The sequence below is a fragment of the Pholis gunnellus genome (genome assembly GCF_910591455.1).
Source record: "Pholis gunnellus genome assembly, chromosome: 6".
Lineage (NCBI taxonomy): Eukaryota > Metazoa > Chordata > Actinopteri > Perciformes > Pholidae > Pholis > Pholis gunnellus.
Genome location: NC_136532.1, coordinates 22,126,957 through 22,232,776, shown reverse-complemented (window position 1 = coordinate 22,232,776; position 105,820 = coordinate 22,126,957). Strand labels below are relative to the sequence as shown.

General features: G+C 41.0%; 11 protein-coding genes across 13 annotated transcripts; 8 read left to right on the top strand and 3 right to left on the bottom strand.

Annotated features, from left to right (window-relative positions):
* Positions 1-4,279: 4,279 nt before the first annotated feature.
* tal2 (T-cell acute lymphocytic leukemia 2) lies at positions 4,280-4,618 on the top strand (the record flags this gene model as incomplete). The annotated part of the gene is made up of 1 exon (XM_079160848.1): positions 4,280-4,618. The coding sequence occupies one exon, from the start codon at positions 4,280-4,282 to the stop codon at positions 4,616-4,618; it is 339 nt and encodes a 112-aa protein (XP_079016974.1).
* Positions 4,619-9,484: 4,866 nt separating this feature from the next.
* On the top strand, positions 9,485-15,514 carry LOC306697992 (UDP-glucuronosyltransferase 2A1-like). Its single transcript, XM_079162120.1, has 6 exons — positions 9,485-10,214; positions 10,414-10,562; positions 10,675-10,806; positions 11,758-11,845; positions 13,680-13,899; positions 14,279-15,514. Exons 1-6 carry the CDS (start codon positions 9,491-9,493, stop codon positions 14,562-14,564), a joined length of 1,599 nt encoding a protein of 532 aa, XP_079018246.1. The 5' UTR covers positions 9,485-9,490; the 3' UTR covers positions 14,565-15,514.
* Positions 15,515-16,803: 1,289 nt separating this feature from the next.
* LOC306697991 (UDP-glucuronosyltransferase 2A1-like) lies at positions 16,804-23,523 on the top strand. Its single transcript, XM_079162119.1, has 6 exons — positions 16,804-17,552; positions 17,768-17,916; positions 18,078-18,209; positions 19,885-19,972; positions 21,334-21,553; positions 21,937-23,523. The coding sequence occupies exons 1-6, from the start codon at positions 16,829-16,831 to the stop codon at positions 22,220-22,222; spliced, it is 1,599 nt and encodes a 532-aa protein (XP_079018245.1). The 5' UTR covers positions 16,804-16,828; the 3' UTR covers positions 22,223-23,523.
* A 700-nt stretch (positions 23,524-24,223) lies between these two features.
* On the top strand, positions 24,224-30,191 carry LOC306697693 (UDP-glucuronosyltransferase 2C1-like). The gene is made up of 6 exons (XM_079161717.1): positions 24,224-24,972; positions 25,152-25,300; positions 25,413-25,544; positions 28,039-28,126; positions 29,094-29,313; positions 29,690-30,191. Exons 1-6 carry the CDS (start codon positions 24,249-24,251, stop codon positions 29,973-29,975), a joined length of 1,599 nt encoding a protein of 532 aa, XP_079017843.1. The 5' UTR covers positions 24,224-24,248; the 3' UTR covers positions 29,976-30,191.
* Positions 30,192-30,415: 224 nt separating this feature from the next.
* Positions 30,416-38,579, bottom strand: LOC306697045 (uncharacterized protein; the record flags this gene model as incomplete). Its single annotated transcript, XM_079160786.1, has 16 exons — positions 30,416-30,743; positions 30,986-31,106; positions 32,523-32,661; positions 32,985-33,100; positions 33,466-33,570; positions 33,681-33,754; positions 33,879-33,992; positions 34,158-34,298; positions 34,389-34,460; positions 34,554-34,668; positions 34,754-34,894; positions 34,986-35,320; positions 35,699-35,960; positions 36,327-36,425; positions 36,534-37,993; positions 38,429-38,579. The coding sequence occupies 16 exons, from the start codon at positions 38,577-38,579 to the stop codon at positions 30,655-30,657; spliced, it is 3,534 nt and encodes a 1,177-aa protein (XP_079016912.1). The 3' UTR covers positions 30,416-30,654.
* A 645-nt stretch (positions 38,580-39,224) lies between these two features.
* Positions 39,225-44,119, top strand: poli (polymerase (DNA directed) iota). The gene is made up of 10 exons (XM_079160895.1): positions 39,225-39,353; positions 39,505-39,630; positions 39,723-39,887; positions 40,397-40,543; positions 40,764-41,000; positions 41,102-41,280; positions 41,472-41,563; positions 41,650-41,783; positions 41,951-42,171; positions 43,043-44,119. Exons 1-10 carry the CDS (start codon positions 39,254-39,256, stop codon positions 43,805-43,807), a joined length of 2,166 nt encoding a protein of 721 aa, XP_079017021.1. The 5' UTR covers positions 39,225-39,253; the 3' UTR covers positions 43,808-44,119.
* A 1,395-nt stretch (positions 44,120-45,514) lies between these two features.
* LOC306697194 (ras-related protein Rab-27B-like) lies at positions 45,515-48,582 on the top strand. Its single transcript, XM_079160966.1, has 5 exons — positions 45,515-45,676; positions 45,786-45,871; positions 46,736-46,839; positions 47,038-47,161; positions 47,983-48,582. The coding sequence occupies exons 1-5, from the start codon at positions 45,524-45,526 to the stop codon at positions 48,170-48,172; spliced, it is 657 nt and encodes a 218-aa protein (XP_079017092.1). The 5' UTR covers positions 45,515-45,523; the 3' UTR covers positions 48,173-48,582.
* Positions 48,583-51,427: 2,845 nt separating this feature from the next.
* LOC306697356 (alpha-N-acetylneuraminate alpha-2,8-sialyltransferase ST8SIA3-like) lies at positions 51,428-54,954 on the bottom strand (the record flags this gene model as incomplete). Its single annotated transcript, XM_079161202.1, has 4 exons — positions 51,428-51,710; positions 52,341-52,898; positions 53,763-53,885; positions 54,803-54,954. The coding sequence occupies 4 exons, from the start codon at positions 54,952-54,954 to the stop codon at positions 51,428-51,430; spliced, it is 1,116 nt and encodes a 371-aa protein (XP_079017328.1).
* Positions 54,955-56,467: 1,513 nt separating this feature from the next.
* LOC306697676 (cyclin-G2-like) lies at positions 56,468-60,192 on the bottom strand (the record flags this gene model as incomplete). Its single annotated transcript, XM_079161695.1, has 7 exons — positions 56,468-57,311; positions 58,191-58,393; positions 59,011-59,109; positions 59,204-59,282; positions 59,423-59,673; positions 59,808-59,945; positions 60,055-60,192. The coding sequence occupies 7 exons, from the start codon at positions 60,190-60,192 to the stop codon at positions 57,200-57,202; spliced, it is 1,020 nt and encodes a 339-aa protein (XP_079017821.1). The 3' UTR covers positions 56,468-57,199.
* A 759-nt stretch (positions 60,193-60,951) lies between these two features.
* Positions 60,952-70,181, top strand: LOC306697700 (uncharacterized protein). Of its 2 annotated transcripts, none has more exons than XM_079161727.1 (23): positions 60,952-61,282; positions 61,400-61,460; positions 61,832-61,977; positions 62,336-62,490; positions 62,600-62,709; positions 62,788-63,100; positions 63,202-63,260; positions 63,597-63,707; positions 63,847-63,928; positions 64,165-64,284; positions 64,680-64,778; positions 64,885-65,091; positions 65,205-65,361; positions 65,737-65,889; positions 66,267-66,379; positions 66,954-67,112; positions 67,439-67,531; positions 67,775-67,897; positions 68,319-68,443; positions 68,760-68,822; positions 69,033-69,100; positions 69,520-69,678; positions 70,112-70,181. In XM_079161727.1, exons 1-22 carry the CDS (start codon positions 61,192-61,194, stop codon positions 69,633-69,635), a joined length of 2,724 nt encoding a protein of 907 aa, XP_079017853.1. In that variant the 5' UTR covers positions 60,952-61,191; the 3' UTR covers positions 69,636-69,678; positions 70,112-70,181. The 2 variants fall into 2 exon arrangements, with proteins under 2 accessions (XP_079017853.1, XP_079017852.1); XM_079161726.1 differs by having other exon boundaries at positions 68,316-68,443.
* A 14,411-nt stretch (positions 70,182-84,592) lies between these two features.
* scarb2a (scavenger receptor class B, member 2a) lies at positions 84,593-99,915 on the top strand. Of its 2 annotated transcripts, XM_079161054.1 has the most exons (13): positions 84,593-85,101; positions 89,321-89,478; positions 89,645-89,792; positions 90,132-90,326; positions 91,037-91,128; positions 91,925-92,044; positions 92,446-92,624; positions 93,853-93,971; positions 94,333-94,406; positions 94,541-94,592; positions 94,687-94,839; positions 95,829-95,876; positions 96,196-99,915. In XM_079161054.1, exons 1-13 carry the CDS (start codon positions 84,979-84,981, stop codon positions 96,325-96,327), a joined length of 1,593 nt encoding a protein of 530 aa, XP_079017180.1. In that variant the 5' UTR covers positions 84,593-84,978; the 3' UTR covers positions 96,328-99,915. The 2 variants fall into 2 exon arrangements, with proteins under 2 accessions (XP_079017180.1, XP_079017181.1); XM_079161055.1 differs by lacking the exon at positions 95,829-95,876.
* Positions 99,916-105,820: the final 5,905 nt, after the last annotated feature.

The following is a 105,820-nucleotide window of genomic DNA, read 5'->3' as shown; positions in this document are numbered from 1 at the left end:
ACACAGTTGTAATGTTATAAAATATGTCTTTACAGGTGAAATTGTAATTGTTAAAAATACTGCAAATGAATAAACGGTCGAAACGCCTTCCAACTCCTATTTTACTGTGTACAAACTGTTCATTATATGTTTATATACCGCTTGTAAGTGATTAAAAAAAGGACGTTGTTAGCACTTTTTGTTTTTACAAAATAAGATTACAACAGTGCACATTTAGTTTTCCTCCACACAGAGCATGCTCAGTAGTGAAAAACAAATTGTGATTTATGGTTGGAGGAGCGGGATCGAGGGTCTTTGCCAGCTAAACTGATAAAGCCTCTCATTTTAGCAGCTCCAATGGTGGGGCTATTTCTTTCTCTTTTTTCATTTAGTGAAGCAATCCCCTTATCATCGTCTCTCAGCATGTGGAGAGAGTGCTTATCTTCACGAGCCAGCAGAGTGAAGCCAGCTCCCTCAGGAACGATCCCCAGACAAAGACAACCCCGAGGGACATCGACTCCAAGCCTCCCTGCCTCTGGACAGCCATATCCAGCACTGGCTAGCCACCATCAATAACCCGCCAGCTTTTTTTGGGGGGGGGGGCTTTTTCTTTTTTTTAAACATCTCTCTCTCTCTCTCTCTTTCTCTCTCTCTCTCTCTCTCTGGCCTCTGACTTCGAACAAGCAGTGGACAAACAAAAGAGACAGACTAAATGGTTTGTTTTTTTAAATGGCACAGGAACAAAAGATGCGGGGCAGGATGGCCAAAAGGAGTCCCCGTGTGAAGGCTCGGTAAACAGCAGCAGTAATGGTGGAGTAATTGCCCCTGACTATACTTAAAAACCCGGAGCTGAATGGGACAGGGGAGATGTTGTGGGAATTAACAGGCTGTTTAAACCAAAGCCATCCTTTTAGATTTTGGATTCTACGCCGACTACAGCTGTAAAGGTCACACAGCTGTGGTTATCTTTAATCACAGGCAGCAGTTAACTGTCACCTGTGTGTTTCCTCTCCCCTGTAAATACAACCCGCACAGCCCCAGCAGGAGTAGGGGGAGGGTTTCTGCCGCTAAGGTGCACATTTGTTTTGCTTTAACCTGAACTGATTTAAGACGGAACACATTACATATCAGCAGAAGCGACCCGCAGTATTTTGACACAATAACCACCATTGCAACATGTTAATAAGACGATGTTAACAGTAAGGCACGGTGCAAAATCTTGGGAGACAAACTACTAATCAATATTGGTCCAATAAGTAGTCATAACGTGTACAGTTTATCCTCCCTAAATACAAAGTATGGATAGACTCATGCTGAATTTTAGCATTAATACACATTTACTGTTATTATTGGGACTTTATTGTATTTGCGTATTCTTTTTAAATATCAAGTCAAGGTTTGTTGACCAACTGTATGTCTTTACAGTTAAATCTGCTGGTAAATATTTATATATTGACTTTTAATTTGCAAGCAATATCACTTCTGTTTGCTTGCCAGATAGCAACGTTTGAGTGGTAATTAAAACCATAAATATTATATTAATTTACCATGGTGCCAACTTTTCCATTTTTAAGAAACAACATTGATACTTAAAGGGAAACCCACACATATGTTTTACTCCTAGTTCACAACAGTCACGCTTGCTCAGCAGTGAATCACATGAAGGTTGTCGAGTGTCGACCAACTAACCGATTATTTAACTAACTGTTTTTTTGTGTCCAAGAATTATCTACACATATTAGTCTAATAATACAAAAACACAGCAGTAACCTCTGTTATTCAAACCAGACCTCATGAGACTGGCTCTCACAGTGGGCTAACACGTCAAAATGCTACACTTGAATTCAACATAATTTATTCCACAAGTGGCGTCATACCTCGTCATGCTTATTCTGCCTATTCAGCATGACAGATAAACCACAAACAAATCAGGTATAATCTTCGCCTGGCCTTGTAGGTGTGATGAAAGTTAACTGACTGGTGAAAATGGCCCACAGTGAGTGTGTCTGCAGACCTTCAGCCTGCAGTGGAGGCTGGACGCAGCCAGAGAGCGGCGGCGCCTGGCCTGCAGGTGCAGCCTCTTGGACGTGCAGCAGGGCCCATGAATGGCCGATTCAGAAAACGGCCCCCATCGGGCCCGTTCTCCAGGCCCGGAGCTAATCCCAGCCCCTAATCGGATTATGTAAATTCCTACTCCACACAGAGACTTTTATGGAAGGCTGCGTCTTTGAAACAACACTTGAAGGGTGTAAAAGGAACAGTGACAATTGGTTAAACTAGACTTTTTTTTTTTTTTTTTTATCTGAACGGAGGTTGAAAGTGGGAGGCAGAGAGAGAGAGAGAGAGAGAGAGAGAGAGAGAGAGAGAGAGAGAGAGAGAGAGAGGGAGGAGTGGTTGCAGAGAGGTGAGTCAGGATGCTGTAATTTATGTGTGGCCCCTTGGAATGGCTCAACAAGATTACCATAGTCATAACAAAACACATATTGTTCAACTGTCAATCTGGATATGGTATTTTTACCTTTTGTGGCCCAATCAGGCTGAATTCAATAGCAGAGCAGGCAGTGATATCAAGGTCTTTTCCACGGTGCAGTGGATGGTGGGTTGTCCATGCCTAATGTCAGAGGAACAGAAAGGAACAAGTGTCCACAGCAGTAAGAGAGGGATCAGAGAGATGAACGTCTCAGTTTCAATGGGAATGTATTTATCACCTTTAGTGTGAACCTTCAAGGATTAAATGAGCAATGAATCATAAAAGCAGCAACAAATAGTCACTTAAAAGGCTGTTGAGAAGAAAAAGATCCAGAATCCTGTCAAATGTTGCACAGAAACACCTATGAAAATCATTTAAAGTGACGATTTATGGACAGCATAATCAGAAAGCCCCCTCCATTGGTTCTAAATGATAGAAGGGGAGGGGGAGTGTGTTTTAACAATCACTGCTCAGTTAACACCAACCACACACACACACACACACACACACAATGCCACAGAGGCTCCACGACAGCACACGTCACACAATAGGGTTCACCCTGCTATAAAATGTGGGATGCGAGCATGCGGCAGTCTTACCCCATCCCTCCCTCCCACTCTCTGTCTTTTACTCTCTCCTTCCCTCTCGCTCATAAGGATCCCTCAGCGAGCATGAGAAGACACATCTGAGTGGACATTGACAGCGGACTCCTGGACACTGATGACCTGCAGAGGACGACTCTGCAACTGAGATTTCTGCTCATTTCTACACACATACAGGTGAGACATTTGTGGTATATTGAAGCATTTAATTTTCCCCTTCAGGCCATGTGTTAATCAACGAGGGTGTAACACAAGGGGATGTGCATTTACACCAGATTTAACAGAACTGTGTGTTAATAATGATAATCTTAGATTTTGTTTTGTTGCAGAACAGCTTTTATTTAACCTTAAAATCAAATCTGGTAACACTTAACTTCACCCCTCTATTTAGCATTAAATAGCACTATGTTAACATTTAATAAATGGTTTATAATGCACCGTAATGTAGTTATAACACCATAGCCTCATATTGTGTTTCACTGTATTGTCATTTATCTGTTCATACACCTGTGGGGGCCCACAGGAGGACTTGTTGACAAATATCTGCTACATTATAATGTGTTATCAACTATTATTAAATCTATTAAAAGTGTATATACTGCTTGTTAATGCTCTGTACTGTAGGGGGAGTAAAAGCTTTTCCAAAATCTATATTTACAGTGAAAGCCTGGTACAACCTTTTGTCAATTTATGACAAAAAGAGGAAAATGTGAGGGTTGTATCTTTCAGAAATAAGCAGTAAATTACAAAATGAATCCTGGTAAATATTTCTTGTAGGATTTTATAAATACTATTTATCAATATCAGTAATTTCTGTGCAAAAAAAAATCATACAGTAGTGTGGCCAGTTTTCCTCATACACTTAACTCTTTCTCCTTCGAGTCAGTCACTTCAGAACTCGGATTATTTTATTATTGATTAAAATGCACATTATTTTCTTGATTAATCGGTTTGTTTATAAAAATGTCCCAAATAAATAGTGAAAAATTATCTTTATAATGTCGCACAGCCAAAGGTGGCGTCTCAAAATGTCTTATTTTGTCCAAATAAGCATCCAAAACCCAAAGATGTTCAGTTAACTATCATATATGAGAAAGACGAGCATAAAGAAATACAAGCATAACATCTTCAAAAAAACATTATTCAATGATCAAAATAGCGGCTGATTCACTTTCTGTCAATCGACTAATCGATAAATCGACTAATCGTTACAGCTCTACCCGGCACCATGACCAGGAAGGTGTTCACCAACACGAGGGAGCGCTGGCGCCAGCACAACGTCAACACTGCCTTCGCCGAGCTCCGCAAGCTCATCCCCACTCATCCTCCGGAGAAGAAGCTGAGCAAGAACGAGATCCTGCGTCTGGCCATGCGCTACATCACCTTCCTGGTGCAGCTTCTGGAGAGCCAGAGCGGTCAGCCGGCCAGCCACTCCCCCACCGCTCTGCTCACCTTTCTCAGAGGAAACATGGAGCAACTGCACTCCCCTCCACACGGCTGGGCCCTGACCAGCGACACAGAAGTCCCGTCACCTGGATCCAGCTGCGACAGCTCCGAGGCCTGGTAGAACCACACACAAAAAAAAAGAAACTCTTGAGTGGACCTTCTGACCCTTTTCCTGGGTTTAAAAAAAAAAACTGATCTTGTCCTTCCTCAAGACTTATTTTCTTTCTGCATTTGTCACCCGTGTGTGACTCGTGTTTCAATGCAGAAGATGCAATATTGTGTGATATTTGTGGACCCCCAAACCTGGGCACAGCCTCCTGATCAGTGTTGAAATATGATTTGCGGGTGAAAAATAATTAGTATTCTGCATGGAATGGATGTGTAAAAACCTGGATGTACAATACTCCCTTCATGTCTTCATGTTAATATTCCTTGTTGCCGGCCAGCCTGGAACTAATTGGGTTTTGCAATGACAGGGTGTTTTGCCGATGAGGAAAATGGATGGGGATTAAGGAATTTCTCATTTCAAGCAATAGATTCAGCATTTTAATAGATAATGGCTCAACCAATTCTCTAGACTGCAATTGTCTCAAAATAGCCAAGGGCCCCTTTTTTTTTTTTTTTTTCTTAAATCGACATGTCTTGAGAAGACTAAATCTGACCTTTATATTTATTAACCAAGATTATCTGACTTCAGAAGAATCCGTTCTGTGAAAGACTTTTGCTGTTTCTCACCCGTTTTACACAACAATGTTCAGTATTGGGTGATTCTTGGGATTGGGTTGAGGAATTTCGGGAAAAACTGACAATCCTCTTTCAGTAATCACACGCTTCACCACACAAATGTCTTCTCATTTAAATGTGTTTTGAGTTTTTGTAAAATACGCATGTCATATAGCCAAAGATTATGAATTGATTGTCTGCTGTGAAGAGTGTGCTAATTATCTTCTGATACCTCCTTTGTAAGTTATTTTGGTGTGCTTGTGAATATACAGTATGTTATTTATTTGAACTATTTATTTAATAAATGATTTGATAATAGAACACTTTCTGAATCTTTTTAATGACAGAGGTCACTCAAATCATTCGTAATGTTTACAGAAGGAAACATTTTAGAGCTGCATTTCTGAGTAGACTTCAAACTATTCACTAAATTCAAGCCTGTTTTGAACTGTAGTGTGTTCACACTGAAAAAATGACAAACGTATGTGTACTCTGAACAGTCAGCATGCATACTAAAACAGCAGATTTCTGAGTGTTGAAGGACATGATTGTCCCACAATGCAATGCACAAAGGAAATGTGGAAGAGGAAGTGTCTGTTGGGACAAAACAGCCCCAGGAACACCTAATAAAACAAAAACATAAATCAAATCCTTGGAAAATATTCAGTTAGTATGCAGTGTGAAATTGGGGCTCACCGATGACATTATTTCACACTGTCTAAATCGAAGTGATGTGAAGTTGAGGGCAGAGCTGCTGCCTCTTTGTTCGTGCTCTATAAGCCCAGAAACATTCGTCCTCGAGTCCTGTGATGACCGTGTGGACACAAAGCTGACCTCTGCTCTCTGTCCGCTGACCACAGGTCTGTGAAAGGAGCAGTGAAAGTGACAGCTTAACTTGTGACCGCGAGGATCGGAGGTCATTCTGGAGTCAAACGCTGTCCAGTTGACCAACGTGCAGATGGAGTTCTCTTCAGGAAAACGTCACTTTGTTGTTACACGCAGCATTTAACAGCACCAAAGTCATAACTATTAAGTGAAAAGGCAGGAATATTACTTGAAAACAAACAACAGAAATGACGGAAATCACCAATTCATTCCCAATTAAACTCTAAATTCCAACATATCAACTAACAAAATGTTACTGTGCAATTAGATTAATGCTTTTTATGGGAAACGGCATCAAAATATTCTAAATTTATCAGAAATCAACTATAGTTCCAATAAGGGCTTCAACTGAAGATTATTTTCATTGTTGATTTATCAATGTTTTTTTTCAATTTTAGATTAATTGATTAGTCAGCAAATCAGACAACAGTAAAACAATATATACATAGAGTACAAAGTCTTGTTTTGTCGTACCAGCAATCCAAATAAAAAAATGATATTCTGTTTACAATAAAATAAAACAGAGAAAAACAGCTGCTACCAGGAAATATTTGTAACTTACTTATTACATAAGCATCAAATCGATCAACAAACTGATTAATGGACTATGTGTTTCAACAGTTCTAATTCCAATATCCGCAGTTTTGTTTGCACCCGTCTCCTTGTTTGTCATTTAAACCGAGGTCAGACATTTACATGCCTAATCGCCTATTGTGACTGTAGAAAATGTGCCCCATTTTCAGGCAAAAGGCTGCAACTAACTGAGCTGAAGAGTAAACACTGAGTCGGTTTCGGGCGCTTTCACTCCGGCAGTTAAACTCGGGCTAATGGTGTGTAAACGGAGCAGAGGGCAGCTGGACATACTGACTGGAGGCCTGTGGGAACTGACAGGTGACTCATTGTAATCCTGCAAAACATCCAAAATAAATCATATTGAAGTGGGAGAGTGAAAACAACTGTACAGAGCAGTCTGCCTCTCCCAAAGCATGCATTTGGGAGAGATTTACCTCTTGTGCAATTTCACAGTGAATTGAGCAATTTCATGGTGAACTGAAAAAACCCTACTTTCGTTATTAATAGCTGTAATTCCCGGTAACATGAGATGCAATATTAAAAAATGTTTACCTCTTGGTACGTTGAATGTTTTGGTGTATTTAATGTTCATTTATTCAGTAATCATTTGAAACTGGATAGGAAGGCACGTGTTTGCTTTTGCGCACATGCTATCAGGCTGTGAAATGCATTTTGCTGATACACCCTTATTTACAGAAATGTCTAATGACAATATGAGCATTACTCTGACCTCAATTTTCGAGCAGAATTATGAAACCCTGCATTGAAAATAATAACAAATCTGTACGCTTCTCATTCCCTCCACCAAGTATATTTGCCTGAATGACTATTCTCTCCCAAGTACGAGGGTAATCGTCTATTGAGAGCACATTTCCTTATCAGCGTCTAGCACACTGTCTGAATCTGTTATCACAATGGGCCAGATCAGTGCAGGCAGCCCCTCGCTCTCCCGGCTGAGGCGCCCATGAAAAAGAATTTCTGGAGTTGGGTGCCAACCGATAGGCCCTGAGCTCTTTATCCCCTTAAAGCCAATTCACACTCTGCATGTTTAAATATCTCAGCTCAACCCCTGCCCTCCCACTCCCGTCATGCACTCAGACTCCCTCCCTCTTTCCTTTTCCCTTCTCTCTCTCTCTCTCTCTCTCTCACCCCTCCGCGGCTGCAACTCCAGGCGTGGACTGCCGCCGCAGCCGACCTGCAGCCCGGATGGGTGGGTGGGATGCAGGTGCAGGCTGGTTGGAGGGTGAGAGAGGAGGGGAGTCACCCATTGTTTGGCTGGACAGCACCCTCTCTCCTCTGGAGCACCCTCTGATGGGGGAGCCCACTGACAATCACGCATCCTAATCTGATTATGCAAATATCTACTTCAAAAAGCAATGCTCTGTAACCCTTACCCTGTGGTGGAAAGACAGCGCGAGGAAGGAGGACAGAAGGAGAGGAAGCAGCAGGAATGCAGTGGCTGAAGCGTAGATTGTGCATTATGCCCCTTGTATTTAATTTCATCAGGAATTCAACATTTAGACTGAATGATTCTGCGATTGTATGTAACACCGTGATATACCCATCATTAGTTTCCCTCACACGTCCTCTGAACCACCAGGGGAGGTCTGAGGACGAAACAGTATACACTTACACACTCTGAATGGCCACTGACTCCCTCAACAGGGCATTGAATTCAATATTCAAATGCTTATTGTTTTTCCAGACGCTCCTGAATCCAGCGTCAAAAGGAATCTACAATGTTAATGAGGGGGCCAAAGTACCCAGAGTTAAGATTTAGACGCCCAAACAGTCGCATGTGACATTTCCCAAGAACAGCACACCCCTCAACACCGCCGATTCCTAAAGGCATGGCCGACAACCCCCGCCTACCTAATATTCACACCGAGCTGACCCCTCTGGCCCCAGCCGGTTTCTGAAATCAGCTGCCTCATTCGACTGCTGGATACATCTCTAAAACAAGAGTCTACAGCCGTGCTGGCAGCTCTGTGAGGCTGTTTCAGCTAAATGCTAACATGCTTTCAATGACACTGTTGACATGCTGATGTTTAGCAGGTATAATGTTTATGTTCAAAATGTTAGCATGCTAACGTTTGCTAATGAGCATGAAACACAAAGTGCAGCTGAGGCTGATGGGCATGCCATTAGTTCTTCGGGTATTTGGTCATAAACCAACATGTTAGGCAAATAGAACATTTGACCCGATGATAGGATCACCAATCTTATTACAATTCATCCTGAAGTGTAGCAACACATCCAACACTGCACTGCGATACCTTGAGCCACCACACTGGTGTGGCTAAAATGATCACAACAAACTGTGAACATACAGTTACTTTCGAAATGTGGCTTTAAAAGATCCCCCCCCTTATGAAAACCAACATCCTAGGTTACACTCACACTCCTACACTTTGTATGCACGGAAATTCTTGCACAGGCCCCAACATGCACACTCGACATCCTCACATTACTCCAGTGTGTCCAAGCCCACACAGCTGAAATCTTTATCAGTCAGTTATTTCACTCCATTTCTCCACAGCCAACAACTAGTATCTGGGATTCTGAAGTCAGTTTTTACTTTCCTTTTGTGGATTTCTGGATCAGGTTAGAGACTGCTTTCTGTTGACTTTACCTTTTACCCACAGTTGCTTGGGGTGTGTGTGTGTGTGTATGTCTTATATAACGTGTCATGTGGGACAAAGAATAGCTACGAGTCAGAGTTCAGCTTTGTTTGGTTAATGATTATTTTTCCAGGAGCACATTTAAAAAAGGTTCAGAGCACGGCAAGTTTTCAGTCAAACAAACAAGCACGATGAAGCTGGAGCAGCGTCTCTCCGTTTGTGTCCTGCTGGTACTTTGTGTGACATGGAGCGCAAACGGAGGTAACATCTTGGTGTGGTACACTGAAGGCAGCCACTGGATTAACATGAAGCCTGTGCTGGAGACGCTGATCGACAGGGGACACCAGGTGACGGTTCTGGTCCCGAGCTCGTCCATGTTCATGAACACCAGTGAGCCTTCTCGCTTTGGCTACGAACCCTTCAATGTCTCCGTTTCAAAGGAGACAATGGAGGAGTTTATGGAGGAGTTCCTTCACTTCTCCATGTATGAGATGGATCATATGAGCTACATACAGATTTACATCAAATACATGGATCTGATGAAGGTCAGCTTGACGAATTCTTTAAAGTTTTTGGACGGCGTGCTGAAATCTGAATCCATCATGAAGAAGCTGAAGGAGGGAAAATATGACCTTCTCCTGGCTGATCCCATCTATCCCGGCAGTGACTTAGTAGCAGAGATTTTGAGCATCCCTCTGGTCTTCTCCTTGAGGTTTTCCCTAGCCAACAACTGGGAGAGACACTGTGGTCAGCTCCCTGCTCCTCCTTCCTTTGTCCCCGGGGCTATGAGCAAACTAACTGACAAGATGGACTTCTCTGAGAGAGTGTGGAACTTCCTCTTCTACGCACTGCAGGACATTGTGCTCGAAAACATTTTTTGGAAAGTACTCGATAAATATTACTCCGAAGTCAGAGGTGAGTAATATATGTAACAACACTTTTTTAAGGACCGCATAAAGTCCAATGATTATTGGATTAATTGCAATGCTTTTAAATCCAGACACCTTTGTCAGCACTTATTTTAAGCAAATAAAATGTGAAAATATGCTATCTGAAGTAATGGTAATACTTTCCCAAGAGGCGGCTGTCATCCATTACTTTTGTTTTATGACAGGAACACCCACCAGTGCCTGTGAGCTGATGGGTCGGGCAGATATCTGGTTGATGCGAACCTACTGGGATTTTGATTTCCCTCGTCCTTTCCTCCCTAACTTCAAATTTGTTGGTGGGATTCACTGCAGACCTGCTAAACCGTTACCAGAGGTAAGGCTGTCTGCACAATATTCCTGACTTCAACAATAAAGAGAATGAGCCATTAAAAAGAGAGAAATTAAAATGCTGGTTGGTTTGCATTGGGACAACGTTATTCTTGCAGGATATGGAGGAGTTTGTGCAGAGTTCTGGAGATGCTGGCATTGTGGTCTTCACTTTGGGATCAATAATCAAGAACATCACTACAGAGAAAGCAAACATGATCGCCTCAGCCCTCGCTCAGATCCCACAAAAGGTCAGAGGACAATCTCTTTATTTTTTCCGGATTCATTTATTGTCATTGTACAACACAGGGTTGCATAACGAAATGCAGTTATAGTCCCTTTATTATACACTAAAAAATAAAATCAAAAACAGTAGTGCATTCCTGTAGGTCATCTTTTGAATTTGCATCAGGAGGAAAATACACAGCAACAAAACGGGGTGGTGTTTTCTTTGGGCCATCTAACATAAAAAAATGGACTTGAGGGAAAAATTGTTCATCTACTTTGACTAAATTTGAGCACCAACCATCACCGATGCAAACATAGTGTCCACCTCACCCACGTCCGACCAAAGGCCTGCGCAATGTCAGTCAAGCAAGGGCAGCAAAAAATACATCCATGAACAATGGACGTGTCCAAATTACCTTTCTAACAGGACATTTTAGCCCAACAACAGCACTCGAACAAAATGATAAGAGTTAAAGTAAGTTTAAAGTCTCAAATTGATTTTAATACCACGGTGGCATTCAATCCCCGTCGCCTCTTGTCCACATGTCAAAGTGTTCTTGAGACACTGAACCAAGTTGATCACCGGGACTTTACAGCAGGCCACTGCTACTAAAATTCTTAGGATGGGTGAAAAGCTGAGATCAAATACCATGTGTTTATACTATATATGTGTGACGAATAAAATAATAAGGTAGGAGGTTAGCAGCAACACCTAATTTGAAGTAAATTGCAAGTTATAGTGATAGAGAAGAGTTTGGATTTTCAAAAACAAACAATGGAATTTAATCACGTTGGATAGATTACCTCACACCACAAGTGAATCACCAAAGACAATTTCCCAATGAAAAGAACTAAAGTTTTACAACTACTTTCCCCCGTCATTTAGCATGTATTAATAAATGTACTGCTATGCAGTGTATTATGAAATATAATTAGCACGGTGTTATTTTGAGTGTTTACATTTTTGTTTCTAGGTGCTGTGGAGATACAGTGGAGAAAAACCAGCAACTCTGGGTGCCAACACCAGAATATTCGACTGGATCCCTCAGAATGACCTACTGGGTAAGTAAAGCTGTTAGAAAACACAGTAAGAATGTTTTTGTTGAAGTTGGTTCTTTGGCATGTCACTTCAGAGACAACCAAAACACATTCACAATATGCATAATTACAAGCTGGTATTTAGCCAGTGAAAAGATAATTATGCAAACAGGTCCACACAATAAAGCAGTGTCCCCATTCCTTCAACATACCAATAATATACATCATGTATTTATCTTTGTAGTTTATCTATAGATATCTATATATATATCTATAAATGCAGAATTTTGGAACTGGAAGCGTTCTGGTTTCTGTTTGAAGTCCGAGTAGTATTGAACAATCACCTTAAGTGGACTTTGATTAATTGCAGGTAAACTGTGATCCTGTAAATTTCCCCACTGCGGGACTAATAAAGGATTATCTTATCTTATATTATCTTATCTAAACAGTCCGTTTGGAGAGCAAATGAGGCGGAAGGCATTGGCCGAAATGCAATCCCAAAACCCATCGGCTATTGTCTGACAACCCTTTAGCTTTTTACTATCTATAAATTAGCTTTTAAAATGGCCACTTGTGAAACAATCAGATCGTAGACGTCGTCTCTCAACCCCAACTCCAGTCTCGCACCTCAAGTTGATTATCGTACTGTAAACAATGACCAAGCACGGAAAAGGAAGTCTTGGCCTGGATATCCAGTATTAATGGCAGTTGACTTCAGATGCTAAATCGTTTTCAGACCGATACCTGATGGGTTCCAAGATTGACTTGGACCAACAATGACAAAGTGTCTAAGAGGTGAACTAAAAGCACAAATCCATAAGGTAGGGCCTTGTGTGTATAATTGCCGCTTTCTGGAGTTTTTCCAGAATCTTAATGGGATCTGATCTAGCCAGCATCACAAGCCTTTGTCTCAGGCTCTGCACTCTCCCTGTTTGCATCCTACCAGGTGACATGGAGGGGGGCTGTGTCGGAGCTACGCATGCTGACTATGGGTGTTCCACAAGGTTCAGTTCTGGGCCCCCTTCTCTTCTCACTCTACACAACATCTCTGGGTTCTGTTATTCGCTCGCATGACTTTTCTTACCATTGTTATGCCGATGACACCCAGCTGGTCTTGTCATATCCCCCCGGTGACACTCAAGTAGAGGCACGCATCGCTGCGTGCTTGGCTGACATCTCGAAGTGGATGGCGACACACCACCTGAAGCTCAACCTGGACAAAACCGAGCTACTGTTCCTCCCGGGGAAGGGTTCGGAAAGGAACAGCTCCTTCCTACCCCCAGGCCATGGTCAAGCCCTACACCCCCGCCCGACCACTACGCTCTGCTGCCTCGGAGCGATTGGTTGCCCCGTTGCTCAGAGGTCCATGCGGCTAATCAACCCGGTCACGGCTTTTATCTGTCCTGGCCCCACAGTGGTGGAATGAACTCCCCACTGACGTCAGGACAGCAGAGTCGCTGCCCATCTTTCGGCGCAGGCTGACAACTCACCTATTCAAAAAGTACTACCCTGAGCCTTCCACTTAGCACTTATTGAATTCATATTTTCTTGCTCTTATTGTATTCGTATTAGTTTGTTTCTGCACTGTACTTTTGCTCTGGTTTATGCTCTTAGATGCTTGTTTTAAAAAGGAGATGCACTTATGACTTCTGGTGACTAGTAGTTCTCTTGAATACCAATGTTGAATACACTAATTATAAGTCGCTTTGGATAAAAGGGTCTGCTAAATGACTGTAATGTAATGTTCAGTATATGTTTATAGAAGTCATATCATACAGAAGTCAAAAGATGTGCTTTAACAGCCAGTCTTAACTGAAGAGATTAATGTATGTTTCATGATTTTTAATACCCATATCAGGTCACCCCAAGACCAGAGCTTTCATCACCCATGGTGGCACAAATGGGATTTATGAGGCCATCTACCACGGTGTTCCCATGGTGGGCATTCCCATGTTTGCTGACCAGCCAGACAACATGGTCCATGTTAAGGCAAAGGGAGCTGCAGTTACTGTAGACTTGAACTTCATGAAGACTGAGGACCTTAGAGATGCAGTCAATACTGTAATCAATGAGAAATCGTAAGTTATTTTACTGATTTTCACTTTTAGGGTTTTAAAAAGGCAAAGAAAAATGACTGCCTTTTTGGAGAGTTTACGTTAATAATCTGTAAGCGGTTAAAGACATGCCATAAAGGAGCCATGGTGTAATGTAGTATGACAGAGTTCAATTACCACAGAGTTGCAAGGTCACAAAGAAATTACAAGACCGCTGGATGGGCTTTTCCCCTTGTATAATGGCTTTCCTTTCAGATTTTTAAGTTTTAAAATACATGAAACAAAAAATAAATAAACCCTTTTAATTCCCATTCTTGGTAAGGCAAAAACCGAAGTATTAAAATTACATGGAAGACATGTAGCACCTTAATCCACATTTTCACCTGTATGTCTGCATTGATAGGTACAAGGAGAATGCCTTGTGGCTGTCCAGTATCCACCACGACAGACCAATGAGTCCTCGTGATGAGGCAGTATTCTGGATCGAGTTCACCATGAGAAACAAAGGGGCCGAGCACCTGAGGGTCCAGGCCCATGAGCTCACCTGGTACCAGTACCACAGCCTGGATGTCCTGGCCTTCCTCCTCGCCATTGTTCTGATCCTCGTACTCCTCTTTGTCAAGACCTGCACTTTCTGCTTCCGGAGGTGCTGTGGCAGAAAGGGAAAGACAAAGAGAAAGGCTGAGTAACTGACTGGACTGAGATGTATGTGAAAAACTGAATGAACAGTTCCCTGGTTGTCTTGTTAGGCCTAATCATGTAATGTAACCACAAAGCCCTGGATTGCAATTTGTGTCTTGGGACAACTCTAAAACAAGTAAAAAAGCAAATGAAACACTCAGAAAATCACTCCACAATGTCCGATATTCCCGTGAAACGATGTTGTGCTATTTGTTACCTTTGCAAGGACATAATGAGATCTGGTTTCCATGAGTGAGTGAGTGAGCGAGTGTTTGCATGAATGCATCTCTGTGTCTGTCCACATCTAATCTTGCATACTGCAGCACCAAACTGCGTAATATCTTGGGTGTATCATTTATGGCTGCATGCTCAAAGTCTCACACTCTTTCTTATAGTATTATCAATTCAATAGAGGCAATATATATTATACTGTAATAATACTGCCATTAATTGACTGCTGACTGCTCATTCACTAATCTTAACCAGCCCCGGTCAGTTTGGAGCCACTAGTGATCACACAGCTGAGTGCATCGCAGAGCCACAGGCTGTGTTTGAAGACGTATACTAACGTAGCTACTGTATACTACATACTCAATCAGTGTGTACTGCATTCTGCCCTCCTAAATGAATGATTCAGTATGATTTTACCAGCAGACAGTTCACCGTCACATCTTCAAAACCATGTACCTAATTTCCAAACAGGCATTATTTGGTGAAACAGACCACATATTGGAAATCTAAACGGTTACTTTTCTGCATTAAAAAAAAGAATCTTGGTAGAGACCATGAAGTCAGGTTCAGTCAGCCTAGCCGTAAAAACTGAAGTGAAAACATTGTTTACCTCTGTGCACTCGATTACCATGTACGTACTTGAAGAGTTGTATTGTTTGCTCCTTCATGTAACAGTAAGTTGCTGACATTGATGGGTGTAATTTTGGAAAATAAAATACACACATAAAAGGAATTTTTCATTCTGTTCATTTCATTCTTCTGACAAGTTATTATTAATGGTCTCAATATATATATATCCTTTCGTATTGAAGTTATACAGTAATCCATTTTGAAACAAATAACATAAAATGATCTGGTATTGAAGAAATTCTCATCTGTCAGTTAAGCAAAGTTTGACTTTTGTGCTACTTAACATTTTTGTGGTCACAGATAACCAGTTTAAATTAAGGATTCTAATGAAACTTTTACAATTAAGTTGAAATGTTGCACTCAACATGAAGAAGATCCTAAAAAAAGCTGATCACCATTTCACAATCCAAGGAGTAGACCCCAGGACCGCTCGTATCTGAGGGATGTCTGGGGAACGTCCAACACAAACCCATCCAGGCTGAGGGAATCATGGAGATGCACCTGAAGACTAGACAATATTATATTATTTAAAACAATAAATCAACATGACATTTCCCTGCTGGTACATGTGAGGAGGTTTTAAGAGGGAATCAAGTTAAGAAGTAATGTCTCGTTGTCTTTTCGTACCTGAAACACCTGACATCCAGGTACTTCCTCACAGCAACTGTAGCGTGTCTCCCCTCCACCTGGCACTGTTAACAGTTTAAAAATGTACACCATGATCTGATAGTGTAAGTAAGTTATATAATAACACTTTGAAACATTTGCAATGTTTCTAAGACATAAACCGATGGTACACTCACTTTTCTTTGTAACTCCTTTCCCATAGTGGTAATAACACTCCTCCTGACGGATGTTTTTGTCGTTTGGCTCACAGATCCTCATCAGGGCTTTAACCAACAAAACAAAAAAAGCACATCAGAGTAAATGATCTGAGAAAATAAACCCTCATTCCAAGTACTGCACTGGTTCAGTGTGCCCTCTAGTGAGAACATATGAGAAAAGCATAAAGTTGTCTTTTCAGGAAGTATATTTTCACTTACAGACCTGATTGTGCTTCTTATTGTCAGCAGAAAGAAGAGCACAACCAGCATTCTTAGTCTCTTGTTTAGAAGAGATGAATGATATAACGAGTAGAATCTGGGGATCTAGAGTCTGTTTTTACTTTCCGTTTGTGGATTTCAGGTATAGGTTAAGAGATTATTTTTCAATACTGACTATTAGCTTTACAGCCATTACCTTTTACCTCGAACCCCTTGCTCAGGGTGGGTCCGTTATATAACGTGTCATGTAGGACAAGGAATAGCTACGAGTCAGAGTTCAGCTTTGTTTGGTTAATGATTATTTTTCCAGGAGCACCTTTAAAAAAGGTTCAGAGCACGGCACGTTTTCAGTCAAACAAACAAGCACGATGAAGCTGGAGCAGCGTCTCTCCGTTTGTGTCCTGCTGGTACTTTGTGTGACATGGAGCGCAAACGGAGGTAACATCTTGGTGTGGTACACTGAAGGCAGCCACTGGATTAACATGAAGCCTGTGCTGGAGACGCTGATCGACAGGGGACACCAGGTGACGGTTCTGGTCCCGAGCACGTCGATGTTCATGAACACCAGTGAGCCTTCTCGCTTTGGCTACGAACCCTTCAATGTCTCCGTCTCAATGGAGACAATGGAGGAGTTTATGGAGGAGTTCCTTCACTTCTCCATGTATGAGATGGATCATATGAGCTACATACAGATTTACATCAAATACATGGATCTGATGAAGGTCGACATGCAGTATTCTTTCAAGTTTTTGGACGGCGTGCTGAAATCTGAATCCATCATGAAGAAGCTGAAGGAGGGAAAATATGACCTTCTCCTGGCTGACCCCATCTTTCCCGGCAGTGACTTAATAGCAGAGATTTTGAGCATCCCTCTGGTCTTCTCCTTGAGGTTTTCCCTAGCCCATAACTGGGAGAGACACTGTGGTCAGCTCCCTGCTCCTCCTTCCTTTGTCCCCGGGGCTATGAGCAAACTAACTGACAAGATGGACTTCTCTGAGAGAGTGTGGAACTTCCTCTTCTACGCACTGCAGGACATCGTGATTGATCATGTTTCATGGAAAGAACTCGATAAATATTACTCCGAAGTCAAAGGTGAATTACTCAAATACAAGACCCACTGTGTAACAATAATTCTTATCTATGGACCACATAAAGTCCAATGATGATTTAATAGCTTTGGATTCATTGCACTGGTTATATATCCAGTCACCTTTATCAACAATTTGATATTTTCAGTAAATATAATGAAAATTGGCCATCTCATCTTTAACGGGCGGCTGTCATCCATTACTTTTGTTTTATGACAGGAACACCCACCAGTGCCTGTGAGCTGATGGGTCGGGCAGATATCTGGTTGATAAGAACCTACTGGGATTTTGATTTCCCTCGTCCTTTCCTCCCTAACTTCAAATTTGTTGGTGGGATTCACTGCAGACCTGCTAAACCGTTACCAGAGGTACGGCTGTCTCTACTATCACAGGCCTATTAATAGGTCATTACACAGCCTCCACAGTATTCCTGACTAAAAACAATGAAGAGAATGTGCAGTTAAAATGCCTTCGGAAAGATATTAAAATGCTGGATGGTTTGCATTGTGGGATAATGTTATTCTTGCAGGATATGGAGGAGTTTGTGCAGAGTTCTGGAGATGCTGGCATTGTGGTCTTCACTTTGGGATCATTCATAAACAACATCACTACAGAGAAAGCAAACATGATCGCCTCAGCCCTCGCTCAGATCCCACAAAAGGTCAGAGGACAATCTCTATTTTTCCAAAATTAATGTATTGTCATTGTACAACATAACGAAATGCAGTTAGTCTCTTTATTATACATAAGAAAATCAAAATCAGTAGTGCATTCCTGTAGTGCATCTTTTGAATTTGCATCTGGGGGAATGTACACAGCAGCAACAAAACACTGGCTTTTTCTTTGGGCCATCTAACATAAACAAATTTGACTCGAGGGAAATATTGTTCATCTACTTAGACTATATTTGAGCACCAACCTAACTTTCACTTTTACTTGCTTTAAGGCCTAGTCCACATGTACATGGGACTATAGGTTTTGACATTTCGTCTACACACAAACAGTGTTTACAGTCACTGAAACAGAGCTTTTGTTAAACTCCGGCCAGGGTAAAGATTTTCAGAAACTCGGTTTTCAGTGTTGACGTGTAGACAGGGACAACGGATTTTTGGCCCGTTATGTCAGTATGTTTGATGTTGTCTTCTTTGTGAGGTGTCACTAATGACCAATGTCAAGCAAGGGCAGCAAAAAATACATCCATGAACAATGGACGTGTCCAAATGACCTTGCTAACAGGACATTTTAGCCCAACCTGCCTACTGGCCTTAACAGCACTCTACGAAATGTTAAGAGTTAAAGTAAATTTAAAGTCTCAAATTGATTTTAATACCACGGTGGCATTCAATCCCCCCCGTCCCCTGAACCAAGTTGATCACCGGGACTTTACAGCAGGCCACTGCTACTAAAATTCTTAGGATGGGTGAAAAGCAGAGGTCAAATACCATGTGTAAGGCTGCAACAACGAATCGATAAAATCGATTATTAAAAGAGTTGGCAACGAATTTCATTATCGATTCGAGCGATTATTACGCCACTCAATAAGTCGCGGAGATGTTTGAGTGTTCAAAGCAGGCTCGGTCGCCTGAATACCGCAGCTAGGAATAATGGAATAGGACTCCGGTTCTATTTTGTGGGTTTTTCTCTGAACTGGGGCCATGATTAAGAGGGACGGCCGGGGGAAACCTCACCCAGCCCGGACACGGAAAGGATTGACAGATTGATAGCTCTTTCTCGATTCTGTGGGTGGTGATGCATGGCCGTTCTTTGTTGGTGGAGCGATTTGTCTGGTTAATTCCGATAACGAACGAGACTCCGGCATGCTAACTAGTTACACGGCCCCGTGCAGTCAGCGTCCATCTTCTTAGAGGGACAAGTGGCGTTCAGCCGCACGAGATTGAGCAATAACAGGTCTGTGATGCCCTTAGATGTCCGGGGCTGCACACGCGCCACACTGAGTGGATCAGCGTGTGTCTACCCTTCGCCGAGAGGCGTGGGTAACCCGCTGAACCCCACTCGTGATATTAGTCCATTTTTTTTTTTATTATTACTTTAACAGCTCAGGGATGTTCGAGCAACCTGTTTGTGCATCTGAAGATTTTTTGCACTGCGAATTTGCACTGTCAGTTCTGTTTTTGAATAAAGGGTTGGAAATTAATGCTTTTTTGTTTTTTGTTTTTTTATCCGATTCATCGATTAATCGAACAACTAATCGACAGATTAATAGATTATTAAAATAATTATTAGTTGCAGCCCTAACCATGTGTTTATACTATATATGTGATGATTAAATATAATTAGCACGTTGTTATTTTGAGTGTTTACATTTTTGTTTCTAGGTGCTGTGGAAATACAGTGGAGAAAAACCAGCAACTCTGGGTGCCAACACCAGAATATTCGACTGGATCCCTCAGAATGACCTACTGGGTAAGTAAAGCTGTTAGAAAACAGAGTAAGAATGTCAAATGTCCGAAGTGTCGGAACCATGCATGCTGACTATGGGTGTTCCACAAGGTTCAGTTCTGGGCCCCCTTCTCTTCTCACTCTACACAACATCTCTGGGTTCTGTTATTCGCTTGCATGACTTTTCTTACCATTGTTATGCCGATGACACCCAGCTGGTCTTGTCATTTCCCCCCGGTGACACTCAAGTAGAGGCACGCATCGCTGTGTGCTTGGCTGACATCTCGAAGTGGATGGCGACACACCACCTGAAGCTCAACCTGGACAAAACCGAGCTACTGTTCCTCTCGGGGAAGGGTTGCCCGCACGAGACCTGTACATCACCATTGATGATATCGTGGTGACGCCAACTCGGACTGCGAGGAATCTGGGTGTGACCCTGGATGACCAACTGTCATTTGTCAGCAAACATTGCATCGGTCACACGCTCCTGCAGATTCCTGCTCTACAACATCAGGAGGATTCGCCCCTTCCTCACTGACGAGACGGCGCAGGTGCTAATCCAGGCTCTTGTCATCTCCCGCCTGGACTACTGCAACTAACTACTTGCCGGAGCCCCAGCATCGGCCATCAGACCTCTGGAGCTTGTCCAGAAAGCTGCAGCTCATCTGGTGTTCAATCGTCCCAAGTTCTCCCACAAATTCCCTTCTCCGTTCTCTACACTGGCGACCTGTAAGAGCTTGCATCCAGTTTAAGACTCTGGTGCTAGCCTACAGGGCAGTGAAAGGAACAGCTCCTTCCTACCCCCAGGCCATGGTCAAGCCCTACACCCCCGCCCGACCACTACGCTCTGCTGCCTCGGGGCGATTGGTTGCCCCCTCGCTCAGAGGTCCATGCGGCTGATCGACCCAGTCACGGCTTTTTTCTGTCCTGGCCCCACAGTGGTGGAATGAACTCCCCACTGACGTCAGGACAGCAGAGTCGCTGCCCATCTTTCGGCGCAGGCTAAAAATTCACCTCTTCAAGAAGTACTACCCTGAGCCTTCCACTTAGCACTTATTGTATTCATATTTTCTTGCTCTTATTGTATTTGTATTAGTTTGTTTCTGCACTGTAATTTTGCTCTGGTTTATGCTCTTAGATGCTTGTTTTAAAAAGGAGATGCACTTATGACTTCTGGTGACTAGTAGTTCTCCTGAATACCAATGTTGAATACACTTATCGTAAGTCGCTTTGGATAAAAGGGTCTGCTAAATGACTGTAATGTAATGTTCAGTATATGTTTATAGAAGTCATATCATACGGAAGTCAAAAGATGTGCTTTAACAGCCAGTCTTAACTGAAGAGATTAATGTATGTTTCATGATTTTTAATACCCATATCAGGTCACCCCAAGACCAGAGCTTTCATCACCCATGGTGGCACAAATGGGATTTATGAGGCCATCTACCACGGTGTTCCCATGGTGGGCATCCCCATGTTTGCTGACCAGCCAGACAACATGGTCCATGTTAAGGCAAAGGGAGCTGCAGTTACTGTAGACTTGAACTTCATGAAGAGTGAGGACCTTAGAGATGCAGTCAATACTGTCATCAATGAGAAATCGTAAGTTCTTTTACTGATTTTCACTTTTAGGGTTTTAAAAAGGCAAAGAAAAATGACTGCCTTTTTGGAGAGTTTACGTTAATAATCTGTAAGTGGTTAAAGACATGCCATAAAGGAGCCATGGTGTAATGTAGTATGACAGAGTTCAATTACCACAGAGTTGCAAGGTCACAAAGAAATTACAAGTCCGCTGTATGGGCTTTTCCCAGTGTATAATGGCTTTCCTTTCAGATTTTTAAGTTTTAAAATACATGAAACAAAAAATAAATAAACCCTTTTAATTCCCATTATTGGTAAGGCAAAAAACCTTAAGTATAAAAATGAAAAATACATGGAATGTAGCATCTTAATCCACATTTTCACCTGTATGTCTGCATTGATAGGTACAAGGAGAATGCCTTGTGGCTGTCCAGTATCCACCACGACAGACCAATGAGTCCTCGTGATGAGGCGGTATTCTGGATCGAGTTCACCATGAGAAACAAAGGGGCCGAGCACCTGAGGGTCCAGGCCCATGAGCTCACCTGGTACCAGTATCACAGTCTGGATGTCCTGGCCTTCCTCCTCGCCATTGTTCTGATCCTCGTACTCCTCTTTGTCAAGACCTGCACTTTCTGCTTCCGGAGGTGCTGTGGCAGAAAGGGAAAGACAAAGAGAAAGGCTGAGTAACTGACTGGACTGAGATGTATGTGAAAAACTGAATGAACAGTTCCCTGGTTGTCTTATTACGCCTAATCATGTAATGTAACCACAAAGCCCTGGATTGCAATTTGTGTCTTGGGACAACTCTAAAACAAGTAAAAAACCAAATGAAACACTCAGAAAATCACTTCACAATGTCCGATATTCCCGTGAAACGATGTTGTGCTATTCATTATCTTTGCAAGGACATAATGAGATCTGGTTTGCATGAATGCATCTCTGTGTCTGACCACATTTTTTTTATGATACTGCCATTAATTGACTGCTGACTGCTCACTAATCTTAACCAGCCCCCGGTCGGTTTGGAGCCACTTGTGATCAAACAGCTGAGTGCATCGCAGAGCCACAGGCTGTGTTTGAAGACGTATACTAACGTAGCTACTGCATACTACATACTCAATCAGTGTGTACTGCATTCTGCCCTCCTAAATGAATGATTCAGTATGATTTTACCAGCAAACCTTTCACAGTCACATCTCTTAATAGAGTGATATATGAACAGCTTAAACAGTTTCCTCAGTAGGCTTGAAGACTAAATAAATGCGTCATGTTGCAGTTATGCCAATAGGATGCACTAAGACTCACGCCTGCACAAAGCCAGTATGGACATCTGCATAGATCAAAATGAGAATGTACTGTATCTGTGCAAGTGAATAACACGTCTGATACACTCGCAGCCTAGATGGTGGGTTAGCCAACTTCGGGTTGTATTTATTCAATCAAACATTACAGCAGTGGTCGTCGGAGAAAATCTTGGTAGAAATCTGCACTCTATAAGTGCAACTTTTTAGTTTCACTTGTTTTGTCACCATGAAGTCAGGTTCAGTCAGCCTAACCGTAAAAACTGAAGTGACAACATTGTTTACCTCTGTGCACTAGATTACCATGTACGTACGTGAACAGTTGGTTCATGGTTCACAGGCTCAGAGAGGATTCAGGCTCTCAAAATGATGCCAAACTGCTGTATTTGGATAGATTGAACAGTATTAGTGATAAAACAAGTAAAATATATAGTTATATAGTATATAAAACTACAATGGAACTGCTGGTTCCAAAATGACAATTTTGCTTAACCTCGCCTGACCTCTCTGTACTAAAATCTCTCTAACTTTTTTCTGCTTCACTTTATCAAAGTCAAAATTTGCATAAAGACTATTGACATGTGCTATGATTTGGGAGATGTTTTAGGGTAACCACTCCCTCATTTCAAGAAATGATAACAATAAAAGGGCTTTTTCTTCAGGCAAACCTGAAACTTTTCAATTTGAGCTGTGTGCCATCTTCATTTACTCTTAACCAAGAACATATACACTGATATTTAGACATTGAACAAATCTGAACAAGCGTTACCTTTATTATAACATACAAATTATTAAAATAGACCTTGTAGTTAGAGAAATACACTCTTTTTAGTATGGGTATGCAGTTTTCGAGCAGAGGCCTAAAAATAGGGCTCGGGTTAAAAGGGTTCAACCAACAAAACAAAAAAGCACATCACATCAGAGTAAATGATCTGAGAAAATAAACCCTCATTCCAAGTACTGCACAGGTTCAGTGTGCCCTCTAGTGAGAACATATGAGAAAAACATAAAGTTGTCTTTTCAGGAAGTATATTTTCACTTACAGACCTGATTGTGCTTCTTATTGTCAGCAAAAAGAAGAGCACAACCAGCATTCTTAGTCTCTTGTTTAGAAGAGATGAATGATATAACGAGTAGAATCTGGGGATCTAGAGTCTGTTTTTACTTTCCGTTTGTGGATTTCAGGTATAGGTTAAGAGATTATTTTTCAATACTGACTATTAGCTTTACAGCCATTACCTTTTACCTCGAACCCCTTGCTCTGGGTGGGTCCGTTATATAACGTGTCATGTAAGACAAGGAATAGCTACGAGTCAGAGTTCAGCTTTGTTTGGTTAATGATTATTTTTCCAGGAGCACCTTTAAAAAAAGGTTCAGAGCACGGCACGTTTTCAGTCAAACAAACAAGCACGATGAAGCTGGAGCAGCGTCTCTCCGTTTGTGTCCTGCTGGTACTTTGTGTGACATGGAGCGCAAACGGAGGTAACATCTTGGTGTGGTACACTGAAGGCAGCCACTGGATTAACATGAAGCCTGTGCTGGAGACGCTGATCGACAGGGGACACCAGGTGACGGTTCTGGTCCCGAACACGTCAATGTACATGAACACCAGTGAGCCTTCTCGCTTTGGCTACGAACCCTTCAATGTCTCCGTTTCAATAGAGACAATGGAGGAGTTTTATGAGGAGTACCTTCACTTCTCCATGTATGAGATGGATCATATGAGCTACATACAGATTTACATCAAATACATGGATCTGATGAAGGTCGAATTGCAGTATTCTTTAAAGTTTTTGGATGGCGTGCTGAAATCTGAATCCATCATGAAGAAGCTGAAGGAGGGAAAATATGACCTTCTCCTGGCTGACCCCATCTTTCCCGGCAGTGACTTAGTAGCAGAGATTTTGAGCATCCCTCTGGTCTTCTCCTTGCGGTTTTCCCTAGCCCATAACTGGGAGAGACTCTGTGGTCAGCTCCCTGCTCCTCCTTCCTTTGTCCCCGGGGCTATGAGCAAACTAACTGACAAGATGGACTTCTCTGAGAGAGTGTGGAACTTCCTCTTCTACGCACTGCAGGACATCGTGATTGATCATGTTTCATGGAAAGAACTCGATAAATATTACTCCAAAGTCAAAGGTGAGTAATAACTACACAACACTTTTTTTAAGGACCGCATAAAGTCCAATGATTATTGGATTAATTGCAATGCTTTTAAATCCAGACACTTATTTTAAGCAAATAAAATATGAAAATAAGCTATCTGAAGTAATGGTAATACTTTCCAAGTGTCATCCATTACTTTTGTTTTATGACAGGAACACCCACCAGTGCCTGTGAGCTGATGGGTCGGGCAGATATCTGGTTGATAAGAACTTACTGGGATTTTGATTTCCCTCGTCCTTTCCTCCCTAACTTCAAATTTGTTGGTGGGATTCACTGCAGACCTGCTAAACCGTTACCAGAGGTAAGGCTGTCTGCACAATATTCCTGACTTCAACAATAAAGAGAATGAGCCATTAAAAAGAGAGAAATTAAAATGCTGGATGGTTTGCATTGGGATAATGTTATTCTTGCAGGATATGGAGGAGTTTGTGCAGAGTTCTGGAGATGCTGGCATTGTGGTCTTCACTTTGGGATCATTCATAAACAACATCACTACAGAGAAAGCAAACATGATCGCCTCAGCCCTCGCTCAGGTCCCACAAAAGGTCAGAGGGTTTTTTCAAGATTAATTTAATGTCATTGTACAACACCGGGTTGCATAACGAAATGCAGTTATAGTCCCTTTATTATACACTAAAAAAGAAAATCAAAAACAGTAGTGCATTCCTGTAGTGCATCTTTTGAATTTGCATTAGGAGGAATGTACACAGCAGCAACAACAAAACAGTGGTGTTTTCTTTGGGCAGATAATATGGCCATCTAACATTAAAAAAATTTGACTTTAGGGAAACATTGTTCATCTACTGTAGGCGTTAGTGTTCGGACATTTGGTTCTCTGTTTGGGCTTTTGTTTTCTTTTACAAAGCAGGAATTATGGTCTGGAGAAATGGGGATTGTGTGTCGATTGCTTTAGCCCTGTTTCTCCGTTGCGGGGAGAGTTTGTAGCGTGTGTGTTGCTGTTGGTTTTCCTGCTAAGCTAGTTTAGCATAGCGTGCCTCCCAGAACACACATGCCTCACCAGTGTACAATGTTGTTATCCGTGGTGGGCGTGTCAGACATCACGTTGTCTGTTACGTTGGCTGGGTTGCCATGTTGAGCGCAGTGGCTCCACCGAGAGAACATTATATTTCCCACAATTTAAGCTTCTGCATTTTCCAAATGCAATAGTATTATTCAAACGTAATAGAACAGCACTGACGGCCCAGGTATAAAACACACGGGCCACCACTGACTTTGACTATTTGAGCACCAACCATCACCGATGCAAACATCACCGATGCAAACATAGTATCCACCTCCCCCACGTCCGACCAAAGTCCTGTGCAATGTCAGTCCACCCGGCAAGTACAACAGTCCAATCTGGAATTCTACGATGGAGCATGTGGTCTCTGCACAGATGTGGGCCCCACAGTCTCCAAGCAGTCCTATGTCATCCATTCCACATTCCTGCACCCGTACTGGATCAGTCAGGAGCAGGCTGAGTAGAACAGTCCTCGGTCCAAGCTGGGCCAGCCTTGCTCTTAATGATGTGCATGCCCCACCATCACCATATTAATAAAACTAAAATGAACTTGAATTACCTCTAACTAGACCAAGGATGTATAAAGAGAACTGGAAACAGCTTTGGAGGTCACAGGGGTGAGTGAGTCAGATTAAGCCTATGGCTTTCCTTACTCATAACTCTCACTTTTACTTGCTTTAAGGCCGAATCAACATGTACATGGGACTATAGGTTTTGACATTTCGTCTACACCCAAACAGTGTTTACAGTCACTGAAACAGTGCTTTTGTTAAACTCCGGCCAGGGTGAAGATTTTCAGAAACTCAGTTTTCAATGTTGACGTGTAGACAGGGACAACAGATTTTTTACCTGCTATGTCAGAGTGTTCAACATTGTCTTCTTTGTGAGGTGTCACTAATGAGGAGACATGTCAAGCAAGGGCAGCAAAAAAGTCACCAGGACTTTACAGCAAGCCACAGCTACTAAAATACTTAGGATGGGTGAAATGCAGAGGTCAAATTTCATGTGTCTATGTGACATATGTGGTAAGGACCCAGAAGCAGTATGACGGACACATGGAATAGTTGGAACAAAACTTTCTTCCAGGCTGAACACACAACAGGCAAACAGTCTTGGATCGGCACACGTGTAGAAATCCACTCGGTGGAACGCCAAGCCGTCAGGGGAGAAGGCAGACAGAAACCAGAGGAAGCAGAGGCAGAATCTCGTGGTCAGGGACAGAAGGCTGAGTCGTTTACTGGGGCAGTGAGTGTGTGTGAGCATGGGGCCTAAATAGTAGGTGCAGCAGAGTGAGCAGGTGAGTGATTGAGCTGATGAGGTGGGTGTGACTAACAGGTGCACTGAATGAGCTGATTAGGTGAGTGAGAGATAGAGTGACAGGAGAGAAGGGATAGAGCCGTGACAGTCTATACTATATACAGGACTGTCTCAGAAAATTAGAATATTGTGATAAAGTTCTTTATTTTGTGTAATGCAATTAAAAAAACAAAAATGTCATGCATTCTGGATTCATTACAAATCAACTGAAATATTGCAAGCCTTTTATTCTTTTAATATTGCTGATTATGGCTTACAGCTTAAGAAAACTCAAATATCCTATCTCTAAATATTAGAATATCATGAAAAAGTATACTAGTAGGGTATTCAACTAATCACTTGAATCGTCTAATTAACTCGAAACACCTGCAAGGGTTTCCTGAGCCTTGAAAAACACTCAGCTTGGTTCAGTAAACTAAATCACACGTATGGGGATTATCACAATATTCTAATTTTCTGAGACAGTCCTGTATGTCACGATTAAAAATAATAAGGTAGGAGGTTAGCAGCAACACCTGATTTGAAGTAAATTGCAAGTTATAGTGAGTAAGACAAAGACAATTTCCCAATGAAAAGAACTAAAGTTTTACAACTACTTTCCCCCTTTATTTAGCATGTATTAATAAATGTACTGCTATGCAGTGTATTATGAAATATAATTAGCACGGTGTTATTTTGAGTGTTTACATTTTTGTTTCTAGGTGCTGTGGAGATACAGTGGAGAAAAACCAGCAACTCTGGGTGCCAACACCAGAATATTCGACTGGATCCCTCAGAATGACCTACTGGGTAAGTAAAGCTGTTAGAAAACACAGTAAGAATGTTTTTGGTGAAATTGGTTCTTTGGCATGTCACTTCAAAGACAACCAAAACACATTCACAATATGCATAATTACAAGCTGGTATTTAGCCAGTGAAAAGATAATTATGCAAACAGGTCCACACAATAAAGCGGTGTCCCCATTCCTTCAACATACCAATAAAATACATCATGTATTTATCTTTGTAGTTTACTGCTTTTGAAGTTAAAAGAAAAATCAAATCAATGTTACGTGTGGCAGTAGACGTTACTCAAATGTCACTGTCAACTTAACGAATAAAAAAAAAACCTTTCATACTGTGGACATTTTCCTTCATGCACTTTGTGAATTACATTATGAGACAATAATATCCATCAACAGCACACTCAATGATGCAGGGCCGTTTAGTTTACAGACTGATTGTTTTGAGAATAATTCCTGTCACTTTTTAAAGTGTAAATACAATACATACTGAAAATATGCTTACAGTTTATTTGGTAATTTGCATGCAAGTAGGACACAGTTTATGCTTGACTTCATTTCTGTTAAGATATCTGCATATAAATGCAGAATCCGTAGGCTATGGGACAAGATTTTGGTACTGGAAGCGTTCTGGTTTCTGTTTGGAGTCCGAGTAGTATTTAACAATCACCTTTGAGTGGACTTTGATTAATTGCAGGTAAACAGTCCATTTGGAGAGCAAATGAGGTGGAAGGCATTGGCCAAAAAGCTTTTAAAAAGGCCACTTGTGAAACAATCAGATCGTAGACGTCGTCTCTCAACACCAACTCCAGTCTCGAACCTCAAGTTGATTATTGTACTGTAAACAATGACCAAGCACGGAAAAGGAAGTCTTGGCCTGGGTATCCGGTATTAACGGCAGTTGCCTTCAGATGCTAAATAGTTTTCAGACTGATACCTGATGGGTTTCCAATGATTTTTAATACCCATATCAGGTCACCCCAAGACCAGAGCTTTCATCACCCATGGTGGCACAAATGGGATTTATGAGGCCATCTACCACGGTGTTCCCATGGTGGGCATCCCCATGTTTGCTGACCAGCCAGACAACATGGTCCATGTTAAGGCAAAGGGAGCTGCAGTTACTGTAGACTTGAACTTCATGAAGAGTGAGGACCTTAGAGATGCAGTCAATACTGTCATCAATGAGAAATCGTAAGTTCTTTTACTGATTTTCACTTTTAGGGTTTTAAAAAGGCAAAGAAAAATGACTGCCTTTTTGGAGAGTTTACGTTAATAATCTGTAAGTGGTTAAAGACATGCCATAAAGGAGCCATGGTGTAATGTAGTATGACAGAGTTCAATTACCACAGAGTTGCAAGGTCACAAAGAAATTACAAGACCGCTGGATGGGCTTTTCCCAGTGTATAATGGCTTTCCTTTCAGATTTTTAAGTTTTAAAATACATGAAACAAAAAATAAACCCCTTTTATTCCCATTCTTGGTAAGGCAAAAACATAAGTATTAAAATTACAAGGAAGACATGTAGCACCTTAATCCACATTTTCACCTATATGTCTTGCATTGATAGGTACAAGGAGAATGCCTTGTGGCTGTCCAGTATCCACCATGACAGACCAATGAGTCCTCGTGATGAGGCAGTATTCTGGATCGAGTTCACCATGAGAAACAAAGGGGCCGAGCACCTGAGGGTCCAGGCCCATGAGCTCACCTGGTACCAGTACCACAGCCTGGATGTCCTGGCCTTCCTCCTCGCCATTGTTCTGATCCTCGTACTCCTCTTTGTCAAGACCTGCACTTTCATCTTCCGGAGGTGCTGTGGCAGAAAGGGAAAGACAAAGAGAAAGGCTGAGTAACTGACTGGACTGAGATGTAGTTGGTGAAAAACTGATGGGGAAATCCACACAGATTCTCTTGTTGGTCTAAATTATTGAATGTATCCACATTGCCTTGGAGTGTAATTAAGACAATTGTTTTTTTTTAAGTGTCTAGTATGCTTGTGAAACAATGTACTCTGTGAGACATTCCATGAGCTTTGCCTAGAAAACTAAATTAAAATGATTTGTATCCTCTACATGCACAAATACTCTGTTTGCATTCCAATACACATCTGGACATTTGCTCTTTATCCTATCACTAGTAATCGCTTGAATTGCAGACAGGTGTGATGTAATTTGCATAACTGCACCTGAGGCCAATTGGACGTTAAATGATGGCTGTTCATTGGCTGGTGTAACTTTGTAAACAACACACACAGACACACAGAGGGGTTTCATTATGTGCCTTTACTTGGATAATACTGATAACACTCCACCCCTTCAGATTTTCACAAATATTTATGGACACAGGCTGTAACTCAAATAATATACAGGTATTACTGTTAAACACAAAATTAAGTGATGTAATCAAACTAAAATAAACAGCCCTCCCATGTCATCAGGACACAAACAGATGTGACATTTAAATATGCATAACAGCATCTGCTTTTTTTTTTTAATGTATGCCCAGTTTGGTGATTATCATGCATTATATCCATCACTTCTTCATTTTTCCATCTTCTTTGAGTCTCCATAACATAAGCTCCATGCAGGCAGCAGCATCCTCCTCAGTGTCATGGCCACAAACTGGGAGAAACATTAACACCATGTATTTAGTCAGATGTACACATTGGGAGAACATGGATTAGCTATAAATTACATTAGTTACATCAATGTTTTGGCAGTCTTTCCACTTCGATGTTGTAGTCCGGTTATAATCATTTCTTTATTTAATTTTAGTTTCAGATGTATGGTGGAGTTTAAATTCAATGGACATCCAAATAAAACAGCCACTTGTATGGTGGCTGTAGTTATCCATGATGACCCACCACTCTCTTGGATGATCCTCCTGAGGTATTCAGCTGTGAGGTTGTTGAGGGTCAGCTTGTGAGGGGGACCCAGACGGTGAGGAAAGACCACAGACGTGTCTACCACCGTCCCATGGAGCAACTACAGAAAAGAGGAAGATATCTGAAGCTCTTATTACAGCCTCTTCGGAAAAATGTAAGTTACTCAGTAATCAAAGAATATGTACAAACTAATCCAATGGCACAGCCCACCAGCAGGGGCCCAAAATGTGTGGCTTTCTAGTCCCACTTTTGTTATAGAATGGCAAAACTAGTGGATTGTACAGTAATATTTGATGAGAAAGTACTTTTGACCAAAGTGGGTCATATGTTAAACCCTTACAAAACATCCTCATGCAAGATATTAAAAAAAAAAAAAAAAAAAAAATACACTAGTATGAATTAGCTCTATGGTATGAATTTTTACTATGCTGTCTAGAGGCCTCTTCCCCCCCAAAACTTTAACACATTACAAATCATCGCAGTATTTGTCGTCGTCATTCTGCGCCAGCAAATCATCTGGAAAGCGTCAGCCAGGGCGGCGGAGCCCGTGCTGGGTGTATGGTTCAGGTTTAAAAAGACGACAAAAAGTCAAACAAGCAGAAAACGATAATCCCCTAATTATTTCAAAAGACAGTGGTTCTAAAAAGTGGTGAAACAAATAATCTTTGCCATCATCTCAAAACACGTTGTGGAATAATAAAGCAAAATAATGCGTCCTCAGCAAATGGGCAAGTGAGTCGTCGAGCAAGGAGAAATGTTTGGTCGTCTTTGGATATAATTTTGCGCAATGAATATGAAAATACCTCGAGACACACTATATGACATGTAATAATACAGTTAAGAGCCGGTAAAAGCCTCCATGCAGTTGTCACACCAGTGCTGTACATTTTAGGTAAACTTCACATACCATGATATATACCGTTACCATGCATTCTTAAAAATTATACCATGATATGAATTTTAGGACATACCACCCAGCCCCCTGTCCATACCCGTTTGACTTCCTCTTGGTTCATGCAGTTATGTGTCTGGCATATGTTTATGCTTGACACTCTTACAGTATCTCCATTTGTACACCTTCAACTGCTGAGAAAAGCTGATACTTTACAACTTTGTGTTGAAATTGTTTCTAATTCGGTTTGTCACGTTGAATCAGCATTTGTACTTTCTTGTGAGGCATTTATAATAGTTTATCAACTACATTCAGGTTGTCTATAATCTATGTCATAAAGAGCCAACCTCCTCACTCAGCCATCTAAAACATGGTAATATTGCTACATGAGCCCATAAAAAAAAGAAACACGGCATTGAAATGAATAAGTTAAAACATTAACTATGCACAGGAATACTCCTGAAATACCATCAAAAAAGTCCCTTTGCAGGGAAATGCAAAGGGACTGGCTTTGATCTGCTTGGTTTCAGCTTCATTTTAAAAATACATTTAATGTATGTCTTGAAAGAATCCCGTAATGTTGGGAAACAACAAAACAGAATAGTATAGTATAGTAGTAGTCACCTTCAGGGCACAGAGGTCCGTTTCCAGGCCGTGTCCAATCAGAACGGTGTCTGCGCTGATGAAGCTCAATAAGGTCTCCTGCACCTCTCTGAGGGAGGTGCGGTTACCCTTCACATCTTCCTCACTGACGCCTGAAAACCTTGAAAAGTAAAGTGTTACGCAGGCTACTGACTAAAGATACATCAAGTTGTCAATTTCTAAATGTTAACGCTCTGTATTAGCAATTATCATCGGGCATTATATCTGTTTTATTGTTATGAAACATCCTGCCTTTCTGTTAAATGGCAAGACCACTCGATTTGTATACTCCTATATTTGCTCTCTATAGTCGTATTTAAAAGGCACAGTACAAGTGCTTTAATAACCCTTTTTTCTGTTCTTGCCAGTTTCCAAATCAGTTTTGGGTGATAACGAGAGGGGGGGACATAGTTTGAACACATTTGGGTCTTTAAAAAACATTACCTGGTGTTATAGTCAATGGCCTCATTATCAGGTCTGACGAAGGTGTCGTAGACGACTTGCAGACTAGAGTCGACCACCGTCACTCTCGATAGCTCCAGACCATGAATGGTAAAACACTATAAAGACAAAAAATAAATGTTTACGCTGCAGACTCAAGGCCAGCTAAATAAACAACAATTTAAAGTTTGTTTTGACATCAGGCACATTAAGGTGGTTATATAGTAATTACTTACAATTAATGGTCTTGATTACTTGGGTGCATATAAAGTGTTATACAGTAATCATTTTGGAACAAATAAGGAGGATCTGGTAATGAATATCTTTTCATTCTGTCAAATAAACTTGTATTTGGCCTTCTTTAAAAAACAGTTACTCAGAATTGCTGTGGTCATGTATCACTATTCTAATGAAACTTCCACAAATGAGTTTGAGTTTTGTGCTCAACACTGGGAAGATTTAAAAAAGAAAAAAAGCTGATCACCATTTCACAATCCAGAGAGTAGACCCCAGGACAGCTCGTATCTGAGGGATGTCTGGGGACGGTCGACACAAACCCATCCAGGCTGACGTAATCATGAACATGCACCTGGTGATGAACAAAAGAGAAGATCAAACATCTACCCGCCGGTTCATTTGAGGTTTTAGACAAGAAGAGAATCCAGTTACGGATTAATCTCTCGCTCTCTCTTTTCGTACCTGAAACACCTGACATCCAGGAGCTCCCATCACTCCCTCACAGCAACTGTAGCGTGTCTCCACTCCACCTGGCACTGTTAAAGGTTTAAAATTGTATACAGTGATCTGATAGCGTAAGCCGTATAATAACTTTGAATTGTTGCTGAATTGGTCAAACATTTGGGATGTTTTTAAAGCATAACACTATGGTATACTCACCTTTGTTTGTGACTCCTTTCCCATAATGGTAATTACACTCCTCCTTACGAATGTGTTTGCCGATTCGGTTCACGGAGTACGTAGATCCACATCGACAGCAGATCCTCTTGAGGGCTTGAAGCAACAAAACAGAAAAAAGTCAGATTTAAATGTGCTGAGAAAAGCAACCCTCATTGCGCATACAGCACAAGTTGAGTGAGCCCTCTAGTGGAACAATATGAGAATAGCATCACATTGTCGTTTCAGGGAGTATAGCTGGAGTGTAATGTATTCACTCACGGTCTGCACTGCCTTTCTTATGGTCAACAAAAAGAACAACACAACCAGGTTTCTCTGGGTGCTGGACAGGATAGTTGCTCTCAACCAGCCTTTCCTCAGTCAATATATAGTCCTTCAAACTCTCATACAATGCCATGTCATCTGGTGGAAAAACACATTCACTGAGGAGCTGCCAGAATATTTGAAAGAAATGACAAACTCATTCAAATTAAAAGGGAAACTAATTCTCACCATTTCCTTTAAACTTCTTAAGATTAAGAGTAATGTTGCCTTTGGATCTTTGGCTTTTGACTTCATTTTCATCTGCACCCAAAATAAATAATGGAGTTAATATAACCAGATTATATGTTGCATCACATTTCATGAAGAACGTATCAGTTTTGCAGAAATGTTCACCTTTAGCAGTAACAGCACTTTGGTTCTTCAGCCTCTTCAGTGCATTCACTGCAACACTCAGATATTTCAGTTTGTTCACACTGCGATTATACACCGCCTTCTCTTCAGCAAGTGCCTAACAACAACAACAACAACAACAGGGTTAGAAATGACTAGACTGTAGTTTGTCAGGGAGGATTACATAAGTGGCAACAAGTCACCTTTTCAAACGCCTCATTAACATTTGCTGTTGTCTTGAGGAACTCCTCTGTGAACAGGTTGACATAACGCTGTCGGATTTCATGGGGCACCTTCTCTTTGGCGGCCTCACACTGCTTCAGTTTTCGTTTAGTAGGCACTGGCTAAAAGAATAAATCAATTATTCATAACAGCTGAAACGTGTCTTATTTACAACAGAGCCGGGTTTAGTTCAGGCTGCGTTTCCCTTCTCACCTTAACAGCAGTATGGACTGCAGCTTGAGGAGTGGTGGAAGCCGCTGGACTTGAATACGACAATGCAGAGGTCAGCGAAGGTTTACGTGCCGGCGCAGGAATGAGCACAGGTGCTGTTGTGCGGTATCTCTGCAGAGGGGTCACTGCAGGCGTATGGTACATTTGTCTCACAGTGACGGTGCTGGCATGCACTTGACTGATTGGGGTAAGCACCGACGTAACTTGGCTGCAAGTGGAAGTGACGGGCAGAGGGAAGATGCCCTCTGGGAGGATCAAGTGCAAGTTGTTGTCTGCGCCAATCACGGCAGTTCCCAAAGATATGTAGTTCATGTGAGCTGTGGAATGAGACAAAAACACACATACAGGCGTAATGCACCCATGCAAAGAAACTAAAATACACCATAGGAGGAAAGGTTTTGTATACAAAAACAGGAAAGACATGCTGCTTGATGTACACATATGAAGACAGAGCAGGGGTGTCATTTATAACCGTACGCACAAAACGGGTCCTGAAAGAGGCGTACGCCAGTTGTGATCTATACAAACTTAACAGGAGAATGTTTCACACACAGTCAAGACAATGAAGTAGATTGTTTTTCCCACATTATATTTTACTTTTGTAAAAGGACACTATTTGATGTTGACAATTAAATGGTAATCATTCTAAAAATTACCTTTATTAATCTCATCCTCTACAGCTAACAAATACTTACCATTTTGTAGAGGAGCAGGCTGCATGTTTTCAGGGGTTTGGATTGAAGGAAGAGATGCATTCTGGGTCTCTGGGTTCCTCTGACAGGTGGAGGAAACAACAAAGGCCTGACCACCTTTAAATGAAGCAGTCAGCATGGAGGCTCTCTGCTGTACCTGCTGGATCTTGGAGGTGGTGGAGGGCTGGGAGGCAAATCCCGACACTGCAGGCGCACGTAGGGGAACCAGCACCTGGGGCTGAGGTCTGCTCTTAGCCACTGGCTGCTAAACAGAGCAAATGCATTAAAAAATAAAATTATAATTTAGGCTTGAAATTCAGAATGTAGTATTCTCAAGAAGGTAGTGCCCCAGACAAAAACAGGCCATTCTGAGATATGCATCTTAAATCTATTGTACCGTGTTAACTGCAGTTCTACTACTGTGTGTTCTATTCGATTTATTTTATCAATTTAATACATTTTCTTACCATAACATGTTAATGGTTTTAGGGAGTTTACATAGATGTATTTATCATTAACAAAAATAAGGATGATTTCAAGTGTACTTTTCTGAGACTGAAAAAAAGGCTGCACTTAAAAAACAAAACAAATATGGATTTTTTAAAGTAGTAGTTTTTAGAGAACTATATACCTCTGTATGTTTGGCATCATGAGCCACCCTCTTCCTTCCCGGCAATGCTTGGGGTTTGACGTTCAACTTCGGCTTCTCTTCGACATCAATAGCACCAACCTAAAAATGAGTGAATGTGAGAAATGGTTTGAGGGAAACTATTGTTCCACTGCTAGTGTTGGAGAAATGTCTTCCATCTTGGATGTGTAGCATCTACAGCATACTCACAGACGTATCAGGCTGCTCTTCCTGTCCCTTATCCTCATTTGCCTCCATGAAGATCCGGTAGCATTCCTCCATCGGATCGCTGTCAGACAGCTCCATTTCAGAGTAGTTTAGCTCATCTTCATCCGAGCTGGACCTAATGAGTATAACCTCCTCATTATCTTCTGTCAGGAAAAGCTGTCCAGCTGACATGGACGATGATTCTTCTCTGTTTGACAAATCGACTGAAGCTGGTTCTGCCGGCACCAGGTAGCCTTCAGGTGCAGCAGCTTTGCCCTGAAACGGTCCTTTTTGCATTTTGCATGACGTTTTCTGGCTTTGTGGCAGCACCGAAGGCCACTGGTTACTAACCCGGTTCTGAGCTGGCGGCTCTGCTGCCTGGACTTGCTTGGCGTGTTGTCTGCACGGGGAGTCCGGGTTAGCACCTGGGGCTTCGTAAAAAAGTGAATTGTTTGGTGGAAAATGATGCGGCTGCAGTGGATTCATTTTCCCAACACAATGGGACAGCTCACACTGAGGCAATTCAACCTCAAACACGTTTTCCATCTTTTTCACAAACAGAGTGTTGCAGTTGGGATCTTGCTGGTCTGTGGTGGCCAGAGGACTTGCAGGTTTAGGACTTTTCTCCACAAATTGTTCAGCATTAGAGTGAGTAATAGTCTGACTTTGCACATCTTCTAAATAGCCAGTTAAATGAACTACATCAAATGGTGCATTTTCACATTCTTTGTTCTCATAAAGACCGTGATTGTTTTCAGCACTGCAATTACTATTAACTAGTTTTGATGTAGGGAGAGTCGTTTCCTCCCACGCATCCACATTTAGAAGTGAAACAGGCTCTGTTTTGACCTCCGCTTTCTCCTGGAGGGCTTTGCCAGCAATGAAATCAACAGGTGTCTGAGCTCTCGCTCTCTTCTTCTTAGGCGAGGGAGGAATGTCAATAATCAGGTCACAGTCTTCATTTGAGTCTTCAAGTGGCTCTGGAGATGGCGACCGGGAAATTGGAAACTGATATGCGACTGCTATGATTTGGTCACACGGTACAGCTTTTTTTGCTCTTTTCAAACATTTCATGTTTTTTACTTTTTGCTCTTTAGCCGATGAGCTGTAAGATCGCAAGCCAGCAGAAAAGTTGGATAGAGGGTCATACTCCAAATCAGTCCTTGGTTTTGAGTTGTCAACCACGTACTTCTTCCCTCTGGAATACGTTCCAGGAAGGCCTGTGCACGACGACAGCCCATTACGGCCCCGGTCTACATTTTTACCTCCAGTCTCAGACTTGGAAACGGAGAAATTGGGTGGAGTTGTGATGCTGTCTGCCAGTACGGTCTGGTAGCGGGACAGTCGCCTTTGCTCCTGTTCCACCTCGTACCTTACAGTTTCAATCTCCTTGTTGATTCGCTCCAGCTCCTGGAGGGAGTCATCTTTGCTCTCATCATTCCCTGGATAACCATTTCGCTCCCCTGTACAAAAAAAAAGGAATATGAAATAGGATTTATTAGTAATATAGTAGATTGTAATACAGGACGAGATTGGTTTAAATACAAACATGTGGAGAGTGATGGTGTGGTTACATGTAGCCATGTGTAGAGCATACATCTTTACAGTACCATAATTTGTTTTTAGAATACAAGCTTTAAGCATCTTTTATTAAGAATTTGCAAACAGGCTAAGACAACAGACCCCCAAATTTGCTTAATTTTAAAATGACATAGGAACAAAGAAAATGGCTAAATAATTCCAGGAGAAAGTGTGATAGCATTTAGTTTTAGTTAAAAAAAAAAACGTGATGCAATTTAGAATTTTAGAGTAACTTTACATGTAATTCTAAACTTTTAACAGACGAAGACAAGAAGCTAACGCACACCTGAAATCGTTGCTAGCTTCAATGCACTGACCTGCAAAGTCAACCATCGATGATTGACACGATGCACCAAACACATCCCGCAATTCTGCGACATGTTTGTAAGAACAGTGAGGCCGCGCACAAAGCCCACGTTTTAAAAAAGGACAATTTATACCAGCAAAAAGACCCGACGAGGGAAACATCAGGAAAAACCGTCACTTTTCACGATACGTTTGTTTTGACTAATTAGCTGCCGTGAAACAGGTGCTCCAACTGAAGTTCTCGAAACAGTCAGCCTCGTTTATATAGGCTCCGTTCAAGTCGCGAGACCACCGTTAAATTAAATACAAAATTTAAATTAATTTTTTGTCCTTGAATATTTATATTTTTGGAAAATAAAACTAATTTAAACCCCGGATAATTATAAAAGAAAACTTCCTGCCGTCACAATTGATTGCGGTTCATTGAGTCGTCGTAATCCCTCCGCGTCGACAGAAGGCGCTGCTGCACATAACTGAACTGGGACCAACCGTCCAGTAGAGTATTTTCTCTGTTTGGTGCACGAGACGACCGTTACATTTAATACAAAATTAAAATGTGTTTATTTTTTGTCCTTGACTATTAATATTTTTGGAAAATAAAACTAAATTAAACCCCGGATAATTACAACAACAAAAAAAGAATCCTGCCATGACAGTTCATTGCAGTTCATTGTGTCGTCGTAATACATCCGCGCCGGTAGAGGGCGCTGCTGCACATAACTGAACTAGGACCAACCGTCCAGTAGAGTATTTTATCTGTTTGGTACAGCAACCACAACAACAACGGTCTTATCTGGGATATTAAGATCTACAAAACACATACAATTTGCGTTGAAATGGATTACAGCGAGGAAGAGATGGAAGAGGATGAAGCTGAGTGGAATAACAGCTTCGTGGATTCAGTCCCATACAGCACTGCTGCTGCTGCTGCTTCTGGTAAAGAATGAAGACTGGGAGGCTAAGGCTATAAAGTTTATATTCTGGCTTCCATCTGGCTTTTTGGCATGCAGATAGAAACACGGCTCTGTCTAACAGCTATCTATACGTGTAGGATGGTAATCATTGTATGTATAATCTCTTGTTTCAGATCCGAGCCTCAATACGACATCAGGACGAACACCTGCTCACAGAGTCATTCTGCATTTTGACCTGGACTGCTTCTATGCTCAGGTGGAAATGATCAGAAACCCTGCACTGAGAGAGGTCCCTTTAGGTAAACTGATTCACTCCAAAAAATTCTGTGGCGGAAGAATAAAAGTTGACAAAATGCTTTTGTGGTTTCAATAATGTCTCTCATATCATCAGGTATTCAGCAGAAATACATCATAGTCACCTGCAACTATGTGGCAAGAGATCAGGGTGTCACCAAGCTGATGTCTGTGACTGATGCGAAGGAGAAATGTCCTCAGCTGGTGCTGGTTAAAGGAGAAGACCTGACACACTACCGAGAAACGTCATATAAACTGACAGGTAGGCGGGGTTCTCAGCTCAATAAAGCTGTATTCTAAGACTACAAGTGTAGAATAGTAAGACAAAGATTCAGGATTTAGCATTCAGAGTAAACATCCACCCCATAACACACTCAATAAACAGATCTCATCTCTCATCTGTGGGTTCATTTGCTTTTAGGTGGTAGCAGAAAATATATATATAACAAAATAACAGAATATCAGGTTTTGATGTCAGTCTCTCAGAAATAAAGAGCCAGAGAATCTGTCTAGACACTTAAAATATCCTCTAAAATCCACAATGCAAGGCAAGATATTTTGCGTTTGAGTAAAGGGCACAAGTGTAAAAATGCTACCACTAATACTGTTGCCTTGCTTTCCTCCTATACACATACTAAATAGCCCACACATTAGTGCATCAAGCTCTCGCTAATCTCTGATGATTATTTAAAGAAAATGTGTGAAATTACATTTTTGCTAACGTCATATGTATTTCATATTTGTACATTCTTTCTTGACCTTGTCTTCCAGAGCTGCTGATGTCCTACTGTCCACTGGTAGAGAGGCTTGGATTTGATGAAAACTTCATGGACATCACAAAAATGGTAGAAAGAAGGCTAGCAGAAACGACTGAGTCGAACAACTTTTCATTTAAAGGACACGTCTACAACCATCTCAGTAGGTCACACTTGTGTGTAGCTGTGCATCTATGTACATCTGGCTCATGGAAACCGAGAAATGAGTTGTGAAACAAGCCTAGAAGCTAAACCGTAACTGTAACCGTGATTTGCATTGCACTCTCAGTTTCCCACCACACGAACAGTTTACTTTTTGTATTCTTCTGATGAATGTTTTCACGACCACAGATGCACAGATCTGTTTTTCCTTTCCTGCCCAGGTGCAGACGTTAAAGCCAGTGATCATCCGAGGTTGGCTTTAGGTTCACACATGGCGGCGGAGCTAAGAGACGCCATCCACAGCAAACTGGGTCTGACCGGCTGCGCTGGCGTCGCCACGAACAAGCTGCTGGCCAAACTGGTGTCGGGCAGCTTCAAACCCAATCAGCAAACCACCCTGCTGCCTGAGAACATCGGCGACATCATGGGCCGCCTGAGCGGTCTTCGCAAAGTACCCGGTATACATCATCAGATAATGCGTAACTTTATCTTTATTTAGTATTGCTTGAATATTTTTCAATTCAAAACTCTTTTGATGTGTTTTTGATACATTCTTTAGGGGTTGGTCACCAGACAGCGAAGCGACTTCAAGCCCTGGGATTGGTCAGCGTGAAAGATCTTCAGCTCTTCCCATTGAACGACTTGGTGAAGGAGTTTGGAGGTCCCAGTGCCCAGCGCTTGAAGAATCTGGCCCTCGGCGTTGATGACTCACCTGTCACCCCCACGGGGGCCCCTCAGGTAGACGAGGACATCCCTGAAATCACCCGAATCTTCTTAGCTTAAAGTTGTTGTGACAGTTGGAAAAACCAAAGTAACTATGAAAATTGCAGATATTGTTGTTGTTTTGAGTCGCCAGACTTCCTAATTATTGTCCCATATGATCAATTTCCCCTTAGTTTCCCCTAATTAGCATCCTCTTCATGTTTCAGTCTCTCAGTGACGAAGACTCCTTCAAGAAAATGTCCTCAACTAAAGAGGTTTTGGAAAAGATTCAAGAACTCCTGAGCAGTCTGTTGGAGAGGTGTGATAACTGTCATTTGGGGGGGGGGGGGATCTTTTAAAGCTCGAGCCACTTAATCTAACCACAGATCATCTGTTGAAAACTAGGATGCACAAAGATGGCAGGCAGCCTCAAACCTTCCGGCTCACCATCCGTAGATACTCGGCGACCAACAAGTGGTTCAGTCGGGAGAGCCGACAGTGTCCGATCCCCAACCACATAGGACAGAAGATCACCTCCGGTAAGCTCACGCACCAGGAAGAACATATCCCACCTTAGACGGGTCAGGATTGTCAAACTTTACCTCACAAACTATGCCTTTTCTGAGCCCTTATATCCTGTCAAAGACATTTTTTAAAAGCTGCTCTGCTCGTCATTAAAGCATTGCTTTCTGTCATGTTTGTACAGACAGCGGTGATGACGCTGTGGTCCAGCTGGTCTCGTTGGCCATGAAGCTCTTCCACAAGATGGTGGACCGCAGCGCCGCCTTCCACCTCACTCTCATCAACGTTTGCTTCAGTAACCTGCAGACCAGGGGAGCTGCCGTCAGCGGAAAGGGCTCTATAACATCTTTCTTCACACACAGCTCGTCCCCCAGGAAAACGCAAATCTTCTCACCACAAAGCCAGGTAACACAGTGACGTAATCTAGCATAATCTGGCTTTTTATTACCGTTACCGATAATCTAAAGGTCTTGAAACGTTTTCAAAAACATTATATTCAGGTTCCCAACAAAAGGCATTAGAAAGTATTAAGTCTTTCCCAATTGATAAACACTATAAAGCTTCACAAGACAACATGCAGTGTAAATCAATGAAGAAAAGGTAGCAAAGCAGACAGAACAAAACTAATCTGGGCAGCTAGTGTAGCTAAGTAAAATAAACACCACCAACAAAAAGAAAGAGCTTAAAGAAGGAGAAGAGCAGGAAACATAAAATGAGTATTTACAAGAAGTCTTAAATATGTTTGTCTTATCCTCCACAGCTAGTAATGTTAGTTATTAAAGGTTTTTATGTCATTTCAGATGTTTTACAACGAAAGCTTAAACATAATTGTTGAAGGGCTGCAACTAACAGCTATTTTGTTAATCTTTGGATTCTTTTTCGGACTATGAAATGTCAAAAAATTGTGAAAACGTTCCAGTCATGTAGAGTAAAGCACTTTGAGTGCTCTGAAGACTAGAAAGGAGCTGAATAAGTCCATTTACCATTTATTCATCAAAGCTTTTTACGACCAATGGGCAAAATCATTATTTTTAAATCGGCACTGGTTTTCCATCTTACTTTTGAAGGTATGATCTCGAAATAAAGATTCTTTGTGGTAATAAAAAGGTCCTAAGAAGTCTTCAGTATATCGTGGTGAACAATGCTTACTTTATACTGAGAGAGGTCTTATTCTGTCACACTGTGCTGTTAAATGATGCCTACAGGATTCTCTCTTCTTAGAAATAGTGTTTCCTGAACTAATTTGTCCTTCTCCTCCTCTTTCCTTCTCCAATAGGATGCTTCCTCTCAGAGTGGGAATACGGATCATCAGTTGAGCACACACAGCGTGATTACTCAACCGACCCCTCCTCAAAAGACAGTAACCACAGAAAGCCCTTGTAGCTCTGTGGCAGAATTATATGGGTTTAAAAGAAAACAGAGGCCTGTTGTTGCTGTGAAGAACCCTCCGCTTCAGAAAGAATCCTGCAGCACAGCGAGGTCAGACCCCAAAATCACGGTGACGCATCGATTGCCCCCAAATGTTGACCCCGAAGTGTTCAGGCTTCTCCCTGAGGAAATTCAGAAGGAGCTGTTATCTCCTGCCTACACGAACTCTCTCCCCGGTCTTTCAACGAGCTCCCTTGCTGTCGTCAGTGTCCCCAACGTAACACAAAACAAGTCTCCACAGTCATTTAGTGACTCACAAAATATTAAAGACATTAAAGAAGCCGTGGAGAAATTGGACCCATCTGACAGGCCGACTACCGTGAATCAGAGGCCTGAGGGCACAAGTGCGTTTCTGGGAGAAAACGTCACGGAAGAAGGGTCATTCCCTCGGTCTTCTGACTGTGACTTCCCAGGGAATGTGGACCCTAAGGTGTTTTCAGAGCTTCCGCCAGACGTTCAGAAGGAGTTGATGTCTGGATGGAAGCAACAGAAGCCGGTCCTGAAGACGCCCTCATCCAGGAAACCAGGGAGAAGCTTGATGACCAAAGACAGAAAGGCTGCAGGAAAAGGCAGTCAGGCAAACAATCTGTTAAAGTATTTCAAACCCAGTTAGAGGGCGAAGCAAAGCTTCTGCTCGAGACAAACTCTTCTGTTATGTTATTTCTCGTTCTCAGGTAATATGCGTGTGTGTGTGTGTGTGTGTGTGTGTGTGTGTGTGTGTGTGTGTGTGTGTGTGTGTGTGTGTGTGTGTGTGTGTGTGTGTGTGTGTGTGTGTGTGTGTGTGTGTGTGTGTGTGTATACTGTATATAGGGCGTGAACAAAATAAAAGAAACGCTTAACTGTACAGTAGCAAAAAAAACAGAAAGTAGTTTGAGCTTGGCCAAGGTGGTATTTGTGTTTCTCTTTTTTTGGTCCATCCCTGTATGCCAGTATTAATATGCATGTCAGTTGCTGTTTTGGAAATAAGAATTGTATATATATTGTTTATAAAACTTAATATTGATTTCAAAACATCTCCAAACTGCTTGATTTGTCTGGGCCTTGAACATCATTTGTGAAATCTCCTTTTACCTTACGTTACTATTTGTAAACATGGATTAAAGTAAATTCCCAAATCTTAAGGGTATCCTATGAGGTCTTTAGCTTCAGGTTTATTGTTTGGATATTGTTTTCACATTGTTTAGTGAAGCAGGATTACTTTGCTTAGCCTCTAGAAGTGGGGCCCTCATTACTTGGTTGGAACGATTTCCACTGAAATTCACAGAGGCTTATTCGTTGACATCCACTTTTCAAAGAGCCTTTTTTTTTTTTTAACCCTCATTTGAAATACCAGAAAACACAAGGTCTGTAAGCACAGCCCCGCTCAGTTCCTGCTGACCTGAAACTCCTCCCTGGATCACATGAAAATTGTGGGGAAAAGGTTCAGGATGTGCCATCGCAACACCAATGAGATTATTTTCGGCAATCAGGACAAGTTGAGCGACGTCTGAATGGGTGTTGGCACTTCCTCCAGATAGGCTGGTAAGGTTACTTTTTTTGTGTCATTTTAAGTCAAACTGTTTGTGTTCTGAGGAAATCATCAACATAGTGTTTGATAGAGTTTTGTAAGATAAACACTGAGACTGCTGCAGGTTAGATTACAGGTTGATTACTAAACTATACTGCTGATTGCAAAGAATACAATACCATTAACCATGCACATGGGAAATGACTCTAGATTTCATGGTGGTATCCCATGTCCTGCCACTGTTGTGGTGCTAGAATCGGAGTTGACCATGCACTCATGCACCCTACATTTTGAATATACTAAAGGAAATAAATTGGCATTCTTCAACCATCTCTTACGTAAACAAATGTGACATTCAATGGCGCCTTTATATCGGCCTGTCTTAGCTGTTAAGTGTAACCGAAGCGTTGCTGTGATTCGAGCGGCGTCATGCAGTGTTGAGCTTGTCTGCCTGTAGCCCTTTAAGTCAATAAAAGGAGTTCTGTCCGCCAAACAGGCCCGTGTTTTTCACTCAGCAAAGTCTGGGAAAAAACTGGCGAGACATTTGACTGCTCATGTGGAAGCCAGCTCAAGTCATGTGCTAGCCCCTTCGCTGATCAGAGCCTAATGAGTAGGGGAGTTATGAGGTCCTGCTGAGCCTGTGTGATGGTCTTCCACCCTCAGACTGAAAACTGCAGCTTATAGGTGGAACTGTTTTGCATATCTTTGCTCGTGTTTGCTTGTGCAAGCTCTCTCTAAACTCCCATGGTTCATGATCCATCAAACCAGCATCATTGTAGTGTGAGTTCACCTTTTGTGGCAGGTTGAGCACTCTGCTGCACTATGGCTGACTGGGACTATGACTATCTGATCAAGCTGCTGGCACTCGGGGACTCGGGGACGGGAAAGACCTCCTTCCTCTACTGTTACACCGACAGCAAGTTCAACCGCAAGTTCACAACCACAGTGGGCATCGACTTCAGGGAAAAGAGAGTGGTGAGTGATGCTTGGTGTCTAACATGTTTAGGTGCATGCATACGAGGAGGACTCTTGACTTAAAATGTATGTAACTCAGTGCAGAGGTTTGTTCTGCGGTTTGGTTCAGATGTACACTGGGACAGGTGCCGATGGGACGACTGAGAAGAACTTCAAAGTCCACCTTCAGCTTTGGGACACAGCGGGACAAGAGAGGTAAATCTAATCTTTATGTTCACAATATCTTTTACTATTAGACGTCTTCATTCATTAAAATCCCAAATGTCTGGCTTTTGCAACTCCTAGTGGGGGACACTGAGAATAAATGGGATAAAAGCCAGTAACTCATTGACCAGCATTGGCACATTGTTCTACAAACAAAAACTAATACCGTCTGAATAATTTGAAACATGCTATAATCACAAAAACTGAGTCCACAGCCATGCTAGTAGCTCTGTGAGGCTGGGCTTTGGACTAAATGCTAACACGTTTTATTTTAGTGTATTAGCATGCAAACATTTGCTAATAAGCACTAAACACAAACTACAGCTGAGGCTAATGGGAATGTCAATAGTATATTAAACCAAGGTGGACCTGGTGATGGCACAAGAGGAAACATTAAAGGAGATATTATGTTAATTTCCAGGTTCATACTTTTATTTTGGTTATCTACTAGAAAATCTTTACATACTTAGATTTTTTTTTAAAACACATCATTTTTATCATTCAGTCTGCCTGTATATAACTGTATTTATTGACCCTCCGAAATCGCTCCGTTTTAGCTCCTGTCTCTTTAAGGCCCCCTCCCAAAATATCCCAGTCTGCTCTGATTGGTCACCAACGTATTTGGAATTCATCTGTACCAAATTTGTAATGCCAATCCATCCAACAGTTGTACAAATCTCAACCTTATAGGGGTGCTAGAGGAAAAATCAGGGGGTCGCCAAAGCCAGTAGGATTCACCGTCTGGGGTCCATGAATGTCTTGTCTAAATATCATGAAAATCTATCTGACAGTTGCTGAGATATTTCTGTCTGGGCCAAATAGTGGAGCTCTACAATGTAAAAAAACTGTTTTCAGGTTTCGCAGCCTCACCACCGCTTTCTTCAGAGACGCCATGGGCTTCCTGCTGATGTTCGACTTGACCAATCAGCAAAGTTTCCTCAACGTCAGGAACTGGATGAGTATGTGTCATCTCAGCACCACTGCTCTGCTGCAGATCAATACCCTTTTGAATCAGTGTTTTCTCTCGTGTTGCCGCTAAGAGTGAGTTGCACAGTTGAGAGAGAGTTTGAGAAACTTGACTAACATAGCTTAAAGTCTGCTCATGCGCGTCTATTCGCATTTCATGGGTTTAAATGACTTCCTCTGTGTCGGTTCAGGTCAGCTGCAGGCCAACGCGTACTGTGATAGTCCAGACGTAGTGCTGGTGGGCACCAAGGCAGACCTGAGGGATGTGAGGGATGTTCACGCGCGACAGGCCAGAGATCTGGCAGACAGATACGGGTGAGGCTTTGCATACAGCATTATTGTTTGTTAGAGACAGCACATGTTAAATGCAGTGTGTGAAGTGTAGTGGAGATGAATATCACTGATGTCGCTCCTGATGTGGGACGCTCAAACATCCAGAAAATACTCCAGTTTTACACTTTGCATCAGTATTGTTTACGAATACTATTATATAATAATAAAAACTCTTTACACGTCTATTTAATGTATAACTTAAATGGTGTATAATGTCTATGTTATTGTAGAGCTGCAACGATTAATAATAGTAATATTTGCCAACTGTTTTGATATTTGCTAAATTTCTCTTCTAAAACAGAAATGCCACAAAAATTCTTCAAATGAAATGATTTTTGCAGAACTTCTTATTTTTCTTTTATAAACTAAGTAAAATATTAAACTAAGTATAATTGTTTTATACTATTTTATTTTTTAGACTTTTTCTCTATGACATGTTAAATATTTTCAAAGAGTATTTATAACTTAATTGATACTACTTCATTGTCATACACTCATTATAATAAAGTGTATTTTTATTTTTATATTTTGATGACCAAGCACTAAACACAGTAGGGTTAGCTTAGATGCTACTTTGCCTCTTTCACCAGTACACCACAGGATGATGCTAGTGAGCTGTTTTCCACCTTCCCCCACTCATCTTCCTCCTGAGGGTTTAATATTTGATTCATAATAAAACGTTATGTTTGAACTACTCATGACTTATAAACATGTGCAAACTATTCAACAAGGGTTAAAAGGTAGAAAAAAGGTTGCGAACCACACACTAAATGTCGATTAACTCCTCTCTCGGTTCTCGTCAGCATCCCCTACTTTGAGACGAGTGCAGTGACGGGTGTCGACGTGGACCAGGCGGTGACCACCCTCCTGGGCTTGGTGATGAAGAGGATGGAGCAGAGCACTCCCGGGGGCCCCAGCTCTGAACCCAACGGCAGCCCCGTCACCAGCCATGTGGAGGAGGAGGCTTCTGTCAGCAGGACGTGTGCCTGCTGATGTTACCTGCTGTCTGTCACGTTATTTATTCACAGCTTGTGCATTGTGAGAAGAGAGCGAGAAAGGAAGGAAAGGAGTACAAGATAACCAATTTGTATATAGTAAGTGAATATTGGTATTGTTGTAAAAAACTGGGATGTTATTAATGCACCAAGTGGTTGTTATTCAGAAAAGAAAAGTCAATTCATTATCAGAGAAAAATACTGTTTTTATTTGAGACATTGAGGCATTGATGGAAGGAATATGCAGGCACATAACGTATATTTATCATGGAGTATAATCAAAAGACATTTAAGACATGGTTACATTTCTTATATGAATGATCGTTTTTGTTAGAACAACCAAGATAGCAAAGTCACTTACATGATCTATGACTTTTTTTTTTACGACATGTACATAAGCAGCCAAGCTTTTTTATGCATTATGGAACAAAGTTGCCATGCAGATCGAACACAAGTACAAGAATGTTAAAGGGTGGTTGGAACAAATCCTGTATAGTGCTGCGTTTGGAATAAAGACATTTTATGTTTAGGTTATGTATATGTCACTGTATTGTCATTTACATGTAATGCACTAAAAGCTATACCGGTATTCTGACTGGAAATACAATCCTCACAGACTTTGTTAGCATCATTATTGTTTACACACATTCTATACATTGATTTTGATTAAAATAAGACAGAAACGTAAAATGACCTGCATTCATGTCAGTGGAGTTTCCCAACATTCATGGAGTCACAAAGAAAAAAACACCACATTAATTTGGCTGAAGCCAAACAATCTAAAAGTTTAAAATGATTTGTGTGCCACAAAAAGTGTGATTCAACATCAAATTCAACATCAAAAAAGTGATTTCTTATACAATACTTGTTAGTTGTCATACATCTTCCAAAATCCCCGAACAATCTGTATCAAGCTAGCATTTCTCCTTTGAACACGAGGTCTTTGGTGTACCTACAAAACATTCCTAATGACGGACTACGGAAATTATCCTTAAATGTACACATCTATGACATCAACTAAATGACCTACAATTCAGCAAAAAAAACTTTTTTTTATCAGTTCTGTATTTTCATGGTGGCGACTGCACTGTGATTCGGAGACGAGACACATGAATCTGAAATGTTCATTCTTGCCTCAAGGAGACGGACATAAAGAAACGCTTTGTGTGGGACGGGATGTCGAGCAAACTCCTACCATGCTTAATCTGAATGTGCACAAAAACACACACTACTATCTGGTAAATGCAAATGCCTGCATTGCTCCTTGTATTAAACCTCACCCTAAGCCATAGAGTTTGCAACAAGGAGCACATGTTTCAGAGTCATGAGACGAGTCATGTGGCCGGCTGCCCTCCCCACCCTCCCCCCATATCCACCAGTCTGCGTCAGTCTGGCATGACAGGGTGGACTGTTTTTGAGAACCCAAGATTATCTACAGTTACAAAAAATAAAGCTTATTCATTTTTCAGTTGATCTGTAGAGGTTTGGTCCCATCTGGAATATATTAGGGTTCTACTTTTAGCTTTCAAACACCGCTCATAAAAAGACACTGGTGATATTCTTAAGGAATACACCAGCAGGAATACAAACAATAGCAAAGAACTGAATTTTTACCCTCAAAACAATCTTCAAAAAGGTTGTATAAAACTAGCCCAAAATGTTGGTTAGTGCTTCACATGCAATGTAATTTAAATGTATCATGCTCTTTATACGAGATGCAGTAAGTCATATAACATTCATTCGTTTCTTCGTTTTACGTCACAAATATTGGAATCAATATGGGTACACAGTGAATAAATAACTTTTCCCTCTGTCAATAAAATCTGTATAATAAATAGTGTATTATCTTCTTTAGTATTTTTCATAATTGAAATAGTGGTAAACCTTAGTTGTTGATATTGAAGAAACTGTCCGAAAATGTATTTCCTGATGTTTTTCGCCACGTTAGCGCCATGACTCAGGTCACAAGAAACTGTGGTACCCTCTGCTCCCTCTTGTTTACTCAATTAAAACAGGTTTTACAACTGCTGTATCTGACACATTAGCTGTTACTACAGTAGATATTTACACTAATTAAACTGCAGGTGTAATAGTTTTGGCATAGCTAATTGAACCAACTGACAAAGCTAATGCTAGCTTGCTAATATAAGACCCGTTTAGGTTTAAGAGTAAAGAAGATCATATTGATATGACACACCTGAACTGTGCAATAATGTAAACTTTGAAGATATGAAATTGCACGTCACAAAAATGCAAAACATACAATATGATATGCCAGTAACGTTAGTTAGGTAAACAACATTTTAGGTATTTATTTTTTAGAAAATCAGGTTTCTGTGACTTAAATGTAGCCGCTAGCGTGGCAATAGACTTGTTGGAAGATGTTTTTAAATGTCTTATAGTCTCGAAACCTAATGTAGGCCGATACCACTTTCTAAAATTCTGCATTCTAATGACAACACACTATCGTCCGTCTATGAATTTATGGCTTGTTGTTGGAATGTCAAACATTATTCCCAAAATTTGAAGAATCTCCAAAACATTTGAAGTGGACAGTCACACTGTCTACAGAAAATAAAAGACACACAAGTACACAAACATACATACGGTACATATATATATTTATATATATATATATATACGGTATATATATAGGGTACAGTAAACAAATACCATCTTCCAGAGTAGTGCAGATTGTCTGACACCTCAGACTGGGGGACAAAGGCCTGAAAACAGGAAATTCACCTCTCTTGAGGCCTTGAATCTGATTACAAAAAAACACTGATCTAACTCCTTCCCTGAGATTAGGCAGTGATTTCAGTGTACAGAATCAGTATACTGTTGTAAAAGGCTATTAATCAATCAACACTGTGTTAAACAGAACTGGAAGATTTGACTTTGCGTTGAATCCCCCCCCCCCCGCGAACTCCAGTTACAATAGTTCTGTTCGTGCTGTTTAGCCACGGCCAGCAGCCATGCAAAGGAGAGCAATGGAAGCAACAGAGCAGCGTAAAAAGTCCTAACTGTGTGGCGCTGAAGACAACCATATACCGAATAAATGAGTGACAACGCTGTGACAAGTCTGTGACATCTTCATGTGAAATTACAGCGCGATGTGAGTGTGTGTGTTTGTCGAAAGAGGGAGTCGTAAATTGCCGTAACACTTATCATGCATCGTGGATCACAACAGAAGTTTTGAGCAGAGCGGATGTATCTGGGTCTCTGGAGTCACCTCTTAAAAACCAGCGCATGTCTAGGAGCAGTGCGTCAGGCTGAGTTTGATCACGCCTTCCCTGTGCAGCTTGTAGAGCAGCTTGAACTCGCTGGGCAGCTGGTGGGTCTCCTGCCACTTGGTGGTGAATTTGGTCCCTTTCTTGTCGTAGTAGTGGTAAGGCAGATCATTGCCCGTGTTGGGGTCCCAGCCGAAGGGCCAGAAGCCGTAGAGATGGATCTCGTCGCACATGGCGGACGCCAGCGTGTACATCAGGATCCCCGTGCTGAGACGTTTCGGGGAGAGGTTTTTAGTCTTCCAGTATCTGTGTGGGGGGGGGGGGGGGGACAAGTCAACCATACAAAATTAGACATTATATTAAAACACCTCTGAGAGCAGACTACTACGATTAATCCTTCATCACTATAATCCACCATAATCCCACTTCCCTTATGTCTATATGCAGACTCAAGTATAGTACTTTGCTTAATTGCAAATTTGAGATACTTGTGCTTTACGTTAGTATTTCCATTTTATGCAACGTTATACTTCTACTCCACTACATTAGCATTTACTTGCAAGTGAATGCTAATGTTACTCTGCTGGATGTGTAAATAGGCATAATCATGAAACTTGTCAGTTTGACTTTAGACTGTATGTTATTTAGGCAAAGCTTTGTATTTAACAGCAGTTTGTTCTATTGTAACATGTTAATATTCCCTAAAATAAGGTATAATATACAAGCAATACCCAGTGCAAGGTCTTTACATATGATTCTTGTTGGCCTAAAAGTAGTCAAATGTAAGTAATTAAAGTAAAGTAAAATCCACCACGTTACGTTTTCAACTGTTAAATGTAAACTCCAGAGTTGTGGTCCTGATTATACTTTCACGTTAGCTTCTTAAGTCACGTCAGTTGACAAAATCTGAACTACCAATCAGATCAACACTCTTACTTGTTGACATCGTGCATGATGTTTCCCGGCCAGGCCAGTTCGACTTTCAGCTGTCCCTTGTGCTCCACAAAGAAGTCCACCAGGGTCCTGGTTACTGTGGCTGAAGTATGGAGGAAGAAGGCAGGGATCCACAGGATGGCTCCCTCCAGCTTCTTCAGGTTGAGGAAGAAATTATTCCTGTCTTGAATGGTCAGCAGGTTATTGTAGTACCTCTCCAGGATGCTGGGGTTGAAGGTGGTGAGGTTGGTCTTCTTGCCCACGTCCTTGGAGTAGATCTCCGTGGGGGCGAAGTTGCAGCGGAAGACAAAGTCGGCCTGGTCGATCTCCGGGCCGCAGTGGCTTCCTGTCAGGATGCCGCTGTTGCCCACCACGGCGCACATGCTGTAGTGCTTGTTGTGGATGGGAGAGGAGTCTGGGAGCAGGGACTTCAGGTTGTTGCTGATGGAGAAGACGTACTTGTGGCTGGAGTAGTCAAAGTGCATCAGCTGGCCAACACGCACGCTGTTCTTGGTGAGGGAGAAGTTGGTGGGAATGTCGATGTAGCTGAAGATATCTTTCCTGAAAAGAGACAAAAACACTTTAACACTGGGACAGGCAGAAGTGAAAGAAGTACTCAGATCTTTTACTTTAGTAATAGCAGCAATACTGCAAAGAAGAAAATAGTATATAGTATATAATAAATCATGTATCATGTATCATATATATATATATATGATATTGGATTATTATTACTCACACATTAATGTGTAAAAGCAGGATCTTATTGTTGTAGTTGGTTGAGGTGAAGCTCATGTTTTACTTTTTAGTTCAGGACTGCAAAGCTATATGATTTTTATTATGAATTCATCTGCTGATTTTCTCCATTAATCGATTAATTGTTTGGTTCATAACGAATCTAAAAATAGTGAGAAATGCATCACAATTACCCAAAGTTCACAAGTTTGTCCATCCAAACCTCAAAATTATAAAAGAAAAAAGAAAAAAAAGCAGGAACCATGAAAATGTTTTCCATGGAAAATGAATTTTAATAGTAGCCATTCCATTTAATTTTCTATTGACTAATTGATTTATAGGCTCTTTGTATGTTTTGTATGCATACATCTCAATTTGTAAAGTAACTAAGGCTGTCAAAATGTTGTACTGAAGTAAAAAAAAAAAAAAGACTCAAGTAAAGTTCAAGTACCTCAAATTTCTACTTATTTACATTACTTGACTAAATGTACTTAGTTACTTTCCACCACTGCTAGAAACCCAACTTTCTTACAGAATCCAAGAGAGAACTGTTTGTCCTCTGGTGTCTTTTGAAATATTCCCTTTAATGTAAACTCTGACAGAGCAACCCCTGTTTATTCTGCAAGAAGACACATACTAAAAGAAGAAGAAGAGGTAGAGTAGAAAATAGTTCAGAATTAAATCTCTCACTTCTGCAGATAAAAAGCCGTCTTGTTGAACTTCCATTTGGACGGTTTTCCTTGGAGCTCCTCATTCAGGGCGTTAGTTAACGGGATGAAGGAGGGGTCCAGGAAATTCATGGCAAACTGAGACCTGTGGAAAAACATCATGAGACATATAAACCTGAGGCTCCATTGTGTGAACTACTCTCTTGTTTGGTTTGGTTTGGTCTTGTTTTAAAGGGGATTAATGGTATCCAGAAGGTTTTTCTGAGGTTTTTAAACAAGAGATCCACACAGATCTGTTCTGGTTATTTCATGAAGCCACCGAAAACCATTAATGTTGGACATAATCAAATACTCCAGAAATCATCAGATTCTGATTCTCTATGTTTGTAAATGTAACAGCAGTGGAAACCCATTTTAATACATCTAAAGCAATTAATTCATCTCTAATTTATTAATCTGATTTTATGGGTCAATGACGTTCGGGTTGCCAGGTTGTGGAAAATGACTTTGACTGGTTGGACCCTGTGGACTGCTTATACCTCCTGGAAAAGGTCTGCATTCGATCTGGACCAAAATCCATTTATTGACAATTTACTAACATTTACAACGGCAGATTAGATGGATGGAAAAGTAAAATGTCTCCCTCTGAAATATAGTGTACAGGAGAAGTATAGAGAAAGATACAATGTAGAGGTGTAAAAAATACAATATTTCCCGAAAGATATGGAGAAAGTACTGACAAATTATACTTCAACACAGTACTTGAGCATTTTTTCTTTTGAGCTGCCTCAATTGGATGTGATGTTGCTGATGATGCAAGCGTTTACAGTACAAGTATGTTACGACATGCATCGCCCATAGCAACAACATCAGCACCTCGGACAGCTCACCATCGTTTGATTGACAGGAAGCATTTGGCGCAAATTGAGGAGGAAAGTGATGAGTTGAGCTGGTACATCACATCCAGGTCGAATCGTGCACACAAGGCCCGACTCCTCTGTGTTTACATTCACAACAACAACAACACCAATTATCTGCATCACAACCACGAATATCACTCACCGAAATCCTGCGTGGAACATGATCCGCGGGCCTCCGTAGTTGGAGGTGCCGAAGAGGCTGTCTTTTCTCAGGGACACATAGCTGATGAGCGACAGTATGAGCACGGCGACGCACAGAATAACCAAACCCAGGGCCTTGGCGATGCGGACCATCTTGGGTGCGTTTTCATTCCCTGTATGAAGCTGCAGCGAGGCGTTGGCCTACGTTGTCATCGCCGGGTCGGCACACTGCCTGCCTCCGAGATACAGACAAACTGGCGCTCGTGGGCTCATATAATCGAATAAAATGGACGGCTGGTGGTGGTAGACGTCTGCATGGTGAAGATGCCGCTGCTCGGTCCTCTCTCATTCCCCCTGACTGCTTCTTCTTCTTCTTCTGCTGCTGCTGCTGCTGCTGATGCTGCTGCTGCTGCTTCACTCTCCGCGGCGACTCCCCTCCAGGCTGCCGGTTTAATCATGGAGATGGAGCAGAAATGCGTGTCAACACACCCAGCCAGCTAAAAGACAAGCCCCATCCACCACCAGCAGCATCACCACCTCCTCACACACACGCACACTCTGCAGCTCTCAGCATAAAGGAAAGCTTGTCCAATAATGAATTGAATGGGATTGAAATAGAGAGATGGGGGAGGACAGATCACACAAATCCACTAACTTGTGCCCTCTGGTCTTTAATCCGAGCATTACTCAAGTAAATTTGAGGGGCTTGTGCTTTACTAGCATTTCCACGTGTTTTTCTTTATACTATAGCTTTTAAAACAAGTACAAAGGAACATGTCATCATTGGTTAGGATGAGACTGTAATGATCCCCAGGGAGGGGCAGTATCAAGTTATAAATAATACAAAATGAACTCCTCCTTTACCAGCAGTAACATTAAAGTAATGCACACGTGGATGCATTAATAATTATATTTAAAAAATGTAACATAATTTACTCTGAAATGGGCCATTTTTCAAAGTGAGTTCTTTAACTTTTGCTAGTTTAAGTAAAGTTAGACGTTAATACTTTTGTACTGCTACTAAAGTTACATTTTATATAAAAGATATTGTTACTTTTACTTAAGTAGAAGATTTGAGTACTTCTTCCACTATTGGCTTTGAATGAATTTGAGGTACTTTACTTGAGTCATTGCTTTTGGAAAGAAAGGAATGTGGTACTAGATTGTAGATTCAGATTATTAATGTTAAAATAAATCAACAAACAAACGATGTATTATCATTTACTAAGATATGGAGCAGTGCATAAAGAAAGTGAAATTAGCTCAATCTTTATCAGCTGTGACATTATAGTGGTGTACGCATTAATGCATCAATAATTGTAATCCAATAATATAACAAATATTATTGTGAAATAGGCAGTTCTGCATGAGTATATACTTATGACATTTTGGATGCAACAGGAAGTCATGCTTGATGCATAACTCCTGAGGGTGTCATGCATGAATTATACTGCAGGATATAAAAGCAAGTCCCGTCCCTTCACATGAACATTTTAAAATGATGAAATCATCTCGTTACAGTTCTTCTCTATGACTTTTAACCAGAATACCTCAGTGTTTCAGATTGGTCTCCATGCAATATCAATGGCACATTTTTTGGCAGCACCCCAGTTCACCACTAGTGGACGATTCAAAACACAAGCAAGTGAAAACAAGAGGATGAAAAGCACTTTTTTTATTTGGAGGGATTATTTCTGACCCTTCCAACATCTTCCACATGATATCCAAATACAACACACAGTATGTAGAGTTCACAAAACATACAATTTGTTCCGTCTTTCTTTTTTACATTGCATATATACATTTTTTTAAACATTTTTTATTTTTACAATAAGCTTATTTTGGTAAACATGAACAACATCCATTCATAATCACATATTTCAATGTATCCATGCATAAACAATCTGGTATTTTCACACCAAGATGTCATATCGTGTACATACGTGTAACATATTCTAGCGGAATACTGTATATATGTAGATATAGAGTAGAAAAACAGGTTTAAAAAAAGATGGAGGATGTGCTAGTGTGTTAGATGGTATTCAACAGTGAGTGTACCTCATGACTGACACAAGTTATCCCTTGTGCTTCACGGATTCTCCATGAATGTGCCGAGCTCGGACACAAACAGAACACAAAGAAAACATCTCGGAAAAAGACATTCAGATGCATTACCATCAAGCTGCCAAGATATTGCAATATTCCATTTATAGGATATGTATTCTTTTTAAACATTAAAAAAAACGACAGTAAACTGAATCAACACAGGCACTTAATGATTAAAACCCGCCACTTGTCGTACCTAAGGTGGGAGGACAAGTTGCTCAGAAACATGGTGACCTTAAATCGGATACATTTTAGGGGACAAACCGTCGCTATACTGCACAATGACGACACGTCACTTTTTGCGGTTGAGAAAGGTGGAAGGGAAGAAGGCTCCTTCGCCGTCACTTCCTGGCGAGCCGCACGGGCTTTCCTCTCCACAGCTCATGTCCTCACAGGAGTCCTCACTAAGAGAGAAGAGGAGGCCATTAATACTCAGTGCTTCAGGGAAGAGCTGAAACACACAGCCGATGAATCGACGAGTGAACGGACAGAAGTCTTCTGTGTTTCTGGGGGGTTTTCGTGAACTCCGAGAAAATAACTCTGGTGTTGTCTCTGCTTTGGCTTGGAGAAAAATATTCAAAAAAAAACCCAAAACCGAATTCTAGAGTTTAAAAGATGTGGCTATTTACAGGGAGGGTCTAATGAAAAGATGCTATTGTGCAGTACAACATTGCTGGAAATCCCCTTTAATCTACAACAATTTTGATGATTAATTAAATATTTAAGTCATATCTCAAGGAAACATCAACCTTCATGGGTTCCAGCTTCTCTGACGTGAGAGCTTTTTTTTTGTTGCTGTTTTGTATTATGAACTGAATCTCTTCGTCTTTTGGAAGGTTGGTCATACAAAACAAGACATTAGAAGACGTCAACTCAGGTTCTGTTGAACTGTGATGGCCCGTCTGCACTATTTGCTGACATTTTATAGACTGATGATACGGACGACTCAACGGAGAAAGAAATTGTTAGTTGCAGCCATAGTTCAGAGTGATATCAACTAAGGTAATACATGACAGAATGATGATTTTAGCAAATTAAGGCTTTTGAGTTGGTAAGACTGTCTACTCCAGTACTCACTTAACCATTCAGGGGTGCAGTTCAACTCGAAAAATAAAACTTCTTGTCTCTAATTACTGTTACCAGCTGTGATTTTGTCGAGTCATGAATTTGAGGACTGTTGGCATTCAGGAAAGACCGCTTCCTCAATGTCTCATCATCACAGCACAGTTTATTCAATCAGAGGAAATTCAGCATGAAGGAAATGGAAAAACGGGACTATTAACCTCTCACTCTCGTCCCAGATGCCCTCAGGAATAGTTGGCAGGCCGGGCACACTGAAGTGATTGGCCTGAAGATTTTGAGCAGTTCTCCTGGAAACGATCCAAACAAGTTTTTTGTTGTCTGGTTTGTTACATTCGCTTGAGCAGTATTCAGTCATGCATTCGGCCACAAGTTCCTTCCAGTGGAGCAGCTCGCTGTCGCTGATCTGGGAAGAAGACAAACAGGAAACATCTGAGAGGCTGCAGACAGAACTTTAACTACACCGTCATCAACAAGTGTTTTTCCACATACTATATGTGCACGTGACACTGACATGCCACAATGTGCAAAGTATTTATAATACAAAGCAGAGGGACTTAAGAAATGATGGAATTGGAGGAGTAAGAAAAACAAACGTAAGCATATTAGCCACATAAGAGCCTTAAGTGCTGCTCAATATTTCTTAAAAACATAGTGTGGTGCTAAAATAATGCCATAAAAAAAATGAATTATGGAATCTCTCAGCAGTGGATGAAAAAAGTCCAGAGAAATAATTGTCTCGATGTTTTTTTATTGAGAATATAGATTTAACAGCAGACACTACGACAAAACAAATGACAGAAACAAAACATTTAAGTTGAAGCTTGTAAAAAGTTATTTTTTATTCTATTCTATGTTCTAGTCTTCTAGGGCAGCAAACTGTATATATTTTGGTTTTAGACTATTGGACGGACAAAACGAAACATTCTTCTAATAACATGTGATGGCCATTTTTCATTATATATGCAGACATTTTCCACAGCAAAAAACATAAATTAATTGAGAAAAAAAACATTTGTATACCTTTAGGTGTCTTTGGAATTGCTGTACAATCTTGGACAAGGTGATGGACTGGAGGGCTTCAAACTCCTGAGCAATGAGGGACAGTGCCAGCACTGATGGCTATAAACGAGAAAAGTGGCATATCAGTAAGTGCTGGGACTCAAAGTGTGAATGCTAATATACTGTGAAATTGTCGCCTGAGAACAATCCTTACTTTTGCTTTAGAGAAAACAAGTCGGCATAAGCAGGCTTTAAGCTGGGCTTCCAGTCTCCCAATGCTTGGGATCTCCTCCCTTGAAATATAGAGGGAATCCTAATGTGATCCGCCAGTACAAAGCTCACAAAGCAGAATCTATTTGACCAACTCCATGCCAACTGGAGCAATGCATCTGCAATAACAACACGAGTAAGCAAAATTAAATGAAATGTTTACCTTTCAGCAGACAGGAACGTGAAGGTTGGGTAGTAGAGGCGAAGAAAAGTTAAAGCCGTCACTGCTTCGGGCTCCACGCTGAGCTTCTCTGAGATGATCTTCTCCATGCGACACAGGTCGGACACGGTGAACTTGCTTTGGCTGATGCGAATGAGTTCGTGGGTGGGCGAGACATTGTTCTCTTCCTCGACCATTTTCGCTGCAATGTGAAGACAGCAGACTCCAATACAGGGCAAGTGTTTGGGCTGCACCTGACACAAGGACAACAGGGAGAGTGTGAGTCCACATCCCATGATTCAAGGTCAAACAAAGTCATTGTGGTTTCCTTCTTACTGGTGATGCAAAACATCCAAAGTTGTAACTTGAAACAACACTAAGTTCCTACCTTCATAATGGCGAGGAATCTATCAAGCAAATTGACAGCTTGAACGAATGTTTGAGTGCTGTAGCCAAAGAAACTGGTCAGACCCCACAGTTCTTCCACTCTGGTGTCCCTGCATTTCGCAGACACTCCGCTGTGATTCTGAAAATATACCACGATACATTAGATCGACATCGCTGGGAAACTAATAGCATTTTTAGCAATCCCATAATCCTGCACCGACAGCAAAAGATGTAATGGCTAAGTGCACCTCTGTGGAAGCTGACTCCATCATCCTCAGGCCAGTCTCTCTGGGAAGAAAGTTGTACTCTTTGGCACGACATGACTTCAACTCTTTCAGGAGCAGGCTGTCAATGGCTTGAAGAATCCTCATCCTGTAAAACAACATATTTCAATCCATCTGCATTGAAATGCAAGGGAGAGTCTGCATGTAAATAGTGTCCCCGTCCCCAGCTGCCCCAAAACAACACATTCCTGACCATATCTAATTATAATATAGTTATACAAGTATAATAAACTAAATAGTGGGAATAATGTGTCCAACATTATTAACACTCACACAATCAAAGTTAATGTTGGCATTGATTTGGGCTAAATGTAGACCAGGTCACCTATAACTGGGTCACTATTACACGTTTCAGAAGAGCCCGAATTATTAAACTTTGATCGAATCTGGAAATAATAACTTCGGGTTAACAACAACATCCATAAATGCCAAAAAGCTGAAGGTGTCAGAAACATAAATAATGCCAACATTGGCTAACATGAACTTAGCTACCGTTAGCTTGCAATCGTAAATCAACAAACCTTCGTCTTACTTTGCCCAGAAGCCGCCGACGTGCAGGAAATAATAGCGCTGCAACTTAAATACAGTTTTCAGCTCTTCACATTTCCATTTTGAGTACGATGGTGGTCGGTAAACGTTAAAAAAACAAGACTCTTGATCCCTGCTGAAAAGAGAGGGTCCGCCCTGAATAAACAAACAACCGTAAACTACAATGCCCATCATGCACCACGAGAAAACGCCTCTGCGTCGTGTGGTTGCGTCATGAACTGTTAGGGAAGGAAAGCGGATGTTGGCGGAATATTTCAAAGTATCGGCGCTAACGTTACTTTTGCGGTCATTTTAACATCAGCTTTACTGAACAAAATACCTCACTAACCTCCGCAGTCAAACAATGTCAACTATGTTACGTATTAGCACCGAGTTACATCGAATTATTGATTAGCATAACGCTAGCTAGGAAGTAGCAAAAGATGTTGTTTCCATGGCGATAGAACTTTATCATCAACGACAATTCAGTGGCTAATGCTAGCTGTTGATGTTAGCTTCGAGGAGGTATAGCTTGAACTTAACTAATAGGTTAGGTTACGGATGTAAACAGAGATGTCATCGGACGTTCTGCCTTCCAGCAATAAAGCTTTGCACTTTGAATCTCCACCGAACCATAGAAAACTAACACGCGCAGGAACTACGGGTAGGTCACAGTGAAGCTAACTACCGTTAGATTAAGGCAGGGGTGAAATCTCTGTTAGATTTAAACTACTGTTATTGTTCAGCTCTTCAAGTCATTTGTTCAACTTGTTCTTTACAGAGACCCATGATGGCGCCTCTCCAAGGCTGAGATTTAACAGCCTGACTCTAGATGAATTGAGGTATGAACAACTCTTCATGCAATATGTTTACCAAATAGCAAATGCATTGAAGCCATTTGGACTCCCAGCTCATCAGCAACCACTGTTTTAGTTCAAGATTTATTTTGATTTGATTTAAAAAATGGCATTAAAAACCGTGCCTAAAACAGGCACAAAACATGTTACATACAATAAACAATATGATCAAAATACAACCTGGTCGAAACGAACCAAATAATGTCAAGAGCTACTGACCTGACCTCTACATTTGAAGTATTGGACATACTTCAAATGTAGTTTCACATCTGGAAATAGATAGCACTATGTCTATGGCATCACTATGGCTATGGCTCTCCATCCCTCCCAATTTCTTTTTCTTTCTTTTGTTATAGTGAGGAGCTTGACAGGCGCACCAAGGAAACACAGAGGCTTCAGGAAGAGGTGGAAAACGCAACCAAAATAACCTTGGAGAGGTTTGGCTGCACATACGGCATCCACAGCTCACCTGGACAAAGCTGCCTCAACCACAGTAACTATTGTGAGTACAAGAAGCGTCGCACAGCAGCGAGATGACAAAAATTACGTGTTAAGTAGGGATTATTCATTTCTCACAACACCTACGTTATGATACAATTACTGAGAAGCACCCCAAGTGGTGATACCACCCACGTTATGATACAATGACCAAAGCCGAGGGTTATTCTAAAACCTAAATTACCTCACTAGATATACAGATGGGTACTGAAAAAACACTGGAAAGCAAAGTATTTAAAAAATAATTCAACATTAGCAAAAGCTCAACCCATGTAAGTGCTGCAAAGTTGCATGTTTCACCAAACCTTATCTTTGACAACATACACTGTGTGTATTTTAAACCTTCTTCGCTCTTTTGGCAGATGATTCACCTGGGGATTCCACTATTCCTTCAGCCCACCAACAGCTAGAGACTCAGACTTTAAACCAAGGGGATATCAGCTCTCCTGGAAAGGAGGTGTTGGGAAATGCAATAGATGACTGTATTCAAGAGCTGTCCGACTTGCAGCTCAACAAGGTTCATACTTTCTTTCCCGCCGTGAATCTTGTTAGTTTGATGCTGTCTGAAATCCTTAATTGGGAATGCTTTCTCGATGTAATGTATTATTTTACCCTCTCAAACACAGACACGGGATCAACCGGAACAAGAGACATTCAGTTTTAACAAAGCCATCGTGAACCTGCAGGCTAAGTTGCACAAAGTCCGCGAGGAGAAGGCCATCCTGTCCAACCTCAGGTGAAGACACTGATAAGATGTTACTCCTGTAAATAAGTATTTTAAATCTCTTTGACCCACAGATCTTTTTATTTGTAGATTGAAGGATTCAAGGACACACGTTGGTCAGATGGAAAAGATGCTGTTCATGTTGGAGGAGCTCCAAAACATCAAAAGGGCAGAGGACCAGAAGCTGCAGGAGACGCAGGATGAGGCGTTGGCATTTCACAGGAAAGTAGAGACATTGGAACGAAATGTAAAAGAGATGTACTCGCTGTTATCTCAAGAGACACAATGTGGAGACAACGCCATCACCAGGCCTAACAAAGCCACTACTCGGCTGTCACCGGCTGCTAAGTTAACTGAGGATTTTAACGACGAGTCAGAGAAGCTACAGGACAGACTTTTTACAGTAAGTACTAGAAGTCAGTTACGGATCATATTCAGTGTATTGTAGTCACAGACAAACATTTTGTCCTCTTATTATGTCTGATACATTTTTCTGTTTCATAGGCATCAACACAACATCTGGGGAGTGAGGAAAGCAGTGGAGTAAATAAGCAAAACGAAAGGTAATTTAGTGGAGAGCTGCAGCGATAAGTCCAATAATGGTTTAGTCAATCGGCATAAAAATGAATCGGCAACTGATTATAGATTTTTCTTTATTTCTGTCACTTTTCAAGCAAAAAACCCAAATGTTCTTAAATTCCCGCTTCTTAAATGTGAGGATTGGCTGCTTTTCTTTGTCATATATGATAGAAAACAAACATTTTTGGGTTAATTTCTAATCTGTAAACACAGTTTTAGTTAGAGAATAGTCATTGAACATAGTTTGGGTTGTCGGCCCACGCTCTGCCATTGTATATCACAGGTATATTATGTCTACTCTTCATATTGATCTGTTCTAGAATGGAAGACCTGATGGAAAGTCTGGGCCAGGAGATGGCGCTGTTGACTGACAAACTGAGCTCATCGAAAAACGACAGCTTCAGCTTAAGTGTCAAGTTGGAGCTGCTGAAGTAAGAATTGTTCCCATTCACTTCGTGCCTGTTTTATCAGAGAGGGTTTTCAGTCTACGGCCACTTTACTAAATGATCAGTGACGATGAATTAATGTATTCGTGTCAGAAACTTGTATATTTGTATACTTGTATCCCAGGAAACTTGCAGAGAGACAGACATTACTGCACCGGTGTCAGGTCAGTGAACTGGAGTCAACTCTCTGCAGCCATACAGATACGGTAAGGAAGCGTGTACAACAATACTATGAACAATATAATGTGAGCAATGAGATACTGAGGCTGCAAAATGTCCATGTTAACCAGCCGTTCACTAGATGTATACACCAATAACACCAGCGTAGCTTGAAGATTAGACAAACACAATGTGGAGAAGCAAAACTGATGGAACTCCTGTCTGCCTCCTTTATCAGAATAAAAAGTAAAATGAAGTTTGGATTTGATTTGTGATGTTGTAGGTTTGTTGTCTGGAGCAGCAGCTCACTCAGTCTCAGTCCCAGCTGGTGGACGCCCAAAGAGAGAAAGAGCGATCTCTTCAACAGGCAGAGGCGCTTCAGTCCCAGCTCGGCCACTTCAAGGTTCAGCAGCAAAACCATGAATGTCCAAACCAGCATTCTGTCTACTTGTTATCATCCCCAAAGTCCTCATATATGCATGTTTGCATTAAAGAACACTCCTTAAAGTGGAAACTGACGTGTCAAGTTGACTTTATATGAAGTAATTCAAATGATACTTAAGTTCAGCGTGTTAAGATGTAATCTGCTGGTAGAACAGCTTGTTAAAATGTAATCTGCTGGAGTGCCAGACTCAGGTGTGGGCAGTTAAAGGCTGTAAATGATTTAATATCGCCCATTCCATTTCAATTACCGATGCTGCACACATTGGTATACATTTCATTCCATTAGTTGTAGATAAAGCTTATTGTCAGTAGGCAGTTTTTATCTCCTAACCCTGATGTGGAAATTGCCTACAGGCCCTGCTGGAGCAGAGGGCCCGGGAGGGGGAGAAATACCGGGAACTCCTGGAGGAGAATAAGAAGGAACTCCAGCTCCGGCAGCATGAAGCCCAGCACGTAATGTTCATGAGGAAATCACGCATTATTACTCTCGGTTTATAATACAACCATTTAGATTATATATATATATAAACCATGATCCGGGAACCATGTCCATTTCCAGCATCTCGCCAGGTTGGAAGAGGCCCAAAGCCGATGCCAGACCCTGTGTGCGGAAGGAGAGACACTGAGGCTTAAGCTGGATGAACGAGAGAACGCGATGGAGAGCAGCATACAGATGCACAACAGCACCATCGACGACCTTCACCGGGAGAACAGCCTTCTCTGCAACCAGCTAAACCAGTACAAGCTGGAGATTCAGCAGCTCAGGGTCAGGAGCAATTTCATTTTGTTCTTCTTATTGAATTTAATACCCCTCCTCCATCATCATTAAGCTCCTACTCTTTGTCTCTCTTCCTTCCTCTCGCGCCATGTGCTGGTTAGGTTGAGTTAGACCGGCACAAGTCAGACCTGGCTGCTGCAGAGCAGGATAGGCTGAAGCTACAGGCCTCTGTGGCTGAACAAAGTGTGCGTGTCCAGGAGGAAACTCTGGAGAAACGGCAGCTCACCATCCAGCGCTTGCATTTACTCACCCTCACTAGTGAGTTGAGCTTTACTGATGTGTATCACCACACGTCCATCCACAGACCAATATCCATCATATAAACATGAGGCTTTACTTAATTAATATCCACACAATAACGTATTCCATGTGGACTTTTACCATACCGCATGTGACCTCCGGACAGCAGACTCTTCATTCACCAGAAATTACACAGGGCTGTTTCTAGAAAGAGATCAGCTCTCACAGTTTATTTGCCAAATCAAATGATCTTCTTGTCCTGCTGTGTTAAGAAAACAGAGAACCATGTTCGGTATGTTTTCACTGTCAACCAAGCCCTTCCATCGCTGTGTGCGTTAAAGTGCGCTTCACTCTGTGGACGTGATGCATGTGTTTGTGCGGGCGCGATTTCAGAGGAGTACGAGGAGCTGCAGCGGCTCCACAGCTGCACGAACGAGGAGCGCAAGGGTGCGGTGCTGAAGCTTCAGAGTCAACTCAGGAACGCCCATGACGAGCTGGACCAGGTCAGGTGCACCCTGAGGACCCTGGAAGGAGCTGACGGACACGGTTAGATTCATGACATTAAACTGAGACTTCATTTAACATCTGATGTACAAAGAAACATCCTCTAATTTACATGCAATCTCAGATCAAGTGGACAGATAACAGAGATTTACTCTGGAACGTGATTAAATCTAGGAAACTCTTATAGTATAAATATTAATATATCATCCTCTGCTGTATTCCAGTCAGAGTTATAACCTGATATGTGTGACCATGAACATACAGTATGTCCCCAATATGTACAAAGCCTGTCCAAGATTAAACCTCTGGGATTTACAATAGTATTCTGATATATTATGTGCATGATGTTCTTTCTCGCTATGTCACCTCCTTGCTCTTTTTCAAACTCTCTGTCGTTTTGTCTCGTGGGATTGTCTCAGGCCTCCAGGCAGCCATGGACATGCAGAAGGAGATCACGGCCAGGAGAGAGCAGGTCGACTCCCTGCAGGGCAAAATCCAACATCTAGAGGAGAATAAGGACAAGCTGTACCAGGTAAAAACTGTAACTATATAACCTTTTTTTTCACGCTCCGTTATTTTTGGCTAATTTTTGTTTTTTTCTGTATGCTAAAAAAGCAGACGTGGCATTTCAGCTGTTGACGAGTTCAGCTCATGGAGATCCAAATGTCTGTAATTGATCAATTTAAAATCTTTCAAATACGCACCTGACTCCGACTCTGACGAAACACTGAGGAGTGACACAACAGCAGTGATTTCATCTGAGCAAGTTCAGGCGCTATTATACTTAAATGAAGTCTTTGAGGACATTTTGAAGAGTTTTATTTTAATTTCTTGGACACGAAATTGCTCTACTGGGAAATCTTTGCCCAGTCAAAGTAACACATTCAAACTAATTTTCACATTCAGCATTTGTTCCATTTCTCTGTCGACTCTCTCCCTATCCTAGAATAGAATAGAAAACAATTAGTCTAATTTGAATTTGCTAAATCTACTATTAAAAAAGCTACATTAAATGACAACATATGACATCTAGACAGTACACCAGTACACATTTACATAAAATCCAATTCACCCACCCTTTGCTTTTAATTTAACATCCTATCCAGGAGAAGCGCTACCAGAGCCTGGAGAACCAGCGTCGGCTGCAGCAGCTCACCTTCGTCAGGGAGGAGAAGAGACAACTTGGCGATGAGCTGGAGGCCCTTCGCTCCAAAGATAAACAGTTGAGGGAGCGGATCGACCAGCTGGAGGCAATCCTTCACAAGGTGATGCTCATGCACACTTTCTTCTAGTCATTAGATTACTACCAAATGTTATCTGGTGTTAAGAGAAGCCCGGATAAGATTGTGACAGACTGAAATACATATAAAGTTTCAAGTCAAACCAGTACACACCAGTTTTTATTTTAAAAGATTCTTGATCTTTTTTTTAATGTCGTACGGTTTTCTACCCGCCACTCTTCCCCAAACAGGTGTTATCTCAAACATGTTGGTTTATATTTATATAAATAAAGAAATGTATCTTTCCTGTTCTGTCTCTGTTTGTGTCCATCACTGTGTTATTGTTTCAAATTCTCTGTATCTTCTCAAAGATGTCAGAGAGCTTTGCGGACTGTAAGGATTTCCTCCAGCTGAAGGAGCAGGACTTTTTCCGTCTGAAACTCCGACATGCGCTGGACTTGAAGGTAGAGCTGATTACAGACAAAGAGTCTTTATGTAAGAAGGAATAGTGCTTATCCACTTATACAAAGAATATACCCTTATTTAGTTTAAATGCTTTATGCTACGCTTCTCCTCCTCGTGCATGTTTGATAGTATTGTCTTTATCTAGTCTGAATTATTCTTACTATTTACTTACTGTATTTACTTTTCTTAAATGAAGCTGAGCACCAAATCTTGAGTAACAACCAATTTCTGCTTTTCTATAGGAGCTCCAAGGTCAAAATTTGCACACAGCTCTGAATGTAGCTCCATCTGACCTGGACTCCCCGTACCCATCTGCACTCACCGCCCCACCCTCCTCCCAGCACGTCTCCAACACCCAGATCACGGTACAGTCAGGAACTCCATATAGTCCGCCTATCTCCTACGGTTCCAGCCCATCAAGTGCACGTGTGAATCGTTGTTTATTTGGCTGAACAGACACAAGCTCAGCACATCTGCCATGCCTTTGAATCAAGAACATACACAGCATTACATTCCTGTGGCAAGGAGAGACACCAAACTGTAAATCATTTCAACAAAGCAGTAAAACACTGATTGGTTTGTTTGGTCTTAAACTGTGGTAGTGCTAATTCAGTTTTACTGACTTAAGAACAACAGATCTTGTTGCTAATTGTCACAGACATTTGTGAGATTGTCCCTGGTTTCTCCGTATATAAACTCAAACTAATCGGTCCATCTCTATATAATATTAACATCACCACAGCAGTGCATTGGCATTGTCTTTCTCTCTCCTCTCTCTTCCAGCAGGAGTGCCACGCCCGGGAGCTCAGGTCTCTCGTCGAGGAGCTGCGAGGAGTGATTTCGGAGAAGCACAGACCACACACAGATATCAGGAGGAGGTCTGCACCGGAGAGAGTGCACGGAACCACATTGTACGTCTGGCTCCGTTCCCACACACTGCGAGGATTAGCTTCGCTCTTAGGCTAGGTTAGGTCACATCTTAAAATCATGTGATGCTACTAAGTAAGCAGGAAGTCATTTGGAGTGGAGGAGGAGGATGAGGAAGAAGGGGATCCATTCGCGAGTGGTTTCAAGAACCACACTGTGTTTCACGGCTTCTACTGTACTACATCATATAAGAAGCATAGACAGGCTGTTGACCTTCTTTTTATCTTAAGATATCTGTTCTGGAATCAATTGAAGTTTAATGTCTCACTCAATATTTTAAATATTCCCCTGCACCCACAGAAGTACTGACAAAGCAGAAGAAGTAAAAGCTGGTTCCAGGTTGAGAAGAAAAACCTGCGGCAGGTAGGGAGCTCGCCAAAACCTAACCGACTCGGTGTCGTCTTTTTTGTTTGTTTGAATGTTTTGCGCATGGCTTGTCTCGAGGCTAGCAGACGCTCACACCATCTTCCCCGTGACCTTTCACCCCTCATGCAACATGCACGGCGGCGCAAAGTGCTGCAGGCTGTGCAATGTGATGTAATGCGTGTCTGTTTGTGCATACACTGTGTACAGCGAGCCCCATTTCCTGAAGGCATCTAAGCTCAACGGAAAAGTGATCAACTACAAATCCTTCTGTGAGAGTGAGTTTTCTCAATTTTGTCATTTTCATGCAGTCCAACATCTTCCATTCAAGATCATTAAATGATTAGTCTATCACCAGAAAAGTAATCTGCAACTATTTTAGTAATTTAGCTATTGTTCAAGTCATTTTTTAAGCAAATCTGGCAACTATTCTCGTGAGGATTTCCTGCTTTTCTCTGTTTTATATCATCTGGATTTGTGGGTGCGCAGAACTAGCAGCTAAACTAGCTATTTGAAAATGTCCCCACCATTTTCTGACATTTGTTAGAACAAATAATGAATCTAGAAAATGAACTACAGATTAATCAATAATTCAAATAATCCTTACATTCAATCGACGGACTATATACAACAAATTGTGGATTTTTTGTCAACGTCAATATTCAATTCTCTCACATATACATTTTGACTTTTCTAGGCCGCCTTATCTCAAGTCCTGCGACGGCAGTGAGGTTCACTTCCTCCCCACAGCTGCTCTCACTGGGTCGCAGGTCACCCGTCTACTCTCTTCTGACCTCTGACCCAAACAGCTGATAGTGACGCAACACTTAACTCCCGAGGCCAACCCTTCTTATCAGTAAGTTGTTCGTATTGTGTATCACATACACACAGAGTCATTGGTCGGTGCTTCTTCAAGTTATTATTTATTTATCAAACTGTATATTAAAAGAGGGAAAGCTGAATAACATTCACACCAAAGTGCAGTCCTTTAATACAGTTGATCAATATCAAATGATAAAACAGACATTTTCTCATATCAATGATTTCATCAACTGTAGCTCAGCATAAGATGTCACAGCGCACACGCTTGGTGTGTCAGGATGTAATGAGGCAACAAAATCCATTTCAGCAATAGTAGTTAAGTTCCGCATTACTATTGTCCTTCAGCAGCTCACAGGCTTCACAGACTTTTCACCAGATTGTGTAAATGTATTTGATTGATCATAATCTCTGTAATCCTGTTCCTCAGAATTAATTCAATACTTTATAACCCATTTTCTGTCTTTCAGAAAGCTCCTTTTCTATTGTGAAGGCTCCCCAGATGAAGTTGTCAAAGAATGAAATCCCCAATCATGTGTCGCTTTGTAATCCATTGTTTAAATAAAAGTTTTTTTTTATTAATGTGTTTTGAGTTGTTATTTCACACCAGTAATCATACCAAATAAAAAAAATCTGTTTCATGTATTTGAATATTTGATGGTACACACAAAACAGTATAACAAGCGTGATACAAATATGTCAGAATAGTTAACAATACTGCAGCATCTATATTAAGCACCCATTAAACCTCTGCTTACACACAGAGCTTAAGAGTCCTTAATGTTTCCTTATATACCGAAACAAGCACATTTAGGACACTTCTCCTTTTGCTTCTTTCTTGCTGTGTGGTTTTAAAGAGCATTTCCTATATACAAATGCTGTGAAACCCATACGGGTCTGTTGAAATCCCCCATACGGGTCTAACAGAAATCCCTCTTCTAAATGTATAGTCTTGCCTGTCAGCCTTGGCATTCGTAGTACATTGTGCGTTACATAACTCCTCATAGCTACGGTTTCATACATCTGTTTCAGCTCCTCATTCAGTCAACAAACCAACTGTTTCACATAGTCCTCTTATCAGAAGCTCCTTGGACATGTTGCGTGGGTCTTTACTGTATGTGTTCTTGAACTTTTAGAATCAGAAGCCATCAAAAATGGTTTGCTACTCTTTGTGGGTCTACGTTTTTGTGTACTTTAATATTTTTGTAAGACTTTTGAAACTGTCCTGTCTGTGGCTGTGACGGGAGCTCATTCTTGACCTGAGAAATTGTTTGCGTCTTCCACTTCAATGAGGAAAGATGGTGATGAAGTGTCTTGAAGGCCCATTATTGCAGATTCGCTAACATTGGTCTCTTTGTCCTGCAAGGGTCAAATGTAATTCCATTGTATCATCATTTTAACACTATATTGGTTCTTGTGTTAGGTATGACAATCAGTTTCCTAACTTATCGGAAAGGCAAACCATCTGCTGAAAAGTTTGGCGGCTACTTTCATGTTCTTGTGGGTGCTCAGTTGATGCACTTTGACCGTCCGGCCCTTTTTGATACCATTTCCATTCATTTGTAGAATAAAAGTGTTTCTGGGAGTTGGATTTTGGTCAACATGGCTGCTTTACAATGATTGAGAAGTAATGTGTAGCCTTATTACAGACATTCATTTGTTTATTTTCCTTTCCATCGGTCAAAGTAATTTAGATTATATTAATACTACACATCAGTTTACTTGCATTTTATCAACTGAAGTTCTGTGTTTTGCTCTTTTCACTTCTTACTTGGCTCTGTGTAGTTTTCTTCATTTTCCTCCTCCACATGGCCTCCTGTAGGCGTAGGAAGTGCAGAGGCGCTGTTTACGCTCATGTCTGGGTCCAAAACGGATACCACCTTATCAAATAACTGTGGAGAAGCAAAGACTCCATTTCAATATGATTTAACACAGGATAAACTCTTAACATTTAATACTGGCCTCATTGTTCTGACACACAGCAGCTTGGTAGTCCAGACTGCTGTCATCTCCACTTACATCTGGGGTCATGTGATCCTCATAGTGCGGGAACATAGCCAGAGGATGCTGTTTGAGTTTCTTCTCCACAGCGGCCACATATTCTCTACGAATCTGCTTTTGGATCATCTGCTTTGAAAAGCAAGCATGTTCTTTAGAAATGCACTTCCTAGGCTTTTGACCGGAGTTAGTGGAGTTGTGGTTTGGAGTGTCATGGAAGATAACCGGTGCGACACCTCCCTTGTCTCCAGATAAGACCGACGAGCAATCGCTGAAGTCATCGAGGCTCACTGTTACAAAACGGCAACAAGTGCCGACCGAGGAAATCTTGTTTGCTGGGGCTTTAAGATACTTGGTCTGCAACCTCTCCTTGAACCTGAGGATTAACAAAAAACCAAGAACTTTAGTAATGTTATAAAGCAGATTCAGATACTTAAATATCTGTTGAGACAAAATATGTACAAAATAAGTTTAGGAGGGTGATAAACAAAGGTACTTTGTAAGTAAACTTCAGTATCAACTATGTATCATGTAGTATGGCCTCGCCACAAGGATATGATACCAGACAAATGGCTCTCCATCAGTCACGCTGTTAAGTATATACTGTATGTTTGACATAATGACTAACTGGCAAACAAGCTATTTCTCCGTTACCTGAAGCAGAAGCAGACTTTTTCTGTGCTGAAGCAATTTTCCACGTTTGAGAAAAAAAGTGCGTCTCTATTTCAACCGCATGCACGTTGCTCCCCGAGTTCTCTTTTTATATCCTCCTTTATGTGCTGCCAGTTGGACACTTGACCGATGATCAATCACTGTGTCATATCTCGGACAAAACAGGAGAACATGAGACAGTTTATATTTGCTATGGAGGGCCTGATAATAATTCGGGCTACTTTGATGTGCCGGCTCTTCATGTTGTTTCGTGACTGGGTTTAATCTGTTGGGATTCCATAGATGGGTAGAACCTTGTGTTGAAACATCTCTGTACTTGCACAGGCAAGTCTGCTGTAGTTCTTAGTGATATTATTGTTTGAACTAAAGGAGTCCTCTGCACTTCCCTTTTACCTGTTTCCACCAGTTTAGGTTACACTTTGCAATGAAGGACTGTGTTTCTGCTAGTAGTTTAAATTTCACAAAAGTGCTATTAGTCGCAGGTCTATTGTTTTAGCTGCAAACCATATCCAACTTGTGTTAAATCGGGTTGTTTTTGGTCATTAATACATATTTTACAGAATATCCGAGATGCTTGTGTTTAGGAGAATTGCTTCCATCTATAAAAGAGTGGCTGATAAAACAAAATCGTCTTTTCCCAAAAAAGTAATAGCTGAGACTATATGGTTGCTGCAACATTTTTACCAAGGTAGCTATCTCTTTCACATTATGGGGTGTATTAGGCCATTGCAGGTTATGTTACACACCGTTCTGTTTAATAGCAATCATATATTATAGTATCTTGATTTTTCAGGCAAAAACAGACAATAAACTTTCTCAATTGGTTTTTGCAGAAAAAAAACAACCGATTATGACACAAAATTTAAAATACTTCTATGTCAGTCATCTCAATAGTTGATAATGCTTCTGGCTCGATGACACTTAATTTTGTTTCAAATTTCTTATAAGCATTACATATTTCTTTTGTCCTGTTAGTTTAAAATACTCAGTGTATTTTTGTAATCCTAATCTCTTTGACTCTGGCTCTCTCTACTTAGCAGGCTGATAACGGGTGTTATATCATGCAGGAATCACCTCAGAGGTATTTATTCTTAAATAAGATTGACATATACATTAACATACATATATTGTCCGGGGGGGGGGCCTTGCGGGAGGGCGACTGTTGCATCTCCACCACATCCGCTGGAGGAGGTGGGCACGCGCGAATCGGGGAGGAACTCCGCCGTGTGCGATACAGCGAGCAGAGGATAATTGTATATTGTATCAAGTCTGACTTTTACATTTTTTGCTGGTGGATTTGCGGGCCACATAAAATGACGTGCCGGGCTGGATTCGGCCCGCGGGCCGGGTGTTTGACACCCCTGGTTTAAATGAAGCAGCTCAGTGACTATTTTAAATAGCAGATTGTACATTCCTGCAGTGATGTATTTCTTTCTCTTTCCTTTCCTCCCCCTCCTCTGAATTCTAAGTATTTCTCACCTTCCCTCATCGCCGTCTATTTTTCTGTCCTCAGACTGGTTCAGTTCAGGTGAGCAATCAACAATAGCTATAAATAATGAGAGTAAAGAGACATCACATTTACATAAACACTACATTAAATCCTCAAGTAAAAGACACAGAGATACTTCTGTATTATTGCTGGTGTGCCAGGCAGTACATCTAGTACTGCATTTCAAAAGGAAACCATGTACTTTTTACTCCACTACATTATCTAATAGCTGTAGTTGGTGATTCAAATTTGACATACAAACATATATAATCCGTTTTTTGGTAATGTGATACAATGTTATAGATAAAAAAGTACCCAGAGTAGTAATAATTCGCTACGGCTACGTTCACACTGCAAGCCTTAACTTAGGGCCTCAATTCTGATTTAGTGTTCAGATCTGGCTGTTCACGTTAAATAAATAAATTGGCCAATATCAGATTCCAGTGTGAACTGGTCACTGTCCTCAACTGACCCACATGCGCAAAAGACAATAATAAAGATGTCACACGCAGCACACTGGGGAAGTAACCATGGAGGCCAATGAAGTCAGTGTTTACGGTTGAAGTCAGTATTACTAATCCTACAAACAGTGGTAGAAAATAACTATTTTACTTCAGTAAAAGTAGCAATATCGCTCTGTCAAAAAATACTAATAAAAGTAAAAGTCCTACACAATCTGAAAGGGGCCATTCGGCATAATGAGCTATAGCTACTTTTTAAATAAATACTTTAACTTAAACAACATTTTGAATGCAGGAATTTTGCTTGTAATGGAGATATTGTATATTGCAGTTTTTCTATCAAAAATACCTCTCAGTACTGGTCCCCACTACTGGTCTACACAGTAGTAGTGGCAGTACTACATGGTTAAAATACTCTTTTACAACTAAAAGTCCTGCAGTTATACTCTTTTGATAGTATGTATCAGCACCAAAATATACATAAATGTATACATCATTCTATGTGTTGTTAATATTGAGGTTTTTCATAGTTTGTTATTAATTGGAATCTGCAACTAGTCAAATACATGTTAGTGAAAAGAACAATAGTTGCTTCTAGAGTACGTTAGAAGTAGAAAGTAGCATACAATGGAAATGCTCTATAAGTACAAGCAATGCTACCTCATGTTAGTTACATTCCTCCACACATTCTCTACAAATCAGTAAAGAAACTACTGCTAAAATGTTCTTTACTTTAAATAGAGACACAGACGACTGTTAGTGTTCACTTACCAAGGGAAAATGGGCCTCGTGATTTTTGTCTCCATCCCTCGTTATTAATATCATTCAACCAAAATCTGCCTCTCGACCAGCTGCTCCAAGTAGATAACGCTAGTTTGTGACTTGGTAACTATGGCACTGGTAGAGGCTCCTGTGGTAGGGTGTCGGCTTCTAATGTGAAAGAGGACGTTAAATAATCGTTTTACATTAAATTAAATGCAAAAGCATTTGTCTTTACAGTCGACCAGTATTAGCAAATCAGTAACACATCTTGTTTAGGAAATATACATCAACCTGAAATAGATGTTTCAATTTATATCAATGTGTTCTTCCGGTATGCCAGGCTCTCTGGGTAGGCTTAGTGCGGCCTTTAAATGGAGTGAGTGAGTGGTGATAGATTACCTATAGCGTATGTGGTTACAGCTGTTGTGTTGTTTGAGTGGCAGTTATAGGACCCCGTGACATTATAGCACTGGGCCTCGTAGTTTTAGGTAAGCTTGGCTGTTTACCTCGTCCCACTGTATGAGTCAAGTCAGAAGCACTTATATAAAGTAAAAGTTATTTAATGAGTCACAATACTTCTGTATGGACCTCTCTAGTTGAGCACTAGGGGGCTCTCCTTGTTAGAACATTTGCAGTTCAGGTCATGCCAGCCTGTACCACAGCACCATGCTAAATATAAACATTTAAATGCTGAAATATACTTCTTAAAGATGACTTCATTCAGATGTATTTAATAGTAGTACTACAACAATGTGAATAAACTCGACAGGTAAAAGCCCTACATTCATAATTTTACTTAAGTAAAAGTGCATAAGTATAATCAGCCCAATGTACTGAAAAATATCACAAGTAGAAGGACTCATGTGTTGTACTCATACATATTGATTGCTGTGTAAGCAGTTTTATTTACTTTTGTGATTTTAATCCCTTTCTAGTTTCTTAAACTGTAGTTATTAAAAAAGTAGTCGGGTAAAAAGTACAGTATTTACCTTTTATCAAGTACAATAAAACGGAAACCTTAGGCATACTACTTCAGTAAATGTACTTAGTTATATTCCACCAAATCTTAATTTGTTATTACTTTTCTTACTGTTTACTTCTCAGATAGCGGTAGTTTACTGTAATTGTGTGAAACTGCAAAGAACTAAAAGTGAACTGAAAGATTCTGGAGTAATTCATCAGAACCTTTTGCATAGAAAGTTGATCGTTGTTGACTTGATTTAATCACATGTCATTCCCTTCTGGGCTGACGAATTAGCTAATTAGCCCTGAGTTTAGGTCCCCAGACTCTCCTGCTGTTTAAACACCAGGGAAGGCACTGCAGGGACAGAGAGACTACTGTTTCCTCTCTTTCAGCACTGATGTTCCCTATTTATAGCAACAAACTAACTTAGTAAACAGTTTCAATGCAGTCAGTGAACTGTCTAACGCGCTGTTGTTTTGTTTGTTTGCCAGCGACACAGCCAGCTTAAGTGCAGCTCTAAAACAGGGACATGTTAATGCACATTTGACAGCTTCAAGTCCTTGTTTACTCAGTATTCAATTTTGCTTCATAAGCCTACACGATCCTGTTGTAGCACCTGTTGAGTTCTTACTAAAGGAAAAACAGCGTTGAAAGAACTAATAACTTCTATTTAGAGCTCTGTTTTTATGCTTTGGAAAAGGCAGATAACAAACAAGCAATAAAATCCAATGAATATAGAGCGGTCTGGTATTTTGATGCCAGCAGTTTGCATTAAGATCTATGTCTTAGAGCGTCTGCAGGCCGTGAATGGCTCTGTTTATCACGCCGGTCGTCCCGAGCCTCTTCCTCTTGCCTGTAGTTGCCTCGTGCTGTCACAGGAACGCTCCGAGCCGCTGACATGATGCAGCAGCAACACGGACCTATGAACGCATAATGTAGCCATGACAACGTTACGTCAGTGTGGTGCCATTTCTCCGAGGAATTTCCAACTTTATATTGAGGATGGAGCGTTACTCATGTGACACCCAGCAGAGTGTTTTAACAGCTTTCTCCCACATACCCTCGTCAGACTGGGTGACATACAGTGACCTGTAAAAGGCCAAGTGTCAGGTCAGGAGTTTTCCTTCTCTTTTCTGGTCTGCTGGTGACTTGGATTTTCTACTTCTGTTTTTTAAAACATCAGCATGCGTCAAAACTAGCACCAGTATTGAGATAGACTGTGTCTTCACTCTGAAACTTGTACTCAAAATAAGCTTTTTTCAAAGGAAGAGCAGCAAACCAAATTCTCTCAAAACACATGCCTCTAATACAAGTTATTTTAGTGTTTTTATCTAACATCAAAGCTACCTGGCCTTCTGAGGAATGGGAACATCCATCGTTGGGCCAATGTAGGTGATTTATTCCTGCCTGGATAAACACACGTCATTTGTCCTGCGTGCCCACAAGGAATTCTAAGTTAGACGCTTTTCTTTCTTTGCCATGGTCTTATCTACCTACTTCATTACAGTGAGGAAACGCCTGAAGCTTTGTGTACTCCAAGTTTTACCGCACCGCTCTTTCCACTTCAGAAGGATTTCCTTCTCACGCATCCTGATTTATAAATATTGAAATACGACACCTGTGTATTTTGTCATTGTCTACAAACAGCTCTCTAAATGGTTGCACCAAGATGGCCTGACTTGGGAAAGCTCAGCCCCTTTGGAAAAAAAAAGAAGAGAGTAGATATAAGGACGTGGAGAACAAAATAGTTTACACATGCAGACTGCTGATATGCCTAATGTGATCGGTGCAAAAGTCCATGAATTAATCCATGAACAAATCCCAAATTACATGTATTTTACTAATTTAGATTCATCTTTATATGCAATTGTTTTATCCAGAAAGGTTACAGGGAACCTGAACCCTTTGTTTTTCTTTATTTATTCCACGCATGTACAATAATATTAAAAAACAAAGCAACAATACAACATTAATTTTCCTCCAGAGACTTTCTACTTCTCATTTGGCAAGATAAGTACAATTGGGGGAAACTGGTGTGATACACAGGAAATGTTTTTGTTTTTGGTAAAATCAGAGGGTTTGGCAGCACGCTGGTTTTCCAGTGAGTTTACTGACATTTTAACAGTCTTTTGCCGTCTTTAGGATGTTGAGCAACTGCAGAAAACAATACGCCAGAGAGGATGTGCAAACCTTCCAACACCCTATCTGTACAGGATGCCTTACAGGTGTCGCACGAAAGGCTTCTCCTCGATGTCCTACGGTCAAGGTCCTGTCAACTTTGGGTGAAATTTGATTGACAGACCCTTATTCAAACCACATGCCCTACATTCCGACAGAGTGATTTAACAACAACTTCCCTGAAACAGAATTGTTACTTAGTACATAAACATTTAAGACTTGGTCGACCTATTTTTGTACATTTTTATAAAACTATTCTGTTTCTTTTGTCATTTTGTCTGTTTTTTGTGACTCCTTACTTTCAATAGGGCTGTGTACTTAATTTGACTATCAAGATTAAGGTAAAATGATTACATATAATTAAACACCACAACTAACAATCATTTGCATTATTGATTGTCCATCATAATTTACCAGAGCCCATGTCAACATCATCAAATTCATTAATTTGTCCCACTGGCAGCCTGAAAGCCAATAATATTGAGTTTACAATTATATAAAACAGATCTGCAGCAAATGCCCACATTTGAGAAGCTAAAACCATAAATAACGATTAATCAATCATCAAAATTCTTGTCATTTATTTTTCTGTCAATAAATTGATTGATAATTAACCAATATTTTCAGCACTAAATATTAACAAACAGCAGCCAAATAAAGTCACACCTGTTTTTAAGACTTGCATTAAGGCCTCGTTATTTGATCAAATAGTTTGAAGCCTTTTACCGCCCCTACTACCTCCACATGACTTTAGTCATAATGTACTGTCATTGTTTACAGTGATCTAGCCTCGCATCTAGATCCTGCAACCTCACTTTTCACTTCACATTTAAATACGTGAAGCTAAATTGTGGCCTGACTTTGTCAGACAGTGGCGATAATACACAATGAACACATTGTTGCATAACTCTCCTCTCGAGCCTTGGAACAGCAGGGCTAAAAGAGGTCACCACAAAAACAAAAAAAAAATCACGATGGACTTGTTTTCAGAACACGTTGTAGTGGACATCATCATTTTTCTGGCATTGTAATGTGGTGTGATAGCGATGCCTCTTTGAATTCCTAAATTAACACGTTATTGCGCCATGCGGGAACAATGAGTCGCTGTCTCCTGTTACAAAACCCATTAGTTGAATGGTGGGAAAAGAACCACACCTACACGGACAAAGGAATTCTACGGTCAGTCCATCACTTGACCTCTGTTGAGTAAATAAACTAAAAAGTCACAGCATGAGAAAATACCAAATAATGACAAAGAAACACCTTGATTGTTAAGTAAAGTACAACTGCCTCAGAATTATATCCATGCACAGTACTTCAGTAAGTATATAGTTACTTTCCAACGCTGCAGTATGAAGTTTAGGACATTGGATCTTGGATTTCTCATATTACCTAACATTTCTTCTGCTGCAGCACAGCAAGTTCTTTCGGCCTCTGTGATCCTCTCCAAGGAGAGCAAGGAATGGTTTAACCCAGAAATAAATTCAGTGTAGTGTACTCTTCCAATAGCACTTTATGGCCCGCTTTGCATTCATCACCTCCAGTGAAAAGGTCTGCCACTCCCCACAAGTCTCCACTCCCACAACTATGCCTGTATATCAGTCTGTGGCCTTACAAAGGCTGCCTCAGCCTCCGAAGTACCGTGAGTTAATGTTCAGTACCAGGCTCCACCGTGGTGCAGCCGGGGTGATGGACACCGCTTACCATGTCAAGCAGTATTTACAGAAAGAGTTAATGTTGTTTCTATTGTGTTGATACAAGGAGGGAGCTGTAGATAGGGAGGACGGATGATGGAATGTGACTGGTGAAAGATTGCTTTTCACATTATTACTTAATCTTACTGGCAGTAGATTGTTGCTGGGAAGTAAAAATACCACTCCTCCAACATTTTAGAGAAAAGCTGCCTTGATTTGTGCTTGATAACCGTGCAGTTTCAGGATGGTTTAAACCATAGACTAGATTTTACGGTTTAAACACGGGGTGGGAAGGCTTTTCTTTCTTTTTCAAAGGTCGAAACTTTTCCAAACCGTTATGAATTAAAGTTGAAACTGCAACATTTAAAGATGATACAGATCAGTGTTGTAAGGTAAACTACTGTTTAGGGGCTTGGTTTTCAGTAGTGATAATAATTTCATTATATTCTACAAATAAATGTTTAACTCTAGGTCCACTTACAGCATTTTTTGGTGGTAAACTGGTCCACCACTCTGGTCCAGACTGAAATATCTCAATACCTACTGGGCTGATTGCTGTAAGATTTCGTACTGACATTCATAGTACCAGCAGAATGAATCCTGACTTTGGTTTTCCCCTGACTTTTCATAGCAAATTGAAAATATAGTTTAGCAAATTAGCAAATGTTAGCACGCTAACATGCTAAACTACGATGGTGCAAATGGTAAACATTATACCTGTTAAACTTCAGCATGTTAGCACGGTCATTGTAAGCATGTTAGCATGCTAACAAAGCCGCTAGCGTGGCTGTAGACTCTTAGTCCACTTATTAGTAATTATCTCAATTCACACACACAAATATACACACAAATTCAATGCCTCAGATAGCTTTGTTAGCCAGGGCGTTGGCAGTTCAGTGGTGCACATGAATACGGTATAACAAATTGTAATTTGAAGGATATGTTTGCACAATGTGTGCGTTATATATTATTAAACAGGTTTCATGTGTTTACATTTCGCCTCTGCAAACAACAGTGAATCCACCCATCAAACCTCAAACAGGATTTACTTTTGAGTTGTGACTACATCTGCTGTCAAACTACACTCTGTGTTATCTGGATAACAACTTCATGTTGTGAGCTACGGACTCTCAATTTAACTTTTATTATAATTGTTGGGTGTGTGAGGATGGCGACCTTAAATTGTTCCTAAACTCAATGTGAAGTGATCCCACATGATGGAGCATGTAACCCATCACTGACGACTCCGACCAGCTGACTGTGCAGAATGTATTACACATTCAGAGAATACTTTCTTTCCCAAACTCATGAATGGACATTTGTGTCCAAATAAATGTGCTTGCTGTTGAGCCACATTTGCACTTTCGCCGTGTCTTCAAAGAGAAATCCAAAAGCTATTGGTGCAATTTTTTGGTGGGGGTCAAAATGTGTCCGAACACAATGAATGATTTGTGGGGATTACAAACACTAGTTTGAAGAACTTGAAATGATTGACCCTCTTGATAAAAGTCTCCTTGTTGTGGTATGCATGAATGCTCGCCTTATTCTTACCATGAACCACTTTCATGATGCTGTACATAGAGATGTTCACATACAAAACAATCTCTAGTCATCAAATAGCTTTGTGTAGGCCTTCAAAGCTGGGTGTCTTCAGCTTTCAACAAGTCCAACAACAAAAAAAAAAATCTGTGTCGCTCTGCTGACCAAACATAAAAAGAGACCATTACAAAGGTTGAACTGATTTACCCCCCTTCACCCTCCCGCCCTTTCTTTTGGCAGAAACAATGTTGCTGCATTACTTGACTGTTATCCTTCCCCCCTGATGATTTTCTTTAGCATTTTTTACTTCTCTTGTTTGAACAGATGCCGCCCCCCTCCTGCAGCCCCCATCCTCTGGGATCGCTATAAGGCTTAGCACAATGAGGTAAAACTCGAATGCATTAATGCTGAAAGTTCAGCCCAGTCAGTTCCTTCCAGTGACCAACATCAAACAATATGATGTATATCACTTCCTGAGGAAAATTTGTAGTCCTTTGTTCTACTTTATTTATGAATGGATTATGAAAGAGATAGCCGCATGACCTTGCTCACATTCAAGTCCGTCCATTACTGCCCAGTGTTTTAACCTGTGGGCCACCAACTAAACCCCAAATAAACGCCAGTCAATAAGGTGAATCTGTGAATGACTGGTTGAACAGGTGAGTGAAGTCAGATTTAGCCAGCCTTCTTTTCTTCTTCTAATCTAAACTGGCATCGCGTCCACAAGAATTCTGGGTAAAAACTCTGGAGAAAAGCAGCCGGTGTTGTCTGTAAACAAGGAGGGTGGTGGATCTCAATTCCCTGTGTCCTGTTTCAGCCTTAATTAAACCGGTTGCGTGCTTTGAGTGCCACAGAATCCAAAAGGCCTCGGAAGAATCCCAGAAAAAATGTCACCTTTGACCTTTGGTGACATTAATACGTGATTGTATTTCAACCAAATTCTGGTAGCACATTCATGAGCTCAGTGTAGTGAATAGCTGAGGCCATTAGAGGTGTGAAACCTCTTTAACTTCAGCATGCTTTTGACTGACATTCAAGTTCATTTTCCGCTACTTTTTGGCACTAATGGCTCAAACAGCCATTAGTGCGACACTCTATTGACATGCTGAGATATTTTCCTATTCAAAGAAATCTAGATTGCATGAATTACTTTTTCCATTACCATTGTAAAGAGAGTAACACTGTACTAGTGTTACATCTGCTGCTGGGACCATATCATAGCAAATCCACAGCTCCGAGAAAACTGTCCAACCAGCAGCCAAACTCTGCTTCGTACAGATGCATGTTTGCTGTGCTGAAACAAGTGGATTTCTTGGAGTGTAGCTGTAAACTCAATGTCATTGCTGTTTTTCCTTCCGCATGTCACATTGAGAATTCACACCATCACCAATTACAACACGTTTGTCAATAAAGAACCGCTTTCACCAAAGCCGAATGACAGGCGGTCAGAGTCATGTACATGCTTCATTGTGAATTCAGAACATACTGCATCCACAGTTGTATTTGACATGGTGACTGCACATGGATGGATTATTGGGCCTCCGGGCACAGACGTGTGCAGAGAAACAAGATGGCCATATTTGTAGTTGTTACGCTTCTCTTACCGTGACATTGTGCAGGTTAAACGAAGCCTACTGATGCAGGTGCTGCAGAGCTACTCAGCACTGTCAAACTGCTTTGGTAATTCTACTGTATTTTAAATGTGAATGACATGACATCCCCTTTTTCCACCTGAGCCCTGCCTACTACAAACCGGTGAGAAGAGTGCGAATAAAACACAAAATATAGAAAATCTATCTTGTAAAATAACCAAAATATTGTGTTTATAGGGCTGTTATCACTCAGAAGAAGGAGCTGACTGAGAAATTAGGTTTTCAGGGCCTTTAATGAAATGTGGGCTGTCCAGCTGTAATATCAAGGCCAAAAATAAACAAATATTGACTTGGGTATGGAAGATACTCAATATTAAAAGCCATTTTTTCCAAAAAAGAAACTTAATACCAATCAATTCCAGTCGCTGCAACATCCTGTTTGTAGAATTGCACGAGTGAAACATGCAAATGTGAGTGGAAGTCCTCTGAAATGTCGTTTCTTTTTTGGCTTGAAACATATTCTACTATATTTTACTCTCTAAGTGTTTTAGTGTTTGTCTGTTAACACCTCGTCTCTCGGTTAAATTCAGTTTTGTCAACAACATGGTTTACAGTTAAAGTGTCTTGCTGCTCTGCAGTGACGTGTTTCCCTCCATGAAGCAGACTTCAGATGCTCTTATGTACATGTTTGTCAATCTTTAGTGGTGATGATGACCGTAATGCAGGCCATTTATCATCCACATTTGTTTCTGTTCTTACTCCTCAGCATCATGGGCGGTTAAAGCGGGCTCCGCGGCAGCATCTGAACATCCTTTCTCTGTCGGCGGAGAGCATCACGCCGTCGGTTTCCCCTTTATTGGAGCCCCGCCTCGAAATCAGTCGATCAAATTCAGCATCGCACTCGCCAGTCTCTGACCAATCAGCGCGCAGAGGGGATGGTCTCTCCGGTGGTCCGTGCGGCCAGTAGCCAATGAGAGCTCGAGCAGCTCGAACAAAGGGCTCACGTCAACGATCGTTGGTCGCTTGAATGGAACATTATTCATGGTCATGCTGAGCTTATTTAAAGAGACGCGATGAGGTGAGCTCGCGGAGCCGTTATAAAAGGTAACGGACCTCCAAAATCTTTACTTTTTTTTTTCTGAGTGCGGTGAGTGTTGCACGATGGGATAATCATAGTTTATCATAGTTTTACATGTAAAGTGTGATTCTCAATCATTCCCCCCCTCCACACGTGCATCAAAACACTCACTAAAAGTTGCTTGTTGAAATACTACCATGTCTAATCTTGAGCGCGCTGCTGATGATTCACTCATAATCCTCTTGCGTGCTCATACCTGCCAGTAATTTACAACACGATCACGCCTTTACATGATCAGTGCAACAAAGGCGCCTTAAAGTTACTTAAAGCCAAATAACTTGAGCTGGAGGGCACCAAAAACGTGGAAGATTAATTCCGCTTTTTTTTGGTTGTTTTAGTCGTTTCATCGTGTGTGTTTTAGGAAAGCAGCATCAATATCTGTTTTACACACACCCATCGCCCATGCAGCCTCCCAAAGCGACGCGTTTTCGCCTGACCGGGTTCATTAATGCGTAGAGAGGAAGGGGAGGAGGTGGACGGCTCTTCTTCTACGATGCGCTGAGCGCTGCTGTTTCACTTCACCACCGCCTCCGAGCAGCTCACTCCTCCCTCTTCCTTTAGGGTTTAGGCGTTATCTCTAAATTTCGATGAAAAGTGCCAACATTTTCGATTATCCTTTTGTACCCGCAGCCTCACCGAGAAGACCACTCCACCGGGCGGCGAAGAGAGAAGTTTAAAACCTGCCCAGCTGCTGCTCGGGAGAGACGCCGGATCCGAGGTCTCACGATCCTACCACACCGCTATCTTTTAGTTTAATTTTTGTAATTTTTTGGGGGAGGTTATCATCGACTTCAGTGAAGTTTCTTTTTAAAAAATCTTTCCTAAGAGGACCGCTCATCCCCCCGGCATCATGACTCGGAGATCCTGTGCCATTTACGCCACCGGGATCGTGTGCGCTCACCTCCTGATTGTGGGGATCGCCCTGGTCGTGGCTCAAGTCTTCCAAACAATGATCCACAGCCGGTTAAAAAAGGTGAGTTGTAGTCTCTCTCTCTCTCTGTCTTATTTTATTATTTAAAAAGGTAACGGTTTTCAATGCTTTCTCATCCTTTCACACTTCTTCCATCTGTCACACTTCAGGGGTTTACATGTTGAAGCATGTCATTCTGCAGTGGTCAATCATGCGCATTCAGCGTCCCACAGTATAGGCTACATACAGGGTCACAAGATCTATCCGGTGTATACATTGTCTTCATTTTTTTACTGTTTACATGAGAAGTAATTCGTGTTTTTGCTGCATTCTGCAGCTCCAGCTCAGCACCATGAACCCAGAGCCTTCCCCCTTTCATGAATCCGCATGATCCGAGTCTGTGCAGAGTGCAAGTCCCACTGCCTTATTGTGCAGCTTCTGGGGTTTTGTTCAAGATTGCATTAAGGCATGATGATTAATCGGCATTACACGTTACATGCAGACCTTTAAAACAGCTTTTGCTTTAGATAGAAATCCCCTTGAACTCCCACATGGGAATGACTCAGAGGTGAGTTTATCGTGACCTTACCCCAATTTTACGGTGTTTATTTTATTTGTATCTCCTCTCACATTCTTACCCGGATCTTCACCGTTTATATGATCTGACAAGACCTCACGGGATTCAATTAGCCTTTTTATGAATGGAAGGGAGTCTGTAGAAATGAGAAATAAATGCACGATATGCTCTTTCTGCTGGCTGACACAGTCGCGTTTTAGTGAACCTGCCCAGTGCTGTGCGCATGACCTGGTGACACGGTTCTGTTGATAGCGGCGTGATATACTGACTTCATGGTGGTCCACTAATCGGACCAGGGTTACCGGTGGTAGTAGTAGTAGTAGTAGTAGTAGTAGAAATCTCAGCCAGCGGGGACACTGTGGGTAGGGGGGGGGCGGTCTGAAGGAATGGGGGAAGGGAGTCTTGGTTAGTCCCTGGCTGATCTGTAAAAGTTTGACATGGTGTGTAGAGGAGGATGAGAGGCAGACAGCCAGCCTTCTGACAGACAAACCTGCATTAATTTGACTGACATGTCCTTTGCATTTCTTAACTGAGACGGTGAAATGATTGAGAATTAAGTGTGTTGCTTTCAAATCTGTATGTAACAGAAATCCCCCACAACCCCGCTGATTTAGTTCCATTACTGGTCTATTTTTGATACTTCTCAAATCAGTCGGAGTGAGTTCAGCCCATTTCCAGTCTTGAGACAAATTCTGTTGGGTCAGTGAACCACCACACAGGATTCATTGACATTCATATTGATATTTTGGAGTAAAGTTGTTACACCGCCGTTATTTTTTTTACTTGAGTGGGCTTAAACATGTACGTAGAAGTGTGGTGTGACTGGTGGACTTGTGCAGTAGCATGTCTACATATCTGGGGACTGGTGCCTTAGTTCAGGGGTGGTGGGGTGGGGTTTATGGCAGCTGACACTCTATCCAACCCTGCAGACCCACTGCTGCTCTCTTCCCTTTTAGACTACCTCACATTCCTCTTACTGACATGAAGCACTGTGCTTTATGCCCGGTGTTACTCCGTAATCTGTCCGTTGAAATGCCTTCGCTTCGTCTTTCGGTCACCCCCCCTCCCCTCCCGCTTAAGAAGAAAAAAGCTCTTCAGAAAAGCTTGACTCACTATTTGTCCGGGACTCTCAAACGGCACCACCAGACACGGTTTCCCCCTCCTGTAATTACATTTCGGTCGGGGCCTCATTTGTGTCTCATTCTGAATCATGGCAGCGACCCAGGGGGCCCAAATTAAAGGAAGTTAGTCAAAGTTCATCAACGGGGGACATAATTCTGATGCGGCTGGCGATTACATGAAATGACAGCGTTGCTAATCCTCTTTAGCCACACAGTCTTTCCCATTGAATTAGTCTGGCCGGGACATACTGAACTGACTCCAAAAATCTACCTAATCTGATGTCTGAATGTGGCTCTCTGTAGTAATGATGTCGCCGAGTTGTTTGGTACAAGCTGCCTCCAGGACACGGTCTCTGTGTGTCTGAGCTGTGTGCGGAGGGAGGCAACGTGAAATTCATGCGAGGAATTTGACAGACTCCGTGGCCTCGGGGGAATGATTTCTGCCTGAGAGCCACCTTGTTGTCCCTTGTTGTTGTTCCAGCCGCGGCCTATCCCGAGTTGTTCTGCTCAGACAGGCAAACTATACAAGAGAAACACCCACTCATGCCCCTCCCCTCAGCCCTATTTGGGAGTGGAGACTTTTCAAGGTAGTATGACCGATTAAAGAGTTCAAGAACAAGGTTACTTATGAGAAGGATTTCACGTTTTGAATGTTTTGTTTTTCCTTTCTACCCTTTTTTTTTTTTTTTTGTTCCCGTGCTGTTCAGAGCCGGATCTTGTCGCACCACACGTACGTAGGCTGTGCCTGAAGTCGTTTGGCTGAGAGCCGGTTCACTTTGTTTAGTTTGAGTCCCTCATCCAGCCTTTCCACTGGCGAATGCATAACACCGTATTTTGTTTGCACCGACAAACCCTTCCACTTTGTCCCTCACTTGTTTGTAATAGATCAAGGTTTTTTTTTCTCGTTTTTTTTCTGAGATAAATGATGTTCAGATAACCGTAATGAAGGCCTTCTGAAAGACCTTTGTTCAAGGTGGGCAAACACAGGGCGTCATGCAGGCTGCAGTCACACGTAATGCTGCAGGGGAAAAGCTAGACCCGATTCAAAAGCGAAAGTTTGCACTTTGTTTCTGAAAGGGAGCACATTATGCAAATTGTGCTGCTTTAGCAGATTGTTTTATTGTTTCATACAAGTCCTGTAGGCTGCCCGTGATGGTCATGTGCTTCTGTTGCATTACCTGGTTTCACTTCAGCTCTTAATTAAGACACAGAAGACATAATCCTGAAGACTCAGGAGAATCCATTCTGCTTAAATACCTCAAGTTCCGTATTTTGGAGGGAATGACACGGCAACGTAAACCTAACTGATGATTTCCTGGGTTAAATCTGGGATTGTGCAATCTGTAATTCTTGGTTGCTAAGAATAAAAAAAATAGATGCTATGACGACTACAGGCTCATAAAAGTGCTGAACATGGCACACCCTTCTACAGCTGCAACTTATGTAATTCATTCAAACAGCAAATCCTCTTCAAAATGAGGATCCCCCCCCCCCCCCCCCCCCCCCAGACTATCAAAGTAGATATTGTGGTTGAACCCTTCTGAGATCTAAATTGAGTAGTTTTGTAAAGCAGCAAAGGGGAGATGATGCAACAAATCCCCTGCAAACAATTCTATAGAGCGAAAACAAGTTTGAAGTTCGGAAGTTGAAACCCAAACAGGAAGTGTCGGCCACACCTTAAACTATATTTTCTCAACAGCAACCGTTTGCAGAAGACAATGTATAGCCTCCCTCAAGAGCGCCTCGCTGGTCTCCGGACAGAGAAGGTTTTCAGGAACTCACCGTGAAAAAGACACGAGAGGAAGTGGGTCACTTATCCTTTCCCATGTTTAAAAATACACCTCAAGAAAAGAATAGAAATAGCTTGCTCATTCCCCTCTGTAACAAACACCTTCAGTCAACATACTGGAAGCTGTCGTTGCACTGAAAGTGGGCTGTTTTACTCTACAGCTGAATGATGCAGTCCACGGTTTCTGTTGCTCTTGTTCAGACAGGTTACTTACGACTGTCTAAAACTTTCAAGCTTGTTTTTTTTTTCTCCACATGATCGCAGCCAAAACATCTGTGAGACCACTCGGAGTGACGACATCTCCTACTTTTTGTGGTTGCTTCGGCCTCCCCCGACATCCAGCGTGTTAGTTTGATGGTGAACGCTGCAGAGAAGCCGTGTTTTTGTTATTGCAACATGTTGCTGCTGTTGTGTCGGATGACTTGCAGCCCACAGTCCCAGACTCTTACCTAGGCTCGCTGAGGTCAGGATCTGAATGCAGTATTTGCTCAAATTTTCTGCCTATCCAGACTTTTTTTTTGTTGTTGCAGCTAGCAGGGGCTTTTCTCTGCTTCCCTCTGGGTTTTTTTGGTGTTTTTGACCCGACATCGGCTCCTTGCAGAAAAGTGCCATGTGTGCTCTCAGTTGGCTCTCATTCAGAACAGTGAAGAGCTTTGAAAGTGCCCAAATGCGCTGAAAACCTTGTTCAACCAAAGTGTACAATTTGAGTACCAATGCTCGCCAAAGTCATTATCCCAACACTTTCTTTGCTGTTTCTCAATCTGAATGTGTCTTTCTCTATTTCTTTGTCGATAGGAAATTACTTTGACAGAGAAGAGCCAAATGTTTGAAGGATGGAAGAATCCACCTCCACCTGTTTATATGGAGTATTACTTCTTCAATGTGACCAATCCAGAGGTGTTCTTGGCAGGCGGGAAGGCAGCTCTTAAACAGATCGGACCTTATACTTACAGGTAGGTTTGATACGAAGATCTGTCGCCGTAAATGTGTGTAATATATAGTGATGGAAACTCACTCCCCACCCATGTTCCCCTGAAGTCCTGTTTAATGAAGGATATCTTGCATCTGTTTCATCTGCAAAACAAAAGACATCTGGACTAACTGACTTTTCCACACCAGGGAGTACAGGCCGCGGGAGAACATAACTTTCCTGGAAAACGGCACCAAGCTTTACGCCCTGAACCCCAAAACCTTTGTGTTTGTGCCGGAGAAGTCAGCCGGTAACCCCGAGGTCGACATCGTCAGGACTGTGAACATCCCCTTCGTGGTAAGACGCTGTGTCTGGACAGGATAATGTGTGTTATTATGACACACAGCAGCCAGTAATCATGTCTCTTAGATTTGAGTTGAAGTCATTTGATTGGCATGTCTGTATTTTGTTTTCACACGTTATTCCGTAACACACTCCAAGCCATTGTCCTCTTAGTTTTATTGTGACATTTTGATGTGTTGAACATACAAACGTAAGTCATATTAGGCAAAGACGAACACACCTAGTGAACTCAAATGCAGCATTGACTGTGAGATTTTCCACAAGAACGAAATTAAGTGTTGCTAACAACCCGAGCCAATCTTTCCGTTTTCTGACTTGTTTTTTCGTCCTTAGGCGATCATGAGCGAGCTGAACTCGTACTCCTTCTTCCTGCGAACTTTGGTTTCCATGTACGTAAACAGCCTGGGAGTCGAGGTGTTCATGTCCCGCACCGTCCACGAGGTTCTGTGGGGCTTCAAAGACCCTCTTCTCACAAAGGTCCACTCATTGAAGCCCGAAGTGGACGAATATTTTGGGCTGATGTGGAAGGTACGTTTTACTCACTTTTGATCAATATATTTTTAGAGGCACGCTTGATGTTATTTTAGTTCAAAAATCTTAAGACGGCGTGTTGCATGCTGGTTGTTAGTGGTTACTAAAACAACAGACGAGTCTGTGGCCACGTCACGGAAGAGAAGTGAGATTGGCCACATGCTGATGGAAGATGCTTGTACTTCCTGTTAGTCTGCAGATCCTCGTACTCCGTGACAGCAGCAGCCTTGTGATCCTGAGCACAGCATTTATTTATTTTACACAGAGCTATAGGTCGATTTTATGGATCGCTTGAGCAGCGGAAAATGAACTATTTTTGATTTTTTTTTTTTTTCAAGCAAAGATTCACAGCTTCTCAAATGTGAGAGTTAGATGCTTTTATTTTTCATTTATGATATAAAACTGAATATTTCTGGGGTTTGGACTGTAAAACAAGCAATTTAAAGACCTCAAACAGTAGGAAGTAGAAAATTGGATTTTTTTCAGTATGTGATTAATCAATTATTGTAGACAATAATTGGCTAAAATATGTTTTGTTTATGTGTGCTTCCATTGGTTACTAATGCCTTACTGTGTCTAGTCATAGTACACTAAGGGGCATGCTAAGGGTAGCGAATACAAGCAGTATTTCTTTCTCAATTCCCAACGTTTCCGACTCTCTGCTGTATCGTGAGCACTTTCTCTGACCCTCGTCTTGTTTTCTGCAGAAAAACGGCACCCATGAAGGAGAGTTTGTGTTCCACACTGGCGAGGAGAACTACATGGATTATGGCAAGATCGACACATGGAACGGCATGAGGTAAATACTCATGTCAGGCAGATTTATTTTGTTTTCCTGTTTCCTGCTTTCCTCAATGTTAGGAAACGCTCCCTCTTGTTGGCGCATGGCTTCCACATCCTCCCACTCATGATATTCACATTCACACACAGTAGTTAAACAACGTCAAAGTCTATAGGAGAAAGCCGTTGTCGTCCCCCTGGCTTTAGGTAGAACAGTATTACAAAATGAATGTTTGGATATCCGAAAGTGACTTCGTACTTCGAATGTGGTCAGGATGTGTAGGTAGATTACAGTAGTGGAAGAAGTATTCAGATCCTATAAAACAGTGTTACTGTAATATTGCAAGTAAGAAAAGTAAAAGTACTCACTCTGCAGAAAAGGGGCCTATGTGAATGATAATATTCTAAAGAATCCAAATAAGAATCTGAGATGTCTTGAGATGATTACTTTGGTGTGAAAGAAGAGAAAACAGAAGCTCTGCTCCACTTTTTTTTGGAAAGTATTGGATACATTTACACCCCTTTCAGCCTCAAGCAGTAAGAGAAATCACTCTTTGTAACTGCAGAGTAATGAATCAGCAAGTATTTTATGGGGCCCCAACTTGCTGACACTATTTTCTTGGTTAAATCTTGAATGATGCAGTGCATTTTATAATCTAATCATGTAAAATGGGTGTAGTAAAGTAACAAGTACACTTCCTCTGAATTGTGGGTTGATTTAGAAGTATAAAATGCACGTAGGCAAGTACAGTACTTGGGTGTAGCTGCAAGTAAATACATTTACTAATGTCACCAGTTTTCTTCTCAATCAATAGGGAGATGTCATGGTGGTCTTCAAATCAGAGCAACATGATCAACGGTACGGACGGCGCGGTCTTCCACCCTCTGATAAACAGGAACGAGCTGCTGTACATCTTCGCTGCGGATCTCTGCAGGTATGCACATGCTGCTTATAGATTTGTTTACAGTCAAAGCATCTCGGCCAGGGCGAGGACCACAACGCCCAGGAAATTACAGCAACTGAGTCATACACAATATGCTTACTATCCCACTGATAAGGACCTGAGTTGTGCTTATTACGACCTCTGATAAGGCTGTCAATGAACTCAAAACACACGTGGGAAAGTCGAGAGTGTGTCGACATACTTGGGAGGCTTTAAGGAATGGTTGTACAGGAAGTGGTCCCTCTTGTATACGACACATTTACTTTTAAAGAACCATAACTGCTGTTTCCTTTTTCCTGATTGCTCTTAATTTAGACAACACTTAGTGCGTAGCTCTTACTTTATGATCACCTAAAGAAGTCACTGAGCTGTTTTTTCTTTTTCTTTCTTAGGTCTATCCATCTAGCGTATGTGAAAGATGTGGAGGTGAAAGGCATCCAGGCGTACCGCTTCGCCCCCCCTAATGACGTACTCATGAACCCCGAAGAAAACCCCACGAACGCGGGCTTCTGTGTGCCGGCTGGAGACTGTCTCGGCACCGGGGTGCTTAAAGTCAGCGTTTGTCGAGAAGGTAAGGGACTGCCCCATTTCTCCCCCTCAGTAGCCAGATAGTCTGACCCACTTACCCAGTCCCCCCGTCCCTCCCCCCGTCCCTCCACCCCTCCTTTTTCTACCCCCCCCCCCCCCCCAAAAAAAATGTCCTTTCAGTCCGCAGCCCCGTCCCCTGCCTGGTATCTGACATTCCCACTGTTTGAACCAGATTTTCAATCAGTACACGGTTCAATGATTAACTGTGCTGTCTGTGTGTGGAGGCCATTGAAGTATTTTATGGTGGTCATTGAGTGGAGTGCGTTTACTCTGATAAGGCTTGACACATGGCGACGGACAGAGTATTATCACTACAGATATGCTACTGTCACCTCACGCTGTTTGTATAATTAACAGGCTGTTTATTTTTTTTTGGTAATTTTGTTCCTAGATAGATAGATAGATAGATAGATAGATAGATATATAGTGGGAGAAAACACTTAATTATATGTATTGATGCATGTGCTAAAACCTGATAGGCTGCCTGCATCAGCTTCTCTGGTTCATACGAGGCAAAGGCGTCTGATTGGGAGGATTTTTGTGATGCTTCTATGAGAGCCAATCACAACCAAGCCCTGTTGTCATGTCATGTGCAAAGTGATGTCATTCTGAAACTGCCCTTGTGGTTAAAGAATCAGCTCATCTCTGTGTCTTTTCTATATGATCTATCATCCACGTGTACATATGTGGAACAGTTTATTTTAAATCCCTGCTTTTATTTTTGTGTAAAACATCCGCTGTAACGGTTTAGTACAAAATAAAAAAATTAAAACGTTGCTTTTTGGTGACATTATTGTCGGTTTTAGCAAGCTGAATCCAGTATAGTTTCAACGTGTTTTAGGCCACAAAATAATAACTAAATCAAGTTTTCAGCATATCGTTAGGGTTAGGCATTTAGACCTTTTTGTATTTGGGAATGTAACTTTAAAGAAAGAACAATTGAGCAGTTTAATGAATAAATAAAATGTAAAAAATCCAAATATATAAAAGGCAAAAACAATGTTTAGTGCTGCAGCGTCACTCCTGTTTTTATTGTCAACTCATCATTATTTAGGGTAACACACAGGCTCTGACTATCTGCTGCACCTTTACAAAATATGATCTTTTATCTTATCTCTCGTTTCTCTAATCTAATCAGCCCTTGTTGTTTAGAGTCATCTCAGGATTCGAACACTAATTAACTCGTGTTTGTCTCACTTGTTTCCTTCAAGGTGCTCCCATCGTGGTGTCTTTCCCCCACTTTTATCAAGCCGACCCAAAGTACATCAACGCCGTCGAAGGGCTCAGCCCCAACAAGGAGGACCACGAGACCTACCTCGACCTGCAACCGGTATGACGACTAATGTTTAACTTCCCAACAGGTTGGAGCCATGCGGACGAGTCTGTGTTGAACCTTGCGCATTTGGTTAATGACCACCTTTTATGTAAATTACAAAAGTTGTTTTGAATCCTCGTGATAGCTCTGCACGTGTATCCGGTTTGGTTCATATACAGATAACATGAATCAGTTGTTGATCGATTTAACAATTAGAAAGCCAAATGATGTGTATTACGGGTATCTGCTTGACATTTGATTCGTACATAGAAATCAGTACAGTTATAACAGTAAAAACAACAAAATAAACTGAGGATTCCAGGAAGTTAAAGGTTCCTGGGCTGTTCTGAGACGTCTTTCTATCGCTTTATTTCAGACCACAGGGGTTCCCATTCGTGCCTGCAAGAGAGCTCAGCTCAATATCATCCTGAAAAGAGTCCAAGGCTTCCCGTAAGTTAAACTTTGTCAAACTCTGACCCATTTAGCTGTTGCCACACTCGTGTCCTCATTTCAGCCACATGTTGAGCCAGATGTTCTCCCTGACCTCCCTGTGTCTCTCTCTCTCTTTCTTTCTGCTCTTACAGCAAAACCAAATTCATCAACGAGACCATTTTCCCCATCATGTTCGTCAATGAGGTGAGGATTTCATTCAGTTCAATCTGTGAACGAAACCTGTTCTCATAAACCCGTAAGTGGATCACAAATCAATAATCATCTCTCTCGAATCTAGACGGCGACTGTTGACGATGAGTCCGCATCCCAGATGAGGACGATGCTCCTAATCGTGACTCTTGTGTCAAACTTCCCTTTGCTCATCGTGGGCATGGGCGTCATCTTGCTGCTGGTGCTCGTCGTCTTGTTCTGCCGAAACCGCCAGAAGAAGGTAGGAACTTTGCCCCCGTTTGTTGCCGTGTGCTGAACTGTAGTATTAATCCAAACAGTTACCCTGGTGGGTGCTAGCCACTGACATTAGCTCACACTGTAAATGAGTCTGATAATAGATAGTGGGGAAATATGTCGCAGTAAATGCTGCCGTTTTTTGAGTGGGATTTTGCATGGTTAAGAAGTTTCCTCACTGAGCTGCTGCAGGTTTAACTCCAAGCGTTGTGCATGTTAACTAACCCGCATGCATGTATTCGGCTAAGCAAAAGCCAGCATGGATCCCGTTGCTTATTTTCTTCCTTGCTGATGATTTTTGGCATCTTTGTGTTCAGGATCTCAGTTCCCTGCTGGTCATTGTAGCTATGAGCTAGCTTAGCACTATTCAGTAGCAATTGAATTAGAATAGCCCTGAGAATGATGTGCAGCACATGCTCACCTCTCTTATCTCTCGTAGTTTAGGACTGTTGATTTGAACCCTGACCGTCACTGTCCTCGGATTACTGTAGTTAAGGTCATTCACTGTCCAAAGAGTCGCCTGCAATATGGGAATAGTTTTATCAGTTGTTTTAAGTGTTAATATTTTGGATAATATTCACTTTTGAGTTTGATGAGAAGATTGATACCACTCTCATGCTGGTATGTTAAATATTCGCCAGGAGACGGTTAGCTAAGTGTAGATTAAAATAGTAGATTAAAATATATATATATATTTGAACAGAGCCAGGCTAGCTGTTTCCAGTGTTTAAAGTAGCTTAATATTTATCATGCAGACATGAGCGGTATCAATCTCCTCATCTAAATCTCGTTAAGAAATGAAGTATTTCCAAAAATGTCAAGACTATTTCTTTAGCATGCATTGCCATTTTACAACGTTAGCTTAGCATTGAGAGGATGTTAAAAACATGCATAATTGCAATGTGAAGTGTTGTATTAACAATGTTCTAATTTTAATTTTCTGTAACCCCCCCTTTTTTCTTTTTCTGTTTTTAGAATGAAGTAAAACGTATTGATTTTACTGAAGCTTTTCATTCTTTTACTGTAAGTCTTAATTTTTGCCTTGTTTGCTATTCTCCTTTTTTAATTTGTTGTACATCATCTCTGATTATTATCATTTTTAATTAACTTTATGGGACATGACATTCCTTTTTAAGTTCTCGCCTCAGTGTAATTGCTTTATTTTTGAAGTAAATGTTTTGTGGTGGTGGTTGTTGTGAATATTTAGATAAACGTGGTTTACTGTGAACATTTCACTCAAAACATTTATTCACATTTGAATGTCAGAGTTGAGTATTGAAGAATATTTGGGCGTCTTGCCACTTCGGAGGTTTGCACTAACACCGGTTCTTCTCCTGTTCAGACGGTGAAAGACGACACGGCCTACACTCAGGTCAGCGACAAACCCGACGAGCCGTCAGAAACGCCAGCAAACCAGCCAACGAGGAACGGCTCCTACATTGCCATGTCTCCAGTGGAGGCCCAGAAGTGTTGATTGAGGATCCCCTCCCCAAGTGTAGAGCTCAGGAAGGGGGCTGAGGGAGCAGCACAGGGGTGTTACATTACCATGGATGGGGGTTTGCATTCACAGCGGGCTAATTTTTACTTATAGGGGGAAAGGGGTGGGACACAAACCCCAGTAGATGTTTAGTCAACAAAGACATTGCGCCTCTCACTGAGCCCTCTTATGACTGTGTCTTCCTCTACTCTACCTGCTGAGCATGGCCCTCACTGCCTGCCGTACTGCAAAACTCTCATTCCTCTTTTCCATCCTGGTCGGCCTTAAGGGACTCTGGGCGGGGTCGGCCAGGACAAGCCTTTTTTCCATAATTCTTCTGAGGGAACACGTAGCGTAGGTGTCGCTGTCGCACACGGATGCATGATCCGCCGAGCAGGCTCTGCCGACTGATACTGCTCAAGGAGCGTTTTAGTATTCACCTCGACAACAGTGGGTGTTGTTACCGACGTATTCCGGCTCCTTTCCTCTGCATCAGTGGAGAAAATTCAAGCCAACAGATTTAAAAAAAAGCCTCCTTAAACCGAATCCTTAGGACACAATTCTGAGCTCCTTTGCTCAGAGGATAACATGGTTTTGCTAATATAATCAGAACTTGGCATATCCTTTTTGTAACAAAAAAAGAAAAAGGCAGAGGAAAAAACACTGAGCCAAACTATTTATAGCATTAATGCCTTTTTTTTTTCTTCCTAAGGTGAATAATGCACACACACACAGAACACTTCCAGTATCTGTTAGTGAACGTGTGTGTGCACCTTTATCTAACACTTCGTGTCCTGTTTTGATGGAAAATGGGAAACTATTTGTCTTGATGCAGGCACAGTGTAGTGACCCTCTCAATCTCTCCAGAACACTAGCTAAAACAATATTCCGCAGCATTTCCAAGTTCATGAAGGTGAAATTACTAGGGGTTGCCACCAGTAGCTTGATAAAGTTGCACCTTTTTTTTTTTTTGGCTTCATCACATTCAAAAAAAGCACCCACAGAACTTACAAGGGAGACTTGAACCTGCTTTCTGCCTTATAATGGTTCAGCGTGTTCTTTATGTTCATACATTGTTCAAATAAGCTGGAAATCTCTTCTGTCATTATTGTACATATGTAAAAGGGGAAATGTTGAGATACCTCTGACCAAATCCAGCAAGCAGTCCTTCTAGGTGTGCTGAAAGACACTAACTTTGCTCCGGTGTCGACCGCTCCTGCACGTCTACACTGTTACTTATTAGAGAAAGCACAATTTGGATTGCTAAAACCAGTCCTCACACAAGACTACCAGGTTTTTTTTGTCCTACTTTGATATATATTTACAGCTGATTTGTCAAAAACACTGTCAAAGTGCCGTGAATATAAACAAGAAAAAAGTGGAAACATTGGGCGTTTTGAGGGAGCCGCTGTGCAGTCATTCAGTTTGCCAAGGAGCTGTAGACATTCAGGCAAAACGCAGCACACAGCACTTGAATCACTGTTTGTCTTATGTTTCATGTCTTCTCATTTTTCTGTCCGCCACACTCGTCTCGTTACGTCAAACCCTGTGGTAGTCGCTAATGGGAAGTGAATTTAAGGCCATAATACTGTCATCGTGGAAAATTCCCTGCACTTTGCCTGGAAATTGTGCCCTGTGTATTTTTGTTTTTGTTTTTTTTTGTCCCGTTCATTTCGATGCAGGTGGTCCATATGTTCAATACATTTCAATGGTTTGTTAGTATTGGTTATGAAGGATGTTGATGTAGATGAACACACATCCATGCCTCTGTTACTTGCTTTTCAGCAGATGGAGTGTCTTCTTTTGATATACTTTTGTATTTTGTTATTGCTGCTAAAAGAAAATACCATAACCTATGGACTTGTATTTGTACATACGTGTACATATATGCTCATATTCTCTTTCAGGTTGATCCGCAGAGGCTTTTTCTTTAAGGCTTTCTGTGTTGCCAACCCCTTTTGACACCTGAGCACAAGATACAAAGCCCAAAGCTTGCTGCCATTTAATGGAATTAGCAGTTACAGTTATTACTAGCAACACTTTTGTAAATGTATCTCACTTAACACACTCATTCCTCTTATTAGCAGATCGTGACCATATCACATGTATTGTTGGAGTTCATTATAGGAGTAGTAAACTTAACAGTTCGCTGGTGGTGCCCAAAAAGCGAGCCGCTTCGTCTAAGATCGGTGTCAGAAGTCTGATTCCGGGATTAATAACACTGGTGGAGCGGTTGAAAGTATTCCTTTAAGGTTAAATCAATTCACTAAAGGCCTTTTTTAATTCCATCTACAGGCAAGCAACCGCCGCCTTGTGCAAACTCACAGTCCATTGTTATCCACCTTTTAAAAACTTGAACCGTAGAGACCTTAATCCCGAGAGTCGCGTGTGTTTGCGGCTCTTCACAGCGTCTGTTCAAACACACATCTGAGCCATCCACTGTCTGACTTCTACACCGACCTTTGAGTCCAATCCTTCGAGCCCATTGGCTCGTCCCTGCTTGACCAAAGATAACCTAATAGATCTGCCCCAGCACCGTGTTTACTCTCCTCTGTGATAACGGTTGTACCACAAAACCACCGCTCACCTAGTTATTTCTTTTTTTCCTTTTTTATCGTGCCACCTCTTATGTGAAGTATTTGCAGCACTGTTGTGTGAGCATTAACATGTGTCTATGTGCCTTCTGGCAAGAAAAAAGAAGAAATTTCACAAGTTGGATTGATGGGTATTGCTTTTTGTTTTGTCAACCAGTAAAAGAGCAAACAAAACGAATCTGTGCTCTTTGTGAGCAGATCTCAGTATTATGTAAGACGAAGCAATACAGAGTTGTGTAAAATGTAAGGGGCCACACATTATTTATGTATCTTTTTTTTTTTTTCCATCAATTTGTGATTTGATAGTTGTGTAGAAGTATTTCCTTTTTCTGTAGCTTGATTTAGTTCTTTTTTTATTTTATTTTTGTGGTTCTAATAAGTATTTCATTATTGATCATTTCATTTTTTTTCCACACTGAAAATACATAAAGGTGTAAAAAGATGGACCAGTATGTGACACTTGGAGCTGTCAAGAGACCTGTAAAAATGTCTGTAAGAGTGTTCATGAATCTTTTAAGATTTGAGTGTTTGAGAACTCGTGTGTGTAAATTTGTATTTGTGGAGCCGATGCACCATTTCTGTCAAACTGGAGTGATTTTTACTGGAAGGCTGATTATCTTGAAGACTGAGTAAAGTAATGAGTTGATGCTGTGTAATCTTATCTAGATGAATGAAGCCCTCCGTCAGGGATGAGCACTAGTGCCATACCATCCTTTTATTATTATTTTCCTTAATTTGCTCTTTGGTGTAACAACCGCATCTGCCCATTTCAATGTTCTGAAGTCACTAACAGACGTTTCCTGTTGAGATATACTAATTTGTTTTGCTGCTGAAAATGACAATCCTTGTCATGTAAGGTGCAAAATGAATAATGAGTAATATCCATTCTTAGTTTTGATAATTTACACTGCACAGATGTTTCTACAGTGCTTTTGTAAACATTTATAGTGTATTTGCAAAAAAATAAAGTTGCAGTCAAGTGCAAAATTCACACCGTTGTTTGTCTTTTGATTAATATGGGAAATATGAATGAAGTTTGTGGTACTATAACTGTTCATCTGGAGGAGTCTGATGAATGTAGGTGTAAATTATAAGCAACTAAATGAATTATTGTGGAGCTTAATCTCTACTGAATACGTTTTGTTGAATAGCATTGACCTTTGAAAACCATTTAAATTATGGTTATGAATTTGTCACTTTGAAAGTTAAAGATTACTTTTAGTCATATGGTTAAAAAGAAAGTAATACAAGTTAATTTTTACAGCTTCACAAATCCAGATTAAATAAATCAAAGTGCAAAATTCAAAAACCTAATCCTACAAATAACGTGAAACAAGAAAAGGAAGTTCAGATGTGCAACCCCAACATGAATTTACACCCTGGAAAAAAAACTGGACCGGAAAATTAAAAATAAAATTCAACCCACATAAGTTCAGATGATTTTCAAAGTATAATATTTCAAAGCTACAAATCCAATGTTTCTTTAAGGAATATTTAGATATTTGAGGAAAGATTAAGACCACTCTCTTGTTTGTCTGATCAAAATGAAGCTATAGCTTTTTAGCTTAGCTTAGCTTAGCGTAGCATAAACGAATGAAACAATCCTAGAAATAGTCCGTCACATAACCTGCCATGAAACCACAACGTGACAAATTTACACTTCAGTTTTTGTACAGATTAAACAAACTATGATTTTTTTAAATTAGTGAGCATTAGAGAAGCCAGGCTAGCTGTTTCCTCTTGTTCCCAGTCTTTATGCTAAGCTAAACCAACCAGCTGCTCTCGATAGCTACACCACTGGACAAACATGACAGTGGTGACTAACTCTGACGGTAAACAAATGAGCATATCTTCCCAAAATGTGGATCCACTGCTTTAAAATTCAATGTTATGTATTCACAAGTGGTTAGATGTCACATTTAGTTATTCAATTGCATATAAAATCCAGACTTTCATGTAATTTCCTTCCTTCCATAAATAACAAGTCACTGTGACTTGTATTTTCTGCATGTTTTTTCTTTTTTTTAAGTCTAATTAAATGCAATCTTGACATGTTTTTGTGGAAGAAATTCCCTCTATAAACATTCAGGCCAAAGTTGTTTGATACAGTTTATTTCTTTTTCCCTTGAATAACTGGACAAGCACACAGAGATTAGAGAGCAAGGACTTTTTCTAGACTCACTTTTATGCATAAACATCCAACACATTCAGGTGAAAACCCTTCTCTTATGTCCTGTAACGAGATATCTTTGTGACTCTTCCCACTCTTTTCAAGCCCTTCACTGGTTTGACTCGAGCTCAGGCAGGTTTTTAGGGAGAAGCAAAAGGTCACACGTTTGTGTCATGCAGCTCAAGCTGCAACAGATAAACACTGTTAATTGTGTAGCTGCAGCTGTATTCAAACTTGTGGCCTCGGGGGAAGTTACGTTCTCCTCGTTTGAACTCTTTTGAGAACTCGCATCATTTGCTGCCCTTGATATTATCGTTTCAGGGTCTGCGGGCATCACATGCACTCTCTCCTTCAGTCTTTCCATTAGGTGAACAGTATTTACTGCTTTTATGACCGGATCGACCTTCTGTGGAGTTGACCCTCTTGCTGGCTGACGCTTCACTGCGACTCTTCTCTGCTGATTGAAGTGAAGTGCTTTCTTTTACCCTCTGGAGTCTCGGTTCATTTTTGTCTTTAGCATCTGTCCTCATCCCACATGAATAGTATCTTTTATTTGCAGATTAAACTCAGCTATGAGTCTGACTCAGCATTTTGTCAACTTTACACATTGTTAAGCTGCTAAAACCCAAAAGACGATAAAAAATGATATAGGGGCCCATTGAACATTTCAGAGATATGTGAAAAGAGCAGGTCGAGGTCGAAATAAATATTGTTCCACTTTTTATACGCATTGCAGAAAAATGTAAGAAATCCCAATAACACAGTCTATTTATATGTAAAGTTATTTTATTTTATCCCAACTTGTTTTTGTGCAAACAACAACAAACCTGTGGAGCACTTTAATGTTACTTAAAAGTGCAGTTAGGCCTTCAGCGGAGGCCTAATCCATCACAGCGAGTGCTTTTAGACGCTACAGTTGATTGAGAATCTTTTCGTTCAAATGTCTCCATTAAGGCAACGCTCCAGCAGCTTTACAACTATAAGACCACCTGCTGACAGTCCACAATAGATCCCCCCCCCCTCCTCAAACACGCTGGAATAAGAGGTCTAACTGCCTCCTTCATTGTCTCACTTGTCACCAACATGTGAGTCTCTTTGTTGGTGGTGGTGGTGGTGGTAGCTAGATGTGAAAAGCAGTAGAAGGAAGGAAAGTCCTGTTTAATGAAGTTTAAGAATGTCTCTCTTGTTTGCTTGTTACTAGCTTGTAACTAGAGCTCGGAGACAGTTAGCTTAGCTTAACATACTGGCCAAGGGGAGAAACAGCTAGCAAGGCTGGGCCTAGGCCAAGCTGAGAACAAAATCTCAGCCTAACAGCACATTTAAAGCTCACCAATCAACGCTTCATGTATCTTTTGTTTAATTTGTACAAAATGGGAAAGCTACAACTTTCACATTTTACAGTGAGGGTTATGAGTGGGACATCTTGAGCTATGCTAACACTAGTTTGGTCAAAATTAAGTTTTTTTTTGCACTTAAACAAAGATATATAAGATAAACAAGATATAATGGGTTCAAGGATCAAGATAACGTGTTAGTGAGCGAGCTTTAGAGGTAAGGTTAACTGGACTTTGTTACTTTTGGACGGTAACAGGGTCCCTGTTTCCAGCTTTAAGCGGAACTAGATAAGCTAGCCGGCTGCCGGCTGTAACATTTTCATTTATTTACTGTAACTTACAAATGAACGGTATCAATCTTCTCATGTAAGTTAGCTAATTCTTGGCAAGGAAGTGAATACATCTAATAACAAAAGTGTCGACCTATTGCTTTCATAAACAATCATGCATATGTGCTGACAGTCTCCACAAATCTGCAGGACACAAGTCTGAGCCCAGATGACCTGCTGAGCCAGGAGCTGCCTGAAGTAGGACAAACCCTCCTCTCCAGGTAGCTAAGCATCGATGGTGTGTGCGAATGGTATTTAATCTAACAACGTTTAAATTGCAGGCAGCTCCGGGCATGTTTTAATATCCACCCACTTGAAAGATTATCATTTGAAAGGAAAACTACTGTCCCGACCGCAGAGGCTTACAGGGAGATAATGCTGTTAAAACCCAAAGTATTTCTATTAAATGTAGCTGCAGCTGAAATCCGTGATGCATTTGGTGCCTTCAGGAATCTCAGATAACCCTGTTTGCTCTTTTGTATTCATTTATAACAAGTAATACTCTTAGCCAGTTTTTGTGGATAGTTGTTCTGTTTTAAATTACAGTGTGTACTTCTTCTATCAGCCAGTATCAGTTCAGATAAACTGGGCTCCTGGTTAACAAGTTGTACTAAATGGTCTGCTGCGCCCCCTGCTGGTGTTCCCGAAAACTACTTTGACTGTCCAGGGAGGATAATATTAATAGTTTGATGTGAGCTGAGATATTCGAATCCAAAAAGAATCGCCTGAAAATGTGCAGGAGGCTGTTTATGATAATATCAGGTGTTTAAAATGTACTTCAATATGCTAAAGCTTTTGTGTCTTTCAGTTTGTGGCCTTCATTTCGAGGGACATTAATTTAAATGTTGCTCAACTATCACTTTTAAGAAAATATATATTCTCTCAGTTTTTATCTTTTAATCTGTAATATTTTTCATGTTTCTTATTGTAGAGCTGGTTGATTATTTGATAAAAAACAATCTCTACATCAAATGACATCCCGAGAGTATATTATTGTGTGATTTAAAAAAATATATGTTTTATTTGTAAACTTTAATTATTTAGGGTTTGGTAAAATAAATAATTGATGAATAAATAGGTGATAAGTGTATGCAGGTATAGCCTTAACAAAACCATGTGTGTCCATAGGGAGCAACACATTAAAAGCACATGAATGCCTGTAGCTAACAACAAATCATTTTTAATGTTCAGATCACTACGTTATATTAGTTATTTTAAATTATAGATATTTCCAGAAAACGTCCAAAGAAACCTTACCTACTGACAATGTATACTTAAAAAAGTTAAATCACTAAGTTACATTTTCTCTAATATACCATTTTAGATCAGTTATGTCTCTTTACATTGTAATTCATAAACATCTCCTCAAACACAGACACACACAAATGAATGCTACAAATTTGACTGAGATTTATTTACAGTAAGAGTTTTACATGGTCAGCATTCCAAAAAAACCAAACACATACAATAACATTTACAACAAAACTTTACACATATGCACACTGACTTCCTCATCCCTTTTTTGGTTGAGTTATAATAATATTAAACAATATAGGAACTTTGTCTAACAATGGATACGGAAACCAAACATATTTACCAAACTAAAACATCATGTCTCCATATCTTGAAGAAATAGTTCAACATTTTGGTTATTATTTGCATTCTTGACTATAGATAAAAAGATTGATACCAGGTTGAATATAATGCTACATCCTGGCTCTGTCCAAAGTGAAAATAAATCTGTCACCACCACCTGTAAAAGTGTTTTTTGTACAGATTAAACACAGTAAAACAAAATGTCAATCAGTGAGCTGTAGAGGTGCCAGTTGTCGGATTTAGTTTCCTTCAGCAGGAGGCAGGCTAGCTGTTTCCCCCAGTTTCCAGTCATTCTGCTAAGCTAACCGTCTCGAGTGACATATTGAACAGACAGGCATAACTCTCGGCAAGAAAGCGAAGAAACATATTTCTCACAATATGGGATTGATTTTTTTAATTTGGAGGTAGACATGCATCCTAAAAGTCAAATAAATAAAAGCATGAGTTCTCAGTTCTGGACAAGGTGAGGGTCGAATCCCACGAGAGGAGGAGGGACCCCAGTAAATCGTTGGCAGTTGGCACTGATACAGAACATCATCAGTGCAGACTTAACTTCATCTCTAGAAGTTAAAACACTTCTACTGCTAAGGCACCAGCAACATTTAAGTTGTATTTAATAAATGTAAATAAAGAGCTGCACAATTATTGCCTATTTTATTGTATAATTTAATTTATTTGAGAGGAGTGCACATCACACGTAGATGCAAGGCTGCTGTAGATTAGCATTAATGTAAAGTGCAACACCTGCACACTGAAATAATTAGTAGATTAATCAATTAGTGAATCCATAGAAAGTTAGTTATTTTTTGTAGGAGGAATGGTACATTCACTGCTTCCTGTTATCAAAATGGGAGGATTTGAGCGTTATTTCACTCTTGTTTTATACAATGACTATTGTTGCGTTTTGGATTGTTGGTTTAACAAAACACGTCATTTGAAGAGGCATCTGAGAAACAGCCTTTTGTTGGCATTTTCACAATTTTCTTTGACAATTATTCGAATAATTATATAGAAAATTAATTTCCAACTATTTTGTTATTAGTTAATTAATAAGTTGATTGTAGATTAATTGTTTGAGTCACTTTTCAAGTAAAAAATCCAAACATTCACTTGTTTAAGTTTGTCAAAGGTGAACATTTGCTCTTTTATTGTTGTCTTTACATTCTAGTAAATTGAATATTTTTAGGTTTTGGTTTTCTGGTCGGACAAAGCAAGACATTTCATGACATCACCTTTGGATCTAGAAATTGCCTGATGTCACTTTGACTAAACGATAAATTGATTTATTTATAAAAATAATTGGCAGATTAATTGATTATGAAATGACCAACTTCAGCAATTAACCAACTGGCTTTTGGATATCGTTGCAGTATTACTTGAATGTGTATTATGTCTCTCCCTCTTTTTCTCTGTAATGAACCTATTAATATAAAAGGGTTTTGATGTAATAAAAATCGATTGATCAAC

Excerpts from the sequence above, each read along its gene's own strand:
- LOC306697992 (XM_079162120.1), top strand. The coding sequence starts at position 9,491 with ATGAAGCTGGAGCAGCGTCTCTCCGTTTGTGTCCTGCTGGTACTTTGT. Across the intron at positions 10,563-10,674 it reads CTGCTAAACCGTTACCAGAG|GATATGGAGGAGTTTGTGCA; the intron begins GTAAGGCTGTCT and ends TTATTCTTGCAG. Across the intron at positions 11,846-13,679 it reads CCCTCAGAATGACCTACTGG|GTCACCCCAAGACCAGAGCT; the intron begins GTAAGTAAAGCT and ends TACCCATATCAG.
- LOC306697991 (XM_079162119.1), top strand. The coding sequence starts at position 16,829 with ATGAAGCTGGAGCAGCGTCTCTCCGTTTGTGTCCTGCTGGTACTTTGT. Across the intron at positions 19,973-21,333 it reads CCCTCAGAATGACCTACTGG|GTCACCCCAAGACCAGAGCT; the intron begins GTAAGTAAAGCT and ends TACCCATATCAG. Across the intron at positions 21,554-21,936 it reads ACTGTCATCAATGAGAAATC|GTACAAGGAGAATGCCTTGT; the intron begins GTAAGTTCTTTT and ends CTGCATTGATAG.
- LOC306697693 (XM_079161717.1), top strand. The coding sequence starts at position 24,249 with ATGAAGCTGGAGCAGCGTCTCTCCGTTTGTGTCCTGCTGGTACTTTGT. Across the intron at positions 24,973-25,151 it reads ATATTACTCCAAAGTCAAAG|GAACACCCACCAGTGCCTGT; the intron begins GTGAGTAATAAC and ends GTTTTATGACAG. Across the intron at positions 28,127-29,093 it reads CCCTCAGAATGACCTACTGG|GTCACCCCAAGACCAGAGCT; the intron begins GTAAGTAAAGCT and ends TACCCATATCAG.
- poli (XM_079160895.1), top strand. The coding sequence starts at position 39,254 with ATGGATTACAGCGAGGAAGAGATGGAAGAGGATGAAGCTGAGTGGAAT. Across the intron at positions 41,281-41,471 it reads CCCCCACGGGGGCCCCTCAG|TCTCTCAGTGACGAAGACTC; the intron begins GTAGACGAGGAC and ends TTCATGTTTCAG. Across the intron at positions 42,172-43,042 it reads TCTTCTCACCACAAAGCCAG|GATGCTTCCTCTCAGAGTGG; the intron begins GTAACACAGTGA and ends CTTCTCCAATAG.
- LOC306697194 (XM_079160966.1), top strand. The coding sequence starts at position 45,524 with ATGGCTGACTGGGACTATGACTATCTGATCAAGCTGCTGGCACTCGGG. Across the intron at positions 45,872-46,735 it reads GACACAGCGGGACAAGAGAG|GTTTCGCAGCCTCACCACCG; the intron begins GTAAATCTAATC and ends AACTGTTTTCAG. Across the intron at positions 46,840-47,037 it reads CAACGTCAGGAACTGGATGA|GTCAGCTGCAGGCCAACGCG; the intron begins GTATGTGTCATC and ends GTGTCGGTTCAG.
- LOC306697700 (XM_079161726.1), top strand. The coding sequence starts at position 61,192 with ATGTCATCGGACGTTCTGCCTTCCAGCAATAAAGCTTTGCACTTTGAA. Across the intron at positions 62,710-62,787 it reads GCCATCCTGTCCAACCTCAG|ATTGAAGGATTCAAGGACAC; the intron begins GTGAAGACACTG and ends TTTTATTTGTAG. Across the intron at positions 63,261-63,596 it reads GTAAATAAGCAAAACGAAAG|AATGGAAGACCTGATGGAAA; the intron begins GTAATTTAGTGG and ends GATCTGTTCTAG.
- scarb2a (XM_079161054.1), top strand. The coding sequence starts at position 84,979 with ATGACTCGGAGATCCTGTGCCATTTACGCCACCGGGATCGTGTGCGCT. Across the intron at positions 85,102-89,320 it reads TCCACAGCCGGTTAAAAAAG|GAAATTACTTTGACAGAGAA; the intron begins GTGAGTTGTAGT and ends CTTTGTCGATAG. Across the intron at positions 95,877-96,195 it reads AAGCTTTTCATTCTTTTACT|ACGGTGAAAGACGACACGGC; the intron begins GTAAGTCTTAAT and ends TCTCCTGTTCAG.